This window comes from Sphaerodactylus townsendi, linkage group LG06 (genome assembly GCF_021028975.2).
Source record: "Sphaerodactylus townsendi isolate TG3544 linkage group LG06, MPM_Stown_v2.3, whole genome shotgun sequence".
Taxonomy (NCBI): Eukaryota; Metazoa; Chordata; class Lepidosauria; order Squamata; family Sphaerodactylidae; genus Sphaerodactylus; species Sphaerodactylus townsendi.
In genome coordinates, this window is record NC_059430.1 from 84,955,530 (window position 1) to 85,085,017 (window position 129,488).

The 129,488-nt window shown below is 41.8% G+C and overlaps 1 protein-coding gene across 1 annotated transcript; it reads left to right on the forward strand.

Moving 5' to 3' along the window:
- Nucleotides 1-19,305: 19,305 nt before the first annotated feature.
- Nucleotides 19,306-119,258, forward strand: LRRK2 (leucine rich repeat kinase 2). Its single transcript, XM_048501593.1, has 49 exons — nt 19,306-19,597; nt 19,763-19,848; nt 24,532-24,641; nt 31,883-31,971; nt 35,157-35,291; nt 40,002-40,136; nt 42,869-43,000; nt 44,155-44,274; nt 47,317-47,453; nt 49,488-49,567; nt 50,110-50,216; nt 50,397-50,526; nt 51,172-51,296; nt 53,529-53,653; nt 54,523-54,667; nt 55,044-55,183; nt 58,358-58,616; nt 59,202-59,390; nt 60,351-60,463; nt 61,239-61,308; nt 62,364-62,584; nt 65,038-65,288; nt 69,002-69,150; nt 69,748-69,841; nt 71,517-71,703; nt 72,580-72,761; nt 74,980-75,209; nt 75,517-75,644; nt 78,234-78,452; nt 79,967-80,168; nt 81,958-82,046; nt 84,582-84,769; nt 85,866-86,020; nt 88,252-88,398; nt 88,652-88,843; nt 90,420-90,566; nt 98,546-98,646; nt 99,375-99,565; nt 100,885-101,045; nt 102,486-102,656; nt 103,814-103,914; nt 105,168-105,362; nt 110,499-110,692; nt 110,895-110,964; nt 112,229-112,413; nt 113,487-113,639; nt 114,285-114,493; nt 116,677-116,748; nt 117,933-119,258. Exons 1-49 carry the CDS (start codon nt 19,426-19,428, stop codon nt 118,052-118,054), a joined length of 7,305 nt encoding a protein of 2,434 aa, XP_048357550.1. The 5' UTR covers nt 19,306-19,425; the 3' UTR covers nt 118,055-119,258.
- The last annotated feature ends 10,230 nt before the right edge of the window (nt 119,259-129,488 follow it).

Here is a 129,488-nt window from a genome sequence, read left to right on the forward strand (position 1 = left end):
CTAAGGATGGCTTTCTAAATGTCCACCTCAAGCCACAGTGTGGGCTGCTGAGCAAGGTGGGGAAGGGACTGGCCTCTGGTGGAGGCAAGCAAGTTCCAGATGGCAAACCTTACAGGTACTATAAAAAATTCCAGAGAAGGCAATGTTTAGAACTCCAGTGAGCTCTTAGGTAATGGAGCAGGTGGGTTGAATGTTCAAGCCCCAGGCCACAGTTGAGGAACAAACTATATATTACAGCAGTCATGGACTGGATCTGTGGCTGCTCTGAGACACTGGACTAACAGAGGGTCTTGGTTGAAGTGCTTCCAATTCCTTTTGTCATGCCAGTATTAAACTTGGAGAGTATGATTTAGCTGACTTTCTTCTTCCTCTAACATTTGTACCTTGTCACATACTACCCAAAAATTATTTTAAAACTGGCATGCTGAATTCCACCATCTCATTCAGCTGATTATAAAAATCCACTCTCAAACACAGAAACCCCTACATTTCCACAACCTTGATGCAATTATCATAGGTTAGTTGTGCTGCATTTTAGAAGCAAAAGTTTTATCCTGGAACCACAGTAATGCTGAAAATTATTTCCAATGTCTAAAGAAACAGCCTACTTTCTTGGAACAAGGGGCAGGTGTTGCACTTAACAGTGCTCAGATAATCACAGGAAGCATGTCAGAGACGGGTTGTACCCAGGTTACTGAATTAGTATCACTAAATATTTTGGGTGGCTTGTTTTGTTGTATCCCTTTATCTTTTAATTTAGCTCCATATGCAGCATTTGAAGTAATTTTAGGATTTGGTCACATAAAATGCTTCATAATCCAGCATCTTCTTGTTCTGACATGATCAGTACATACATATTTCACACCCTATATATTGTATATGATCCATGAGCTGGAGGACCCAGCCAAATCTCATCATATCCTGGAAGCGAAGAAGAATCATCTCTGGTTAGTACTTGGATGGGAGAACAGCTACTGGTAATGCAGCAGCTACTGGTAAATTTCAAAAATAAAAATAGATACCAATAAAAATGTTTTTGAATATTTATTTCAAAGAAAAACAGTATGGTATCAACAATAACTTTAAAAGTTCTGAAGTGGAATATATAACTCTCACAGACAGTATCTCTTCAGAGTTTCATAGGGAACATGCTCAACAAGATCTCCCTTTTAAAAAGTCCCTACAGGTTCTCCTTCAACACAGATAGCTTATCATTACACAGTGAAGATGCTTGCATGGTGATGGCAGCCGCTGCCCCAAGGCAAGTTTTTTTTTTGCAGGTCTGCAAGCTCAGCTGGACAGAAGTCCCACCTGCTTTCCAAAAACACTGGATGAGGGCCGAGAAAGGTGCTGGCAGTGGCTGCACCCCAGGGCACCCTGTGTGTGTGGGGAGGGGATTCCTGCCACCATGGGCTCCGATGGTATGGATTTCCCAATGAGTATGGCTCCCTAGCATTAATGGAGTTTCCTGGCCTGAACAAAAATTCTGTAACATATAAATTTAATATTTAATATTCACACCTATTCACTGAATATTCACTGTGAATGAAGCTACTGGCCACCTGTAGGGCAGTGAAGCAACAGCCCAAGGCTTACCTGGGAGCTGCCTTTGTGTCCACACAGCAGGGAGCAGGTGCAGAAAAACAGCTCCCAACCTTTTTTCGCTCGCCACCCGTTCCCCCCACCCGCTCGCCACCCGTTCACTCACGTATAAGTCGAGGGGGGCTTTTTTCAGCACAAAAAAAGTGCTGAAAAAGTAGACTTATACGCGAGTAAATAAGGTATATGCAGTAGGATATTCTTTCTTCTATTTTGAGTTTTTAGACCCAATTTGTGGTTAGAAAACATTATTAAAATGTTGATTTAACTTTCCCGTAAGATGAGTCTATATATATAGCAAACCTAGGTTTGCCAACAGGCCTCCAGAGCCCTCTGAGGGTGGGCAGTATACAAAATTTAATAAATAATTAAAATAGAAAAAATGTAATAAAAGTTAAATGTGCGGAAAGGTGCAGTTAAAGACTTTCTTGGTATGGAGGCAATTAACATCACCTGGTAATTAACATTTCATTAAGGTTTTCTTAAGCAACACAACATTTTTTCCCAGGCATTTGGCAACCCTCAGAGTATCCCTTCAGGCTGCTGGTAGGGAATATCATTTCTCTAAAAATTCTACTTCTTCTCCCCTCTGCCATTTTATCTTCATAGCAACAAATCTGTGAAGTAGGTTGGAAGAAAAAAGAGACTGACTTTAAAATTCCCGCAGGAACCTTCCACAGGAATGTGTGGATTTGAACCTGTGACTCTCAGATCTTAGTCCAACTAGGTTATTCTCAAGCTATTCCAGACCGTAAAAACAATTAAGACTAGAAACACATCATAGACCTATGAACACTCAGTCCCAAAGCCCATTAGATTATCTTCGTGGATCAGCATTGCCACATACAGATCTGTGGTTCTCAGCTTCGCAGCAGGCAACTCTTGACACTAACAGATAATAGGTAAAAAAAGAGGAAGTCTGAGCAAATGTTTGGTAAACAGCAGTATGCAGTCTATAGGAATGCCTGAGAATTGCGTATAGTGAGAATTTCCTACATCCAAACAGAAATCTGGCGTCTAATACATGTGGGAGATGAGATGAGTAAATTGTGACACTATTGCTTGGGAGAAATTGAAATTAACTAGTAGGAAGTATTAATCACTCTGCCTCCCCCTCTTTCTCCTTCTCATGAGTGACTCAGAACAATAAGTGTTTTTCTTCCCTCAAAGAAGTCCTAATTTCTAAAAGTATTACACTACGGCTGTTGCCCTTCCCCTTATAAATCAACATGGTTACCACCAGTTTTTCTGCTGTATAGGAAGCTTCTTTACAATAAACTTTTAGATACTATTCACAAAACTGAAGCTGCTCATATTCTAGTTCAGATTTTTAGATGCACTGCCATTAACTGAAACAGCTGATTGATGTGTCCTATGTACCATTGCTTATTCATCATGTAAGCTGTTTTCTTATGGAGAAAGGAAATGGCATGAAAACCTGAAAAATGTGTTTTCAAGAATGAAACCCTGCAGCAGCAATTCTTGACCAGTAGAAAATAAGTAGGCTGACAAAACATTTATATGCACTTCTTTAAAAGACATAGCAGATGTTCCATATTGTTCAGCTGCACAAGCAGTAAAGTGGATTCTGTTCTTGCACAGTAGTCGCTGCCTGCAAAATTTATTCTGACAAGGCTAGTTTGATTCACCATGACAGCCATGCTGGCAGTGTCACTGGGAGATAGTGTTAGAACAAGGTGGCAGAAGAGACACTCCTAGAAGATTTTCAGTAGATCTTGAGGGTAAACAATGGCAAGGATGGTGTTGGGAAGCTGTGTCCTGCTTCTACTGGAATTTAGATTAGTTACTGCTATTACTGTTGTATGTTATATTTGTTGTTTGATTATGCCAATAAAGGCTAATGATGATGAAATTAGTTACTGCCCCACCATTATTTAAAAACAGGGAAAATATGTCATTTGCTCTACATCACTTATAAATCCCATTTGAGATTCAGAGGCTGATTTTAGAGCTCTCTGGCTTCTAAAGGGAAGCCACATTTTTTAAAAAGGTCAGATAGCTAGTGTTAGACCCACCAAGGGGTAAAGGACAGGGGGATGCCATGTGGCAACTTGCAAAAATAAAAAAGAATGAGTACTTCTGATGTCTGTGCCTGCCTCAGGATTCCATAAATCCATGTGCATACTATAGACTCATAGACTTTGGTCTCACCCCAGTCACCACTTTGCCAGGAAAGATTAACTGTCTTAAAAATATACAAGACCAAGGTATGTTTTGCTCAGTGGTGTTACCCAGCTTTAACGGGTTGTGAACATATTTTTAGGGAATCTCCACCAGTTGCTAAGAGTGTAACAGCACACAAATATCTTTAAAGTAGCGATGGGGAAAGTAACTCTGCTTGGCAATGTGAGAGGCAGGCTGGGAAGGGATCTTTTTAGACTATGTATACCAGAAACGGCTTGAAACATATCTGCAGAGAATTCACAAAAGACCAAATTGTAGTTTAAATATTTTTATATATTTTGTTGCAAGCAATCACACAGTAAGATGTCAAGGCACATACACACAGTTCCTAAGTATATAGATAGGGAGGAAAAGATAGGTGGGATGATAGAGTGGGATTTGGGGAAGCAGAGGACTTATACGTTACCTAAATCAGATGCTGAGGATCTAGAAGAAGGCAAGGGTTTCTATGCCGGCAATGCAAAGGGCAATATCGTGTCTCACACCAACATGACCAAGAGAGGTTCAAGCTAGTAATGAGCACTAAGGCTCTGGTGAGCAGTATTTTTATAGGGTGGATCGCTAGTTTGGCGGGAACTTCAAGCTTATATTTCATTTTTCTGAAACTGTTTGGGATTTCCCTGCTGGACTTGCAGAGCTTGAGCTAATTAACAATGATTTAGGAAAGGATTTTGTTGTTAGGGAGATCATATCTGAAAGGTGGGGAAAATGCAAGAAAGAAGCAATTGTTTAGGAAATGTTTTCTCAAGAGCATAGTGGCCTCCAAAAGCATCTTATCGAGGTGTGGTGTCCAGGAGATGTGCAGATTCCATTATGTCAATGGAGTATTCTCTTAGGGTGAGATAATCAAAGATACATGTCCTTGATATGAGACGTCCAGATAGTATTGCCCGGAGTAACTCATAGATTAAATTTCTGCAAACAGGATGTTTTGCCTTAGGCTTGCTCTTGGCTGGGACACTCTGCTATCCACCCATACAAACATGGAAACTGGCATTTTGCAGCACATAGTATGAGAAATAGTATGAACTTCAATATTTTAAAAGGCAGGGGATGAAGGCCAGGGTTACAGTGGAGACTAGCATGAGATGGAGCACTTGGACGGGAGAGGTCTGATCATTCACCTTGAGCATCTTGAATCAGCCCTAAGGTGATTTCTTGGAACATAAATTAGCAAAATTCACTGGTATACTTAAAAATACAGTGATGGTAAAATATTAAAATTGACAAGGTGTTATATGACCCATAGCTGCTTAACGATATTGCACTCATCATACACTAGATGTCACCCCACCATAAGAAAAAAGCCTAGGCATGAAAAAGCTCTCACAGTGGTTTTATAAAATCCTTTCAGTTATTTTTTAATCAATTCTTAAAATTATTTTTCCATTTTTTTCTAGACAAAACATAATTATAATCATTGCTGTCTGGTTGGAAGAAAAACAATAGTACCTTGTTTAAATCCAAAGAGATTCAAAAAGAAGCAAAAGATTTTGCTGTGTTTCAAACCTACCTGAATGAGGATAAACCCTGTGTAGCCCACCAGCTTAGAGCTGAGGAGAGGTGCACTGGCCTCCACAGTTGTACTTGGCATTAAGGCCCTTGGAGTGCATTGGAATATTGTACATCAGTCAACCCTAGAAGTGCCTAGAAGTGCGGTGCCAAAATGGGCAGCCCATTCCTTGCACTAGCTCAGTGCAACCAAGGAGAAAGAACTATGTCTGGACTTGCTGTTAACCCAAACCCTTACTTAGTATTTTTATTTAATTTATTCAGTCATAAATTGTTCCCAAAATTGTAACAAAAACCCAAAACCTTAAACAGACCATAGCCCCATTCTCGGACTGTAACTGAGAACTCCATAAGAACATAAGAACAAGCCAGCTGGATCAGACCAAAGTCCATCTAGTCCAGCTCTCTGCTACTCGCAGTGGCCCACCAGGTGCCTTTGGGAGCTCACATGCAGGATGTGAAAGCAATGGCCTTCTGCGGCTGTTGCTCCCAAGCACCTGGACTGTTAAGGCATTTGCAATCTCAGATCAAAGAGGATCAAGATTGGTAACCATAAATCGACTTCTCCTCCATAAATCTGTCCAAGCCCCTTTTAAAGCTATCCAGGTTAGTGGCCATCACCACCTCCTGTGGCAGCATATTCCAAACACCAATCACACGTTGCGTGAAGAAGTGTTTCCTTTTATTAGTCCTAATCCTTCCCCCCAGCATTTTCAATGGATGCCCCCTGGTTCTAGTATTGTGAAAAAGAGAGAAAAATTTCTCTCTGTTGACATTTTATTTTTATTTTATTTATTTTATTAATTAAATTTATAGGCCGCCTCATCCCCGAAGGGGATTTTATAGACCTCAATCATATCCCCCCTTAGACGTCTCCTCTCCAAACTAAAGAGTCCCAAACGCTGCAGCCTCTCCTCATAGGGAAGGTGCTCCAGTCCCTCAATCATCCTCGTTGCCCTTCTCTGCACTTTTTCTATCTCTTCAATATCCTTTTTGAGATGTGGCGACCAGAACTGAACACAGTACTCCAAGTGTGGTCGCACCACAGCTTTATATAAGGGCATGACAATCTTTGCAGTTTTATTATCAACTCCTTTCCTAATTATCCCCAGCATAGAGTTTGCCTTTTTCACAGCTGCCATGCATTGAGTTGACATTCCCATGGAGCTATTAAGATACCCAAATCCCTTTCCTGGTCTGTGACTGATAGAACTGACCCCTGTAGCGTGTATGTGAAGTTTGGATTTTTTGCCCCTATGTGCATCACTTTACATTTTGCTACATTGAACTGCATTTGCCATTTCTTAGCCCACTCACCTAATTTATCAAGGTCTGCTTGGAGCTCTTCGCAATCCTTTGTGGTTCTCACCATACTACATAATTTGGTATCATCTGCAAACTTGGCCACCACGCTACCCACCCCTACTTCCAGGTCATTTATGATTAGGTTAAAGAGCACTGGTCCCAAAACGGATCCTTGGGGGACACCACTCCCGACATCTCTCCATTGTGAGAATTTCCCATTTACACCCACTCTTGGCTTCCTGTTTCTCAACCAGTTTTGAATCCATAGGAGGACTTCCCCTCTTATTCCTTGATTGCTGAGTTTTCTCAATAGTCTCTGGTGAGGAACTTTGTCAAAAGCCCTTTGGAAATCCAAGTAGACAATGTCCACTGGTTCCCCCTTATCCACATGCCTGTTTACACCCTCAAAGAACTCTAGTAAGTTTGTAAGACAGGATTTGCCTCTGCAAAAGCCATGCTGACTCTTTCTCAGCAGGTCTTGCTTTTCTACATGTTTTATAATTTTATCTTTAATGACAGATTCTACTAATTTACCAGGAACAGATGTCAAACTGACTGGCCTGTAATTTCCCAGGTCCCCCCTAGATCCTTTCTCCATGTAACACTAAGGAAATCCTGCACCTCTGACGTTGCCTTAACTCTAATCCTAACCTATTATTTTTCTTCAGTTTATTTTTTGTTACAATTTTGGGAAGAATTAATGACTATAAAAATTAAATAAAAATAAGAAGTTAGGGTTAGGGTTAAGGCAAGAGAAGGGGCTCGGGCTTGCCTTAATGTTACGTTCAGTTCTAGGGCGCAGTCCGAGAATAGGGCTAATGTCAGTTTTAGGTTTTGGGATTTTGGCTTAACTCGTGCCCTGGCCTGAACCCTAACCCTAACCTTTTATTAGTATTTTATTTATGGAGTCAAAAATTGTTCCCGAAAGTGTAACAAAACCACAAAACTTGAAACTGACGATAGCCCTATTCTTGGACTGTGCCCTAGAACTCAACGTAACACTAAGGCAAGCCCGAGCCCCTGCCCTTGCCTTAACCCTAACCCTAATTTATTATTTTTCTTTAATTTATTCAGTCATAAATTGTTCCAAAAATTGTAAGAAAAACCTGAAATCTAAAACTGACCATTGCCCTATTCTCGGACTGGAAGTAGGGGTGGGTAGCGTGGTGGCCAAGTTTGCAGATGATACCAAATTATGTAGGGTGGTGAGAACCACAAAGGATTGCGAAGAGCTCCAAGCGGACCTTGATAAATTAGGTGAGTGGGCTCAGAAATGGCAAATGCAGTTCAATGTAGCAAAATGTAAAGTGATGCACATAGGGGCAAAAAATCCAAACTTCACATACACGCTACAGGGGTCAGTGCTATCAGTCACAGACCAGGAAAGGGATTTAGGCGTCTTAGTTGATAGTTCCATGGGAATGTCAACTCAATGCATGGCAGCTGTGAAAAAGGCAAACTCTATGCTGGGGATCATTAGGAAAGGAATTGATAATAAAACTGCAAAGATTGTCATGCCCTTATATAAAGCAGTGGTGCGACCGCACTTGGAGTACTGTGTCCAGTTCTGGTCGCCGCTTCTCAAAAAGGATATTGAGGAGATAGAAAAAGTGCAGAGAAGGGCAACAAGGATGATTGAGGGACTGGAGCACCTTCCCTATGAGGAGAGGCTGCAGCGTTTGGGACTCTTTAGTTTGGAGAGGAGGCGGCTGAGGGGGGATATGATTGAAGTCTACAAAATTATGCATGGGGTAGAAAATGTCAACAGAGAGAAATTTTTCTCTCTTTTTCACAATACTAGAACCAGGGGGCATTCATTGAAAATGCTGGGGGGAAGAATTAGGACTAATAAAAGGAAACACTTCTTCACGCAATGTGTAATTGGGGTTTGGAATATGCTGCCACAGGAGGTGGTGATGGCCACTAACCTGGATAGCTTTAAAAGGGGCTTGGACAGATTTATGGAGGAGAAGTCGATTTATGGCTACCAATCTTGATCCTCTTTGATCTGAGATTGCAAATGCCTTAACAGACCAGGTGATCGGGAGCAACAGCCGCAGAAGGCCATTGCGTTCACATCCTACATGTGAGCTCCCAAAGGCACCTGGTGGGCCACTGCGAGTAGCAGAGAGCTGGACTAGATGGACTTTGGTCTGATCCAGCTGGCTTGTTCTTATGTTCTTATGTTCTTATGGACTGCGCCCTAGAACTCAATGTAACAGTAAGGCAGTCCTGAGCCCCTTCCCTTGCCTTAATTCTAATCCTAACCTATTATTTTTATTCAATTTACTTTTTGTTACAATTTTGGGAAGAATGTATGACTGTAAAAATTAAATAAAAATAAGAAGTTAGGGTTAGGGTTAAGGCAAGAGAAGGGGCTCGTGCTTGCCTCAGTGTTACGTTCAGTTCTAGGGAGCAAACCTAATCTGAAAAGTTATTATTCTAAAAATGAAATCTTCCTCTGGTTGTAAATATTAAGATGATACCAGCAAGAATGAGTGTTTATATAAACAATGATGATTTAAATCTCATCTTACTGGCTAGTGATTAAAATCAATTTGATTTATAATAAATCCACCCTGGCACAAGCAAATAATCTTCTTGTCCTGCAATCCAACAAATGCACAATAGCTGGAATAGTTCAGGCAAGCTATATTCCATACAAGCTACAAAGCCAGTAATGTAACTGAGGGAAAATCAGAGCCCTTGGGTGGAATATGAAATCTGACAAACAAACAAATAAATACTGTTCTGCGAAATATTGATAGCGGTAACACTGTGAGGTAAAAACATGGACTAAGAATGCTGGTTCGATATCAGGGTTGCTAGCTCTGAGTTAGAAAATACCTGGAGATTTTAAAGCTGGAGCCTGAGAGTGGAGTTTGAGGAGGGGAGGGACTTTAGTGGGGTAGTGTCATAGAATCCACCTTCCAAAGAGACCATTTCCTCCAGATGAACTATTCTCTTGTCATACAGAGATAAGATGTAATAGTAGGAAATCTCACCACCTGGAGATTGGCAACCTTATTTGATGGTGTCCCTGTCAGGTACATGTCTGCTAAATTAGTCTCTCCCCTACTCTTCACTGAACTCCAGAGATTGAATCTTAAAGATGAAGAGGGAACTAAAAACAGAGAGAAACTACAGACACTGTTGTTGTGTCAGAAAACCCCCTCTAAAGGTGAAATTTCATTCAAATTGCCTTCTTAGGTTAATAACCATGGCCTGCTCAGCCTAGATTTTGTTTAGTTACTTTATGACTGTACATCCCTAGTATATATACAAATTAAGAAACTGCAAAAATCTATCGCCTTGGTCAGTGATTACTGAGCTACATAACTTCCATATTTTGCTATATTGTTGCTTGATTTATATTACTTTTGAACACCTGTTAGTGGGAGGAAAGGCATTGGTTTAGTTGTCTGTAGTAATGCACTGCTGACCCAGCAGCACCATGGTAGAACGTTGGCACACCAGCGGACCTACGGCCTTCTGGTCGCATCAAGACCCCTTCTCCCTCATCCCCCTATGAGTCACTTGGGTCATGAACCATCTGGCTCACAGTCACTTCAGGGTGTCTCAGACAAAGGGACAATTTCTGCCCTACTGAGTGAGGATTAGACCCAGACAGCTTCGATGCTCCCTTCCTCGCATCGAGAGCAGCCAGGTATCATGCATCACATGTAGTGATCTCCAGGTCTCTCCGTCTCCGCTTCATCTCCCTACCCACCTCCTTTACAGCTTCCACAAGGAAACCCTAATAGGAGTCTGAGCGACCAGCATATAGAGTTGCCCAGATCAACAACCCGCTGGCTCCTGTTGCTGGCGCTCTCCATCAGATGAAACCTCCTCAGCGTCTCGCCTATCTCCTTGAGCGTAATGACCCCGCTTGGGGATGACTACAAGTTGGTGCCGAAAACCGGGGAATCCGCGAACCTCCACCCTGCCCACCGTCAGCCTGGGGAAAGGGTCACGCGATACCGGCGAAGTCCGGCTGGATCCGAGCGCATCAGGAACGCCACCGCTTCGGTATCGCCTGTCCTCTGGATCGGCGCGATTCAGAGAACCGCAGCGCCAACTTAGGACACTCTCGTCCAGACGGAACTTACCCGGTGAGTTATGGGAGCTTGCAAAAGCAGGGCTTATGACAAGCAGTTGGCGAACTGGACTTAACTGAAAGCTGCGAAGTAAAATGCATCCCCATTAAAGAGAGAGGGAGCCTGCGCAAATTGGTTGAGGAGATTGAAGCTCAATGTCCATGGTACCCAGAGGGGGGACATTGAATCTTGGGACAGGGGAAAACATCAGTTTACCCGCGACTTTTAGCGCATAATTTACGCCACGGCCGATGTCACTGCTACTGACGATGGGGAGACAATAAAGCGGCGTAAGCGCCATCAGCCTGCAGACCTATGGCTCCCTTGCTGTAGGCCGCTCTCCTTTCATCTTTCACCTTCGTTTCAACCCCGGGAATTTATCCGCCAAATTGGATCGCAGCTTGTCCCTCCTTCTCTGCCCCCCTTTGCTCCTCCGCTTCCTTTCAAATTCTCCCGCTGCTCAGCCTCCCCTTCTTGTTCGCCTTCATTTTCCTCGGTTTCAATATTCATTAGCTGCCGACGGCGAGGTTTGCGCCATTAGCCACGACCCGGTAAAAGAGAGAAACCCTGACGGAAGACGAGCGCCGAGATATTCTCGTGATTGTGCCCCGCCCATTTCTGCATACAGAGAGAGATGCTGCCCGAGGGTACGGCATTGTTCGGGTTGTCGAAAGTAATCGCCTTAAGCTATAACATCCTCACTGAGTCTCGCAGAAAGCCAGCGACGTAGGGAATCACTAGCCCCTCACGGAGAGGCATGCTGGAGGCAATCGCGAGGAATCACTTAATGGTTCCGACGACTGAAAACCACCTTCCGTGATGCCCTCCTGAGCCCTGCACACCAGATCTGGGAAAGCGAGTAACGCCAGCAGTGCATAAGCAGAGCAGCCCGCGGCGCCACACCACATCAGCAGAGTCTTATGGTATTTTCGCTGCTTCGGCTAGCCCCAATGCACAAGTCGCCTACAAAATGCCCACGGTCGCTCTGAATGCTACCAAGGCGCTTTTGAAAGTCCCCACGCAGCCAACCAAAGTTTTCTAGCACCCGGCAGAAGCCTCAAGAGCCCATGCTGAGTTTGTGAACAGGCTCCAGGGAGGCCTCAAGAGGCAGGTTGGACAACGAGGGAGGCCCAGGGCTTAACTCTACGCTTTGCCAAGGAGAACGCCTCGCTGGAGTGCCGCAGGCCGAACACAGGCCTAGGGCGAACTCCTGAGCTGGCCGACATGCTCAAAGCTTACAGATATCGGGTCTTTCGCCCATCGGCCAGCCTTTCTAGCTCTCCGGGCTATGAGATACCAGACGAAAAGGTGTCTCACTCAGGCAAGCCAGGACATTCCTAGAGGAATTGTAGGCTGCTCCGGGCGTGGGGGGGCCTGCTAACCGACGGAGGAGGGTTTCTCCTCCCCAGAGGGCTAAGACCCTCTCCAGGAAAGCTCTAAGACCGGGCGCCACTCGCTGGGAGGCCCACTGGCATCTCCCCAGCCCGGAACCAAGATCCGCACCTCAAACCCTTCCCCAGAGCTCGAGATCTTCATGCCCCAGCTCAGCAGATCCCATCCCCACGGAGACCATTGGCTGGTCTTGCCAGCTTGCTCCCCTACTGCCTATATATCACTTCCTGCTCTAACCCCTTCTACTCTGTAAAGTCACCCATGCCTCCGGCCAGTGCTCCCCAGAATGGCACAATATTTCAAAAATCTCTGCAGAGTCCACAGTCACTGAATTGCAACAGAGAAACACTTAAAGGAGCACTGAACTCCTCAATGCCCCATAGCCAATCTACAGGACAATGAGGCATGGAAAGGGGAAGATGCTCGCGACAATGGCCTTGGGCCAAAGTCCTGAAGAAGACAGAAGCCCCTTGCCCTCTCCAGCTGTAAGTTCAAACCAGATCTCATAGCCTCTGAGCCTGTGCAAGTCTTAAGCTCAAAGCTCCCAGTGGCAGCAAAATCGCCAGTACCTCAGAGAGAGGCAACCAGAGCTGCAATCCCTCCTCCTCAAGCATTTTATATGTGCCTCTGTATGCCCATGTATGTTCTGTATGTCTTGCCCCCTTTCAAGAGACCCCTAAAGTTTCCTCATAGGGGGGATTTTTCCATTGCTTCTAAGCTATGCTCTGTGCCTCAATTAAAGTTTTTCTCCTTCTGATTATGTGTGTGCTAATGCTTGAAAGGTTTCACTGCTTCAAGCTTCCATCTTAGTTTAAACCTTTCTTGTTCTTTCAAACTCTCTCCTTGAGAACCTTTTCCTTCGGCCCATCTGATTTCACATCTCACATTGGCGTGCCCAGAATTATTTTCTATGCTCCCACATTTCCTGCTGAGCCTCTGTCACAGTGCCGGGGTCTCCCAGCCACACTCTATCTTACACAGCCTCCGTATGCAGGGAAGCAAGCTCAAACCGCCAAAGTCCCCTTTACAGGAGGGAAGGCAGCTGACTTCCTAAACCTCCGCCTTCTTTTTTCGCACACACACACACCCTCCTTCTGCTAATGGGCTGACGCATTCCCACCTCTATAGATCTAAGATCTGATAAAGGGTTTTTGCAAACCCCTCTCAATTTGCTCTGTGATCAAACCTCAAGCCCTAGGAACTGTTTTCTTTGCATATTTTCTAAATCTTTCCTATGGATTGCTATATTACGATATGACTATAATTGTGAATTGTTGCCGCTTGCAAAAAACCCACACTTTAATGACCTCCTTCCTGCTTCCTTCGGGCAATTCCCTCTGCCTTGTGTCTCAACGCTTTGAATGTTGCAAGACGCTGTCGGAATGGGCCAACTGCTACCAAGGAAAGCTTGGCCAAAACAAACAAACGAAAGAAAGGGGAGTAGTCCTCCCCATCGCCCAAATCAAGGTCTCATCCAGCAGACCATATCCAAAGTTGCCTGCTCTCATCAACTTCATTCAAAATTGCTCGCCCCCCCCCACTCAGGGCTCAGGTCCTCTATTGTCATCTACTAACCCAGCCAGCGAAGAACCCTGGGGAAGTATGCTTGTTTTTCTCTTTCCATACAGGAGTCCAGCTGGCCATGCCAGGCCAGCCCCATCCCGGAGATGGAGCTGGGCCTCCCCTGGAGGATCCAACCCAGCCGCCTCTGTTGAGAGGGGCCGGTGACTCTGCGCCCAATGAGATGGGAGGGATCCTCCGAGCCAGCACACCATTCTTCCACGGAGATCGCGAGCCCTCACTGGGGCCACCCCTGGGAACGGCAGCCTGGGCCAGCTATGGCTCAGAGCTTGATACTGTGCTGCCCCTCATCCACAGCGTCAGCTTATATTCTCTCCTCTCTGCCTCTGGCTGAAACTTGGAATTGCAGCCAGGGAACATTCCCGATAAATTAACCTCTGAACTCTCGTTTTCAGCCGCTTTGAATATTGTTGGAATTAATGCCTTCTCTCACAACCTTGCTCGAGAATCACTCGAACCTGCAATGCTAAGAGACTATCAGTAGCTCTCCTACGCCTGAGAAATCCATGGACTCTAACGTAACGCTTCTGTAGCGCTTTGGTAGTCAAACAGCAAGAGCCATGCATTGGGACAATTATGCAACCACGGGTTGCCTTCCTTCCATAGATCATCCAGCCTATATGTATCAAGCGAAGGCGTTTTATTGCTTACTGTGAACCAACTATTGCTGAAGTAGTTGCAGGCGCCTTAATTTGTGAAGTTATGTTATTTGTTGTTGCTGCATTTCCGCCTGTGCTCGTCGAACTCTCTGCTACCGCTTCTCACCATCGTTTCTGCCTCAGGCTTCACCCCTCGAAGCTCAAGCACAGCCAGCCCCATTCTTCTAACCCCTGCATGCTGCTCTTAAATCCAAGGCGGAGTGTGTTTCCCTCGCAACTTCCCTTGTGGGAGCCCCCCCCGGACTTGTTTCCTGTAACACCAAGACTATTGGTCGGCTGGCCTGTGCCCTCATGGTCCATCAACTCCACCTCCATTGCTCTGGATGGCCCGGAAAGCAGCAGGAACTTTGTCGCTGCATTCTGTATAATCGTGGCCGCCATTGATTGTTTGTTGTTGCATCACCAGGGTTGTGAGAATGTACATAATATGTGTTGCTTTAATCTCTGATAATTCCCAGTTGATTCATATGAAAGTGCTGGAGTTGCAAGAAGTTGTACTCCAATCTGAAATAATGGCGTATTGTCTCATTGGTGGTCAGCCCTCTGGAGCTGGCTGGAGGATGGTTGAGTGCTATCGCACAGCTCTGCATTGGTTTAATTGTGGCGCTCCCATTATCGGATCTTGTTTCGCTCAATGGTCTATTCTGTAACCTATGTAAGAAGCTCCTCGACCTTCCCTTACCGCAACCACAAGTTCTAATGTTGCACAAGCAGCCTGGCCAGCTTGACCAAACGCATGGAGGGACAAGCTGGCCCTTAATCAGCATTTCATTAGCCTTCCTTCTAAAACGTAAAGGAGGGAGATGTAGTAATGCACTGCTGACCCAGCAGCACTGCGGTAGAACGTTGGCACACCAGCTGGACCTACTGCCTTCTTGGTCGTGACTGGGACTCCTAATTCTCATCCCCTATGAGTCACGGGTCATGAACTATCTGCCTAAGGTCACTAGGTGTTCCTGCATAAAGTGGGACAATGGGCCCCTGCCCCCAGGTGAGGATTAGACCCAGACGCTGATGCTCCCTCCTCCGCACGTAGCAGCCAGGTGAGATCTCATGCATCACATGATGACTTCCCAGGTCTCCCACCCCATCTCCCTACCCACCTCCTTTACACGCCCACAAGGAAACCCTAATAAAAGGTGCGAGAGACCAGCACAGGAGAGAGTTGTCAGGATCACGAAATCCCGCGCTTCCTGTTGCTGACGCTCTCCGCCAGATGAAACCTCCTCCGCGTCTCGCCTATTCCTTAGCGACGACCCTGCGGGGATGACTACAGTTGTCTGTTCTGTTCTCTCAAACAAATAATTGATGGTATCAAGGCTGAAAACACCAAACATATGAAATGCATGTGCAATGCAGGAATGTTTGTGCACCTGAGTTGGGGGTGGGGACAGAAATTGTGGTTTTTTTCCTTCTCAGTATCCAATACAACATCTTTGAGTGTGAATGGAAACCAATCCAAAAAGTTACGATGAATTTCAGATTTCCATTGCTGGGTTAGAATCCTACAATTTTGATCAAGTATTTTCTGACTTGCAGAAAATAAGGCTATTTATGAGAGTATTTGACAGAAATTGGTTTGGCTGCATTCAGTTCAGTATACAGCTATTTGATTTTTATTCTCCTGGGTGATCAGTCTGACTTGCGGAATGGACTGTGATAGCAAATGCTATTTACCAACCCTGATATATTCTTAAGGTGACATTCTATTGTGTACTACCCCCCAAAAATCATTCCTTTTAAATGTCAAAAGGAAATACCACTTGCAGTAAAAATGCTATATCAAAGCCCAGCGGAGCCTAGATTAATTTTTGCAATGCAAACATGTTTGGTTTGTAGTCTCATGCTGCAGACTTCTAATCAGAGCACACCATACAGAAGTCCTCCCAGAAAAAAGAAGATTTTGTGTGGCTGATATCCCAGCATTCTAGTAGTATCATTTCTACTGACTCAGGGCAACTTCTGCCGGACACTGAGTGTAGACGTGTGTGTTTTCCAGCCAGGATGTGGACAAAAAGAAACGTAGAATGTCTCATCATAAATTATAGTCACAGTTTGTGCCTCTAATTGTAAAGCTAAGACAATAGTTCCTTTGTGTATGAACCCTTATAAATATGTGAGGACAGAAAAAGTGCCCCACTTCTCTCTTGCTTATGCAACACTGCTTGCAGACGTCAGCTATTTAATAAATCATTGGTCAAGTTTCTGGCTGGAAAGGAATCCCAAACTTCTCCCAATGAGATATTACATGGGAAATTCATGACTTGAAAATAGGACTGGATTTTCCAGAAATCAGCCAGTACTTTACAAAAACATTCTTTGGACTCTTTGCAAGACAACAAGATAGGAAACACCAAGTACTGAAAATATACCAAACAACAGAGGGACCCATGAGGACTTATTTAGGAGGGGAAATAACACCTTCATTTTGGCCCTCTAGTCCATTTGCCCAACTGTCTATTTCCTACCCCCCCTCCCTTTGTCAATAGTCTTTTATTCACACACATTTGTTTATAGGTGCTGCTGTTGGGGTTTTTTGTACCTCTCTACTCCACATGGTGGACTGTCCTCTGATTCTTCCTGTCCTAGCATCATAACCGTCCTAGGCTCTTCCTCGCTATAGCTTTAAGCCCATCACTAACAGCTAGCCCACCCTCCCTGCCCCTATTACCTTTTTCTTCACAACTCCATCTACACTGAAACCTCAAGGGATTGCCCTCTCCACCTATTTGGTGGCTACAGAGAACCACCCTGGCCACACCTGTTTCATGAGTTTGTCCACTGCATCGGTGACACTGTTTGTCCTGTTCGGCCACCTCTACAGATTTCATAGGCCTTGCCCTTGAGTTTCATTAGGTCCCACCATCCTTAGTTGAACTTGGGAGAAAAAAACTGGCCGTTCCTTCCCTGCTATATGGCTTGGGCTTTCTTGATGGCCATCCCTGTGCTGTGGAATGGGCTTCCTGAGGATGTGAAGAAGGCCTGATCTTGCAACGATTTTGAAGGTTCTGTAAAGCAGAGCTTTTCCAAAGTGCTTCCTTTATCTGTTTTTCTGTTAATGTAAATTTGTTTTTAGGTGTTTTAAAAAATTTATATGAACCACTTTGAGTCCTATTGATCAGGAGAAAAACAATATATGAAATACTATAAATTTTAGCACAAGCTTTTTCAACTGAGTTTTGTTTTTTATCTATTTTACAGTCTGTTTCTGATATATTTTTAAATGTACAGTAGGTAACTTTATGCTGTTTTAATGTTTTATTTTAATGGCCTTTTTATAGTGATGATTTTTTATCATTTTTTATCATTTTGATCATTTTTATATTGTATTGTCAAAGGCTTTCATGGCTGGAATCACTGGGGTGCTGTCTGAAGATCCTCTGACGATGCCAGCCACAGATGCAGGCGAAACGTCAGGAGAGAATGCTGCTAGAACACAGCCATACAGCCCGAAAACCAGACAGCACCCCATTTTTATATTGGTCTTTTAATATATATATTTTTAATTCTATGGTTTTGTTTTTATTTGTAAGTTGCCCTGAGCAGGACTCTGGAGAGGCAGCATATACATTGCGTAAATAAATAAACAATAGAAACTCTTAAAAGACCCATGGTAAATATATTTAAATACATCCACACTCCAATCCTTCCCCATTTCAGAACTCTAAAGTATGGAGTCTCAGTAACTTCAGTCAATCTACTATATAGTGTTTTCAGTGTTTGTTTTACTGAATCTGCTCATTGTCCAGATAAACTGAGTTCTGGTAATTGCATATAATTAAGTGAAATAAAAAGTCTGACTGGCAGGAGACAAGACTGGAGTGTTAGTATGGGGGGAAAACCTGCTTTCTTTATGTGAGTTCCTTGCTTTGGAGAATCAAGCTTATTAGCTACTACTGGTGCTTCTCATACTACAGTTTGGTTTAGATAACAGCAAGCATGCAAATTACGGGTTTCCTGCATCACTTTGTGGGAGGGTGTGGGTTCATAGAAAGTATATTGTGTTTATCAGTTCATCCCACCTACATTAGTTCTCCTTTGAACTAAGGGGGTGTGTGTTAATTATAAAGGGTGCGTGCGTGTACGTGGGTGTTTTGGACGTTGCAGCCAGCAGAATAAAATCCTGGCCAGCTGTAAATCATGGTCACTATTAGTTTGATGAAACAGTGAGTGTGGGGTGCTGTGTGGTTTCCGGGCTGTATGGCCGTATTCTAGCAGCATTCTCTCCTGACAGGAGATCCTCTGAAGATGCCAGCCACAGATGCAGGCGAAACGTCAGGAGGGAATGCTGCTAGAACACGGCCATACAGCCCGGAAACCACACAGCACCCCAGTGGTTCCGGCCGTGAAAGCCTTCGACAATACATTAAACAGTGAGTGTGTTTAGCAAACAAAAACTCATGCTCAAACTTCAGCACATTATCCTGGGCAACGGCACGGGCTCCTTAAGTAAATAATTTTTAAAACAGTATTTGAGATGTACAGATGGCGGAACTCTCCTGGGGAGATTCCTGGTTGTCGCCCTTCCTAACACGTGATCCTGAAGCCAAAGGCGTCCTGTGCTCGCATGACCCTCGCGCATGATTCCCTTCCTCTGGTGAATCCTCTGTTGTAAGGAAAAGACTAAATCCCCCTACTCTCGCCCTCAGCGCTGTTAATCTATAGCCCCGCTTTTTAACCTGCGTCTCCTGTAACAGTTTTCATTTTCTGGGTAGAGGCAATGCCAGAGGCGGAGACAGCTGCTGCTCCAACCTCTCACAACATCGGGAAGCAAAGTTGTCAAGCCCTGGAACTGATTTTCCGCCCCGTTTCGCTTTCTCGAGTGAAAGTGCCACCGCCCCCTATGGGCACCGAGTGAGCATGACGCTCTTTCCTACCCGGGGGAGCCCTTCTCGGCATCCTGAAGCGGGGGGTGCGGGAGAAGAGAGAGATTGATTGGCACCCGAGACGGCCGGAGAGCTCGCTGTCTGGGCGGCTGCGCTGTCTGGGCGACTCCCCGCTGGTTCCAGGGTGGTCGAGGGCGCGGGCAAAATGCGAGCTGATCTTGGCAGGCTGGGGTGAGCAGAGGCGCAGCTATGACCAGCCCGAAGGGGCTTGACAGCTGCTGCGGTGGAGAGGAAGAGGAGAGGCAAGAGACAGCGCTCAAGAAATTGATCGTCCGGCTGGAAAATGTCCAGGAAGGGAACCCGATTAAGACTTTGATCCAGATCCTAGAGGATCTCCTCGCCTTCGCTTCTTCACCAAGCGGTAAAAGTTGGGGCTTGCCATTGCCCAGTGGATGGGGGATTCTGCTGGAGAGCAAATGTTCCACTCATTAAGGTCCCGGGCGTAAACTGTGGGGAACGTGGCCGGAGGCAGTTACTGTTGTTTTAAATAATTCTCCCCCCACCTTTTTTTCCCCTTGATCCTCAGGTCCCAAATTACTCCGTGGAAAAAATATCCACGTGCCTTTGCTTCTGGTTCTGGACTCTTATATGCGAGTGGCAGACCTGCAACAGGTAAAACAGGCATTAGATTTAATTTTTTTTTCCTTTGGGAAGGATTGAACAAACTCACACTTAATTACAGTGATCTCCACATTTCAGATTCTTAGGGGTTAATATATTTATGCAGTGATGCTCTAATGAACTGGATTCACTTTAGGCCTGCATTTCTAACCGCATTTCTACAGTGCTATGCAAAGAATTCCTGTTCAAGGCAACTTAAATTAGTTGACTTACATTTGACTAAATTTATAAAGAGTAGCACTCCAAAGGGAGTTAACTCTCTCTGTCAATTTGACTCCACGTAAATAAGATTTCTTCAAAATGGGAAGACTCTCAAAGTTGATTGGCATACTTGCTGCAAAGTTTGCTCCATCCTCTCTTGTAAACACAACTGGCCCTAACCAAAAAGTAGGACTCCCCCCCCCCAGCCTTTAAAAGCAATGTGACGAGCAGCAATTTTCAGATGTGAATCTTTTTCAGCAGAATTGTTACCTATTAAATCTGTACTTCTGCATTGTACTTCTGTGTGACAGATTGTCAGTGAGGAAATTATCTCAGATTTAAATAACTACTCTGCAACTCCAGAAAACTTTAAAAACAATGAATGGGGGCCTTGGTATTTCAGCTAGCTTTAAAAAAGTTCTTAATGTTTTCAACCACTGCTTTATGTAACTTTTAATGGAAATTTAAAACTACAAGACCTTTCAAACACAATTGCTGTATGTGCAACAGTATATTTTTGTAGCACTCTATTGCAGATAAACTCATGAAAACAGTGCCTGTTTTAAGATTACATTTGCATAGCATAAGGAATGATGAATATAACATTTTTAAATTCCAACTGTGTATTTAAAATGAAAATGAGGTTGCTGTGTAACCAGTGCAATGAAATATATTGTCACCAACAGAAGTGAACATGTAGACATCCACTATCCACTTAGTCCTCTCCAGAGCTCTGTGGGAGTTCTACTTTGTTTTATTTCTGTGAACTCTTTCCATTATTTGACTAACTATGCACTCATGTGATTTCAGCTAGTTCTGAACTTTGAGGTTAGTTATAAAGTTTCTGTATGCTCACGGAATCTCAGGATTTGATTGAGGGGCCAATATAACTTTTTTTCTTTTTGCTGTTTTGGTTGCAAAGGAGTAGCCATGTTAGTCTGTTATAGCAAAATAAAAGCCTAGTGACATCTTCAAGACTATAACAAAAATATTTCAACATTTCTTGGGTCCCAGGTCACTTCTTCAAATATGATGACATTGTTCACATTTCTGAACAAGCAAGCTGTGACTCACAAAGGCTCATAGTGAAATAAATATTCCTAGTGTTCACTTTGAGATGCCATTGCCAATGGACTTTTGTTTTTTTTATGTGCGTAAGAATATCATATCCTAATCTTATACCTGGTTTTACTGTAACAGTGCAAGGAGGGCCTTGTGCCTAGGACTTGACAGGAGCATATTTCTAGTGGGTGGGCTTCTGCTGATAGGCCCACCTTCCTGCCTTCACCCTGCAGCTGAACAGTTGGATGTGACTTAAGCACCTCTGAGATTTCAGCTGGGCATATCACATGTTGTTCAAAGTCATTTCCAACTCTACATCTATCTCTAATTTTATTTGACTACTGATACAGGAAGATAATTGGACAGTATCCCAATCTTTTATGTCTTACTTAAAAGTTGTTTGGTTGTCTAAATTAGAAAAAAACCTCAGGAACTGAAATGTCAAGGTTACATCTTAGAACAGTATTTTTGGACATGAAGGGGAGATATGACCACAAAGGCTGCTTGAAATGAACAATAATACTGTGGGACACAATTCATAGTAATGCAAGTACAATCACTTATGTACATAAATTGTCCTACTCAGCCAGAAATACAGAAGCAGGAGCAGTATCTTCTCAGACCACCATTTCCATATTACTATGGGAAGACCCACGCACCTAAGTGCACATGAGTAATTCATAATTGAATATGTTTTACCATTTAAACTGGGCTAAAATATTTATATAAAAGGAATTATGACTTGTTGAATTACTAGCCAAACCTTCTGTTATGAAAGATAAAGAAATTTTCGGGAATCTCTGTACATGTGATTAAATCCATATTTCATTATGTCGGTGGCTGAGGGCATGACACTTCTTTGGCTGTTTCATCATGAGGGACTATTGTGTTTTCCTGTTGCTGGTATGATTACTTCTGTTGTGAAGCTACATCTTCCCCTTTTATCTCCACAAGGGAAGAGGGCAGAGACTTTTTTTTAAAAAAAGTGAAAACTGCAAATTCAGAGAACCTGTTATATACATTGTTGCAACAGTATAATTATATTCTAATAGCTTTTTTAAAAAACTAGAAAGTTTTGGTGGTGTGGGTCTGGGAAAAGGCTACTGTGGGTCTGGGAAAATGGCTCAGTTTTCTGACTGAAATGCAACCGACATCCTAACTTTACTGTAATTTTCTCTAAACCTTTGGAGCAAAACAGGTTTGGAATAGATCAGAGAAAAGCCAAAGAAACTCTAGGAGATGCACAGAGTTTCCCAGCAGTGCTGAACCCAGGGCAAATAATGCACACATAAATGAATTTTGACTGTTAGGCGTATTCTGCATGGGCCAAAAGCAGTGGTGTGAAAATGGTGTAAACCCTTTTACATCATTTTGAACCCTTTTACACTGTTTTCAAACTGCTGTTTTTGGCCCATGTGGAATCCACCTTAGTCTGTCAAGGGCAGAATGGAACATATTCCAGGTTATGGAACGTGTGTTGTTGCCTGTTAAATTCTAATTCTTTCTACAAGGCTGCCAATATTAAAAGTTCTCATCAGCAATGTATTCTACACACCCAAATTGATTTGACTTGGCATTGTTTGCTTTTGAAAATAATCTTCTTGTACTCCAACCCAATCTTAATTACTGTATGCTACTTACAATGCTGTGCAGGAAGAGAGATCCTAAAATATGTTCCAGATACGTACGACTTAGTTCTCAAAAATTATTGTGGTTGGCTGAAATCCTACATAAACAATGTCTCATTGGATTGTTTGTAGTACCCTGTTCTTAATTGTGTAACCTGGTTTCACTGTTTTGCTTGTTGTAGATATTGTACTATTTTGCTTGTTGTAGATATTGTACTTATTGCATTACTTTAAAATATGTAATTTTCAATAAGTCTCAGCCAACATGAAGTTAACTAAACAAAGAATATACATTAAAAATTCTGATCTACAGTTAGGGCATTTAGAAGAAAGTTTTTTCTATTTTGCCATGTAAAAAAAGAAGAAGAATAGGCTCCAATGAAGGGGTGGGTGTGGGAAGAGTCAGCCTGAAACTGCATATTTAGGTGGTGCTGGCCCAGAGCGTTTCTACACATCACTATTACAGATACACCAAGCTAAAAGCATAATGTAAATACTTTTGAGTACTGGATGGAAAATAAAGACTGTCCATGTTATAGGCTGATATGAAAGGGCAGTGCTGCAGAAGCCCTTGGTATAAGGATATAAGAGTAATAAAATAAGTATTAGAATAAGGGCAGCGATGAGTAGGAAGCTTTGTAACAAAGAATATGCTCAGCTAACTCTACACAACAAGCCAAAGGAAGCCAGTCAGCTAGAAACATGATGCTGACTGAATTTCGTGAGTAAAGATTCTAATGCAGCAGAAACTCTTTACAGGTACCTATTAAATTGGGCTGTTAGTGAATTTACAGCAGGCAGTCTAGGTTTAAGTGGATTATGAATAGCTTCCTAGTAATTAAAGTACTACTTACAGTGATGTACTTCACAAAATGCAGAATGATCCCTGAATTTCCTCTGAAGGTTCTGATCCGCAAAGTACCTGATTTAAACCCTACAGCTTAACACAAGTGTGTCAGTATTTTACAGATTACACAGCAGAGCTTTGCTTAAGAAAATGAAATAAGATAACAATGAGCGAGAGAAAGTAGAACAGAGAAGAAATTGTGTGTGTGCATATGTGCGCTGTAAGTGATTTAGTTCACTAGAATGTGTTGTAGGAACCATATTACCCCTGTCTTGTTTTATTTGTACTGGCTTTTTTTTGAGGTATAGCATCCTTTAGTATGTTATTCTTTTAATTTGTTTCCGGATCCCAATCAAGAGGCTGGTGTGGATCTTGAAAGCCCTGTATGGCTTAGAACCAGCATACATTAAGGACTGCCTGCTCCCCTATGAACTTGCCAAAATGCTACAGTCATCTTTGGGCCATTGCTTCAGATGTCTTTGTTATCTGAGCCTACGCAGATGGGAATCCAAGTACAGCCCTCTCAGTCACGGCACCAAAACTATAGAATTGCTTCCCCAGGGATACTCAATTCTCCCTCTATCTTTATCATTCATGGTACTTTATCATATGGTAATCCCTTTTTAACCCTCATTCTTCTTTGTTATATATATATATATCAAGTTGTGGGCCCTAGTTGGATTGAAAAGTGAGAAAGAAATATTTTAAATAAATATACAAACATACAAGCAGTGGCCTAGAGAATTCAAAAAAGTATTCCAGTACAAAACCCTCAAGCTAGCCATGTCAATCTCTATTGTGGAAATGAAACTGGACTAACTCAACCATTGATGTGGTTCATCCTAAATAGTTTGTAGCTGGCAAGTTTTGGGAAAGAGGGGTATAAGGGGCTTGATGCATATTATGAAAATTAAACTCTGTTCTTTTGCTTGACAGGTTGGCTGGTCACTTCTTTGCAAACTGATTGAAGTCTGTCCAGACATGCTTCAAAAGCTAGCAGCTCCCCAAGGGGTTGGAAAGGAATGGGAAGTGCTCGGTGTTCACCAGTAAGTTTATAATGTGTTTCATTAGCATGGATTTACATTGTAAAAACTGTATAATTCCAAAGTAGAATTGAAATGTCTTATTTCCTGGAGAAATGCATTTTCATTCATTCTTTTAAAAATTAGGTAAAACAGCATGATAGCCACTAAGCAAAATAAGTGAAGCTTGCTTCTGTTATAACACTTGGGCTCTCAACCTGGTCTTTGCGACAGGGCGGGTTGGAGGTGATGCATTAGTTGAGGAACTTAAGATCTGCCCCTTGCCATGAATGGATCATTATCTGTTACAGTTTGGCTTCAGGGGTGGGGCTGGGGGATAAATTAAAATGGTCCATCTCTGGAGGAGATGGAATCCCAAGGAATCCTGAGATCTCTGGGGGATTTTCTGGGTGACATAACCAACACTCTTGTCAAGGACCTGCTCTTGCTTTGGAATGGTGAGATCAAGAGGGCCATTGACATGATTGCACCCTTGCCCTGCTGGCAAAGCCCTTTAGGTCTCATGGTATACTGAGGTCTGAGGGCAATGAAGCAGGAGGGGTGATGGCTTGAGCACAAGTGGTGGAAATTGCCTTGTGGATCTGACTGGACACTTGCAAGACCCTGTTATCAGGCCTACCAAATGGTGGTGAAGGCGAAGAAAGTGTATTTCCCTGCCCTAATTGCATCTGCAAGGAGCCATTCAGCAGAGTTATTTACGGTGGACTGCGGTCCAGGTGCCTCCTGGTATCTCCTGTGATGATTTTGCTGTGCACCTTTGGGATAAAGTTACTCAGATCCTCATGGGATTGGATTCCACCTTTGAACAGTGTCCTGTGGAGGTGTCCAGAGAACCATCTGGTCTGATTTTATCGAATCAATTCCAGTTTTTGAGGTCTGAGGATGTGGAGAAGTTGCTTGGAGGGAGGCAGCCTACTACTAGTCCCCTGGACCCTTGTCCATCCTGGCTGATAAAATCTGCAGGGGGTGGGGGCTGGCCCAATGGGTTCAGAAGGTGGTAGACACCTCTTTGATGGAGGGGGTAGTGTCAGTGCTTTTGAAAGAGGTGGTAGTGTGTTTTATTTTGAAGGGGTCCTCTTTGTAAACAGTACTAGGCAATTATTACACAGTGGCCAAGATTCTATTTTTGGACAAGCTCCTGGAGATGGTTGTGTCTGCATAACTGCAGGCTTACTTGGAATAAACTGATTTTCTGGACCCATGATAATCTGTTTTCAGGTGTGGTTGTGGCACAGAAATGACCTTGGTTGCCCTTACAGATGACCTTTATCAGGAGAGATTCTCCTTGATCTCACAACAGCTTTTGATACTATAGACCATGGTATTTTGCTGGAGCAGCTCTGGGGGATGGGGTTAGAGGGCACTATGTTACAGTGGTTCTCCTCCTACCTTCAGGGTCAGTTCCAGAAGATACTGTAAGGGTGTTCACAGTCTTGGGAGCTACCTTGAGGGTTCCCCAGGGCTCAGTCCTGTGCCCATTCTATTCAACATCTAGATGAAGCTGCTGGATGAGGTTGTCAGGGGATTTTGAGTCAAATGTCATCAATATGTGGAAGATACCCAGCTCTATCTCTCCATTTTATCAGAGTCAGGAGAGGCACTCTGTGTGCTGGACCATTGCCAGGAAGCAGTTATGGGCAAGATGAGGATCAACACAGTTATTTTATTTATTTATTTATTAGTTTTATATACCGCCCTCCCCCTGAGGGCTCAGGGCGGTTCACAACAAGTTAAAACAAACATTAAAACATAATTTAAATATCAATTATATAAAAGCAGAACCCATTTTAAAATGTGGATGGCGTCTGGCTACTCCCCTCCCCCCTTGTGCCCACGGGAGGCCAGATGACATGGTAGATGTTTTGGGGTTGTATTGCCCCAGAAAGACTGAGAATGAGATCTGGGGGTACACCTGGATTCATCACTATCCTCTGAGGTTCAGGTGACAGTGGTGGCCATGAGATCCTTCCAGCAGCTCTGATTCCCCACCTTCTCCTGTTTTTGGACAAAGGAAACCTGGTCACAGTGTTACATACTGTGGTAATCTCTTGTTTGGACTACTGTAATGCACTGTATGTGGGGCTGCCCTTGAAAATGGTCTGGAAGATTGAGCTAGTGCAGCATGCAGCAGCTCAGCTGTTAGCCAGTACTTCTGGCCAGACGCACATCACTCAGTCCTGAAGGAACTGCATTGGCTCCTGGTTAGCTCCTGGACTCAATTCACGCTGCTGACATTGACCTACAAAGCCCTAAATAGCTTGTGCCCTGCCTACTTGAAGGCATGCCTATGCCCATATGTACCTGCCCAGGCATGAAGGTTACAGGGGGAGGCATTTCTGGTGATACCTCCTCCTGCCAATGGGCAGGGGCACATGGGAGTGCTTTCTCCGCTATTGCCCCCGTGCTCTGGAATAATCTCCCCTTCATCATGCGCCTACCCTTTGTGGGGTTAGGTGAATGGCAAAGACCTTCCTTTTGGCCCAGCATTTGGGTAGCCTCCCTGGAAACTCCCTCTACAGCTGCTAGTCTGGGGGTGGGGTTATTTTAATGCTGTTTTTATTGTTGTTTTAATTGTTATATTTCATTATGATGTTTGGGTTTTTTTGTGTTTTTAGCCTATAAGTCACCTAGACACTGGTATAAGGCGGAATATAAATATTTATAAATAAATAAATAAAAATAAACCAGGATTGGAAGGTGTAGTAGCAGTTCTGAGTAGTGATTTTAAATCTTGGTTTTATGTTCATATTGTATTTTATTCTGTGTTTTATTTATGTTTGTAAGCTGCCTTGAGCTTTATATGGAAGATGGCCAATATATGTTTTAAATAAATAAAATGTTTTAGCATCAAAATGCACCAGTTCCTTCCATCTTCTACGTACAGAAGGAAACTACTGTGAAATGCTACATTCACAGCCCCTTCTATCTGTCCACCTGTATCCTAGTATACTTGCTAGGATTTGAAGTCAAACACACACACACAGGAGAGCACTGGTGTGCTGCTGTGTGATGATATAAACATCAAGAAATGTATGTGCCTTTTTGTGGAACAAAAATATCTCTTGTAGAAATTCAGTTAATTTGCACAGACAAATATACCATTTTTAGCAGCAGTACTATGGCAGCTCAGAGCCGATGACTGATAATGTAGTAACCACTTTCAGGAAGAGAAAAACGGAAACTCTCTTTGTGTTTCCTGGTTCTTTCTGAATGTCAAGAAATATTGCTTCACATATTTTGTCATGAAACTCAGGCTGAAAGAGAAGTTAAAGGGTTTCAGTTCTTTGTCTAAACAGCTTTGGGGAAGGTAAAGTAGAGAATTTCTAATTCTGTTCTTCAGTGTAAATTACCAAGACCTTTCCATTTTCTTCATGCTGCATTTGGGGGTTTTGTGCAGGGTTTCAAGACAGGAGACCTTCAGAGGTTGTTTGCTTACCTCCATGTGGTCTGAGAGAGTTCTGTGAGAATTGTGACTGGTCCAAGGTCACCCAGCAGGCTTCCTGTGGAGGAGTGGGGAATCAAACTTGGTTTTCCAGATTGGAGTCCACCGCTCTTAACCACTGAACATGATGTTATGATCACTTCTACTATATTGGCACCTCTTTGCATTTCAATAAGAATAGTGAATTGTGGTGAAACTTGGCAAGTTGATTGGGGCAGCACTTGGGGTAGTGGTGTGTATGTGTACACGTGTAAGGAAAGAGGTGGCACCCATGCCATAGGTTTGTCACCACTGTGGGCATGTGCCCTCTCTGTGGGCACGCACAAATAGACTCCCACATCCCACATCTAGGCTGGCCTGGGCCACTGGGCTTGATTATTAGCATTAAACCTAAGACCTAGTTTTGGGGAAGCAGTGTAGGTAACCCTGTTAAACCCCATTGATTTTCATGGGAAGAACTAAAGCGCGATCCTTTACCTGGGAGTAAGCTCGGTTGATGGCAATGGGGCTTGCTTCTGAGTAAACCCTCCTAGGGAAATGACTCACCTGTTGGAAGAGTTGCACAGTTGCTTCAAAGCAAAGCTACCAACTACCACCAAGCTTACCACCGACTACCACCAATGCATGCCTTGGATTCAACCATTTTTTCTAAACCAAAACCTCTGTATTTGGGTTAAATTGCCATGTTGGCACTTTGCGATAAATAAGTGAGTTTTGGGTTGCGATTTGGGCACTCAGTCTCGAAAAGGTTCGCTATCACTGTCCTAGGGGCAAAGAAGGGAGCAAGGGCCCAGGGTAGAATAATGAAGCCAAACCCATCACTGTAGAAAAAGAGACTACAACTTTTATTGGGAAACAATCACGGGAGCTTTGGCAGAACATGGGGTACAGATCCAGCATCTGGCAACTTCCTATTAGCCAATGTCACCAACAATCCACCCAGCCCACTTGCTGAGGAAGGCAGTGTGGGATGGCAAGACCTGAGGGCCCACTTGGGTGCAAGGCTATGCATGGTTTCTTTGCCATCTGAAGGTGAGGACCATAAGACAGCCTCCAACTGGACATATCAGGAAAAGGCTGTGTGCTCCAAAGACTTCTTATGGGTGTCTCCAGAACCAGGGAGGCAGGCACACAGGTTCAGCCTCCTCCCCAAAACTGGATTCAGCCCAATGCCCAAACCACCACAACAGCTGGACAACTGCCCAGGTCCTGCCAAAGTGGTGACAAGTATCTCTCAGCAGATTTAAACATTTTATTTATTTTTTAAAAAAAGAGACAAAGAATAACAAAGGGGGAAAAAACTCAAATTCAGCAACTAAATAAAGTAAGGCCCGTTAAGCATGGAGAACTTTCTGCGGCACTCCTAGACCTATGATTCTATGATCCTTTCACAGTCTCCTCACATTTCCCTATTTAAAAGTGAGGAGGAGACCCACTGTCTGCCACATAGTCTTTAAAGATAATATTGATATTGCATATATCAGCCTTGTCTCTTCCCTCCACTTCTCTCAGGGATCCATGGTTGACTTTTCCCTAAAAATGCAAAAGGCAACAAAAAACAGCCTCAAAAATATGGATATAAGCAATATCAGTATTACGTTTAAAGCTCTTTAAAGAAACAAAACAGGCACCCTTCATCTTGCCTTTTGACTGCAGCGCTCCATAAGGAGGAAAACCTCTCAGCGAGACAGAAACCTCACTGTTTCCCCACTCTCACAAATTGTGGGGACACAAATCTAATGGTGTCAGTATAAGAATCTCTGCCCCACAGGATCCATACACTCGCTGCAGGGGTTAGAATGCCAGTATATAATCAGCCTGAGAAAGAAAGAACAAAAGTATACATAAAGTAGCAAAAATATATTACAACAGTGGTGGCAGGTTTACACACAAGTTTCTATGAAAGGCTTCCAAATATGTAAAAATAAATCCACACACAATTGTGGTTGTTATTCATTACCTTTATTAGGCATAGGATTGTTGTTGTCTATATGCCATTCATTCAAATATTAATAGAGTGCTAATGTCCTCAGTCAAAGGTTGTTGCCTTCCAGGCAGCAAGGGATGGTGGACCCCAACTGGACAGACTGCTATCAAAATTGTACTAGAAGTTTCTTCAAGGGGACTCAATTCCAATTCATAATTTTTTAAAAACAACAACAAAATAATTATTCTCTACCATGTGCAGCCCTGGCCTGAATAGCCCCAAGCTAGCCTGATCTTCTCAGATCTTAGAAGCCAAGCAGCGTTGGCCTTGTTTAGTCCTTAGATGGGCAAACTCCAAGGAATGCCAGGGACATGATAGAGGTAAGACTTGCAAATCCCTGTGGGGTTGCCATAAGTCATCTGTGACTTGACAGCATACAAAAAAACCCCTTATGAGGTTACTAGTCTCTGAGTGTTACTAGTCTCTAAGTGATGGCTGGAGATCTCCTGGGATTACAGCTGATCTCCAGGCAGCAGAGATCAGTTCACCTGGAAAAAAATTGCCGCTTTGGAAAGTGGATTCTATGGCATTAAGTTGCATTGAAGTCCCTCCCCTCCCTAAGCCATACCTTTCTCAGACTCCACCCCAAATTTCCAGGCCCAGGCTAGCTTGATCTCCTTAGATATCAGAAAATAAGCATGGTCAGCCCTAGTTAGTAATTGCCGTTCGAGGGCGGGACCACCCTTGGTCAGAGTCCTTTGACCCAATAACCACACTACACTCTTGGCTGGGGTATATTAATTGGCCATAGCCATAATTTATTATACAATCAGATCAATACCCATGCGCCAAACCAAGAATGGCTATGACAGAGAAACTTGTATTAACAAAATCCAACGTTCCATGGGGAGAGGTGGGTGGGCAAGTCGCTGGCCGGCCCAAGCACATGGCTGGCACAAAGGCTGGCCCTGTCCTTTATAGGTTCAGGCCAGCCTCTTTCTTGGTGACGTTGTGGGGTAAGTGCCACGATTCCTGTCTGCCCTGCCATGGCATAGCTACAAGCCCACTTCTGCCCTTACCATGGATGAAGCTGGGGACTCCTTCCTGCCCATCCCAAGCAGCAACTTCGGCCGCGCTGATTCACAGCCGCTCTTTGGTTGGGAGATCATTAAGGAAGTCTAGGGTTGGTATGCAGATGCAGGCAATGACTAACCACCTTTGCTCACCTCTTGCCTTGAAAACCATATGGGACCGCAATGTATTGGCTGCTACTTTGACAGCACTTGCCACCATCACTATTTATATATAAGCTGTGATGCACATGTCCAGGAAATTCAGGTTTGTTACAACTAAAGTAAAAATAAGGATATGTTGATGCTACTGCAAAATTGTGACACAATTTAGTTAAATGAAACGTCTCTTAAGGCTCCCTGGTGGAAAGGAGTAAAAAGTGGATATACAATGAAAAATAAATGCATGAATATTACAGTTTCTAGGCCTCAATTTGATTACTATAGCCTAATTCAGGAAGTGACATCAGTGTGCAGAAGGAGCTACTGTAGGTGCACATCTGGGTGGGTGCACGTGATATCCACATTATGCTCATCTGGGCCCTACTGAGCTGACATATTGCATCTTTGGGAGCTTATGGAAATAGATGTGCATTAGGGCTGCTACATAAATCACAGGGAAGAGTTTGATAAAGGTCTTTGAATACATGTTATTCTAACATGAAAGGTTAGTATTTGTCCAATTCTATGTTTCATTAAATCTTGGGCAGGGGAGGGCTAAATATAACTGTATAGGAGGTTTGAAAATATTTTGCATATACTGAACAGGCATGAAACTTATGTTTTTTCCTTCTTTCATCTTTAGGCAGATTCTTAAGATGCTTAAGATCCACCACACGAATGTACACCTTTCAATAGTTGGACTAAAAGCACTGAATCTGCTTCTTACTTCAGGTATCAGCTTTTTCTGAGTAGTGCAATTCCTTAAATATGTGATGTAGTCGTTGGTGTCCCACTAGGATTTGGGAGAACCAGGTTCAAGTCCCATTCTGCCATGAAAGCTTGCTAGGTGACCCTCACAAGCTAACCTACATCACATATTTGTTGTGTGGATAAAATGGAGGAGAGGACAATGATTTAAGCTGCTTTGAGTCCCTTCTGGGGAGAAAGAAGGGGTATAAATGAAGATAAATAAAATTTAGAAATCTGGATATAAAATTGCAAGCTTTCGTGAAGTGTTACATTTTTCTCAATATGTCAGCATTTAAGGTTGTAGGAAAAGACTTGGTGGTTGTGGTGGTTTTCTCTTGATTTATTTTTATTAGCTAATTGTTTTGTTTTTGAAAAAATTCCGCTGTGGATTATTGCAGCTCAACATGTAGAGAGGGACAATGTTTATATCTCTTTCTATGGTTGATTCCCACTGCAGAGTCGACTAGATTCGACCCGGTTCCCTGAAAAGGAACTGACCTAGATCAACTCCATTGTTACTCCCCACAGCAGCCGAGTTCGTCCCACGAGAGCTGAGCTCAGAGGTGATCACCTTAGCGCCTCTTCTGCTCTTTGTTCCTGATTGCCTGTCATGTTACCATGGGAATGTGAACGTGCGTCCGGTTTTTTTTACACAACGGCAACATAGCCACAAATCAGTGCTCTATGTAGCTAAAAGCAGCTTGTAAACGTGTGCTGTTTATATGTATGGCCATCGCTTCATATACAAGAAGGATTTTTTTTAAATGGCGCGCTTTTCCCCGCTGCGAGTCTTTCATTCTGAGCATGCCCAAAACACTGAACTGTGATTGGCTGACCGGAGGGAACAGTTCCTCGATGATTCCCCACTTTACCGGCTTCGACCTGAGTTCGACCTAGGTTCACTGAAAAAGTTGTACCAGGTCGATTCCGCACTTGCGTTATCGACCTAAGTTCGAGCTGCGTTCGACCTAAGTGCTCCGCACAACCACTGGGGTCAACGTGGTTTTGTACCAGCTTCGCCCCGTGTAACGGTCAAATTTCCAACTTCAATTGGGAACTACTACTTTTTCAGGGAACCACGCTCGAACTCAGCTCGATTCCAGTAAAGTGCGGAATCTCTGGTGCCAGGAGTCGCCCATTCAGCCAATCACAGCTGAGTGTTTCGGGCATGCGTACAGCTGGAGAACCGCCGCGGCGAAAATCACGCCTAATCCCCCCCCCCTTCTTTCTTGAGTTCGAAGCGATGGCTGGTCGCACAAACAGCGCACAATTTCTGTGTACAAATGTAAGCTGCCAATCAAAAAACGCCAGCTTTGTCTCTCCATTCCTGTGGCAGTTTTTTTTATAACGTGTGTGGGGATAGACGGAACATGGCCGTAGAACAGTACCTAATCGGAACAGAACAGCAAAGAGGCATAGGATGATTCTGCCCTCCGAGCTGGGATCAAGCTGGTTGCAGTGGGGAACAACAATGGCTTCGATCTAGGTTAGTACACTTCTCAGGGAACTGGGTCGAACCTATTTTACTCGTGTGCGGAATCGCCCAAACTCCCTGATGGAGTCGGAATTTGACAGTTTGAGGGGGTGAAGCTGGGATGGAACTGTGTCGAACTCAGCAGCTGTGGGGAATACCTAAGTCAAACCTAGGTCAAACCAGCCAGTGGGGAATCGACCTATGTGTATCTTGATCTTGGGTGACTTAGAACTCCAACTCAGCAGCAGCTTAAAATGTGTTCTCTTGTATGTGATTCAGTCTTCTGCATTTTTTTAAAAAAATAAACATTGGTAGCCTTGGGAAAGGGAAAGTATGACTTGAACTGGTTTTGTTGTGGAGGAGGCTTAACTGTTTCGTTCAGAACTATTTTTCAGAACTGTATATACATGCTTTTCCTCAGGGAATGAATAGCTCCGGATCCTCCCCTCACCCTCCAGCAGTATGTGTGAGCTGTGACTCTTTTCCTCCTTGCATCCACCGTTCTCTCCTTCTCAGATATTTGCACCGGGTACATGAAAAGCAGCAAGGGCACCTCCTCCCTCTCTTCTCCCAGCCCCCACCTTTTGTCTGCCTCATTTCGCTGTCAAAGGATCAGAAAGCTGCACTGCTTCTTCCTGTTCCAGCCCCTGCTGTTGCTTTTTTGCTGGTCCAGCTTCAATTTCGCTGGGCGGAAGCCCCAGTAAGCCAGCTTCTCTTTTGCTGATGTCCAGCTTTGCTTGCCCTCTTTTCTCCTCTTTGTCAGTTGCTGTGACCTTCACCCCCACAGTTTCTTATCAGCTGTTTCCCTGTCTGTGCAGACAATGGTTCTTGTGTTTAGGATTTTTTCACCCCACCCCCATTTTTCCATTTTAAAATTTTTCTTCAAGCCCGAGGCTTCTCCCAAATTTGCTGAAAAATCTAACTTCTGCATAAACAGCCCAGATCCATGGATTCAGATCCTCAGATCAGGTCATAGTTGGCTATTAGAGATATAGAAGTTTAAGATTGCATTGTGAGTGATTTAAACAGCAGCGTCACCTGATATCATCCACAAACCTTTTCACATTTTAAGGACTTATGAGAACCAGTTATGGATCCCCCACTGTCTCCTCTACCTTAACTTGTTCTTTTGAAGAACGGTTCTTTTTCCCCTGCTTGTTTGTATGCCTGTAGGCAGGGTTTTTTAAAATCCTGCTTGGTCCGTTGTCATGTTATACATAGATACATACAAAGAGTGTTCTAAGCAACTACTTATTTCAAAATAGCATTGTTAAATTTATTCTGTGATATAGCCAGAAATGGAGTAATCCCCCCCCCCCCCGGTCAAATGTTCATATCTGTTACTTCCTAAATTATTGGGATTTAGATTCCCAACATAGTATCGGATTCTTACTGAAGCCTTAAGCTTAAGGTAAAATGTGTCTGGATTGCCTAGATATGGCTGTCATTCTAAGGCACACATAACAATAAAACCTATTGAACTCAGGATTAAATCCTCCCATATACCATGTTTCCAAGCCAAATGAAGACCCTGTATAGTTACTATTTTTCTTTTAAAAAATAGTAAACCTGACGGCAGGTGAATATAGTCTTGTGACAGAATGTTGTAACCTTTGACAGTGGACTGTGATTTCAGAAGGCACTAGATATTTATTATACAGAAATACCCTGAAAAATTGTCCTTTATTTGTAGATGAGATAACACTCCTTCTTTTGGAAGAAGGGACTGATGTGTTTCTGTTGGTATTTGATTCCATGGACACCTTTTCTGATAATGAAGAGATCCAGAAATACGGATGCCAAGCTTTGCATACGCTGCTAGAAAAAGGTAGATATTTTTGCTTTTCAAGTTCAGTGATGCCCAGTGCAGCAGGAAATAGGTTTGTATGATTAGGTGTCTAGAGAAAAAAAATGTTCCATAATTAAATCCCAGAGTGAATCATTAGCCTATTATGCATGGAACTCTTTCCTTGAGCCTGTTCTCTGTGCAGTGGGCTGGTAGTGGGCTTTCCTTGCATTTCTCTGTTTACATGCGAGGAGATAGCCCACAGCCTTGTGAGGTAAGTGGGGCTGAGAGAGTTCTGAAAGAACTGTGAATAGCCCAAGGTCACCCAGCAGGAATGCAGGAGTGGGAAAACAAATCTGGTTCCCCAGATAAGACTTTACAGCTCATGTGGAGGAGAGGGAAATCAAACCCGGTTTTTCAGATTAGAGTCTACCTGCTCTTAACTATTACATCACGCTGACTGTTAAGGCATTTAAGCAGTTTTGAGATCTACTGCCACTAAAAGTTTTTTTCTAGAGAACATAATTCTTCAAGTAGTAAGAAAGTCAGTTCCCAATTTATGAACTCTCAATACAACATGCTTTGAAAGAAGATGTTATACTTGAGTGCTTTTGTATTGAAGCAATCTCTGTCCTGTAACTCTCCTTTAAAAGGCTTTCCCACACACAAAATAAATAAGTGCAGTCATGAAAAAAATGACAAATGGCAAATGTGTTTAAGACTTTCCCAATGTTATACAGGTTAATTAATGTATTGCTAAACTATGTATTCCATGAAGTACAAAGACACAAATCCTTTTCTTTGGCCTGATTTTTCTTTGAATTATTCTACTTCTTATCCCATTTTGTGAAGAGTAATGTCAAGCCCACAAAAGCAAACAAAAGTAATTGGTGTATGACTGTGCATGGACAATTCTCACACATGGAGCCAACAAATGAGAACTCACAGCCCAACTATGTTGTGTTGTAATTCCAACCTGCATACTTAAGTTTGACAAACATTCCCACCCCAAACTGGAAATAATTTCATAACTGAGTAAATAGCTGGCAGAGTGTGTGAGGGGTTTTGCCACTTTCATAAACCATCTCACTGAAAAACAAAACCCCACAATTCTAAGAGACGGAGGAATATTGTGAAGATGGCATTTTACAGAGAAATTGTAGGAATCGTATTTTATCCATCTGTCTCTTTTATATGCTGCCTTCCAATCTATACGAAAGGTGAGGGTTCTTGGAAGGAGAGTCATTAGGAGCTGTGTTGCAAATTTGGTGCCTCTACCTTAAAACATACCCTCTGGCCCCAGAAACATTCCTCATAAAGTATAACGAAGCCAATTTTGTGTGAGTCCTAAAAAAAAAAAAGCCTAAAATGTCATACCCACAGGGGGATTCAAAATTTTTCAGGAATCCCACATTTTTTCATGTGTAATTGACTCCAATCTGAACAGTACTGCAGTGTGTGTGTGTGTGCATGCATGCACATCCCTACTGACCAGTGTAATTTCAGCCACTGCCAAGGGTGCATAGCATTACCCACATTAGCTACCGATCTGCAGCAATACTTCAGATAGTGGGGAGAAGTGGAACTATTGTAGTCTGCAGTGAGCAGGGAAGTGAGAGTATGATGGGAGGGTGGTGACTGTAGGAACTGGGAGAGAAATGGAGAGCTAAAGAGTTTCAGTGGGCTTAGACTGAAGTAACTAAGGATTGGGCCTAGAGATCTCCCAAATTAACATCTGATTTCCAGACAACAGATTAAATTCCCTTGGAGAAAGTGGCTGCTTGGAGTATGGAGAGCATGCCATTATACTGCACCGAGCTTCCTCCGCAGGGTCTACCTGCAGAGTCCCAAGGAGTTGCTCCAAGGCTATTCTTCTCCCAGCCTCCACTCTCTGTCCTGCTTCTGTTTCTAAAACTTTTCCATTGGTGGAAAAGTTCAGCCATGGATGGAAGGTTTTCCTTCAGCAAAATCTAAAGGATGCAGAGCTAAGGCAGGTGGGAAGACTCTTCCCAAATAGACTAACAGTGTGTCATTGTGACCCATAAAAAATTATTGCACTGTCTCTGGTGCAGCTGTGATTTATCTTCTGGAAACAAAATTGATAAAAACACTGGAGGTTTCTAGTAGACTTTTAGATTCCATCTTCTCCCAGAAGAGTTAGATAGAGTCGCCCTGACTGTATGCCAGCAATTACACCAGAGTCTCTTGGTAAAGATAATCCCCTGCGTGTGCACTGGTTTATTACTGACCTATGGGGTGATGTGACATTGATAGCGGAGCCAGGAGAGAATCCCGCTCCTGGACTGTGTCTGAACTAAAAACGTTTGAAAGATTTATTCTGTTTTGTATTTATTAGGTAGAAACTAGTTTGTATTAGATAAGAATAGGATTTGTAAGTTTCCCTGTACTTGTGTTTGTATGGAACCTCCTTGGCCCAAGGCAGAGAGCCATCTCTGCCTCACCCGGACCCATCCCATTCACGTGTAAAGTTTCTTGATGCACGCGGACAAAGGGAAACCTCCGTCGAGGCGCCTTGCCCTGCCTAATCCCATCAGCAGGCAGATAAGGGGAACACGTCATCGCTCTCTGCCTCCTGACCCTGGACACCTGGAGAAGACCTTTGTGTTTCCCCCGTCAGTGAACACGTCATCGCCTCGCCCTGCTCTGGCGCGAAACTTGAGAAGGGGATGCCTATCGGACATTGATTGGTTCCTGCATGTTGCAATGTATGATTGGTTGTTTTGAATTTTGTTAATGAATGGTGGTGGGCTGTCTTTGGTTCTCCCGGTCCCCCGACGGGAGAAAGTGTACTTAAGGGGTTGCAAAGCTGCTAGGCGGCAGTTGTTGTGCGGAAGGGAGGTGCTGACACTTAGGTCAGCATCTCAATAAATCACTTTTATTTATCCGAGCCTTGTCGGGTCTTGCTTGGGTTCCTGGGCGCTGCCGAGAGCGGGATACCTCTGGGACGGAAAGTGTTATCCTGAGCAGCGCGGTAACAACATCACAACATTTTCTAGGCAGAGAGTGATTACCCACAAGCACAGAGACGTGTGGTGGGATCGGAAGCATGTTGGGGCAAGAAATCTTGTCCTGACGTACTTCCTGTTTGCGGTATGCTGAGGGAAGAGGCGCATCTGGTCAAGATTTCTTGTCCCAACGGCTTCTTCTTCCCCCGCACATGCTTCTTGCTTACCCTGGGGAAAGCAAGAGCACTTCTGGCATGACTTTTCATGCCAGAATGGGGTGAGGCCAGGTAATGCTGGCCATGGGTAAGTGGCCAGACTGTGTTTATGGGGTGGTTTCCATTGCCTTCTGTAACGAATTTGCCCCACCTTGAAGGGCTGGTGTGAAATAGGCCTGCCTGACAAGGCCTTGGTAACAGCAGAAATAAGGCAGAAGACCCTATTTAACATGGAAGCACTGTGATTGGTCCAGGAATAGACCTGTGGCCAATGAAAGGGGGCGCTACAAGCACTGCCTATATTACCAGTATGACAGAGCACTGCCTGTCAGATGAAGACAGATTACAGCTGATGAAAGCTGTTGAACAGAAGCTGTCAGAGAGAGGAATTTTGCATGTCAGAGTGGTGACAGGGTTCTGTGGAAGCTGAGGAAGGACAGCTTGGCTCTCTGCACAGTAGAAACTCAGATCTAGACAGTGCAGTCTAAGTACAGCTTGAGTTTAGCTAGGGAACAGATTCTGCAGAGAAGGTCTCTCAGTTCTGTCTCTTATTCTTATGCTTATTTGATTCTGGTTCAGCTAGTATTGCTGACTGAATCATAAGAGAGGTGGGAGGACTCTGGCTGTAGGTGCTGGGCAGCGTGCCAGCCAGAGGTTTGTCCGTGGACACTGGCCAGACTTAGGTGTCTGTCCAGCCACTGTCCCAGATCAGTCTGGAAAGCCCCAAACCTCTGGGTGTAAAGGGATTTGGTGTGATTGTGAGTGAAGGAGGCAGTGAATTGCCAGAAACTCACAGGGCCAGGACTGAGGGAGTGTGTGTCAGTGGGATACTGGAAGAATTAGGTCAAGGGTGCGTCTGTGTAAACTAAAGTAAAACCATTTCGAAGCGAAGTCTTTTGAGAGACACCTGCGTGTGTCTGAGTCTGAGAAACAGAAACATCAACTATTTAAAACCTTTTGAAAACCTATTTATGAACCAGTTAAAGAAGTTTCTTTTGTTTTTATAAATAAACTATTACTTCTTCTATTCAAATTCCCTCAGGCCTGTGAGTGTCTCTGTGTGTGTGCCTTTAGAGTGGGTGACTGGCTAGAAGCCCCCAGCCATTAGGAGTTCCCTCCAAAACAGTTAAAGGGACTCTGAAGTAATTTCCCCTCATATCAGAGTGGGAAAGAGGTAGGAATCTTTAAAGCCTTGGTGGCTAGTAACAGTGTGGGGTTCTCTAGTTGTCTGAAGTAAATGGTGGCAGCAAAAAGTTAATTAAAAGGAAGGTTCCTCACTTTACCAATCTCAGAAGGATGGAAGGCTATGTCAACCTTGAGCCAGCTACCTGAAACAACTTCCATTGGGATCGAACTCAAGTCATGAGCAGAGCTTTGACTGAAGTTTTGCAGCTTACCTCTGTGCGCCATGGGGGCTCCTAAAGTCTCTTGACAGCACAGTAAATGTTAATATTAATACTTTTTTCCATTTTGTGAGTCACATTGGGAACATTTACTTTCAAGTGAACAATCCATGTATACAATGAATTAAAAAATTCTGACTTTTAAAATTTTTATTCTTTTCAATGCAGTTCCAGAGGAGCAACTGATTGAATTTGTTGAGGACCGAGATCATATGATCATACTCAATGTATTTAAAAAATTTCCAGAGAAAGAAAATGTAGTACTTCTTGCACTTCATTCTTTACACTCACTGGCTGGACCATGTAAGTTTTGCAGTTTTAGTGTAATCACGGAAAGGTGAATTGCTTTTTATTTGCATTTGAACCTTGTGAATCATTGTCTGTGTCCAAATACAAAAATTCCCAACCAGGATGTTGTTGGCATTCATAATGTCTGCGTAGGATCTCTGAAAATAATTTTTCAGCAAGGCCAGATCTTGAGTTTTTTATTGCAGCATGATAGTCAGACATTAAATGAGCAGTTCTTTTCTTGGGGTGACAATAAGTGGTGGGGAAATCTGTTCTCTTAGAGCTGTAAAAAGATTGCAACTCTTAAGCACCGAGTAGGGCGATGACTGGAGGAGAACATCTATTCCAAACAAGATAGCAGAAAAGTAAGCTCATATTCCAAAGCATAATGTAAGAACTGCTGTTTTGGGGAGGCTAATAACACTATCAAACTATTGCTGTAGCTTTTGTGTTCAATACCTTTTGAAACTATAATATATTATTTCCGGGAGTACATGCATAATTTAGATTTATTGCAACTGGCAAATATGCAAATTTGCATTTGGAGGAGGTAACAGAAGCCTAATCTCCAACTAGCTCTACGGTCTTCTTCAAGTATTTCTTTTTTAATATCGGCCTCCGTTCACTGTTTATATAATTGAATTTAAATGGACTTGCTTCATAGGACAACTCTGGGAATGAGTATAATTAAAAAATTTGAAACACTTTCCAAATGAATGGTGTTATTGAAGTAACTAGTAGTATTATAATATATGAAACAAATTGGTTGTGCAGTCATAGGTATGCCTACTTACTTCTAAGTCCACAATGTTCAGTAGTGCTGACTCCCAGGTAAATGTGTATAGAATTGTACCCTCAGTTGTTTAGAAGGACAACAGCTATGTTTGAACCCACTGACATCAATAGGTTTAATGAGAGTTTTAACCCTCCTGGTGGCAGCAGGATATGCCCTGCCCCAGCTGGAATTTCCTTCCGCTTCTCAGAGCAGCAGTGTAAGGAAAAAATTAAAAAGTTAACCAGGGTAATGTCACTTCTAAAAAAACTTCCAGAAGTGAGGTTAATCCTCTCTAGGAACTGCCAAAAACTGGTTTTACTATGCAGTTTTGGCCAATTCCTGAAAAGTGTGGCATAACTTTCAAGGTTTCTCAGAAATGATACATTACCATCACTCAGCAGCCACCACCTGCCAATCCCCAGTGTCCCACTGATTGCCAGGCCAGGTATAAGTGTTGATGTATTTAAGTGCTACACGGGATGATACCAAAAGGTGTTACTGAAGGAAAACAATAATGGCAAATAACCTTTTGCCTGTCCCTGTAATTTTTTTTCCTCAGAAAAAATGATATACTTTCTTCTAAATTAAGGTTTTTCATAATCTCATTTGGGGGGCAGGGGAGCACAGAAGCAATAACAAAAACTCCAATGAAATATTGTTCTCGTATGATTAGTGATAAGTTTTTAAAAATAAGCTTCTACTTGACTTGAAAGGTATGGCATGAAAAATTTTATACTAAAGCAATGTACACCGTCAAATAATTATAATTCCTGTGGTATGCACAACTTACTTTCATGTATATATTTACTGTTTAAATGTGTATAATTTTATCAGCAAGTAATACACTACAATGAGTATGATTATAATACGTTATTAAATGATTCAGTGTTTTCAGTTTAACCTGAAATTCAGATACATTGCTAGTCCTGTCATAAAGGTTTGTGACAGTTTCAAATAATACACTTTACTTTGCTTACTAGAAGATTTGTTTTCTAATTTCAACTTCTGGGTCTCAGGTGGCAAAAATTAAAGATATACCTACTAAAATAGCATAGGGTGTAGCAGTTTACAAGTTACATCCACCAGGAGCATTGTCTGGTCCTTCCTACAGGTGGTGTACAACAGCCGAACCTGAAACATTTACAAATAAAGCCTTCTCTGAACACTGTTTAACTATTATAGCAATCTGAAACATTTGAGAGCAGTCACAAGATACATGAAGTCTGTACAAAGTGCAAACTTTACTGTTTTATGCATGTATGATATTGTGGAGGGAATGCTAGTAGAAAAGGCTGATGTTTTTGAGAGTGAAGTTGGCATCTGCAGAGGTTTCTTACCTTAATGTGAGCTGTTACACTAACTTTTTTCCCCATCATACAATAACTTTTTTCATCAATTAAGTTTAGGTGAAATTCTTGTGATTTATGTGAACTATTGGCAAGCTCAAAATAGGTTTTGCTGAATGGCAAAACACAAACTGTCCTCTGTTTCTTCATAAACTGAACAATTGTAAGATTTTTTTGTTTAAAAAAATCCTTGTTTTCATTTTGTGGTCGCAGAAAAATGGTGAGAATCCATGCTTTATTTTGCAAAAGTGAACATTTTCCATGATGTTGACTTACTGTTGGATTAGCCACCTTGATCTCGACCTTAGTTGGGAAAAGGTGAGATAGAAGTCTAATAAATAAATTAAATAAATAAATACTTTCATACCAAGGAAATCATGAAAATGTGATGACCGGTGTAAGGCTTCAGCAGCCCATGGAAAGGCAAAAACTGGTTGAGTTCTGAGGTGTGCAGAGGCACTCCACTTAGAGTGTTTCTTTATTAGAAGTTTCCCCTCTTGTAAAACAAACAAGAAAAAAGCCCCTTTTGTGTTTGCTGAAGCATCAACCAGATTAATGATAACCTGTTTTGAGTAAAAATAGCACGAACTTTTCCTTACCCAAGTATATTTATTTTTTTGTCTTAGCCAGCAATGTAGAAGTTCTTATGTCTGGAAATGTGAGGTGTTACAATGTCATAGTGGAGACAATGAAAATGTTCCCCCACAGTGAATCAGTTCATGAAGTGAGCTGCCGCTTGTTGCACAAGCTTACATTGGGTGAGTTGTAGAACAAAAATGTAATGTTCTTTTCTTAACTCTGGTGAGGCTGCCAGTATAAACAGTTGTTGTACCTCTAAGGGAAATAGCAGCAGTGGGGTATGTGCACTGACAAAGCTTTTTAAAGACAACTGCTGGGCATTTCCCTCCAAGACTGAATCCTGGAACAGTTTTGGGAGCAGCTTCCAATGCATCATGAATTGTGGATGGGTGAAGTATAGTAATGAAACCCCAGTGCACAGATCTGAGTGGCTCTTAGGATCCTGAGTACACAAATATTTAATTAGATAATCTTTATGAGCACTTTCCTTAACAGTAAGTAACTTAGAGGAATGGAGAAAATCCCCAAACAGGAGAAGAATTATAGGAAGGTTTGCTTTGTTTATTTATTTTTCATTTATTTATTTGTTACATTTATATACCGCCCTCCCCGAAGGCTCAGGGCGGTTTCCAACAAGAATAAAAGTTTAAAACATTGTATATATAATTTAATTAAAATACATAAAATACTAAACTATAGATGGCTTCAGCTATTCTATTCCCCTTTTTATGAACCCACGGGAGGCTAGATGTTTTCTTTTTATGGCAGTTGACATCATCCCGGCTGGCCAAACGCCTGGCGGAACAGGTCCGTTTTACAGGCCCTGCAGAAACTTTGTAAATCCCGCAGGGCCCTGATCTCACCTGGAAGCCTGTTCCACCAGGTAGGGGCCAGAGCCGTAAAAGCCCTGGCCCTTGTAGAGGCCAGCCGGATCGCCTTGGGGCCAGGGATCACCAGTAGGTCTGCCTCCGATGAACGGGACTTCATGACAGAATCAGTACCTAACACGTGACTACTACATCTTTGTCATCTTTTAAATTTCTCATACAAGTATAACTTTCAGAATTGATCTTTTGAGGAATCTTTTCTTTAATCCAAAAGTAACCAAAATTGTAAATCAATTTTTGAGAAATTGTAAAACTGTTGAAGGCGTTGAAACAAGACAAAGTGTTCGACAGAGATTTTATTCACTTACTGGTAGTTTTAGCTAAAACTCCAAGGTTTCTCTACTGTTGTTCCTCTGAATCACTGAATTGCTTGCCATTACTGCAGAAGTTGGCATCACATTTTTTTATTTTCATGCTACAGCTATTGAATTTTCCCCACCCTTCAGGAAACTTTTACAATATCCTTGTGCTGAATGATGTCCATGAAGTCATTGTGCAGGCTGTTGGAAAGTACCCTGCAAATGCAAAGCTACAGGCTGCAGGACTCAGCTGTTTGGCTCTTCTCAGTAAGTAACTATAAAACATTAATGAAATAAATTTCTTAACTCTTTATAACATTTGCTGCTAGAATGATGTCATATATTATATGGTTATATTGAAAAGTTATAAGAGACCAGATAGATAGGTAGAGTTAATCCAGTTTGAGAGCCTTATTCTTGAGGCATACAATCCACGTTGTTATAAAAAACAAATTCTTGGGTTGCAGAACCTGAGGTGGGCATTCAGCAGTATGCAGGGGGAGCAAAATCTACAGACACACTAATCTTTGGCATTAAAAAAGGGCAATCTATGAAATAAATGTGCTACGTTCAAAACAATATAAGATACACAAACATGCATGGCACATAGGCGCCGGCTCAAGAAATTTATATTACCTATTAGTTACTTGTAAAGTATGCCGAATTGTTGGCTATTAGACTTATCAAACTATTATATCTCCATAACACATATATCTCCACTTTAAATCCAATTCATGCAACAGTTTAGTACAAGACAACCTTCTCTCAAGTCCATAATCATGTAATTGTTAAGCCAACAATGTCCATAATCTTGTATATATTATTGCGTCAATGTCACCCGCTGTGACTGCGATACAAGTTCATAACAATTAATGAAAATCCTGGATTGGTGCCTTGAATTACTTATAAATACCGTCTCAATTCAAGGGCAGTCAAATTTCTCATCATTTTTAGTTGTATATATTTCAATCCGCTCCGTTGTACTTCCCAAATGCTTCGCGCTAATTACCGTGTTTTCGTCTGCCTTCTTCAAGGGAAGTGTTAGTGCACTTGATAAGGAACTCTCAACAGGTGATTCTGTACATAACAATCCTTATATCATCTTATTATCACCATGAATGAAGGTTTCTACAACATAAATAATATACAGATGGAGGAAGTCATATCGCAAAGAATATTTACATTCATTATATTGCATATTAACTTATAATATTATTGTATACGTTTCTATATCCAGTCAATTAACTCTATATGCAATATCTTTTTTCATACATGTATGTATGTATATGTATATGTGTCTGTGTGTGTCTGTGTGTATAAATTTCTTATTTAAAACATGCTTGCATTTCTTTTTCAAAATATCTACATCCTTCTAGGCTTTTTACAGCTTACAGCCTAGTATCAGGACCTCAAACAATAATAAATAGTCAAGCTCACAAGACAATATATAGTAACTATATTATACATGCTATCACCATTGCCAATCAAATCCATAATCTATTAATCTCACATATATATCTCTATTTCTTAGTTGTAACAAACTTGCAATTCATTTTCAAAATAACTCTATTCTTCCTGGCTTTTTGCAGCTTATCACTACAAGACAGGATGTTAGAGTATAAGAAGCCCAAACTCATACAAAAATCATATTATAGCTTTGTTTCACATACTATCACCATATCCTAACTGACTCATAGCTTGTTGGAATCATATATATCTCTGTTTGTTACTTATAATGTGCTTACATATCTTTTTCAAATCTTTTTCAAAGTCACTACATTCTTCCTGGCTTTTATCAGAATCTCAGAGTAGAAGAAGCCAAGGAGCTGTGTTCCACATAGTAACAATTTATAGGAATCACCAACCCCACTCTCACCAAAGCTCCGAAGACTATGTCCAATGTACCAATCCAGCAACCAGACATCCATACCACAGTCAGATGTACCCCATCATCCTGATAGAGGGCTGCCTGCTTGGAGGACATGTCATCATGCTATATCACCTGCTCCCCAGGTGCTTCGGCCACCTGTGCTAAATGATTCAAAAGCTGCACCTACACCACTGAACAACTCATGGGTATCGCCTTATCTACCATATATACTCATGTATAAGTTGAGTTTTCAGCCCTTTTTTTAGGCTGAAAAATGCCCCCCTTGACTTATATGCGGGTCCCACTTACCGGCAATTCTTGTGTGGCATTCCCCCTGTCCCGTCTTCGCTCTCTCCTACCTTCTTCTCTGCCGCCCCCCTTTCAGCCGCCTTCTGTACCTAGTTTTCTGCTTCACTCACTCCTGCCAGCTGGTGGGCCCCCTCACTAACTCACCCTTTCTTTCCTTTCCCTGCAGGCTCTGAGGCTTGACTTCAGGGAAGCTGCCGCTTGTTGCTATGGTTTTTTTAAAAGGGCAATGCTCCAAAGATTGCTTAAGCCTCCTCTTCCTTCAGGTGGCTGGGTGCTCTTCTGACCCTCACTGGCCTGACAGGATGACAACTGCCTCTGCCCCCCATTGGCATGTCAGTATTCAGTAATCGCTTGTGCCTGTCTGCTGCAAGCCCTTCCTGGTGGCCCTCTTGGCTACCCCTCTTTGCTTGAACCTCTGCTCTTCCTTGCTGCCTACTTGGGAGCCCCTTAAAAGCTCAATGGGAAATGCTACCTGGCCCAGCCTGGTCTGGAAAATGCTACCTTGCCTCCACCCCCCATGCTCTGCCCACTGCCTGGCCAAGGAGCCCAAGCCTTCCACTAGGCAGTCTCTCCCTATCCCTTGGCTGGTTGTAAGTAATTCGTTTGCTGAAGTATGATAAATTCCTTGCAAACAAACCTGTGACTGCTAAATACAGTTTTAGACTTCATAATCCTAACTTTGCTTTGGGCTTTAAAGCATTTTTTTTTCATTTGTTACAAGCTGTTGCAAGTAAAGAGAACTGCAAACCAAATAAATAAATGAGCAATACGGTTTCAAATCAATTGGATTGTAGCTCATATGCCATTGTACATATTGAGAAACTTTATTTTGCAAAAAAATTCTGATATCAATGGCTGAGTTTCAGTTTTGTGGCAGTTATTACATCTTGAGTCAAATGATAGTTTAGCTCCTGCCAAATTCTTCTTCCTTATACATGTCCATTTGCTTTTGTTTTTCCTTAAGAAAAGAAAGTACTAAGAAATTTAAGTGATTTTCTTTTTGCAAGTAATGTTTGATTAGTATCATATTTCATGACATTAGTATCATATTTTACTCTGTTCTAGAAATTCACAATAATTGCATATCCTTTTTCTCCCAAAATACAAATAAATAAAAATTCCCACCCAAGCGGAAACAATATTTTTAAACAGAGATTTGGAAGAAACAAAAGAGGAGGAAGAAAAGGAGGAAGAAAAAGAGGAATTATACTGGCTGGAAGCCTGTTATAAAGCCTTAAAATGTCACCGAAAAAATATTGATGTACAGGTAAGAAAAATGTAGATATACCTGAGTGACATGTTTTACTTAAACTGTAATTGGGAAAGACATTAATCAGACTGGCTAAAACAATTCTTGAGTATTTATTTACTCCAGAATACTTGGCTTGAGCTTTAGATTTTGCAAACTGCACTTTTCAGTGTCTTACTTTCTGAGAAGTCTGCTGTCACTGTTAATCTCACTTTATCTTCTGTCTGTTAAACTCCCCATCTGTAGTTTGCCCGTTATGTAGCCACAGTTGGTTTAGGTGATTTTGTAGCCTGGGCCAATATTGTCAGTGCAGTTGAATTGCTTTAAATTCCAATACTTTTGTCATAGGGTCGTCAAATTAAAAGCATGCAACATTTAGTGTGTTATCATAGGATTCCCATATATAAGTTCTTCAATCATGATAGGAATGTGACTTTTCTAAGACAGATATGGGCTTCTGATATGGCGTGGTTTCCCAGGTGTGGAGAAATAATTTATCTGGGTTTAATTGTAGCTGCACCAGCATGATTCTTCCTGTAAGTTTTGTGTCATGTTTTAAAGTGTTAACTGTTTGGGCTTTTCTCCAGCTGGCCTGTCCTGGAACTGAAAAGTAATCGGCTGAAGGTTGTCACCAGCTGTTTGAAGTTGTGAATTGTGGAAGTCTTAAAGAATGTTAACCTATGCATTCATTTAGTATAATGAGTCTATTGAAGATTCCTTTTAATTAAATTCGACTCCTGGTTGGTTGAGGGAGATTGCTGATTAGTGGAGATATAAAAAGAAAATTTTTCCCTTTTTTCAGCAGGAGCTGATAGGTGATTAGAAGAAGAGTGGTTTGTTAGAGCTAGGAGTAATTATTAAGCTTGCTAAGTTTGGAAGTTACAAACTGTGTAGTGCTTGGTATGGATTTTAAAGTTGCTGGCCATTCTGTGAATGTGAGCCTGCTAATATATTCTGAATGGTGAATGCAAACAGAACCTAATAAAACAGTTTTAAGGACTAATTTTCTCTGAGTCTGTAATAAATATAAAATCCTAACCCATAAAGGGGAAGGACCTGCTGAGTCTTCTTCCACACCAGGTGTCTAATCTAATACTGTCTCCGAAGCAGGTCTGGGTATGTTCAGGATCTGGATGGGAAAGGGGGTCATCTGGTAACTTCATGTGATGGCTCTGACCTGAGGGCTGCTAACTCCAGGTTGGGAAATTAATGGAGATTTGAAGATGGAGCCTAGGTAGGGCAGGTTTTGGTAGAGAAAGGAACTGAACTGGGTATAATGCCATAGAGCAGCCAATTGGCCATGCTGGCAGGGGCTGATGGGAATTGTAGTCCATAACATCTGGAGTGCCAAAGGTTCGCTACCACGGCCATAGAGCCCACTGTCCAAAGCAGCCATTTTCTCCAGTGGAACTGATTTCTGTTGTCTGGATATCTCCAGGCCCTACCTGGAGGTTGGCAACCATAACTGACTCACAAAGGAAGTCCTGCTTACAATAATAACAGATCTCACAGAGTTCAGCAGATCCCATTTTCGTGTTGGCTTCTCATGCCCCTTGGCATGTTCAACAAGGAAGGAGTTAACTAAGTCTTTTTATTAAATATGTTTGTGCTATTGAAATCAGTGTGTGTATCTTTGAATTTTTATTGTATGCAGATATGCTGATGATAGTCTGTCTTTCAATCTTAACTGATCTGTGATTGTAATGAATAAAGAATGATTGATTGGCAGCCCATAGCTCATGTTATCATTATATTATATATCATATATGTAAAAACACATGGCATGGTTCAAGAAATTCCCAGATGATGGAGTCCTTGTGAAATGAAATATGCCCTAGAAAACAATTTCATGGATTCAGAAATAGAGATTATGTGAAGTTTTGTAAATCATTTAAATATTTTCATCAATTGCAATCCTAATGTGTTTTGTATTGATTTTTATGTTTTCATCATTGCCACAAATTGTACTTTTATTCTTGGAATACTTTGTAACATTTTCAATTGAGTATAGTTTCCAAATAATATTTTTGTTTGTTTGTTTGTTTCATTTAGGAAGCTGCATGTTGGGCTTTGAATAATCTCCTTATGTATCAACCTTGTCTTCATGAGAAGATTGGAGATGAAGAAAAAAGGTCAGCAGTCTGAACTGAATGCCTAGAAATGTGACACTCACACCCATTATCCAGACATGTTCAGATGGCACTAGTGGTTGTTCACAAGTTGCTTGTTTTGGCAATATTTATACTTCAAAAAGTATGGAACAGAATACATGAAAGCTGTGTGGCTGCCTTTTTTTTTTAGCTTTGTGTCTGTGTCAGGAAACCAATGTGTGTGTGAATTTTTCAGTATATTACTGGAGCAAAGGGGACATTGTTGGTCCTTCTGACATTAACAGTGTAGATGTAGTAGTTCTTCTCGTCTCTTCCCTACCCAACTCCACTTAGAAATCCAGTATGTTTGTCACTCCATGCCCAAGTTTCTTCCCATAGTGTGTTGCTGCAGCTCGCTTTCTCAGGAAGGGGTGACCAAGACAGTGGAAGGAAATATAGCCTGTGCTCCTGGAATGTTATCCCAGGATGCACTGTGATCCTTTGATACTAGAAGAACAGAATGAGAATTCACAGGCCTCTGTTTCGATTTATAACATAGTACGTTTTTGTTAACCTTGTTTTAGGTTCCCAGCACACAGAGAAATGATGCTAGCCATGTTGGTGCATTCCAGCTCAAAAGAAGTATTCCAAGCTGCTGCAAATGCCTTGGCAACTCTATCGGAACAGGATGGTAAAGAGAATTCAGGAGGGGAGAGTGTAGGGAGAGATCCTAGTGGCCCTAGTGGTCCATTGGCCCATGCTGACAGTACTCACCTGTGCTCCATTTTGTTGGTTTAGATAAAAAAACTTATTTAAAAGTCAGGGGTTTGTGTTCTCTGTGCAAGATTTATTCATGTTTTTCTGATTGTAGTAAGCATTAGGAAAATCCTGTTGGCAAAAGGAATACATATGAATGTGCTAGAGATACTGAAGAAATACTCCAGTTACCCTGAAGTTGCAGAAAGCGCTTGCAAATTACTGAACCATGCATTTGAAGGAAGGTAATGAAAATTTGTGCCATTTGTAGTGTCTTTTAACATATTGTATCTCACCTCAGCCACTGTTTTCCATGCTGCCACATTTTAAAAAAGAACAGACTTGGGAGTGTTGGGGTCAAAGTCTCCATTCCTGCTGTGGGCCATGGCACAGGAGTAATTCTGCCACAAGATAACAAAGCCCTGTACAGAGCAACTTGTCAAATGGCTTCTGCTTGCCATGTGTAACAGCCCCCTGCCCCCATCATCATTTGCTATTGGATATTCAAAGAACTTCGAAGCTCTGCTGTTTGTCACATGGTCCTCATCAGAGCTGTTCAAGAAACATCTTGTGGCAGAGCCCTCCGGGGATGGGGCAGTATAGAAGCTGTAACAATAAATAAATAAATAAATAAATAAATCAAGTCCAGAGCTTTTGCGCAAAGAACTAATTGTGTGGATCTTTGCATGCCAGCACAGAATAATAAAATAGCTATTGTTTAGACTCAGAGGCATGAATGTTGCATGTTATGTTAAGATCTTAGTGAGCAGGTGCTGTTTTTTTAAAAAAAAATCTGGTTTCAATTAAAGTCAGTGGGTAATATTTTTCTTTTTTATAATGCGTAGTTGAGAAATGTGGTGTTCAGCTGTTTACCTGATTGATTTTTCCAGTTGCCCTCCCCTGGATATAATGACAGTGGCTGCATCCAGAGTTGTGAAGATTATGAGGAAGCATAAAAAGTTGTTATCTGTACAGCTAGAAGCACTTCAAGTTATTTTACATTTTATGAATCTCCGTAAGTAAATTCACAATGAATATTAGAATAGCTGTAGGCCAAGTGAGAGAAAATAAGGAGTCCATATTCAAGTAGTCTCTGTAATTTCCTAATGGGATTAAAAAGAAACATAGTGACCACACTTTTGTGAATTTGAAGTTATTTGCTTCATCACAGTTATTTGTTTCATCAAAAATGTGCTAAGTAGCAGCTGCTAATGAGAGATGTTACCTTATTTGTAAGCCACATATAAATAACAAAGATTATTTTACCAGAAACAAAATTATACTCAGAAAATATGTGGAGCGCAAACTGGCTCTTATTTTATTGGAAAAGACTATTCATGTATTCTTTTAAACAGTTGCTTTCTATAGATACTATTAAAGCAGCACAATTGCAATAAAATTAACATTTAAAATGTGCTTTTTTACATCCCCATTATTTTGATGCTATTGCTGAAATTGCCTTATCTCTCACTACCTGCTGAATTTCTGACAGCTGGTGAACAGTTTGCCCAGTTTCTCCAAATAATATGCAGGTTGATTCATGCTGGAAAAAAGTGAAGTATCTTATTTCTAACCAGAGGTGTAGCAGGGGGGGAAAGCGCCCGGTGCATCGGTACATCCTCCGCCCCTGCCCTGTCCTGGAATGCTCTCGTTCCACCCCGGAATGCCCCCGCCACACCCCCACAGGGGCGTGCACCCGGTGCATCATGCCCCCCCCCCCCCCGGAGCTACACTTCTGTTTCTAACCGTTTAAGACTTTCAAGTCCAAAATCAGCACCATTTACTAGAGACAAATTGGAAGCTTTGTCAAGATTGGGGTAATGTGATTAAAGCAGTTTGCCTCTATCAGTAATTGGGCAGCTGTATTCTGTACCAGATGAAGCTTTCAAGGATTCTTCAAGAGTCAGCCTATTTAGACTTTATTATGGCAGTTCAGTCTGGAAATCCCCAGAGCAGCTATAACTTCAGGGGAGGGCGGTTTATAAACCCAATAAATAATAATAATAATAATAATAATAATAATAATAATAATAATAATAATAATAATAATAATAATAATAATAACTGTGTCTAGGTTAGACTTCTCTAGGAAGGATTGCATTTGATAAAAAGCATTCTGGCTATGTTCTGAAGTAAAGTCTGATCCAGGAGAACTGAAAACCTGGATCTTCAGAGAGTGTAAGTCCTTTCAAAAGATTGTGTATGCCAATTCGAGGATCAGCAAAATAACCAGACAGCATTGCCTCTATCTTTTGTCCAACTGCTAACTACTCTGTTCAGCAAATCCACATCTTCCTCAGAAGTCAAAAAGAAAAGACAGAGCTGATGTCATCCCTATGCTGATGACACCACATTGCAAACCTCCGGGCAACCTGCCCTGTGGTTTCAGAAACATAGCATAGGAAATAGATGAAACAGTGTGGGATGTTGCAAACCAATAGCCAGAGGGGACATCAGCAATCTTCTTGCCTCAATTTTCAAAACCTGCCTTCAGAGAACAATTGGAACCATTACTGTATGGTTCCTCCCAACCCTGATCCGGCTTGGCACTCTGGAAAACTACCACAGTCAGTATATTGAAAACTGTTCAGAGAATTAGGGGAGATGTGTTCCCTGTTCCTCTCTCCTAATACAATCATTCACTAAAGCCAGAGAAGAACATGCTTAGTTACAAATCCTGGTGAAATTTAAATATGCTTAGTGCTTCCTTGAGCAGGGCTGTGTCCCTGCTTGTTATAAATTAACCAATAATGTCCTCAAACTGAGAGCATATAAGGGAGATACAAGTAGCTGATTTTAGTCTGGATTGTGAATTAGGCCTTTGGTCATTCTAAAGGAACTAATGATGTGATTTGGGCTTTCATATATAATTTTTTAAAAACTCTTTGGTTGGACCCTGCTATCTGTGGGTACAAGACCTGGTGCTTTCTCCTGCTTTTCCCTCCCCCAGGAGTCCCCTCTGTTTCTGGGAAGGTTGAGGCAAGAGGGTGATTTTTGGCACCCTCACCCTTCTCAGTGCAGCTTGATGAACACCCCTCTCCCACAAACCCACATGGCTATTAGTTCTCTCAGGTCCCCCAGTCACTGTTGTGTTCCCTCCTACCAGCCGTCCTTTCTCACAACAGCACCTTCTGCTAGTGTATAACTGGCTCTAATCTCGTGGCAGATTTTCATTGTGGCATTTTTCTTTACTTGAGAAATACAATTTCTGTCTTTATATATATACATACACACATATATATTCCAGGAGGAATGAAAGAACAACTGAATAGCTCCTCAGGAGATGCTGACCTAGCTCTGACATTAAAAGTTATTAAAAACCAATGTTTGTTGGAAGGGGCTCATACACTAGTCCTGGATGCTCTGAACAGGGTAAGGCAAGATATTTTTTGTTTCATAACAGATTCCCCCCCCCCCCCATCATTGAATTATCAGATAACTGTTGCAAAACTGTGAACTGTGACAAAACTTTAGATGATTTTCATACACAGGTATTTTATGAACAATCCTTTTGTTCTTTTACATATTGCAGGGTGTTTTTTTTACACAAGTCTAATTGAAGCAGTTGCTTTTCCCCTAGTAATGGGAAGTACTTGTAACCGACTTAAGTCAACTCTGTAGGGTTTGCAAGGCAAGAGACATTCAGAGGTAGATTCCCATTGCCTGCTTCTGTGTGAAATGAGAGTGTTCTGAGACAGAACTGTGACTGGCCCAAGGTCACCCAGCAGGCTTCATGTGGAAGAGTAGAGAATGGAACCTGGTTCTCTGAATTAGATTCTGCCACTCTTAACCACTACACCACACGAGCTCTGCTTGTCTCCCTAGACCTAGCATGCTATCCACAGCAATATTGGAAACATAGCTTTATGAAAAATTGGCCTGTACATGCATGCAAGGTACAATTCCACAATTGTGGCTGTGTGGTTGAGCATTGCTGTGGCCTCAACATCCTCTGTCAGTTGCATGACCTGATTTATATAAGCATTCTTCATTCCCTTGAAAAGATTCTTGTGGTTCAAAGCTAGGGCAGCGCTGCTTACATAGAGCAGAAGTGATTCTTTGAAACAGTCCTTAGCAGTCAACCTGCCAGATGTATTTTGATAATACACATCTACGTGCAAGCTAAAATATAAACAAAGAGAGATAATGCAGCCGATCATATTTGCAAAAATAAACAAAACTTTTTTTATCTTTGTTACACAGAACAAGGCCTGATTATATTTTTGTGTTTTTATTTCTAGTTTGTTGGAAATCCTGGTGTTCAGAAATGTGGATTTCAAATCCTTTCTTCTGTAGTGGAATGTTCAGGTGCTCTTGAAATGTTGTTACACCAGGGAATGACAGACACTGTGCTCCATTCACTGCAAATGTATCCTGATGATCAAGGTATCAAATAAAACATTCTGTTTACTACTGAAGACTAAAAGAAATGTAACCCCAGAAACTTAATGCATTTAATTGATTATTGGAAATTCATTTCCATGTAACTAGACAAAGAGAAGATTAGAAATCTAGGAAGCTTAAGAAGGCAAATAAATACATATTTGGATTAATTAATGGGTTGGTATGATGGCCTGTTTCTCCAGAAGCTGTGCCCTGACTAAATTTTTCACTGGAGTAATGTTTCTTTTCACGTATAATATGATCAGTAAAAATAAAACAGCACGAAGAGTATGTGTTGAGCAAACTGGAAAGAGCATGTGATGTTTTATTCTAATGCCTGTGTTTAATATTCACTGCTGTTTCTCTATTTAATTTCTAGAAATACAGTGCCTAGGTTTAAGTCTCCTGAGATCCTTGATCTCAAGGAAAAATTTATGTATCGCTACAATACATGTTCTGGCAACAGTTCTGGTTACCACTCTGCGACGATTTAAGGATGTTGTTCAAATACAGACACACGTACGTATCTGATTTAAAGATGCAGGTAGTTGGGGGGCATCTTTGTGTTACTAGACTGAACCACGGTGCATTGGGAGAGCCCTGTCTATACCCATCCTGCTAAACCTTGGGGTGCCTATCAGTGCAGTGTCGAAATGCCATTTTTCTACATTGGCTAGTGTACCCACAAGGACAGGAAAGGTTGTGTGGTCTTGTTGTTGCCCATATCTATCTTGCAAAGTAGGCTGCCTCTCCTTTCCTAAAGGGATTAAGGGATTTTAAATATCTTCTGTTATGGAAGCCCATTTCCACGTGAGGTGGAGGAGTTTATACCCCACTTTCTCTCCTGTAAGGAGATTCAAAGGGCTTTCAATCTCCTTTCCCTTCTCTCCCCCCCACCCCCACAACAAACACCCTGTGAGGTAGGTGGGGCTGAGAGAGCTCTGAAAAGCTTAGTTGATTTTTAGTAAAAATTGTCTTATTAGTTTGAAACATGTTTAATTATAATGATAATGCAACTGAGGCTTTGATCTCAAACATACTTACTTGAGAGCAAGTCTCGGTAAAATCTTTACGCCCCACAGATTTTACTGAAGCTTGTTTAAGTAAGTATGCTTATGATGTCAGTGTCAGTTGCATTATCAGTGGTGATAACCTTTAAAGGTCAAGAATTGAGAACCTCTTGAAGGTAGAATCAAATGATACTGCATTCCTAAGTAGAGAACCAGTAAAGCAATTGTATTGCCTCACATGACATTGGCTTTGCTATGGAATCAGTTCTGATGTCAAGTGGCCAGTAATCCTGTGTTGATTATTCAAGTGGTACTTATGCAAGCTTGGGACCAGGTTTGATGACTGGTGTTGAATGTGGAATGGATTGCATAAACCTATATGCCAATAAAGGCTTGTGTGTGGATTGCATAAACGAACACTGCATTTGAGATGATATGTCCTGTTTGTGATAACTTATTGTCACATGGAAATCATCAAGTTGTGTAGTGGTCAGATGATGAGCATGCATATGAACAACCCTAAATGTTGAATAAGTAATAAATCTCTCTTCTTGCAGTTAAATAGGATGACGGAACTGACCTTCTGTTGTACTCGTGTCTGGTTTCAGTATTACAACAATTTAAACAGAAGTTGTACAGCAGCCGCATAGTAAAATTCTGTAGTGAATAATAATAAATAATAGTGATAATGAAACAGGATTCCATATCTATGTATTAACAGAGGCTTTCAGGGCAGGAATCAACTGGCTATTTTTGGGCTGTGTGACCATGGTCTGGTAGTTTTTGGTCCTAGTGTTTCACCCACATCTATGGCAGGAATCTTCAGAGGTATGTCACAGCAAGATGTGTTTCTCTGTGGCATAGGAGTTCATTGGCACTTTAAGAACTAACAGATTTATTCCAGCATAAGCTTTTATAATTCAGAGGATAATAGTCTATCTGATTTGATTCCAGAAGAGGTTCAACAAATATGATTTTTCTTCTGGATGTCTGCCAAAGCTTCTGCACCTTCTGTTATCTGTGATTTGGACCTGAACCAGGAGAACAGAATGACAGTACAGTGGTACCTCGGTTATCGTTGACTTCAGTTTTTGTTGGTTTCGGTTTTTGTCGACTTTTTCTGGGCAAAATTTGTCTCGGTTTTCGTCGATTGCCTCGGTTTTCATCCTCAAACGCAGAAAATATTTGCCCAGAAAAAGTCCACAAAAACCAAAACCGACGAAAAGTCCAGGAAAACCGAAACCGGCTGGGGTTTGAGGAAGCCCAGCCGGGAGGCAGAGGGAGCTCCTTATTTGGGCAGTGACACCCCCCCCCCCACCCCTTCCCTGCCCCCCCCCCCACCCACCCCACCCCCCTCCACCCCCCCCCCCCCCGCCCCCCCCCCCCTACCCCACCCCTCCCCTCCCCCCACCCCGACCCCCCCCGCCCACCCCCCTTTCCACCCCCCACCCCACGCACCCCCCCCCCCCCCACCCCCCCCCCGCCCACCCCCCACACCCCCCCCCCCCCCCACCCCCCCCCCCCCCCCCCCCCCCCCCCCCCCACCCCCCCCCCCCCCCACCCCCCCCCCCCCCCACCCCCCCCCCCCCCCACCCCCCCCCCCCCCCACCCCCCCCCCCCCCCACCCCCCCCCCCCCCCACCCCCCCCCCCCCCCACCCCCCCCCCCCCCCACCCCCCCCCCCCCCCACCCCCCCCCCCCCCCACCCCCCCCCCCCCCCACCCAAATAATGCAATAATGATGATGATGATAATGATAATAATGATAATAATAATAATTCAATTTAATAGACCGCCCAACCCCAAAGGGCTCAGGGCGGTTCACAAAACAATCAAACATTTAAATACATCAGATAGTTTCAATTAGAACAATAAATAAATTAAACATTAAAACACTAGCAGCAGTGATCTTCCACAATTAAAATAAGTAGATGGTGTCCGGCATTAACACCCCGGGAGGGGACTGGCCGATATTCAGTCAGCAGATGACATATGGAGCTGTAAAGAGCAACAAAGAAGGGCGGACTCAGCGGCCAGCCTCACCAAAGGCCCGTGGAACAGCTCGGTTTTACAGGCCCTGCAGAATTCCCCGAGGTCCCGCAGGGCCCTAACAGATGGAGGAAGAGCGTTCCACCAGGCAGGGGCCAGGGCCATAAAAGCTATGGCCCGGGTAGAGGCCAGCCGCCAGTTGCTAAAGCTTGAGAGCCACTGGCATATAGGAGAAGTAAAACTGATAGGTCGGAAGTTATGACTGCATGTTGAACACTGTTGAACTCTGCTCATTGGGACTAATGCATTGTTTCCAAATTCTTTGGGCACTGCAAAGAGGAGATTAAAGTCTCATAATGTTTCATAGATTGGGAAGATTTTGATCTGTGGTTTGTATACATTTTGGAGTACAGCAATGCAGGAGGGTTGTTGGGCAGAGAAATAAGAAATAAGACATGATTGCTTTGCCTCCACTCAACTGAATTAGTGACCAATCCTGATTATTCATTTCACTGGGAATTATTCTGTACCAGCTTACTCAAGAGGCTTGACACGCTAGAAACAGAAGCAGGTCTAGTCTTGTGCATATTACATTTTTGTTTTCCTGGAGATGTTCCCAGTAAATTGCTGACTGTCAAAAGTTGAAATCTCATTTGCACTTCTCCACTGATTCATTCGATGTTTGTCCTGTAATAGGTTTGTGAGAAAGGAAGCAATCCTGAGTTGGTAGAACTGCTGCTGAACAGCGGTGCTCGTGAGCAGGATGTTCGAAGTGCTCTAACAGTCAGCATCAAGAAAGGAGACAGCCAAATCATTAGCTTGCTCTTAAAAAAGCTTAGTTTGGACATAGCAAACAGCAGCATCTGTCTTGGAGGATTCGGTGTCGGTAGAATTGAACCTTCTTGGATGAGCCCACTGTTTCCAGATAAACGAGCATCCTTCAGAAAACCAACACGTAAGTGGCTATAGACTGGATTTGGGTATTAAAACATCGAGTGATCTCTTGACTAGTTTAAAGCAGCCTCCAAGTAAATAATATATGACTAGTGTTCTCTAACAGGCCATTAAAACTAACACAAATGCCCATTGCACACAAACGCTAGAAGCTCAGGAGCATTTGATCTTAGCTGTCTCCTATCAATTAAACATTTCCAGAGGGGGACATCTTGTGTTTCAGTGACCAGTGGTGAGTATCAAAAACAGTGCCATTTAGGAAATTGGTGTGTGTGTGTTTCCACTAACTTTGTGCTGGTATTTATTAATATAAATGGCGGGCATATTAGCTGAAGAAAGTGGTCTTGTGGTTGTTGTAATAGTTGGCCATTCATACTACAATGTCCTGTTTCACAATCTGAAAAGTATCATAAATTTGAAGGCTTTAATGGCTTTTCCTGAATGCCCTTTCAGAGTTCTTGGATTATTGCAGTGTAAAGGTGGTTTTTCATGTCCACTTTCTACTGTGAACATTTTTTGCAAATATCACTGTGTCTGTCTTCCAGTGTTTCAGAAATTGGTGGGTTATTGGTTTCTTAAACATTAGATTCAGGTTCTGCTTTGGCAAGAATGGTGCTTAGATATCAGAGGAAAAGCAGTTATGAAGACCAGGCAAAATACAGTTCTGATACAAATACTGAAGAATCTGCATTGGAGAAAGGTGATGATTGGGCTTTCCTGCCTGACCCATTAGTCGACAGTGTTTTCCATCTGAATTATGATGTCGATAGTGAAGGTATGTATGCTACCTAAAAGAAGGAATTTGTCATCCTGTTGCAAAGTTAACTGAAACCCGCTCATTGATGTGTAGTCTTTTTTGCAGTAGAGTGGAGGGGCCAGATTGTAGGACCTCATAGGACAACGGACACAAGATGCAGATCACTGGAAAGGGCCCTTGCCAGGGGTCTCCTGTCTCAGTGCTAGAATTCTCCAATTTACCATGTCCCTTTTCCCTTGTTTTGATAGATCCCATGTCCCTTGTTTCGATAGGTCTCTGTAAAGTGGCACCTTTCCTCTGTACAGGCATATTCTAACTGTTCTTAAAATTGCCACATATCTCTGTCCCACCCTTTGGCACCCACTGGGCCTCTACCAGATCAAAAATACCCTATGGCTTCCAACTTTACAGTAGCTTGAAGGGAGCACACATGGAGGTCTGAGGCAAAATCAACAGATTCATGAAGAATACCCACTGATTGAATTTATCATGAGCCAGCTTCTAAAACATGGTGGAGTCAAATTGAACCACTCCACCAACCCTTTTGTTTGGGAATGCACAACTGTCATAAATATATGACAGATCCCCAGGGTTTGATAGAGCTCTGCTCCCAGTGTGGTGAGGCCCATTCTTTGCTTTCCCTGTCATAATCCACTCAGGGGCGGGCCAGATGATCAGCATTGCCTCACTCCTTTCAGCAGCAAGGTAAGTCTTCTCCTTACACTTCCCTGATACTAGCAGCCCCGATGCTGTCTCAGCCACAGTGGGGGGAGGCCCTCCAGAGTTCAGGTCTGGCACTAGCCTGGACACACATAAATGTACTGTAAATATCAGTTTCTAATTTTTGTGCTAGAAACAGATCTGGTATGTAAGCCGTCTATTGTCAATTGTGTCTATGTAAGCTGTTATCTGGAATCTAAAAAATTTCCCTCAATTTTAGGTAGACATTCATGGAATATCAATTCTTCTCTTTGACAGGGAGTGAAAGTTCATTTATAACAAAGAAGAAATCCAGCTCTGTGACAGTTGGTGATTTCCACAAAGAAATGGCCTCAGAGGCATGTTCTTCTACTCCCCAAAGGCATTCCATGGTATGACCAATTATTAATCGTTATAAATCAGATGGGGTTAGATCCAAAGCTGCTGTTCCACTGGAATAATGGCACTTGCATCAACAGAATAGCACCGCCCTTTGTGAGGGGTGAACACCCATTCCCTTTATACCCCACTTCATTTGTGGTCCCATGCATTGAAGGAGCCAGTAGGCTGCAGTGGGAGGAAAAGTAGAAAAAGTCGACATTCTGCCACTGTCTGCTTATTATATTTGGATTCCACACAAGAGAGAAAATTAAATCTGTTGTTCTAAAGTATACGACTTGTGTTGTTTCCCCCCAACCTCAGTAACAGATGATACTTTTGTTGCATAAATAAGGGATATAACTGTGGACTGATGTTGAATTACAGAGACTTTCTGTGAACAGTAATGTGTGTGTGTTTTTTTAAGTGGGTCCTGTTCCACAGCTCCCCACTTGAAGCATCAGAGAGTGTGAGTGGTCTTACACACAAAGATCTGTTTGAACGGCAGTAAAACACATTGCACTGAAATCTGAAATGCTCAGTGTACTTGGGGACCTTCTCTTTGCCCTTGCAGCTTGCTCTGTTTGGATAAGCAAATCTTGTCTGACTGAACCAGCTAGAGAGCATGTCTAGACAAGGTGCCATGTATTTGCTATTTCAGTGATTGGGTAGCATTTTCACTGCCTACCAATCTATGAAACAATTGTGCCAGCATGTTTTTGTCTTGTACTGGTTTTAAATGTATCCAGATGCTCTTAAGTGTAATTTTGTTTTTCTGTTACTATACAGGGATCTGGGTCACATTATGAACCTTTAAGGGATCAGAGAAGAAAAATAATGTATTCTGATGAATGCCCCAGTAAGTGAAAAATCATAATAGATTTTTATAAGTCTTATAGGCATTTTTACATTATTCATTCAGTTAACAGCTCTAATAAAGACATGCAGCTAAAAATCAAGAGAATATGGTTTTCACACAGTATAATCTATGCTGCCGTCCAGTGGCTGTTTCATTCAGTTCCCTGTGCTGTGTGGCTGGGCAATCTTTCTACTCATTCTTGACTAAAGCATGCCACATGTAGAGAACAAGTTCACTGCAGATACCACTAGATGGTTATCCTGAGGAAATCAGCCCACACACATGCAGAAAACAAAACAGGATCCTTGGGCCGAGTAGCTGAGGGCAAAATTCTATCCTGACCTGTTAAGTCTGAGCTTGAATGAAATTGCCTTAATAAAAATGTTGCAGCTTACTATCCATAAATTTCCCGATTCTTACAGAATAACATTTTCAGATTATTATGTGGGTGTTTTAAAACCACAGAATGGTTCACAGATGTCTCCCTGTAGGAAAAATTCATGGGGTGGTAGATTATTATCATATTGGGGGTGCTGCGTGGTTTCTGGGCTGTATGGCCGTGTTCTTGCAGCATTCTCAACATGGCCATACAGCCCAGAAACCACACAGCACCCCAGTGATTCTGGCCATAAAAGCCTTCGACAATATATTATCATATTCATTGATGTTTTTGTGGCACTGTTCCAGTATCCATCTGTGAAAGGCATTTTTGCAAGTACAGGTATACTTTTAGAATTGTTTTGTTAGCATGTGTTGTTTGTTACTGGTCTTTGACTGTAATAAATTAATCTGTTCTGCAAGTACAATGTTCTGTAGCTATTTTCTTCAGCTCCCTGCACCCACCACCAAAATGCAGAAATGCAGGGTATTTTCTTTCTGTCAGCATTTTAAAGGCAATTTCTCAACCTGAAGGCTCTCTACTCAGTTAAAAATTATTTTAGTATTCAGTAGTGCAAGTAAGCAATAAATGAAAGCATGGTATAAATAGCACACTTTCCCCCAATAAAACTGGATGCTTCTACATTTATCTCTCTCTCTCTTTTAAAAAAAAATAGAGGGCATTTCTAAATTCCAGTCAAGTTTAAAGAGGTCAGACAGTTTTTCTTCATTGGTCTCTGACAAGGAATATATTAAGTCATTGGATCTTTCATCAAATGAACTGGAGAATATAGATAGCATCTGTCAATGCTCTTCCCTGATAACTCACCTGGAACATCTTGAGAAACTAGAGCTGCATCAGAATGCACTGTCTCATATTCCAGAACAACTTTGTGAGGTGAGTTGTCATGACTATTCTGGTTAAAATATATTGCCTCAATGAATCGGGTCTGCCCAGAATGGAAAAGTTGTATACCATGGTTTGACATTAACCTACATAGCTTGAATGTGCTATTTTGTGTAATGTGTTCGTGCCTAGAAGGACATCCATATTTAATAACTGATAATGGGCAAATTGAGGGTAATGTAATGGATAGTAGGTCAGATTGGGAAGATACATATTCAAATCCTTGCAGAACCATGATGTTTAATTGGGCAACCTCACATGGTGGTTGTAAGGATAAATTTGAGGGTTAGTAGGGTCATGTCTACCTCTGGAATTCCTTGGAGAAAGGGTGAGATAATGTAGTAAATGGACAGCTTTTTGCTAGATTGCATCCTTCCAATATGTATAGAAAATGTGCTACATCAGTTATTGCAAAATAGAAACAATTTCTGATACTCAAGAAAGAGTTTATAAACTATTTTCTGATATAAACAAACTTATGGCTGCATTTCTTGTTGCATGCTTGCCAAATGCTGATGCTGCCCTTATGAAACAACTGCAGGGTGTTCTTATCTTGGGTTGATGTGTCTGCCCCACCTGTTTTTCAATACATTAAAAACCCTCAGTTCCTGCAAGTCCTACTGTGGTTGCTCTGAAACTGCTTTTTCTGCATAGCCCTAATCAATCCTAATAACTTACCATGAGAAACTTACTCTGGTTGTGTCTCAGGCTTTTAAGTACAGCAGAAACAGTAAGCTTCAACAGTTTTATCCTGAAAATGGTTGGAAACTTAAGGTCATATTTATATATTGTTAGCGGAGTTGTTTAATTTAAGACATTTCTGTGCCACTCTTCAACCTCAAGGACCCCAAGATATGTTAACAATGCAGCCTACATTAAAATGGCCCAGGTCATTAAAATATTAAAAGTTAAATGTTACAGCAGAGGAATCTTTTTTGTCTCCCACTTTGAATAAGCTGCCTTTCCTGCAGTGTTTGACTTAAATGTTTTAATTGAGGCTCGAAGGCATGTACCCATCACAGGTTTTCAGTAGGGTTGCCAACTCTAGGTTAGGAGATTCCTGGTGATATAGGGGTAGAGCCTGGGGAAGCTGGGATTTGGAGAGAGAAGAGATCTCAGTAGGATACACTGCTGTGGAATGCACTCTCCAAAGCAGCCATTTTCTCCAACAAAACTGATCTCTGTAGGCTTGAGATCAGTGGTAATTCTCCGAGATCTCCAGATCCCAACTGGAGGTTGGCATCCCCAATTTTAAGGGATGCCAGTAGCCTTCAAACTGGTTGCTGACTTCCACTATTCTGCTGTAATATGAGAAAAAGCTCTAGGAAATAAACTAAATGTATATAATGGAAAGCTTTTCCTGATACACTGGTTCATATGCAAAGATTAACATGTTGGATCGAAGGGTTTATTCAGAATCTGGAAAAAAGGATCACCAAAAAGCAGAAGCTGATCCAGTTGCGCTTAGTCACTACTAAGGGTGCTAGTTAGCCTCGTAGACTGAAGTTCTAAGTCCAGAGAGGGCAACCCTGCCTCCAAGGTAGAGCATGTGCTTATCTCATTGCTTATTGTTTTGTACCTGCCTTCAGGCTCCCATGACCTAGGCACTAAGATGATGATCTCCATTCAGAGGCAGAGCGAGGGGAAACTGCGCCCAGGGCACGCGCACACCCTGCACTCCTGCCACAGCGCTGCCCATCCCAAAACACCCCCTCCACACCCCCTCCACAGCCCAGCCATGCCTCTGCCACAGCTCTGCCCGGGGCGTCACACCCCCACACAGTTGGCGCTACGCCACTATCCCCAGCTAGTGCCTTAGCCCTGTTCTCCCATGGCCTTCCAAGCAGTCCACTCTGGGAGTGGGTACAAGGCATTCCCCCCTCCCAGAAAGCTGGAGCTCCATTCAGCTTTTCCCGTCCATTCAGCTTTTTCCCCTCCCAAAAAGCTGGAGCTCCATTCAGCTTCATAGCCAATTATGACTGTTCCCACTGTCCTCTAGTGCCTTCTTTACCTAGCTACTTACTAGATGATTGTACGCTGTGAAACTGCTGCTTCGTGTTCAGGTCAGTTCATTTCCAGTTAGTTCAAGTTCTGAAGCACTTGCCTGCTGAGTGGTACACAGTGGGAATAAATATCCTTCATAGATTAAAATTGAATATGATTATGGTCAAGAAGTGTAAGTATCACTAGTTGTTAGCAGTGGCAGCACAGGCAGTGATCCATAGATGCTTAATCCCGAGGTAATCAAAGATGTTTCCTGAGAACAATTGATGAGCCTTACTGAGTTAAAGAGATCACTTCACAGCAACAAAAACACACACCATTCTCAAGAATATATGACACCCCCATAGCAGAAGCTCAAGCAAGATGTACCGGTATATATTATATATTTTATATCATTTGGTTTCATACACTAAAATACTGTGTCATCTTTTTTCTTTCAGACTTTGAAACTTTTGAATTACCTGGACCTGCATAGTAATCATTTTACATCTTTTCCCCTATACCTGTTGAAAATGCCTTGTATAGCACACCTTGACATCTCACGCAACGACATTGGCCCTTGCTTTGTTCTAGATTCTAAGATTGTCTGTACCACTCTAAAGCTGCTGAATTTGTCTTACAACCAGTTGTCATGCGTTCCTGAATTTCTGGCTGATGTCGCCAAAAAACTGGAGCACCTTATATTAGAAGGGTGAGAACAGTGTGTGATGGGTGTGATGGGTTTTTTCAAGAGTTGCTAGCATCGCTTAACTGCATGTCAAGGGAGACTTTGTGGATATAGGGTTTTCCTGATGCATATGCATAGAGTTTATTTTTCCTTCTTTTGGCTCTTACACAGTTGTTTCTAGAATATCCTGCAGGTTCCTCTCTGTAGCTTTCCTAGTGATTTTGTTCATCTTGACAGGAAGGTTTTCAGTTCTTTAAGCATATCTAGCAAGGGAAATCAGTACCACTACTCTCCTGTAATATGCTAAGGAAACATTTTTAAGAAGTCCAACACAAGACATAGGACAGGTATACATTGCTATATACATGGAGCGAGTTCAGATAATTATACTTTAGCAAGAAACCTAATTTGTCTGGGATGACGGCTTAAAACATTTCTAAACACTTTAGATGGCCCAAGCCAATTTGATCATGACTGGCACAAATGTGTAATTGATGGGATTGCACACACTCTCCTTATTTGGCACACTGAAATTGTAAGCAGAAGTCTTTAGGTTTAATCAGTTGTGACGTCTGAATGCAGGCATTTTAATGAATGTGGATTGCTTTCTTTTCTAGTAACTAACATTTTAAAATGGGATTAAATTAAAGAATACTAGTTACTGGGGAAGTAAACTCACATTATTGAGACATCCCTGCATCACAGATGTTATGTAGATATCACATTAGAGTTAGATGTAAATTTTGGCTCTTAATGTGCTGGCATGTGAGCCCAACAGTTAACCAGATTCCTGTCTGTTTGTCAAGGTGGAGGCTTCTGAATATAGCCAGAGTATAATAATCAATGGAATTTTGGCTGTAGGCAAATGTGAATTGTAGATGTGTCTGAATAATTGCTAGTCCTAATTTCTTAAATGACAATTGATTTAAGAATAAAGCTTGTAGAATGCAGTTGCTTGAAATAGTTGAGCTGAATTGAGAACTGGTGTGTATGTCATTTAGTCAACTCTTTCCTAAAATGTTGAGAGGCAAAGGAAGCATTAATGAAAGTGAGCTCAGTTTCTTCCTGAGGTATAAGCCTGAATATCTTATTAACGCTGTAACATTTACATAGAAAGGAGTTGTTGTGTTTGCCATTTTATTCCTTTAATAGATAATCAGGAAAACACATTTCTCAGTGGGCACACCATTCAGTTTTTTCAACTAGCTCCTCTGCCTCCTTTCCCTCCTTTCCCTCTGCCTCCATCTCCTTCTCATCCATCTATAGTTTCTAATAGCTGCTAATGCCCCATTGTCAGCCACTGGAGTCTTGTGCACAGCAGTCTTGTGGACAGTGTCAATGTGTGCAGATGGGGATCAGGAGCACTAGCCCTTCCCTTCATTAACAACCCCCAACGCACAATAGCATGCATATATGCCCATGTTCTTACAACCTGTATGTTCATAGGCTCATGATCAGGAACAGAGGTCATGCATGCATAGTTTATATTTATTTACTGGTGTGTATGTCATTTAGTCAACTCTTTCCTAAAATCTAGTGATGGCACTAGAAGTGCAGTGGGAGCAGGCCGGGGCATGGCCAGGGGAGGAGCTGACATTAGTCGGCTTTCTCTCAACTATTCACCAGATTACGCCAGTGGCAGGAAATTTGGACAAGTCTATTCAGCCACATGGAGGCTTCTTGGCAGTGAGGAGGTTGTTTTGATTTGCAAGTTTCCCCGTGCTGCTGGAGCCTTTCCGGGAGAGGCAGTGCCTCAATGCGCCCCAGTAGCCAATCGCGCCTCTCTACCATTTGGATGGGGCTGCTTAATAGCCACATTCCTGTGGCTAAAAACAGATTATAAAATAAAGTTATAAAGATCAGCTCCTTAATTAAAATCTGGGTAAATGTTTTGGCCTGGTGCAAGAAAGAAAGTACAGTAGGTGCCTGACAGGCCTGAAGGGATATGACATTGCATAGACAATGTGGCACCACTGGAAAAAACCCTTTCTCTGGTTGTTGCCTGAGTGAAGGTGAAGGCACACATAGCAGGACTGGACAGTATGGGAGGCGGAGGTCCTTCCAGTACCAAGCCCCCAACCATTTTAAAGGTAAGAAGACCCATCATTTTGAATTGTGCTTGGAAACAAGTGGGCATCCTGAGTGGCTCTTTCAGCACTGGGATGATATGATTGCTGTGTACCGCCGCTGAAGCAGTCCAGATGCCACATTTTGGATAAACTGAAGTGTCTGATATGAGGAAAAGAAAAGATGGATGAATTATGGCTTGAGACATGCCAGGTTATAGAGTGAGAGCCGAATAAAAGAAAAATAAAAAGTAGGGGTTGCCGCTTCCGTCAAGAGGGTATCGATATCTTAATGGGAATTTTCCAATCAGTTCACTGTTCACTGACTACTGGTGACTACTTGTCAAAAACATCTTTTCGGGCTTGTTAGCTCACACAGTTGAGCTGTGAATCTGAAATGGGGGGAAGAACTCACTCTCACCCTGCAAAGATCCATTGATACTGTCCAATGATTGGTTGAAGAGTGAAGAAGTTATGGTCAGCAGTTTTCTATAAGTGTAGTTAGTGAGAAGAATCCCTTATCCTTTCCTTCCTATCCCTCCTTACTGTCAAGATAATATTTGTATTATGCTCTGGAAACTCTATGCCTTAAGAATCAACCATGTTGGGTTAGGATTCCAGTAAATAAGATAGCTTTTTTGTACTGTATTTGCAATCCAACTAAACTTCTTTATGCTCTGCTGAATTATGCTTCCTTAAACAGCCCTCTTCAATAAAGCCATAGAGTGGTGGAAAAGTTGGTTAAGAGTAGCGGAATTCTAATGTTCAGATCCAGGGTTGTTTTTTCTTGCTGCTCCATTATGCAAAGCCTGTTAAGTAACCTTAGTTGTGCCTGCCAGCTCCTCAGAACTCTTTCAGCCCCACCTACCTCACAAGGTGTCTATTGTGGGGAGTGGAGAGGAAGGCAATGTTATGCCACTTTTAGACTCCTTAAAAACCAGCTCTTCTTTATGATGCGGGTGTTATTCAGGGAATTACTAGAACCATGGCAGGTAAATTTGGTTATGTTACTGCACCAAGGGAGGATCAGCCTTGTAGATGCCAACTCAGAGAACTGGAGGTGGTGTATAAGGTGGGTGAAGTTTGGGGAAGAAGAAGAGTTTAGATTTATACCCCCCTTCCCTCCTGCAAGGAGACTCAAAGGACTTGCAAACTCCTTTCCCTTCCTTTCCCCACAACAGACACCTTGTGAGGTAGTTGGGACTGACAGAGTTCTGAGAGAACTGTGACTAGCCCAAAGTCACCCAGCAGGAATGTAGGAGTGAGGAAACAAATCCAGTTCTCCAGATAAGACTTCACCGCTCATGTGGAGGTGTGGGGAAATCAAACCCAGTTCTCCTGATTAGGATCCACCTGCTCTTAACCACTACACCATGCTGGGAGGGGGGATCTCAGTGGGGTATACTGCCATAGAGTCCATTCTCAGAATCAGCTGTTTTCTCCAGGAGAACTGATCTCCAGAGGAACTGATCTCCAGGCCCTCCTTGGAGACTGGCAGCCCTAGCAGGGGTAAGTTGTAGTGTAGAGAGATTCTCCCATTAGTGGATAAGGTAGTTGAATGCTGTGTTGGACAACTGCAACCAGACCCTTGTCTGTGACCCATTACTATATTTTTATTTACTTGTCATATGGTTATGTGTTCTAATTCGTGTTTTTTCCCTTTCTATCTAGTAACAAGATTCCAAGTATATCCTCATCTATACATTTGAAAGAACTGAAGGTTTTAAACATTAGTAAAAATGATATACATTTCCTTGTTGAGAATTTTCTGAAGGAGTGCTTGAAACTAGAGATATTAAATGCTGGGATGAATTTACTTAGTGAGTAACACTTCCAGAAATTGGGAAGGGGGAGCAGTTGTGGAAAACTGAGTTGATACATGTAGAGAGAAAACTCTTTATGTTTATGGTTTGCAATTATGTTTGTCACAACTATAATACATTTATAAGGTTATAAGCAATGTTGTGCTGTTTTTAGACTGCATCTTTTTAATATTATATGTCACATAGTGAGTTTTGGGGGGCACAGAGGTGACTGATTTATTATGACTGAATAGTCTCAGTAGTTGCTATTATAATGCCTAGAGGATAAATCCCCCACTTCTGTATATTTTTAAAAAGGAAAACTGCTAATCTTAAAAATGTGCTTGCAAAATGCTTTGTTACATGTGTAGTAGTGCTGTTGTATCTGCACCTGTGTATAAAGGCCTTGTTAAATGTGACCCTAATGTTGCCAGGTTAAAAATCATGAACTGAGGTGCAGTGTCCCACACAAAGCTATCCTATAGGCTCATGTCGAAGGTGAGATTTAATCTTAATGTGTCTGGACATGGTTAGAACTGAAAGAAAAACTAAAAATTCTCTATTTGATCTCTGAATTCTCATATTGTCTGACACCATTTATTTTTCTATTTTTAGATACTATACCAGACCTGCCATCCAACATAACTACATTGAAATTATGTCAGAATAGTTTTTCTAGTATTCCAGAAGCAATTCTTCTTCTCCCTCAGTAAGTTATTACTGCATTTCCCTTTCATTGAGCATTTCATAGGTAAGCAAAGTATGAATACGGGGGAGGGGCCTCGGGGGGGAAACACGGAGTGTGCCCTGGGCGCACTCCTACCCAGCTATGCTTCTGATCCTCATCTTTCAACGTATCCCAACCCACATCTCTGCAGCCTCTCCCACCATTGAGCCGCAGACCCAAAAACACGTAAGTGTCACTCTGGGAGCAGGAGGGAGGTGGGGGTCGGTGCAGTCCCGCTAAAGCCCATTGCAGGGAAGGTGCTTCCTCTTTGACCCTTTGCTAGGGTTCATTTATTTATTTTTATATGTACACCCCACCCTACCCCAAAAGATGATCTGGTACTTGACGGGCATCCAGTGTAGATATTCTAGGACCAGTATTATATGGTCTCTGCTGCCTGCTCCTGTAAACTGCATTTTGGATAAGTTTTAATTTCCAGATCAGTAAGAAAGGTAGGCCAGCGTAGAGCAAGTTGCAGTAATCTTGCTTACCTATGACCATCGCATGGATGACTGCAACGAGGTCAGATTGGGAGAGGTAGGGGCCAACTGCCTAGCCTGGTGAAGGTGGGAAAATGCAGTCTGGGCTGTTCTTGTGACCTGGTCCTCCAACAAAAGGGTAGAGTCCAAGGTCATGCCAACACTCTTCACTGATGAGGCCAGAGGCATATTGGGGGGAAATGGCGCCCAGGGACAGCACCTGCAGGAGTGTATCGCATACCCTGCAGCTGCCAGAAAAAAAAGGAATCTACATAGGAACCTATAGGCAACGAAAGGCATTCAGACTTTGTATTAAGAAGCACAAAAGATTAACTGTCGTGGCTTAATCCATCCTGAAAAATCTGCAGTTTGCAGGAACATGTAACATTAAACAAAACTGGACATAACATTTTATTTGAGAACACTGAAATTCTGGACAATTCAGAAGGTTACTATGTCAGACTGCACAGGGAGGTCATTGAAATTCACAAACACCAAGACAACTTCAACAAGAAAGAAGAGACTCTGAAAAGTAACAAATCGTGGCTACCAGTACTTAAAAAATGGACTGATAACCCCACCCGTACTACAATGCACTCAACCATACCTTTGCATAGCAAGTTCCACCCAAACACTTAATGATTGGTTCCCCATCCTGGGACATGAACAATGTACCCCACTAAACTTTCCCTTCTCACTAGACACAGCGTGAAACAGACTTTTCTCTGTGATACACCTCTGAAGATGCCAGCCACAGATGCAGGTGAAACGTTAGGAACAAGATCTACCAGACCATGGCCACACAACCCGGAAAATCCATCACAACCAGTTGAATCCGGCCATAAAAGCCTTCAACAATAGAAAATTAATCTTGTACTTCTATTCAAGTATTTTCCAGTAAGCTGTAGCAGCAAATACAGCTGATAATAATGATGATAAAAATTATAATAAGGTGTCTTTATGCAGTTCCAGCTATTGTTGCTATGACAGTCTGGGCAAGGTGACACACCGTAGCCTCATTTTCCAAGCATGGGTGGATCTACAGATTTCTGAGCTATCTGTGCTCCTCCTCATGAGGAATGCTGTGTGGCTTCTGGCCTCCTCTGTGATTTACATATAGTATTTAAATTCTAATTAGTTAATGGTACTTGTATTCATGGTCAATATTTTTTTTTAAGTTTGCGTTCAGTAGATTTGAGCAACAATAAAATCATAAGCCTGCCTGGGCCTGTGCACTGGAAATCCTCTAATTTAAGGGAGCTATTATTCAACTGTAATAAAATAGACATTCTTGACTTGAATGAAAAACCTTTTTCGTGGTTTCGACTTGAGAAGCTGCACCTATCCCACAATCAGTTAAAAGAGGTAAATATGACCTTGACCATCAACTTGAGTTTGTCAACCTATTGGGTGGGCAGGGCCAAAGTCTAATATGTCAGTGATTGAATGTATGAAGTCTGAGTAGTGGTAGGAGAACCAAGTCCAGAGTTGGAGAAGTGGGTGACCTGAATTCCACGAAGGGACAAGTGGCTAACATAGTTATGAGACAAGTGATATAGAAGGCTTCTTGATCTTAGCAAGTCACAGATCCAAGTTGGTTTTCAGACAGTCTCGAGACTTCAGCAAGGTCTGAGCCATGAGCTGCTCATCCTATTTAACTGTTCTCCTTTCCGGTAGCCCAGTTCAGAGTGGAATGTTGTTATTCATACATACTTTTAAAGAGGATAGAAAGAAAGCATTATGCCAGAATTAGGATTTTCAGTGTGGGCCTTGTGGGGAAGCGGAGCATCAAATGTCTCAAAGCACCTTAATGCCAAACAGAGTAAAATAAAATACCATATTATAGTGTGTATTGGAACTGTGTGAGGAAAAAAGAAAGTCTTATAAATTATGTTTCTATTCCAGATTACAACTGTTTGCTCAAGGAATAGCATAGTCATAGTGCAGTGGTGGTGAACCTTTGGCACTCCAGATGTTATGGACTACAATTCCCACCAGGGACTGATGGGAATTATAGTCCATAACATCTGGAGTGCCAAAGGTTCACCACCACGGTCATAGTGTATTCTTTGTAGGAACTGTATGCTATTTCATCAAAATATAGATCTAAACACAAAAAACAGGCAATAAACACTGAAATTAAAGAAAGGATGCATATTATTCAGTTTGATATGTTTCATTCAGTTTGATATGTTTAATTAATTATACTTTTTTGATAGTGATATATGTCATTCTCTCTAGATCCCCCCTCAGATTGGATTTCTATGTAACTTGACATCTCTTGATGTCAGTTATAATCCAGATTTAAGATCCTTCCCTGATGAAATGGGAAAGTTGTCCAAAATCTGGGACCTCCCTTTAGAAGGGTTACATCTTAATTTGGATTTCAAGCATGTAGGATGGAAAGCCAGGGATATTATAAGGTTAGTTACCCATACATTACTGTGGTTTATGAGTATGTGCATGCATGAAGAATATTTTAAAAATCTATACTACAATAGTGTGTTTTTTCTAGTTTAGCTTATGTGCTGCTAAATAATGCCTTGGGGAAGTTCATATAACTAGTTTGAGATAGAGGCAGTGGCATATGGCCCCAGGGACATGGGGTAACTCATGGGGTAACATGGGCCTTTTGGTCACGTGGGGGCGCCGAATGCCTCCCCCCACGTGATCAATCGGTTTGCACCTTTGGCCGGAGGCGAGGTGCTGAGCCAAGCGCACGACCTGCAGCCAGCTCCCAGTCACTAGGAGCTGACTGTAGACTGTGGTGCCCGGCGCCCTGCTCAGCTTCTCGCTTCCAGCTGGAGGCGCAAAGCTGAGCCAGCCGCCAAAGCTCCCAGTCCTGCCTACCCCAGCTGCGGGGGAAAGACTGGGAGCCCCTGCAGCCCCAGTGGCCAGCTCAGCTTCTTGGCTCCAGTTGGAGGCCCAAAGCTGAGCCGGCTGCCAGGGCTCCCAGTCCTACCTTCCCCAGCTGGGGAGGACAAGACTGGGAGCCCTTGCCTCCCTGACAGGTGTGCCGGTGGAGGAGAGGCCTCGTGCACCGCAGCAGGCATCTCCCCTGCTGGTGCAACTGGTGGGGGGCTCTGATGGGCAGAGGTGGAAGGAGTCTTGCCTCCCCAGTCCTGCCTTCTCTGCCTGGGGAGGGAAGGACTAGAAGCCCCTGCAGCCCTGGTGGCTGGCTCAGCTTCTCACCTCCGGTCAGAGGTGAGAAGCTGAGCCGGCCACTGGAATAGCCAGCCCTGTCTTCCCCAGCTGGGGAGGGAAGGACTATGAGCCCCTGCCTCCCTGACAGGCACACCGACAAGGAAGAGGCCTCGTGCACCGTGGCGTGACCGGGGGGGCTCTGACGGGCAGAGGTGCCTCTCCTGCCTTTCCCGGCTGGGGGAGGGGGGCAATTGCTCTGACGGGCAAAGGTGGGGGGGTGCACTGGAGCAAGTATTGTCTCCAGGCTCTGTTCCTCCCCCATGATCCTCTGGATAGGGGTGAAGAGAGAGAAAAATATGGAAGTATCGATTTGAATACTTTGTTATAACATTTTAAACTGTTTCTGAATAGAATTAGATAATTAGCAACGAAAAGAAAATTTCCTGCAGCTCCCAGGGATCCATCTGGGCCAGCTCATTCAAGGCCACAGGCTGTAAGCCATGGACTGAAAGATAAGAGCCAAGAACACTTCAGCTGTTGCTTTTCAGCTTGTACTGCTGGCAATGCCCAGGCTCTAATACCTGAGTGCATGGCTGCTCAATGCCACTTTAAATATCACACTTCTCTCCAACAGAGGTCTATTTTTCTTTGCCACATTCCTTCATGTATTTCAGGAGGGACATTTAGAGAATTCCCTGCTCTGTTATAAGACAGTTCTGGGTGAATGTTCTGGGTGAATAGTAAAACAACTATTGGGAAGGTGGTCCTCTATGGTGTCTTCCATTGAGAGCTTCACACCTGCCTCCTTAACTCAGTGAGTTTGCTAATCTTCCAACGTGGGACTGCTCAGGAGTCACAAAGATGAAAAACAGGGTTGCGCTTAATTGTAACTGTTGTTCATCGAGTGGTCTTCTGTAGCAGGCACACATCCCTCCCTCCTGCCCTGTTGTGAACTCTCTGGAACTTTTGTTTTTTGGGGTCTCCAGCAGCGGCATGGAGAGAACTGAGGGAGTAGCACCCCTCCGCTTGGTCCTGTGATTATTTTGGCAGGAAAGCACCAGAAGGTGCTCCTAGTCTGCCATAAAGCTTTTAAAATATTTTCTGCGACTGGCCTGTACATTCATAGTCCCCCAATGTGTGCCAGCACAGAAGACCACTCTATGAACAGTTACAGGTAAATGCTGTAACAGTTACAGGTAAGTGCTGTTTTTTTTCGGGGGCGGGGGCGGCAGCATAGGTTTTGGATAGTCCCCTATAACTGCCTTTTTTACATTTGCCTCCTTGCGTGCAGCCAACTTTGACTAAGATAAAAAACACTGGTCAAACTTTTGATGATTTTCCTCTTAAGTTAATCTTATGAGCATTTCTGTATTAACAATCACAAAAAAAATCTGTATTTATAGTCCCTTCACAAATCAGAAATGTGTTTCTGTTTGACTGTTAAAGACATCCTAAAGTATCATTGCGAAGCTTTTTTAAAAACCAAAATTATTCCAGGTTTCTTCAACAGCGTTTAAAGAAAGCAGTCCCTTATAACCGGATGAAACTCATGATTGTTGGGAATACTGGCAGTGGCAAAACTATGGTCTTGAATCAACTAATGAAAACCAAACGACCAGAACTGGGAATTCAGAAGGCTACTGTGGGCATTGATGTGAATGACTGGAAAGTTCAAGTAAAGGCCAAAGTAAAAAAAGAAGTAGTATTAAATGTCTGGGATTTTGCAGGTATTTCACATTTATATTCATCAGATGCCTAGTTTGGAAAAATAGTAGGCATGTAGAATCCACACACAGCAGGAAAGTGGGATAGCACCCAGTCACCTTTTGTGTGTGCCTTTCACTGTTCCAGAAGTGAGCTAACTTACTTCCTGTTTGTTTATTTGTAAGATTTCTGTCCTGCCTCTTCAGAGATGCTGCTGGCGGCAGATTATACAGTAAAACCTAGTAAAAACATAAAACACTGTAACAGCCTTTAACAATTAATACGCGATTACCATATTCATACTGTATGTATGTATTATGTGTTGTATAGGCCAAGAGGAATTCTACAGTGCTCACCCTCACTTTATGACCCAGAGAGCTCTGTACCTTGCTGTTTATGACCTCAGTAAAGGTGAAGCTGAAGTGGATGCTATGAAGCCATGGCTATTTAACATCAAGGTAACGCACAAACATGCACACACAGGCATATTAACAAAGATAATTGATACTGTAAAGAGTCTGTAAGTCTGTCTTTGGCATTAACATTTGTTCTTACAATATGTATAATGTATTGTCGAAGGTTTTTGCCACCAGAATCACTAGGTTGTGTTGGTTTTCTGGGTTGTCTGGCCGTGTTCCAGTAGCATTTTCTCCTGACGTTTCGCCTGCATCTGTGGCTGGCATCTTCAAAGGATCTGATGGTAGTAAAGCAAGTGGAGTATATATACCTGTGGAATGTTCAGGGTGGGAGAAAGAACCATTTGCATAGTTTAAAAGTGTTAAGGGTGCAATTTGCAAGTGTAATTTGCATGTGTTAAGTGGAATCCACCTATTTTAGCATATGTATGTAACACTGAAGTTGCATAATCAATTAGTGAGGGCATCTGCATAGCATATGTATAATAGTGTGACGGTTTAGACCCTGTGTATTGTCATGGAGATCCCACCTTTGTACTACCTGTGTTTCTATAGTCTTTAGAACATTGATAGAAACTACAATGAAAAGCATAGGAAGGAACTATTAGCATCTGCTCCTGAGCTTTGGAATCTCCCCTCTGTATTGTCTTCTGCTGGAGAGGGGCAGCTATGAGGAAATACATTTTGACATTGCACTGACATATAGCTGCCAGGAAGAGAAGAGAGCCACTGCTGAGCAGTCGTGGTACAGCTTGCTGGCTGAAAGTACCGTGAGCTGTGAGCAGTACTTGCATGAGCACAGAGTTACCGTGAGCTGTGAGCAGTACTTGCATGAGCACAGAGATATCATTGCCAAGCATCAGGATGGCCACATCAGCCTCACTTATTTGATTTGTTTTTAGGAGGGAGGTAGAGTATAAACTGAGTTTAGGAACCTGTAGGAAGGAAGCAAGAATGCAAGGGGAAGGACCTATAGATAGGAACAAGCAACAGAAAGGGAGTGAAAAATGAGAAGAGACTGAACAGGATCTGGCAGTTAATCCTAGGCACTGGGTTACACTGAACACAGACACCATCCCTAGGTCCCTGTAACAGATCAGAGGAGGCTCCTTCCATAAGAAAATATGAAAGGAAGGCTACTCACTTCCTGTGAATAGAAAAATGTCCAAGCAATGCAGAGAAACTCTAGTAAGCATGTTTTTCTCCAGCTTTTAAAAAATGTGATTTTTTATTTATAGCCCCCTTTTTCCCATGGTGGACTTAGCACAGCTTATAACACATACATAGATTAAAACACATCAGCTCCTGGTTGCCACTCTAGTGTCACTATAACCAGACTACTTGAGGGAAATGAGAAAGATGGAGGGAAGAAGAAGGGAAAGGAAAGTGAAAGGGACAAGGAAGGGATAGGGAGAAAGGACAGTGCAGGGGCCTCAGCTAGTGCAGGATCCAGGGCTAACGCTCCCTCCAGCTCCTCCTTTCTGTCAGTCGTGTTTTAGGAAGGGTCTCAAAATTCAGGGATGAGAAAGGTTGGACCCTCTGGCCAGCAAGCCCCTTCTGACTGACATGGGATTGGTATGACCCTTTCTCCCTGACCTTCCCTGGCTGGTGTAATAAAGCCTTGTTTCTGAGGGAAGATTGACCCTGGACTCCTTCAAGCCCATGGTGATTGAAAGGAATCTGGACCACTAGCCTCCCTGGATGAGCCTTCTCTTCTGCCCCACCCTCCAGTGAGGTTTCAAGAGGCTGCTCTGTCTGTTTGCACAACCCTCAGCTGCTACTGGCCTTTTTCTCTGACCTGTTCCCAGGTTTGGCTTGCTGCCTGATCCCCATCTCCCAAATGAGACCTGTGCTGGGCCTGCCAGTCTCTGAGGTTGTTCCCTGGAGATATACTTCTAGGCATGGCTTCACCACTGCTCCTTTCCCCACAGCCTCTTGTTGGGCTGCCTGTCCCCCTTCTGCCTAGATGAAGTTGTTCCCTCTGGGGCAGGTTAGTGCAGGGATGGAATTGTCATCCCAACAATTTAAAAATATAAAGAGGAAAATAGACTGACTTCTCCTGGGCTCTGTGTTTGGGAAATTCCTGGAAATTTTGGGGTGGGGCTTGGGAAGGGGAGGGGCAGGACTATAGCAGGCTGTAGTACCATAGACTCCATCTAGGGCTGCCAGTTATGGGTTGGGAAATACCTGGAGATTTTGGGGTGAAGCCTGAAGAGGGAGGGGTTAGGGAAGGAGAGGGACCAGTGGAATATAATGCCATAGAGTCCACTTTCCAAAGCAGCCATTTTCTCCAGGTAAACTGATCTCTGATGCCTGGAAATCAGTTGTAATATCGGGAAATCTCCAACCACCATCTGGAGGCTGGCAACACTAAATCTGCCCCCCAAAGCTGCCATTTTCTCCAGGAAAACAGCTCTTTTGCCTGGAAATCATTTTGTAATTCCAAGAGGTCTCCAGGTCCCAACTTGAAGCTGGTAACCCTATGCCAGGGACAGCTCTTTCTAGAGGAAGGAATTTATATGAAATAGTTCTAAAATGAGTGGAGTGACTCAAGCAGGGGAAACACCCCCCAACAAACCTAAAAGTGAATGAAAGTCCTAATCTCATACTGTGATTAATCGTCTTTTTTAGGCCCGAGCATCATCATCCCCTGTGATTCTCATTGGCACCCATTTAGATGTATCTAATGAAAAGCAGCGTAAAGCTTGTGTCAGCAAAATTACCAAGGAACTGCTGAATCAGAGGGGATTTCCAGTAATTCAGGATTACCATTTTGTGAATGCTACAGAAGAGTCTGATGCCATGGTCAAACTTCGAAAAACTATCATAAAGGAGTGTCTAAATTTCAAAGTAAGCTATGTTACTTTAAGTATGTGTGCAAGTATATGTCATACAGACACACAATTTTAATTATTTTAGCCATATTTGCTAGCAATTATACCATTGTATTGAAACTTTATGGTTCCATCAATCACCACTTTAGCTAAGAGCACAATCATTCTCTGACAGAGGAAAGCTCAGAGAAAAATAATCCCTAGAGAGCAGGAAATGAAACCTTTGCCTGTACAATAATGGGTGAGAGTGGCTTGGAAATCATAATTTTGGATTCTGTACTGTATAGGGTTACCAGATCCCCGCTGGGGGCAGGGGATTCCCTGCTTTGGGTCCCCTTCCCCTGGCACTGTCTAGCTGGCCCACAGGGGTCATTTCAGGCGTAAAATGAGGCCTAGGTCTCGACATCAATGATATCACTTCTAGAAGTGACCTCATCATGTCAATGACATTGAGGAAGATGCTCTGGTATTTAGAGTGCAGTACAAACAGCTTCTACCATACAGTTTTCTCCCAGATACCAGATATTTTGGTGTTGCTGACATGATGATGTCACTTCCAGAAATGATATCATTACCTCAATGCCAGCCTCCCACTACAGTTGGTTAGTCGCCATCCCTACCCCTCATCCGCTGCTGGTTGCCTGGGGATATCTGACAGCCATAGCATTATGATACATCAGTAAAAAGAAATATATTATAAAAGGACGGCTCACAGAGGCTCAGAGAGGAGAAGAAATCGTATCCCTTGCTGGCTCCTGCGTTGTCCTCTTCTTGCTTCCTATATCCCTCTGCTTTTGAGCAGACTAGGGTACTATTTGACATTTGAATCAAAGATGATACTCTAGATTGGACACAGGATTTCTGTGTATCAATCTTCTTGCAGGGGGGTTGGATATCTATGCAGATGTAACTTTTTAAAACCAAGTTCAAAAGGTTAAATAAGGAAAATGCAACATTCAAAGTAATAAATAATTATCACATTATTTGCTTACTAATATAATCAGAATTATTCTTATGAACTATGATAATAACTTTTCACACATAGAAACATTTTGTGCTTAATGTTTTTGATGTTGCAACCTTGTTCCAGTATTTATGAAATGGCTGCCACTGTTGGATATATATTTCTTGAAGGTAAAGCTTACTCTCCCTCAAATGTTTTTACTATGAGTGTAAAAATGTCATACTCCCAAGTTTTCCAAAGCCAAACATCAATTTTAGGTAAACTCTTCTCCTGCTCCAGTTGCTCCAAGAGAGTGGAGCCATAACCCTTAATCACTGTTATGGACTCATAGTGGGGTGTGTACCCCAGAGAAAAGAGGCTGGGGTAAGAAAGGGCGCAATCTGCTCCTCCTCCTTCCTTGCCTATGGTTTGTCATTACATCTCACCAAAGATAACCATGGTTAAGTGCAGCCAGGGTAGGTGCGGATATTGATCACAAATGACGCGGACAACTGTGAGGTAGTTCTACCAGCTATTAAGAACAGTGTCTGAACAATGCATTTCTATGCCTGACCAAAATTATGCAGCTGAGAGACCAGCCAGTTATTGGGCAGCTAATCCCAGACAGCTATTTGGAACTGGAGAAGAAGATTCTCGAGGCACGTTCTAATGTTCCAACAGAATTTCCTGTGATTGACCAGAAACAATTATTAGAACTGGTACAAGAAAATAAACTACAATTGGATGAAAATGAGCTCCCTCATGCTATCCATTTTCTGAATGAATCAGGTAATTATGAATCAGGTAATATATCTTAGAAAGATAATAAACACTCAGAAGATAAAGATCTTCCTTCTCATTTGTCAGGAGAGCAAAGATCCATAACTCTTTCAGGTCAATTGCTAAATGCACAAAAACAGATTTTATGTAGTTGTGGTAACTTCAGAATCAGATTATTGCTTGCGTAGGCACTGTCCATGATACCTGATTTCATTCCATTATTTAGCTCACACAAGTTTTCTGAGAAGGCAGCTGTTACTCAGCATCATATTCACATACCATTAGTTCAGGATGTGACCACATCCTCCTGAGGGTGGCTGACAAAAGTCATCTATCCATGGGAGGCCTTTCAAAGAGACAGTTCTCACTGCAGTGATAACAAATGCAAATATACTAGAACCAACTGAGAGAGCTTAGAAGTTTAAGGCAGGCAGATCCAGGGCCAGTCAGAGTATCCATTGGCCCTTCAAGTGACTCATATGGGGCTATAAGCTTTGGGAGCATATGCTGAATGGACAACAGCACAAGTAAGAAGATGTAAAGTGCAATCTGAAGCATATTTCTGTTCTAAATCTGTTGAAGTAAACAGACTTAGAATGGTGTAATTCTGCCTAGTATTGTACTGTGTGTGGAAGAATTTACTGTTTCTTCCCAAACATTCCTTGTGAACAGCACAGTGAGCTCCAAGATCTTTTATACATCTTTCCCTCTTTAAAAACTCTTCCAAAATTTGGGCAGAGTGAACAGGTTAATTTAAATATTTTTGCTTGCCCAAGAAGATGATGGATTTCAGATCTTATAATATGAGCCTCTATGACATTAAAGGGTGTTTTTAATTCAAAGGTCCACTACTGTCCTGCTACACTGAGCTGACAATATAAATCCTGGAGTCATTGGGATAAGGGAGCAGTGGGGCCTTCCTTTTTATATAACATTTGTGGGTTTTGTTTACACATATTTGTAGCTAAGTTTAGAGCAAGATTCAAGTATGCTAAGATGCCAGCCAATACTCCTAACCACTTTCATCTCACCTGCATGTTATAAACTGCCCATGGAGAGTAGTGTTGAAAAAATTCAGTTGTGCTTTACTAAACCCCTTCTTGGGACCTCGTTAAAGTGCTAGTGGCCCTCATTAGAAAGCCATTAATTAAGAACCTACATTGATCACTTTGTTGTTGTTGTTATTGTTTAAAAGTTTTAAGTTTAAAAGTCATTTTTTAAAAAGTAATTTAAATTAATTTAAATTAAAAATCTGGATAAATCTATCATTTGCATCTTTCCCTTAAATGATAGGCTGCTACTGAGTAGGCATGTTTCAGAACATATTTCAGAATTGGAGAAATGGCATAGCATGAAAAAAATAGGACAAATATATACCCAGCTTGTACAATTAAATCTAAAATACAGTTCAGTACATACATTAGTTTATAGCATTTCCAGTCAACTCGTAACATCTTTTCATCAAGTCTTGTTCTTTATTGGACAAGAAGCTGCAAAACTGAGCTACCTGCTACATGATGACTAAGCAATACTGTTTTCTAATTGGATCATATATGTTGGGGAGTTTTTAATTGTCAAGTCACAGCTGACCTATGGCTACCTAGTAGGCGAGAGACATTCTAAGGCACCTCTCAAGGCGAGAGACATTCTAAGAGGTGCCTTGCCATAGCTTGTCTTCCTAGCGACCCTGGACTTTTTAGGTGGTTTCCCATCCAAGTACTAACCAGAGCTAACACCGTTTTGCTTCTGAGATCAGGTGAAGTTGGGCTAGTAGACTAATTGCATTTTTTTCATCCAGGAGTTCTTCTACACTTTCAAGACCCTGCACTTCAACTGAGAGATTTGTACTTTGTTGACCCAAAATGGCTATGTAAAATCATATCACAGGTCAGTTTCATTTTGTTGCTGCTGCAGTTTATTTTTAAAATCATTTTCTTATATATGTGGGCCCATTCAGATGTTAGATTTATGAAAACTGGGGAATAGACAAGTACACATATCAGGAGCACACAGTTACCATATCATGTGAATTTGACAGTGCAGGGATTCCTAGTGCACATTCGCATAACAGGGTGATCTTGCATATTAGGAACATTGCAGGGACCACAATCTACTGATACGCACAAATCACGATGTGCCAATTGCATGTATCAGGTACATTTCAGGATCCACACACTACCAATAAGCATGGTTTGCAGACTGACAGTTCTGACATCTGCACGGATCTTCAAGTGTGACTTTCCCACACCGTTTTTCATTTGGAGACCCTACAAAAAAAGCACGACAAGTCTTTGTGTGTATTCATACTGCCATAGCTGGCTGCATAACACTCAGGAATTTGTTGCCTGTTTATGTCTTTTCTACACAGTTCTGTTCTTGTGCACAGATTTGCATGAAGAGTTGGTGGTCTATGAGTATATAAAATGAATCTGTATAAGAACATAAGAATAACCCTACCAGAAGAGACCCGTTGCCCATCTAGTCCAGCATTCTGTCTTACACAGGTGGATTCTGCATGGTAGAAATATAACAGGTTGATGAAGGGAAATATCCCAGTTTGGGCAAGTACTTCGCACAGGTCCCTTCCCCAAAGTGGGATTGGCCCATTATATTTCGCTCAACCTGGGTTTTTCAAAAAACGCCGTGTTTTTTTAAAATAATCCAAGGTTGAACCCACCATGGAGGGAACAACACGGATGCCCAACCGCTTTATTTTTCCCATACAGCTTCCCGTTCTTCCACCTTACATCATGTCAGTTTCATTTCTGCTGAGCTGCTGACCAGTGTGATAGCATGCCATTTCAGAAATGTCCCCCAAGCAAATTTTCTCCCCTTGGCAGCAACTGTGAGCACCATTTCCCCCAAATGTGTACAGCCATGGATTCACAACAAACAAGCAATTGCCATAGTTTCCTTTTTTTCCCCATTTTTGGGTGCTCAGAGCATGTAGCTAGGCAGATGCACACCTTCTGAATGTGGATGCGATGTATTGCTTTGCTCCACTTTGGGACAGATTTTATTATTTTGTATATCACAATGTTAAGGGGGGGGGGGGTTTGCATTCTTCATGTTCACATGTGTCATGGTTTCAAAGCCCGAAACTTTTTTCTACACTGGAGAAATGGGAGGGGGAGGTCCTGCTTGGGCTCCCAGGGTTGCTGTAGATTCTCCACCAATCGGAAGTATTTCTTTAGCAAAGGGCAGGAGAGGGTGGAAGGGGGACTGTGGTGATGGAACAGCCAATCAGAATGCAGGAAAAAACAGGAAGTTTGCACCTGCACATTTGCATTGTTAAAAAAATAGTGGGTTCATGCAAAGGGGCAGAAGGAAAATGGATTGTTTCCTTCATGGAAATGGGTACCCATGCAAAGGACAAAAATGGACTAAAGTAGACCAGGATTAAAAAATAATGGCTGTAACCCGTTGTTATTATTATGCTGTGCGGAATCCACCACAGTACTCAAACAGTTCCTCTGGAGGTCCCACAATAGAGCATAGAGGCTGAACCTTGCTCTGCTTTTGCCTCCTGGCACTGTTCTGCAGAACCACATACACAGTATTCAAAGTGAGGCCGCACCACAGATCTATATGGAGGCATTGCAATATTGGCCATTTTGTTTATAGTCCCTTTCTTAATTTCTAACATAGATATTGCCCTTTTCACTGCTTTTTCACAGTAGATTGACACTTTCATTGAGCTATCTATATGTTGCCAGTTGACATGGTATTGCTGAACATATTTGAAGCTGAATATAATCATTTTAATCACATGAATGTAATCAGTGATGAAGATATGCAGTGAAATTCATGGTTTTCTAACTCCATCACTCCTGCCCTATCCATACTGTTGGTTTGGAATGGGGTAGGGTGGGATAAAAATATGAAAGAATAAATTAAATTAATATCAGACATATCAGTGGATCAAATACTTATTCATCAGACTTTTCTACATTCTCAGTTTCCTCACTTGTAAATTCTTGTTTCGGGGGGTGGGGGGGTCAGTTTTACATGTCTTTTGCTCCTTCAAGTGGTTGTTTCAATATAAAACAAGTTTATAGCCAGTGTAAAAACCTTCTGTTTAAGTCTGCCGGTAGATGTGGTAGATATAAACTCGTTTGATATCAAATTGACCACTAGAGGGAGCAAAATGTGCAGAACTGAAAACCACCCAAAGAAACAGGAACTTACAAGCAAGGAAACTGAGAATGCAGAAAAGCCCATCTGTCAGTTTTTGGCCATCCCATGTTTCTGTCATGTTATCTTTTTTATTATTTTCAAAAGGGCATCATCTATATTCAATGTGTTTTTAATCCTTCTCTTCATTTTTAAAAATACTTTAAAATGTTATATGTGTTTTCATGCTGAGAGAACTATAAGGCAAAAATGCTAAGAAAGTGATGGGGTTCATTTTCTTTCCCATAGATCTTGACAATTAAAGTTGAAGGCTTTCCTAAATACCCAAAGGGAATCATCAAGCGTTCCGATGTAGAAAATTTCCTGTTGAAGAAGAGTAAATTCCCCAAGATTTACATGTCACAATACTTTAGGCTTCTGGAGAAGTTTCAGATTGCACTCCCACTTGGAGAAGATCAGCTCCTGGTTCCAAGCAGGTAAAGTTGACTGGTCTCTTAATTATCCACAGTAAAATTGTTACCAAAAATTCATTTAAAAAAATTGTCACATGTTCCAGTGAGCCAAATGTGTCACTGTGTAGATGTCAACTTATGTTTTTTAAGTTTTATTCAAGGCTGATTGCCCTTTGTGCTTCCCAAGAGTTGGCTATAATGCCAGCAACTTTTTAAAGCTTTCCAATGGGATTCTGGTCCAGGCTAGTCAACAGACTGCTTGAAGTGTCTCCATATATGCTTTCAGGAAGAGGTAATCTCATTTTTTCAGTGTGCAGTGAGAACTTTCATAGTGAAACTTCAAAGAAGGTGACCCTATGACTCACCTTGTTTCATCCTTCTGATTCCTTATATTCAGTGGTAGGATCCAAAAATTTTAATAACAGGTTCCGATGGTGGTGGGATTCAAACAGTGGCACCGCTACACACACGCACCTCCAGTCCCTATTAGGCAGGGAGGTTGCTTTAGTAACCCCTTCTCGGCACTCAGAAAAAATTAGTAACCACTTCTAGAGAAGTGGTGAGAACTGGTTGGATCCCACCTCTGCTTATATTTATCTGTTAGTTCCTATTTAAATTATTTTTATGCCATGTGAACAGCAAAATGGCAATTAGCCAGCAACTTTTTAAAGCTTCTCTTGCTGGGTTTTTTTTTAGCTTCAGACATCTCTAAACAGTAAGAACTGTCCTGTTTTCATTTAAATATTGGAAAGTGTATGCTATCCTTGGTGTTTCAGGATAAAAATAATGGAGGATCACAGAATTACTCACATTTATCAGAACTGTATCTAACATAGTTAGAATGCATAATACTTGCATTTTAAAAAATTGATTTCATTGTTTCACATTAGGAATCACTGTGGGGTTGTAATTTTCATTAGCCTCAAGCCTGGTTCAATGTACTGCTTTTTAAATACACTGATGTTTTGTGAGTCTATTGGCAGACTTGTTTTTGACTGTTCAAATGCATATCCTACCAGCCACAAATGCTAAAAAAAATCTTTATACAATAGTTGTGTGATTTTGAATAACTTTGAAAAAAGTAAACTCAGATTGAAAACAAATTTCCTTTGTCTTCCAGCTTGTCAGATAACAGGCCTGTCATAGAACTACCTCACTGTGAAAATTCAGAAATTATCATTAGGCTGTATGAAATGCCATATTTTCCAATGGGATTCTGGTCCAGGCTAGTCAACAGACTGCTTGAAGTGTCTCCATATATGCTTTCAGGAAGAGGTAATTTCATTTTTTCAGTGTGCAGTGAGAACTTTCATCGTGAAACTTCAAAGAAGGTGACCCTATGACTCACCTTGTTTCATCCTTCTGATTCCTTATATTTTTGTGTTAGTTCCTATTTAAATTATTTTTATGCCATGTGAACAGCAAAATGGCAATTAGCCAATTTTATTTTGTGCCCTTAAGCTACTAATATAGGACTAAAATATCTCCCTTGCTACTTCTGGCTACTGGCACAGCTGTGTGCAAATAAATTACAGAATGTGCAGTGTCATCTGTGGCTTACTTAGGCGAAATGAGAAGGGTAATAAAGTCAGAGTAAGACGTGGTAGCAGTTTTGCTTTCAAGGGGGGTTTAATTGTTACTTTTCTCTTAGCAACCATAGTGGATGTTCATTTAGTTTGTCTTTTTTATCATTCTTTTACTTTTGTAGTTACGATACCAGGAAAAAATGAGTAATTGAAAAGTCATAATTGAATCCCTGTCCAACACAAACTAGTTAAGGGTTAATTAAGAATTCTGCAGTCATCTGGGGTGAATGCAGTGGTGGGATTCAGCAGGTTCGCACCACTTCGGCAGAATTGGTTGTTAAAATATTGCTTGGAAACAACCAGTTGTTAAATGATTTGAATCCCACCACCAGAACCGGTTGTTACGTTATTTGAATCCCACCACTGGGTGAATGGAGCTTAATTAAACTAAAGAGCAAAAGCAGCTGTGGACATGGAGGAAAAAGAGCCAGAGGAGAAGCAGAACCACTGTTACTTCCTGGTATTTATTGGGTGGGATCTTGGCTATGGGGACAGGAATTGCTAGTTTTTTTTAGTATTGCTGTGTGGTTCCTTGTACACATTATTATATTTTGCTTGCAGCTGACTGCAGAAAAGGAATAATTGAACAGCAGAAATAACTCTTGCCCAGGCTACCTTTATCTTATCATATCTGGGAAGCTGGGTCAGCCCTGATGAGTGCTTGGATAGGAGACAACCATAGAACTCCACAGTGGAGTTCTATGGTGGCAGACAATGGCAGACAATGGCAAAACCATCTCTGTCTATCTCTTGCCTTGAAAACACTATGGGGTCACCATACGTTAGCTGTAACTTGACACCACTTTCTACCACAGAAGTGTCTTGTAGCATGGAGGCAACCATTGCTCATCTATTGCTGGGGTGGGATAAAGGTTTAAATTATTAATTTTAAGAACTTTAAGGTAGTAATGCATTAGCTGATTTCATTTTATGTTTACTCACTGACTTCATATTTCTGGCTTCTACTGTTCCTCTCCTTTTCAGCACAAATAACAATTTGGAAGTTGCTTGTAATTTATGTGATAACATATTGATATTTCACCATCTGAATTGTGTTACTCATCTCAATGATTCAAGTTGTCAAACCTTTTATTTTTTATTTACTGGCTCACTTGAATTATTTTTCTCTTTCTTCCACTGCAATATGGAACACAGATGCTCAAAGATACACAAAATCTAATACTGAATACACTGATTCTGGATTCTTTGAGGTCTTTGTTTTAGTTTCTTTTATTAATTGAAACTTGACTGTGTATTTTCTCTTTTCTTCTCTCATCTTCTTAGAATTAAGTGTATTTCTTACAATCACAGTGTATTTCTCAAAACTCTCATTAAGTAAAGGTGGAGGGAAAAGAGAGAAGAAAGTTTGGATTTATACCCCCTTTCTTTGCTATAAGAGACTCAAAGGGCTTATAAACTCCTTTCCCTTCCTCTCCCCACAACAGACACCTTGTGAGGTAGGTGGGACTGAGAGAGTTCCAAAAAACTGTGACCAGCCCAAGCTCACCCAGCAGGAATGTAGGAGTGCAGAAGCAAATCTGGTTCAGCAGATAAGACTCTGGCAATCATATGGAGGAGTGGGGAATCAAACCCGGTTCCCTAGATTAGACACCACCTGCTCTTAACCACTAAACCACGCTAATTAAATATTTGAAGCAATTAACTTGTGATTGGTATTATGTGTAGTGCTCACTTTTGGTGTCCCACTATTGTTTGTTTTCAGTAAATGATGCATTAGAAATTATGCTGAAATTATTGTAGGCAGGAACCTGTGATGTCTACTCTGTATGTTCTGTACATTTTAAAATGACTATAAAATAGCAGCTATGCTTATCTGAGCAAGAAGAACATTTTATTTTTCTTTTAACACAACAAAATAACATTGGAAACCAATGGATTTTTCTTTCTCTGCCTCTCTAGAACGAGCTCTTCGTCCTAACAGGATGTATTGGAGACAAGGGATATATCTGAACTGGTCACCTGAAGCATACTCCCTAGTGGAATCAGCAGTTTTTGAAAATAATCCAAATAGTTTCCTAAAAATTACTGTGCCTTCTTGCAGGAAAGGTTAGATTCTGTTTTGGGGTCTGTTCTGGATTTACATTTATACACATTTCTAGATCTTAGTTTTTATTTGTGCTTAGATTATCTGTTTGTAATTTATTGTTCTATTGCCAAATCTAACTGTTGTCAATATAATCGAAGTGTAAGCCACCTTATTAGGTTTTATAAAAGGTGGGAGATAATAGTGTTTTAATAAACATATACATAAAATAGACAAAACTTCTATGTTCTGATAGCTTTTTCTTGTCCTTTTAAGGTTGCATTCTCCTGGGGCAAGTTGTAGATCACATTGATTCTCTTATGGAAGAGTGGTTTTCAGGGATGTTAGATGTGGATGTATGTGGTGAAGGAGAAACACTCTTGAAGAAGTGGGCATTGTATAGTTTTGAGGATGGTGAAGAGCATCAGAAAATACTGCTTGATGACCTACTTAAAAAAGCAGAAGAAGGTATCTGAAGCTGTAATATATTTTTACAAATATGTGTTTATCTGTGACTGTCAATATCAAAATTTACATAGATATGTGAAATCTTTATAAACCACATACTAAGTATTGTCGAAGGCTTTCACGGTTGGATTCAACTGGTTCTGGTGGGTTTTCCAGGCTGTGTGGCCGTAGTTTGGTGAATCTTGTTCCTAAACATTAGGAACATTGCAGGCGAAACGTTAGGAACAAGATCCACCAGACCACAGCCACACAGCCCGGAAAACCCACCAGAACCACATATTAAGTGTTGATGGTTTTATTATGCTATCCATGCAGAGGATTAATGTAAAATCTTCACAGTCTTTCAGTTTCAAGTGGGGAAGCCATGTTTGTTGCTTTACACAGGAGGACACCTTGAGACACATGAGACTTTTAAATATCCACCTCCTGCCCACATAGAGCCTTATAGTTCAAAACCTGTACCTTGCAAACAGGCAGTGAATGAACTTACAACACTGAAGTGATATGCAACCTGTGCCAATTCTAAGCAAACTGAGCATACAAGGTGATCATAAAAACTATTCACATTAATTGTAGCTGATGATAACTAAATTATTTTAAATGACAGTACCTAATCCTCAGCTGTGCTTTCCCCATTCTCAAAAAAAATCCCTTTTATATAAAATATAAAGTCTGTCCGGTCTAGTTCAGAGTGTCTCAAGTACCGGTAGACATGCTGCCTGTCATCTTACACATGTCTGCATGCTGAGCCCTTTTGTGGCACTGCCATTAGGTCAGAACCTAGGACTAGTTGGTGGTGACATGGCCCAGGAGGCAATGACTAGTGTAGGTTATGCCAGTTGCAAGCCAAGTCCCGGAAGTGCTGGATTTGTGCCTAACCTACACCATATATTACACATGTGGCTAACAGCACAAGTCCAAGCTGGTAATTTTTCTGCCACAGTTTTGCAAGCCAGGAGCAAGCCTCAGCAGATTATCATCCTTATTGTTCTCACTCAGTTTAGTGTGTTGGGCACAGATCACACCAACCTCACTCAGGGCATGAACAGCTCAGCAGAGAAGCTTTAAACAGTTTTTGTTACTGCTGGTACAAATAGTGCACCTACTACAGTTCTAGATATCTTTATGACAATGTTGTGTAGCAGCTTCTTCCATCCCTTGGCAGAGAAGCTTCCACCTCCCATAAGATCATTGTAAAACCATTTATAAAACCATTGTGGTTTTATAAGCCAAGATTCTGGGCCTAGCAAAAAGTAAGGATTTCTTAATTTGAGAAGCAAGTTTTTGGCTCCTGCAAACTATGCAAACATTCTGTTCACATGATCTTTGACTTTTATTTCTCTGCTTGGAAACTATATTGCCTATAGTCTTTCCCACAGAAACAAGCTAAACTATTTTAGGGAAACACAGAATTAATCTTAGATACACGTATGCTAAGGTTATTTTATGCACATCTTCATTAGATAATTTACTGAAATGTTCATTTTTCTGTGATGTATGGAATGAGTGGTGTATGTTGTTTTACATCTCTATTTAATTTGTTACACCTTTAATCTATTCGTGTCTTTCAATGTAGGTGATCTCTTGGTAAATCCATATCAGCCAAAGTCTACCATTCCAATAGCCCAGATTGCTCCTGATCTAGTCCTGGCTGATTTGCCTAGGAATATCATGTTGAACACTGAGGAATTACGATTTAACCAAACACCAGAATTTCTTCTGGGTAGGTAATATTTCTGTAACTAGTAGATTCACCTACCACAGACTGACATTCATTTGAATTTGGCATGGGAATCCAATGCATTGTGAAAAACCTATTACCAATTTTCATGGAAACATCTTAAATAATTAATATTAAAGATGTAATGTTTTAGATACAATACATTAATATTTAAAATATTACATTTGTTTCAGGCAATTAGTTCCAACTTTTGCTTTCCAGTTCAAATCTTTCTTTTCAGATTCTTCAACCTCTTAAAATTTTATTTGCAATGTCTAATGAAAATATTTAATGGTTTTATTCAGCTGAATTATAATTATTTGATTTAGGGAGCAATTTAGTACCATTGCATAAGTTCTAATAATTTCAGTAATTTGCTTCATAAGACTGTTTGATTTTTAAAACATAAGTTCAAACATGGTCTAGCATTATGTAAATGCGACCATTTTTTCTACAGTCTTTTTTTGTTCTTCATTTGTGTGATGTAACTCCATTAATAACTTCAACTTAACACAAACCATAGTCGGCCACTATATCTAAATCAGAACACAGTGTGGGGTGGGGAGGGGAACAGGCAGGTGAGAGTGAGCCAGAGCCAGCTTCAGCTTCCCCTCTTCATCTGCTCTCTCCTTCAAAATTATGGTTCTCATTTTGGACTTTGGCTTACACTCTTCCAGATAAAACAAGAGGTAGATTTGAAAGAACTCATAGGGTGACACTGATTCCCCTGGGACCCCCTTTGTGGGGATCCCTTTTTTATCATTGTACCTATGCATTTCCTAGCATGGACTTAGCAATGAAAAATGAAGCCTGTATCAAAATGAAAGCAAATCATGCTGAGGGTATGAAGAAATGAGGGCATGACTGATGGTCATGCAAAAGCCCATCTCCAGTGGCAGTTAAAGGGTGGGCCATTTTCCGCAAGGACCTTGGAATCTCCTTTCTAAAAATTTGATCCAATTCAATGACCCCAATATCCAAATCAATAAGCCAAATGTGCCACAACGTATTGCTATTCTTTGGAAAGCTTAAGATCCTTTGTATTAACCCAGTGGTTCTCAAGCTTCCTAATGCTGCGACCCTTTAATACAGTTCCTCATGTTGTGGTGACCCCCAACCCTAACATTTATCAATTTTACAGATGGAGAACACTGATGCAGAGAGTCTTAGGTGACCCCTGTGAAAGGGTCGTTCGACCCCCAAAGGGGTCGCGACCCACAGGTTGAGAACCGCTGTATTAACCAATATTTGCCTCCCCAGCAACTCAGAGCTTAGATATCTTTGGAAGGATGTGGAGTCCTTTATTTTTCAGCTGACCCCCAAATACCCAGCTGCTTTGTTCATGGTAGGAGGTGATCTCAATGCTAGGATGGGTCCTAACATTGCTACATTGGCTGATACATTGGGCTGTGATTGTTGAGGGTGAACAACCTTTTCCAGACCACTTCTTTTGAGATCCAGTAGCAAACTTTGCTGTCTTGTGTCTAGCTCAGGTAGTCAATATATTAGATTTAGTCATACTAAATTATGCTGCTCCAGGGGTTCATCCCAAACAGTTTTCCCTTTGGACTGGAACTAAATCTTTAACCATAGACTATCTTAAAGTATCATGCAATCTGGCCTTGAGGATTAAGAAATTTACCATTGAACCAAGGCTAGAGAGTGACCATCTCCTCCTTATACTTTTCTGTAACTTTAGAGCCAAATCTTTGAGACATCTTACACAAATTCACCTAGGTTCAATAATAGAACCTGGGAGGCTCAAAATTAAATATAGTTGCCAACATAATAATGCAATTAATAATGTAATTATTGAATGGGCAAATTCCATGCAATTACTAATGCAATTACTAATGCAATTACTGAATGGGCAAATTCCATGCAATTACTAATGCAATTACTGAATGGGCAAATTCCATGCAGTTCAGAGAGATCAACATTAGATTTGTGAGGGATGGTGACAGCAATACCTTTATGCTTAGCACCTACAGAATTTAAAGTCAATGTTATCAGTCCACTTTAATCCAAAAATTCCTTCCCACCATAGAACTTGCTGAAAAGCCCTGCAGATTCTGGGGAATTTCTGAGTGTGTTAGCACTGGCAGCACATTTTTGAAGATAGAGGCACCAGACTTTCAAGGTGGTTCCAAGAGGCCTCCTGGTAATAGCATCCAAGCTTGGTGAGCTTTGCTTCTGGAGGTGTGGGGGAGGGGCGTGAGTTGAGAGAGTTCTGGGAGAACTCAGGCAGCAAGCTTCACATGCAGGAGCAGGAAAACAAAATAAGCCTTTTGGGGGCCCATAAAATGGAACCCCCAGAAGCAAAGTTGACCAAGCCTGGATGCTATTACCAGGAGGGCCTCCGGGAGCCATCTTGAAAGTCTGGTGCCTCTATCTTCAAAAATGTGCAGTCTGCTTACACACTCAGAAATTCCTCATTGGCTACAATGGAGCTAAGGCACTGCAGAACAAAGAATCTTGGGCAAATTTCTTGGGGTGCCTGTCAGGGGTGCATTTTTAAAGCTAGTGACACCAATATTTCAGGGTATCACATGGAGACTGTTCTGATGATACCACCCATGTTTGGTGAAGTTTGGTTCAGGGGAGCCAAAGTTATGGATCCTCAAAGGGGTAGCCCCATCTCCTGTTAGCTCCCATTGGAAAGAATAGGGGATGGGGCACCAAACTTCACCAAAATTGGGTAGTATCGTCAGAACAGTCTCCAGGTGATACCCTGAAATTTTGGTGTCACTAGCTTTAAAAATGTGCCCCCCTACAGGCACAAATGTGAAAAACACCCCAAAAATAATAAAAAATCAAACCGACCTGAATTTTTCAGATTTACCCGAAAATTTGGGCATATCCAAATATGTTATGTGACTTATTTGGGCATACACAAAATTTTATGCCCAAATAAATCCAAATCTGAATTTTACCGAATTTCTAGATCATTTACCAACCCTAAATAGGATATCCGGACATATGACCAACACAATCAGTGCTGAGTCCTTGAAACAGCACTTTTCTATAATGATCATATCAATATCTCACCTTCCTTATCACTTGAACTCACACCACAATTCCCCCCAGTATCTATAAGTGAAGTCAAACATTTAATACAGCAATTGAAGAGTAGGAAAGCCCCTGGTAGTGATTTCATTCTCCTGAACTTAATAAAATCAAATGCAGACTGATGGGCTCCAAAGCATCTTTGTTTACCCATATCAATCAAACAGTTCAAGTTCCACAGGACTGGGGGTCTTGCCATTATAGTGCCCATCTTCAAGAAAGATTGTAGAATGCATTTGGATAACTTCAGACCCATAAGTCTTCTAAATATAATCAGTAAGTTATATTCAAAGCATCTCTGTGATTATGTGACTAGTTAGATTATGTGACTAGTTAGATTATATGACTAGTTAGATTATGTGACTAATTAGATCAGGAAGGCTGAATAAAGAATGAACAAACCAGCTGCAGAAAGGAAACATCAGCCATGAACTACTGCCTTGTTTTGCACCACCTAGTTGAGAAATATGAGCATTCCGCAAAAGGCGTTTGTTCATGGCGTTTGTTGATTTAAAAGCTGCCTTAGATACTATAACTAGGAGGGAAATCTGTGGACAAAATTGGTTAATACTTCAGTCAACAAACACCGATTGCTTTTGATTATCAAACTGCATGAAAATACTAGACTTTGAGTAAGATTTAGTTATGAGGGTCATTTGTCAAATTTAGCTCCTACCCAGAAAGGTATGAGATGGATTCCTTAATAAAATGCCTTCAGAAATCAGATGCCCCCCCCCCCCAAAAAAAACCTGGTGTTTTTACCACAGACTACAGATGGACTGAAGCAAGCCCTGGTTATACCGGGATTACATTGTCAGGAGGAGCATTTAAGTATCAATTATGATAAAACCAAAATAATGCTTTAACAATAGATTTAAGAACTCCTCATGGCAAATTGATGAACAGAAATTGACCACATGAAAAGTATTTGGGTGTAATTTTCCAACATAATGTCAGATAGTTGGCTCATTTTCAATCTGCTGTCGATTTGGCTCAAAGGAACTCTGCAACCGTACTTAAATTCTGTTGGACTAAAGGGCAAAACTTCGTTCCAGCTGCAATCAGATTGTTTACAACCAAATCACTGACACAGTGCACTTATGGTGCCCGACTCAGCCATTATGAAAACTTTGCCATGCTGGAGCAAGTACAGTCAAACCTTATTTAACATCCCTAAATGCATGGCTAATGCAGTTCTTCATCAAAAAGCAGGCTGTAAAGGTAGAGACTAGGCTTGATAGTTATTATTAACTATTGGCTGAGACTCCCGTCTGCAACTGATATGATTAATACCTAGTCTTCTTTCAATTACTTCCCAGTCGACCTGGAGTGTGAGGATTATATTTTTTAAAATTACATATGGTTGGTTTAGATCCAGAACATTTACCGGAGCTCGAATTAGGGAAGGCAAAGGCAATGGCACGTCAACATCTCCTTGATATTGAAATACAGAATGAGACAGCTTTACTTCCAAATCCATTTAGGGCTCTAAAATCATGGTCAGGAATCTCTGCGGCCCATAATTTTCAAATATCACCCTTGCAAAATCTTGATGAGCCTTCTCCAGGGCATGCCTTAATGCATTTCTATCAGTCTCACTCAATGGAAGGTTTCAGCATTGGCCTATGGAGGCTCATTTATGTCCCAGCAACGCAAATGAGATTGAGTCAATGTCCCGTGTTTTACTGCATTGTCAAATGTACAAAGAGGTCGGAAAATGTCTAATATTGCCTCTCCTTAGTCAACACTTTGGTCACCCCCACTATTCCAACTGCCCTACTGATTTGTTAGTTATTTTTTGCTTGAAAACAAAGTTTGTAATATCTCACACATAGTGCCAAAGTTCTCCATATTGATACCAGAATACAGGGGCCCTGGTAGTAATAGTTGGCAGAGGCATATCTAGGAAAAATGGAGTCTGGGGCAAAATCTGAGTTTTCCGCTCCGCCCCTGTATGAGCCTGTGATGTCGTTCTGACCCCTCAGTAGCTTTGCATACCAGATGACAAACGGCTTGCTGACTTCTCCAGCAAGCTTTCTCCCAGGCTTCCAAAAAAAATAATCTCCTCTGTAGGAGTTTCCTCCTCCAGACAAAATAAAGCAAGACAAGAAAGCTCCCGGCTACAAAATGATGAGAGAGTCCAATAGCCTTTTTATTCAGGAACCAAGGAAGTCTCCTCAGGTAATCAAGAGGGACTGGATAATAGTTTCAAGAAGCCAAACCTCCGAGTATGTTTTCAGCAAAAGATTTTCAAGCCTCGTTGTCCTTCTCACTTATCTGATCTCCTTAGCCCACAGCTGGCGCTTGTTATTAGCCATTGCCATTAATCACCCTCAGGTGTTTTCATTCTAGGAAATAACCTCCTCTCCTCCAGGCCCCAACTGGTAGTGCTCGAGGCTACTATATAACTCCTACATACAGCCTCCCTGGGCTCCATTTTCCCTAGATTTTGCCCTGAATGGGAACCAGATGCGGATGTGCCACTGCCCACTTGGCAGTCGTGCCAGAAGGCAGGGAGGGGGTTTCACCCCTCCTACCACATCCCACTGCCTGAGGGGTTCCAATTCAGGCTGGAGGGGCAAGAGGGGTGAGGAGGCGCTGTGCCCCAGCCTGTCCCAGTGAAGGTCAGCAGCAGCAGCAGCAGAGGCACGCCCAAGATGAGGCTCATGGTGGTCCCCTGCACAAGTCAAACTATGCTCTGGGCAAACCGGTAGGTTTTATGGGCCCGGCGGAGTGGCAGCAGCATCTTCTCCTCCTGCAAACAAGTGGCCACCGCCGGACAGCCCCAGTGAGGAAGAGGATAGGGAAGGTAAGTAACGCTCCCCCAGGCATCATTGGACAGAGCCACTTGCCCAATGGCTCCCGAGCAAGCAGTGGCAGAGGAAGCTCTGCACGTGGTCACTGCCAAGAGGGGAGAGACTTGGCTTGGCCCGGCAGGCTGGTGCCCAGGTTCTCCGCCCCCAGTAAGGCTGCTCAGATGGCTGAGTCCCAGATGGGGAGTGGGGTCGTCCTCGTGGGCCTCCAGCCTGACTGGGGTACCCCGTAGGAAGAGGCCGCAGGCCTCCTCCCCTCCCTAGTCTCTCTGTCAGGCCCGACAATGGCCCCCACGCCTGACAGGGAGGGCAGGAATCCTGCAGCTGCAGCAAACAACTCACTCCTACCCTCCCCAGCCTCCCTGTCAGGCGTGGGGCCCGTCCTTGGGCCTGACTGGGAGGCTGCAACCACAGCAGTCAGCCACAGGCCTCCTGCCCTCCCTGGCCTGTGTTTTATATGCTGGAATGACCAAATAAAGAGAGACTGACCCCCTCAACCCCAATTCTTGGTTGGAAATCAATTCAGTTACCCCAGATTCATGGTTAACCTGTCTGCTTTTTTGGACCTGTTTTGCTATCCTTTCCCCAACATGGTCAATTTTGCTCTCCTGGAGCTTCCTCAGGGCCAAGGAATGCTGTTTCCCTACCCCTTCTCCTTGAGGAACAAGCTCATACATTTTTGTTCTCTCCCTTTGAGTCTTCTCCTATAGGCAGGTAGCTTGTTAGTGAAAGGCTTCAACTGTTTTGCTAATGTCTTTTTCCATTGTGTAAACCTGCCATTATACTCTACAAATTGCTTAAACTTTTTAAACTTATGTTCTCTTCTGTTAAATAAAAGATCTTTTTGTTTTGAAAAGCTTACTCTCCCATGTTCTTTTGAGTGTTGGTCTGAATCTTGACCTCAGTATACATTGGGTTAAAGATCTCAATTTTTTAATACCCACTAGTTCACATGTCTATGCTATGCCAGCATTTGGCCAAAAGTATGCTGGTACTCCAGAAATCTTAATCTGAATTGCAGCTTCTGGTAATAATGGAGAGTGCTAATGAGGAGAAGCACATAGAGTGCTAATGGGGGGAAGTAGTGATTTGTGTTCAGAATGGCTTTTAAGTTGGGAATATATAATGTATGCAAGACTGCTGGTTTGCAAAAAATTGTATTACAGATCACTGTGAATCTGTCATCCACATTTATGATAGTTTCAGGTAGTTAGCCATGTTATTCTGCAGTAGATGATAAAGATTCAAGTCCAGTATCAGCTTAAATACAAGCAAGATTTCTAGTTTATAAGCTTTTGAGTATTTCAAATGGTTACAGGCTGGAAATCTTTGTCTTTAAGGTGCTATTCAAATCTTGCTCTTTCATTGTTAGAAGAATGCTGTGAGCATGAATACTCTTTATACATTTTTATATTCTGCTTTGGTCCTGGGTACTTCAGAGAGTGCATCTGCCCATATATTCCTGCCTGGGCACTGAGATCAGAGAGGGAGGCCCACCTAGCTGCTCCTTTTGGAGGAGAAGGGGTGGGGGCAGCCTGGCAGGCCTACTCAACAGTGGCTCCTGCATTGAGGAATGCCCTACCACCAGAGGTCCACTAAGTGCCTACTCTCTTGGAATTTTGGCACCTGCAAAGACCAGCCTCTCCACCTGGGCATTTGGCTGATCCCCCCCCCCCCCACTGGGATGGAGGGTGCTTGAGGTGTCCAGTACACTCCTCCCACTTTGGGGGGTGGTTGGGGTGAAAGTTTTAGAGTTTAGAATGTTTTATGATTTTATGATTTGTTTTTTGTATTGTATAGAATTTTATTATGGCTTTTATTGTAACTTACCCTGAGACGGTTGTAAAGGGTGGGGAATCATTCTAAATAATATTAATGTTAATAATCTTATTCTGATCTGAATATGAATTGTATTCATTTAATGATCTATACTTCAGCTCTCACTGGTTCATGGGTGCTTTGTCAGCTACTTGGGAAAGCACCGAGAATCGCCCTCAGCTTTGAAGTAATATTCCACATGTTTGAAAAGCAAGCCCTCTGAACCTGGTAAAGGATTGTGCTCTGTGTATTTCTGATGCTTCTTTCTGTTTTGTTGGGTGAAAGGTGATGGTGGATTTGGATCTGTATACCGTGCTTCTTATGGTGGTGAAGAAGTAGCTGTGAAGATTTTTAATAAGCACACATCGCTTAGACTGCTAAGACAAGTAAGAGATACTCCTGCTTTTTAGAGAGATGCCTAAAGAGATAAACCTCTGGCAACATGAATGGAAAATCCAATTACAATTGCAATTGTGATGAAACTGATCAAAAGTATAAAATAATATGGACTTTAATAAAGCGTTTAATACACCTTTTTAGTAAAGGATTAAGTAACGTGTGCAATTGCTGGTGTTGTAACTTACAAGGCGTGTCTCTTAAAAGTATTCTTCGGCCTGTCCAATTACTCAGACTTTTGGGGAAAGTAATTACTCGTATCAATTTTCTGTTAGTGTATGCATCAATCTTTAAGGATGCTTCTGTATTCTTTGCCTGACTTCTGGAGGCTAACTGATGGTCTGTGAAAATGAATCCTCCATGCCCTAACTGTTGCTAAAAGACTTATTTCAGAACACTGGAGAGTTTCTTTTCCCTGCTTCAGAATGGCTGGTAGGCCATAATAAAAACCAAACTGAACTGAACTGAACTGAACGCTGGGTGGAAAATGCCCACCTCCTGTTTTTAGGACCTTACAACATTTGTCAACATTTGAACATTTGGCATGTAGATGACAATTCCACATGGATGTATTTTTAGATACTTGGAAACCTTCTACGTATAATGCTTATCTATAGACTTGCCACAATTATAGTTATATATTTTTTCTTTATGATTTGGGTTGCAATTTTAAAAAATGATTTTAAAATAAAATCTGCCTGCATTTAACTCTATTCAGGAACTTGCAGTGCTTTGCCACCTTCACCATCCTAGCTTGGTGTTCTTACTGGCTGCAGCAGTGCGTCCCAGAATGCTTGTCATGGAACTCGCCCCCAAGGGATCTCTAGATCGGTTACTGCAGCAAGACAATGCAACTTTAACCAGGACGCTCCAGCACAGGATAGCTTTACATGTATCTGATGGCTTAAGGTAAAATGCTTATTTCAGCCCACAAGCGACAAGTTTCTTTCATCTCAAGGCTTTTTAATTTTATTATTTTGCATGTAAATGTGTGCACAAATATACTTTTGTCTATGCCCAGACTTTTTAATTGCTTCAATTTCAAGAATTCTACTAAGAATGGAGCACGTCTTGTACTCCAAAATTGTTAGAAAATGACTATTGCAGGACGGGAAACATAAATTTAAGAATATCCTCAAGGCTCCAGATTCTATGATAGAATAAATACAGTTTGTGGGTGCAGTTCTGGGAAATTTAGAATGTCCTTAAATTCAGCCTGTGTCAATTGGACTTGGTGCTTAACTTTTCACTATTTTTTCATTAAGTTCATAATTTATTTGAGTTTAACAGCCCATAGGTCATTCATTCATTTTTAAAAACTTTTTCAACAAACTGAAAAACAAAATTTTGCCACATCTACACAGTTTTGATGCAGACCATTTAAAATGTTTTCATTAATAGATCTCCATTCAGTGCCCGTCTTTTAGCCTGGAATATGGGAAGTATTCTAAATAAAATGTGGAATATCTTTTTCCTTGATCACTCTGAAGCCAAACTGATCTCACACTTCCCAACCCAGCCCTTATTTACAGCATAGATAGGATGGTGATCAGCATTGGCTGAAGCCTCCCAGCATCTGAGAGGTTGGAGGAACACACGGTGTACTTCCTGCTAGATTTGTAGGCATATGTGAAGCCTTGGTATCTGACCATGCTATAGAACAGTGGTGGCAAACCTATGGCATGGGTGCCAGAGGTGGCACTCAGAGCCCTCTCTGTGGGCATGCGCAAACAGAGTGTCCCCCCCCCCCCCACATATAGGCTGGCCTGGGCCACTGGGCTCGATTATTAGCATTAAACCTAAGACCTGGTTTCGGGGAAGCACTGTAGGTAACCCTGTTAAGTGCTGTTAAACCCCACTGATTTTCATGCAAAGAACTAAAGCGCGATCCTTTACCTTGGAGTAAGCTCAGCTGCTGGCAATGGGGCTCGCTTCTGAGTAAACCCTCCTAGGGTCGTGATTCACCCATTGGAAGAGTTGCACGGTTGCTTCAAAGCAAAGCCACCGACTACCACCAAGCTGACTCCTGAGTAACGCACGTCTCGGAGGCAATCGTTTTTTGTAAACTAAATCCTCAATATTCAGGTTAAATTGCCGTGTTGGCACTTTGCGATAAATAAGTGGGTTTTGGGTTGCAATTTGGGCACTTGGTCTCGAAAAGGTTCACTATCACTGCTATAGAACCTTTGATATAGCTTTGATTATTCAATATCTTCTTTTTCTAATAGGTATCTGCATTCGGCAATGATTATTTACCGTGATTTAAAGCCTCATAATGTGCTGCTTTTCACACTGTATCCTAATTCAGCAGTCATTGCAAAGATTGCTGACTATGGCATTGCTCAGTATTGTTGCAGAATGGGGATAAAAACTTCAGAAGGCACCCCAGGTATGAAAGTGATAAAATTTAACTCAGATTAAAGTACCACTGGGATCTCTGTGGGGCCAAAGTTAAGGTGGTAGCACATGGACAATGTGAGTTGTCAGGACTGTAGCCAGTTCCATAGCTGACTCCATCTTTCCTTTTGTGGGGCTGGGAGGACTGTCAGCTCAGTGACAGCTCTTCATCCTTAGGGATGCCTGGAAATGAAACCTGCTTTCTGGTATCCCACAAATCTCACTAATCTTTACCTATAAATATATGTAAGATCTTTGACGTACTACTACTGATCATGACATGCTGGTGAAAAATTGATAAAATCTGGCAGGTGCCTGTTATTCCAAAGGGGTAGCCTATGTTACTCTATTGTTGCCAAATAAAACAGAAGTCTAGTAGCACCATAAAGTCTGACAATATTTCCTCCAGCATGAACTTTCGTGTCTATAATGCTACCCTAACTTGTCAGGAAAATTCCATATGGTAAGTGTGGAAATAGATCAAAGTGTATAAGAATTCCAGAAGCGGATATTTTAGGGTCTGTTGTAGGCCTCTCATTCATTTCCCCAATGCCCTCCCTTTCTTTTCATTCTAGCACAATTCTATGTGTGTGCATTTTTTAAATTTTCTGGATTTTGGTTTAGCGTTGTAAATTATCCTAAGCCTTTAGAATCAGGTACAAGGCAGCCCAATGCAGAGGCTGCTTCAGCCAGAGATGGTTGCACTGCCATGGTGCCTCCAGAAAGCTTTCAGGTGGCATGAGGGTGCAAACAAAAAGAAAACAACAACCTAAAAGCCCTCCAGGTCACAGCATTCCCAGTTCTAAAGGCCAGGTGGAAGCTGACTATAGTTAGCTGCAGCACAGGGGCTCTGATGCATTCGGAGGGCCACAGCATCTGCCCACTTGTTTTTGCTCCTCCACTGGGGTAAATGCCTTCAGGAAGGTAAATCCACCACACCACATTGGGAGGCAATTTGCCCCTCTCCCCAATAGGGCCATTAGAAATCTAAACAGATAATGTCTTCCAGTGCCATTCATTCATTCATTCATTCATTCATTCATTCATTCATTCATTCATTCATTCATTCATTCAATCAATCAATCAATCAATCAATCAATCAATCACCATTCATTATGTTTGGGCTGGGTTTTTTACGTGTGCTATAGCTGCCTTGTATATTAAAGCTTGAAATTAACAAACAAGATCATTCAGGGACTCTATGATCACCCTCATTTTCCCGTATCTCTTCCTATTTGTGAATGTTTTTGTGCAGGATAATTAATTTTGAAGAAACTCATATTCTTTCTAGACCATAAATAGTATTTGGATAATTTTTGGCTGAGATTCCCTAGTACATTTAACATTATTCATTGTTTTTTACATTAAAAACAAGTTAATCATCTTCCCAGTGAGAAACATAACAATTAATGCCTTGTGGGGTTTTTTTTAGGATTTAGAGCACCAGAAGTTGCAAGAGGAAATGTTATTTACAATCAACAAGCTGATGTGTATTCATTTGGCTTGCTCCTATATGACATTTTAACAGCTGGTGGGAGAATATTAGAAGGCATGAAATTTCCAAATGAATTTGATGAACTAGCTATCCATGGAAAGTTGCCAGGTAGTTTTAATTTATTTTATACTTAATCCAGGGACTTCAACATTGTGACTGTCTTTGAAGTATTCAATCCTAAAAAGAAAGAATGCAGTTTTCAGAAAGCTAGCAATCTGCTACCTTGAGGCACTGCAAATATTTCAGTAAATGTAATCTGGTGAAAATTAAGTGTGTTAAGTGTGCTTGATGTTCTCTGATTTTGTTTTTGTGAAGTCATTTTAAATATCTTATGGTTATGGTGTAGAAAACAGAACAGCACAAACTGACTGTTGTGATGCCTGCTTGAATTCAGTGACCTTTAATTTAAAGATGTTTAATGGAGACGACCTGGGTTTCGTGACCTGTGTTTTTTCTTTATTTGTAATTCTGTATTTCTATATCTGAAATTGATTTATTGATGAATATTGATGAAATTGATTTATTGATGAATAGTCACTGGCCTCTTGTATTTCTTCTTAAAATACAACTTCTTGATTAATATAAGTGATATGCCAAATGATCAAGTAGGAATCTCCAACTTCCTTGAGAGAAAGCAGTAAAAATCTGTGGTAAGATGACACTCCACTCCACTATCTGTGCAAAAATCAACAGCTTTACAAAGTGAATGCTGGATTTGTACTCTGGAAAGAGATTAAACTCAATCTACCTTTTACTGGTAGTCACCAGGGGTTTTTTTCCTTCTAAATTTCAGTCTAGAAAGATAGCAGGATGTTAGTTCATAGTTAATGGTTTTAGCTAGAATAACAAAAGACTTTCACCTAAAACATTCAGAAGCTACATATAGGAAATGAAAACTGCTACAATCTGCTAGATAGCTCCCAGGAACACTCCTCATCAGTATCTTTTTTGGGGGAGAACACATGGTCAGAGAAAGAAGAGAAAGAAAATTTGAGGTCTCTTTTGGAAGGATTAGGTGAGGCAGACCTCAAAGAGGAATGAAGTCAAACTGTGGACAAGAGATCAACATGAACAGAACTAGCCCAAATATTGTCCTTATGATGAAGTAATAGATGAGTGTCTGTATCTTAATGTTATCTCTTCTAAACCACATTGAAAGAGACGGAAGAAAAGTGAAAGCTGTTTAAAAGATGTGGTCCTACAAGATGTATGCTTATCTGTGTAAGGTCTGCCTTTCCAACTGACTTCAGACACTTATATTCTAGATCCTGTAAAAGAATATAGCTGCTCTCCCTGGCCAGAAGTTGAAAATTTAATTACGAAGTGTTTGAAAGAAAATCCCCAGGAAAGACCTACATCTGACCAGGTATTCAATTCTGAGAATATCACTGTCATTTATGTTGTAAAAGCATTTATCATCAGTTGTAAAGATCATGTGCTTCTCTTAATAAGAGATGGTATGTCAAATTTAATCTTAATTATTCTTCCTAAGAAGGAAGTACCAGTCAGTGGGAATGCCTTCTGAGTAAACATATGATCAGGATGCTGTTATGGGATGATATGTTGCTGTATACAAGTTCAGATCAATACCATGACATCACCCACAATATTGGTTTGATAATACTAGCTGTCATTATTTAAACTATGCTGTCGCTTGCATGAATGTGTCATATCACTTGCATGAATGTGTAGCAATCAGTCCAATGGTAAACAGCCAGCATGGTGTGTCAGTGTAGGATCTGGAAGAATCAGGTTTGAACTGCTGGTCTTCCATGGTTGTTAGAAGCCCGAAAGGTTATCTTGGGCCAGTCACCCACTCTCAGCCTAACTTATATCACAGGGTTGTTGTAAGAATAAAAAGGAAAAGGAGAATGTTGTAAGTCACTTTGGGTCCTCCATCTCATTCCCATGACAGGTCCCACACCAAATCTACAACAATTTGGTAAAGTCTCCACTCGCAGGGTGGCTTGATTACAGGGCTTGATTACAACCCTCAATGTCCCCTCAATGTGGTGCCTGCACAGTCTGGCTATAAGTGCATGGACAAATGCTTAGCAGAAAAGCAGACATGTTGCTGCACTGTCCACCATAGCTTCAAGCCTCTGTGCAGCCAGGGGCCACTATGAGCCAGTCAATGTAGGGGAATGCAGGGCAGGGCTCCTGAAATCCAGAGGCGGAGCTACCAGGAGCATAAGGGGGGGCAATGGGGGATTTTCCTTGGGGGTGGAAAATCCCCCCTTGCCCCCCCACACTAACCTTCATTCAGCCTGAAAGTGCAGGCTGGAAAAGCAGCTTGTTCACTTGAGGCTGAAAACAGCCTGGTGGGAACTTCACTTCCCAGGAAACCTTGCGAGCGTCAAGACAAAAAGCTTAAAACGGTGAATGAGGTCTCTTCTTTACTTGAAGAAATAGAGGGAGATTTAAGAGGAGCAATTATCCCAACCTCAATTAAGAAAAGTAAAGAATAGAGCACCAAAGAGAAAGTTGTTGCCTCCTACAACAACCTTGTCTTAAAGTGGATCACTCCTGTTCAGCATAGTGGATCTCTTCATATTGTAATGTAGAAAGCATTGAGCATAAAGAGGTGTTATTTACTCTTGCTCTGTGAAATTTCTGCAGGTTTTTGATATTCTGAATTCTGCAGAACTCATCTGCTTGATGAGAGACATCTCACTACCTTGTTCCTCTGCATCTGAGTGCATGGTCGCTACAAATAAAAGCTGTAAGAAGACAGGAGTCTGGCTGGGTAGTGGGAACTCAGAAACATGGCAGCTCTCATTCATTGACTTAAGTACAGATGGGCATACTTGTCAGGTAAGTGTTGACAAAGGCATTTACACTTCAGGAGATTGTGATTTAGCTGAGTGCTTTACTAGAGTCCAAAAGGACATATTCATCATGAACTGTTATGTTTAAATAAAAAATAATTATAATTTATAATGTCAAGGCTGTTGAGAATAAGACTAATTTTGTCAGAACAGTGGGATCATAATATAATGCACAAGTTGAAAATATTATCCTGAGGAAGTGTTAGCGATTGAATTGTTCTATCACAGATTTTAGAGCTGCCTGAGAGAGAAGTTAATTTGTCTGCAGGAAGTTTCATTTACTTTGTCACTGGTTTATTAAATTTTAATATTTTACTTGTCAACATATAGCATATTTATTTGTATTGTATTACCAAATTTGTGATGGCCAGTGGCTATATATTTTTACTAGCAGTAGAAGATATGTTTTAAGCTCGCACATTTGTTGGCAACTCATTTTCCATACTTTTCTGGTTTCCTGTTCAGCTGTGTTGTGCATCAGATCCTATAATTTCAGATTTATTAGCTGTGTCTGCATATGGCCATGGTGGCGAACCTTTGGCACTCCAGATGTTATGGACTACAATTCCCATCAGCCCCTGCCAGCATGGCCAATTGTAGGGGCTGATGGGAATTGTAGTCCATAACATCTGGAGTGCCAAAGGTTCGCCACCACTGGCATATGGCATGATTTTAGCACAAATCTACACACCAATGCATGGAATGAAGTCTAACACTTTGAGCAGCAGAGAAAAAGGGGCATTCTGAACTATTTCCCTACATGCAGTTTTTCCTTACAGAATTGCTTACCCACACACACAGTTTTAGATAACTGTTTATGTAAATATTCGTCTGGAACTGGGGTGGGGGGACAAAGTGACTTGGAAATAGTTTTAAGTGGGGAAAAATTATCAAGGAAAAGGTTAAACATCTATCTGCTTAACCCTTTCCTTTGAGGTTTTCTCTCCACTTATAATAATCTCCCAGATACACCACCATCACCTTGCATACGTAAATATAAAAATATACTAAAAAATCAAACACCCCCTCCACACAGAAACTCTGGTGAGAAAGAAACATAAGAACATAAGAACTAGCCTGCTGGATCAGACCAGAGTCCATCTAGTCCAGCAGTCTACTACTCGCAGTGGCCCACCAGATGCCTTGGGAGCTCACATGCAGGATGTGAAAGCAATGGCCTGCTGCTGCTGCTGCTCCTGAGCACCTGGTCTGCTAAGGCATTTGCAATCTGAGATCAAGGAGGATCAAGATTGGTAGCCTTAGATCAACTTCTCCTCCATAAATCTGTCCAAGACCTTTTTAAAGCTATCCAGGTTAGTGGCTATCACCACCTCCTGTGGCAGCATATTCCAAACACCAATCACATGTTGTGTGAAGAAGTGTTTCCTTTTATTAGTCCTAATTCTTCCCCCCAGCATTTTCAATGAATGTCCCCTGGTTCTAGTATTGTGAGAAAGAGAGAAAAATTTCTCTCTGTCAACATTTTCTACCCCATGCATAATTTTATAGACTTCAATCATATCCCCCCTCAGACGTCTCCTCTCCAAACTAAAGAGTCCCAAACGCTGCAGCCTCTCCTCATAAGGAAGGTGCTCCAATCCCTCAATAATCCTTGATAATCCTCTAGTAAGTTTGTAAGACAGGACTTGTCTTCAAAAGCCATGCTGACTCTTCCTCAGCAGGTCTTGCTTTTCTACATGTTTAATAATTTTATCTTTAATGATAGATTCTACTAATTTACCAGAAACAGATGTCAAACTGACTGGCCTGTAATTTCCCGGGTCCCTCCTAGACCCTTTCTTAAAGATTGGTGTGACATTTGCCATCTTCCAGTCTTCAGGGATTGAGCCTGATTTCAGGGATAAGTTGCATATTAAAGTGAGAACATTACAATTTCATGCTTAAGCTCTTTAAGAACTCTTGGGTGAATGCAATCTGGGCCAGGGGATTTGGTAGCATTTGGCTGCCAGAACTTCTTCCTTGTCTACCACTATCTTCACTAGTTCCTCGAATTGACCTCCAAAGAAGCTTGGTTCAGGTGCAGGAATTTTCCTCACTTCCTCTTGGGTGAAGATAGATGCAAAGAATACATTCAGCTCCTCTGCAATCTCCCTGTCATCTTTTAGCACACCTTTTGTTCCTCTGTCATCTAATGGGCCTACTGCTTCTCTAGCTGGCTTCCTACTTTTGATGTACTTGAAGAACTGTTTGTTGCTGGTCTTGATGTTCGCAGCCATGCGTTCCTCATAATCCTTTTTTGCCTCCCTTACAGCTAACTTGCTTCTCTTTTGCCACCATTTGTGTTCTCTCTGGTATTCTTCATCAGTTAAGTTGGACTTCCATTTTCTAAAAGACATCTTTTTTTCCTAATAATTTCCTCAACCTCCCTTGTTAACTATGGTGGCTTTCTTTTGGATTGGGCGTTGCCTTTCCTAACCTGCAGAACAAATTCCAGCTGAGCTTTTATAACTGTGTTTTTAAATAACCTCCAAGCATTTTGGACAGTTTTGGCTCTCTTGATTTTCCCTTTCAGCTTCCTGCACACTATCCCCCTCATCTTTGAGAAATTTCCCTTTTTGAAGGCATATGTAACTACATTAGTAGTTGTCACTTGTTTGCATGCAGAGACACTGAATCTGATAGAATTGTGGTCGCTGTTCCCTATCGGCTCAACAACACTGACTTCCTGCACCAGGTCCTGGGTCCCACATAGAATTAGATCTAGGATCACCTCTCCCCTGGTTGGTTCCACAACCATCTGCTCTATGCCACAGTCATTTAGCATATCCAGGAATGTTCTCCCCTTACTATGATCTGAACATGAATTTTTCCAGTGTATATGGGGATAGTTAAAATCGTCCATTACCACTACATTTTTGCTTTTGTTGGCCTCTCTAATTTCTTTTTCCATCTCAGAATCCTCTTGTGCGCTTTGGTCAGGGGGACGATAATATATTCCTAATGTTAAACCAGGGGTGAAGCATAGATATCCACAGTGCTTCTGTAGAGGAATCAGCTCCCCCTGCATTGTCTATTTTATGTGACACTATGCTCTCTTTGATGTAGAGTGCAACCCCACCCCCAATACGCCCTGTCCTATCCTTCCTGTAGAGCCTGTAACCTGGGATAACAGCATCCCACTGGTTCTCCTCATTCCACCATGTCTCTGTGATGCCCACTATATCAATGTCCTCCTGCAAAACTCTGTACTCCAGCTCCCCCATTTTAGGTTGAAGGCTTTTACTATTAGCATAGAGACACTTGTATACTCTGTCTCTGTCCCTAACCTGGGAATTATGTGTTTTGCCTTCTAGCCTTTTGTAGACACTATCACTTATCACATTGCTATGTTCCTCACTTGCATGTGGTTGATTTAGAAAAACGTCCCTCTCTGCCTGCATCCCCATAGACACTGTATTCTGAACCGAAGTCACCTCAGCTCCTGTCGGCTTTCCCCCAAGGATCAGTTTAAAAGCTGTTCTGCCATCTTTTTAATGTTGAGCGCCAGCAGTCTGGTTCCTCTTTAGTTAAGATGAAGCCCATCCCTTTTGTACAGGCCTGCCTTGTCCCAAAAGGTTCCCCAGTTCCTGACAAATCTGAAACCCTCTGCCTTACACCACCTTCTCATCCACGCATTGAGACCCTGTATCTCCAGCTTACTTTAGCTTGCCCTCTTGCGCGATGGAACAGGTAGCATTTCGGAGAATGCCACCTTGGGGAGTTCTGGATTTTAACCTGTTTCCTAGCGAGCCCTAGAATTTAGCTTCCAGAACCTCCGGCTACATTTCCCAGAAGTATCTTCGATTTGGTGCCAATGTGGACCACAACTGCTGACTCCACCCCAGCACTGTCTAACAGCCTATCTAGACGAAGCGTGACATCTGCAACCTTCGCACCAGGCAGGCAAGTCACCATGCGGTCATCACTCCTCTCACAAACCCAACTCTCTATGTTCCTAATGATTGAATCACCCACTACAAGAAGCTCCCACCTCCCTGAGGAGTATCCTCAGTGCGAGAGGATATCTGATCACCAGCTAAGGAAGGGGTCCCATCTAAGGGAGCATCTGCCACCACCTCAGACAGGCACCCTCCGTCCCCCAGACTCTCATTCTCCATGACATCTGAAGAGATGTCTCCTTGAGAGTGGGACCTGGCTGTTAGGTTCCTGAAAGCCTCCTCTGTCGCCCTCTCTGCCTCTCTCAGCTTCTCCAGGTCTGCCACCTTGGCTTCAAGAGAATACACACATTCCTGAGTGCCAGGAGCTCATTGCAGCGAGGGCACACCCACGACTTCTGTCCTAGTGGCAGATGTGACAGTGCAAAACACTGGAAAGCCCCCACCCCCTGCTGGCTTCCTGCCTTCATATCTGATTTTGTTTAGATATTTAAATATTAAACTTTTAGTCAGTGCCCCTCTGGAGCTATCTGTACCTTCTACTATCCTTTAAGATATGTTCTTATTTAGTAAAACACCTGTGCGCGTCGTTAAAAATACACTGTTTAAAAGATGTGGCTTGAGAAAAGCTCTCTGAAAAGAAAACCAGAGTTCACTCAGCCCTTTCTGGCCCACCCCTCTTCTCCACTGCTACTCTTCTCTGCTGGTTCCAGAGACTAACTGAAAAGATTTAAAAATTTGAAAAGGCCCACATCTCAGCAGCCCCACCAATCAGCAGCCTCAGCAATCCCCACCAATCATCAGCCCCAGGACAAGGAGAAAAAAGAGAAAACCCCTGTTAAAAATGCACTGTTTAAAAGATGTGGCTTTGAGAAAAGCCCTCTAAAAAGAAAACCAGAGCTCGCTTAGCCCTTTCTGGCCCACCCCTCTTCTCCACTGCTACTCTTCTCTGCTGGTTCCAGAGACTCAAACATCTGCATGTGTTGCATATCTATCTACATGTACTGATTTTGGAAAGAAAAATGTGTCAATCAGATGAATCCTCTCCTAAAAGCTCCAGTTAAATGGTGGGGGGAGGGAGGAAGAGAAGATGTAAAGCTCATAAAGTCTAGAAGGATTATTGTGTTTTGTGTTTATTACATACAATGCCCATTAAAGGATTAAATCATCATAGAAGAATAAATAGAATTTTGTCAAAGTGTTTTCCTCTTCTTTTTTTAATCTAGGGCGTTACAGATTCCAGAATATTGTGCTTGGTCCTGGTGACACTTCCTGCAGAAAAGGAAAACTGGATTGTAGCTGGAACACAAGCTGGTTCTCTGTGGGCCTTTCACACACAAGATGAGAAACACAAGCACCAGTTGCAGAAGATGTCAGATTCGGTCACGTGTCTTTACTACAACTCTTTTGCAAATCAAAGGTACCACTGGATATATGTGTGGATTAATATTTGTAAATCATCTTTGCTAAGGGGAGTTTTTCAGAATTGTACAAAAAATACATCACCCTGCATAGAATGTTATATATTTGTGCACTCTTTTAGTGCACAAGACTCTGGCTGAAGAGGATTCTGTTGTGTTTATTGTATGATGCATTTCTATACTTCCCTTTTTTTGTTTCAGCAAGCAGAATTTCTTTTTAGTGGGTACTGCTGATGGACAACTAGCAATTTTTGAAGACAGAGCAGTAAAGGTACATATGTAATTGCTTCTTTCAAAAATTATATAGCAATGTAATACATACTGTATATGACTATAATGCATTGCACTTTCTCATATGCGTGAAAAGGTGCCTGACCCTTCATTTTTATTTTATTATTCTATTCAGTGATACAATGACAGTATTCTAAAATGAAAAAGTTTTTCATCTGAATGAAAGTTTTTCATATATTTGTATTCAAAAATTCCCTTTTATAATGCCTTCAGGTTGGTATCCTTTTGACTGCTAAACCCTCACTGTTCCCACTATCACTGGCTAGCTATATGTATTTTACTTACTTTATTTAAGCTATTTGTAGTTCATCTTTCTCACTGGGACTCAAGTTTGATAACACAGAGTGTGTCAACACAGTGAACAGGATGGGACAGCCAATAAATGATGAAATAGTATTTGGGGTGTAGAACCAACCAGAAAACTGAAAACAGAAGCAAAGCATAAGTGTTAATATGACACATTAAAGGATGCAAAATTCCATAATAAAATCCAACTTACAGCAAACTGTATACAGCTGAACAGATCAGTCACTATTAATTTGTTCAGGTAACTTTGTGAATCATTTTGGACAGTGCTACCACACTGCCTGCATTGAAAAGCCTTCTTGAATCATTCAGATTTGCATGGTTTGTGGAAAGCCAGAAGATTGGGAACCTTCCTGACCTCCTCAGGCAGGCAATTCCAGAAAGCAGGTGGTCATAAAGGAGAAGGCACTTGTGCGTGCAGTTGTTGATTTTGTCCATTTGTAGCTTGGCACCTGAAGTGTAACAATATGGATTGGACTGAAATGCCTGTGGAATTAGGAACCATGCACTCTGTTAAAAACGAAGAACATGTTGGCTGTTTTCCTATGGAAAATGCTTCTTATTTGAAGTACATTTAGAGCTATGGCACCTTAAACAGCATTAGGTGTTAGACTTTTTCTGTACTTTAGCAATTGGTCAGGATGAGATGGGTGGAAAATGGCAACTGGTATTATGCTTGAATCCAGGTTTGTATGTCAACGTCCTCTGTAAGAAACTGCAGCTTATGTTAGACAATAATTTCAGAATTCAAATATAGCATAGGTCTCCCTGCAGCCTGTAATCTGGCAGAGCACAAAAAACAGCATCATGGAGTAGGAACTGGGTTTCAGGAACTTGTCATACTACCTGAATGCCAGCTGCAGCCTCTTGAAAAGTTTGTGGGTGTTCGACTGGTGTTTTGAGAATTTCCCCTCTAATCTGCTGTTCTGTTGTTTCAGTGCAAGGGTGCTGTACCTTTGAAGATATTGTTAGTTGGGAACGTCAGCACTCCACTTGTATGTTTAAGTGAATCTAATTATCCATCTGAAAAATACGCCATCTGGGGAGGCTGCGGAACAAAGATTATCTCATTTTCCAGTGACTTATCTGTTTACAAACTCATTGAGACAAAGACAAGCCAACTGCAAGTTTCTTCTTTATTTAATAGACTAATATGTTTTTTTTCTATCTTTCTTGTGATTTGCTTTTGGGAGGGTGCAGGAGAGAGAGGATTGATAATGATTTTAACTGTATATTGTTGGTAGCAGAGGGAAGGGTGGAAGACAATTGGTTTTCTGTCACCTTTAAAAACACTTTCTCCAGTTACAGAATATAATATAGCTAGATAAACAGACCTGTTAACAGTTTTCAAACAAATGCTAAGTGGTTCATGCTCATTTGAGCAAGATCTAGGTACCTACATGTTTGCAGACGTATTTTGCAGAGTTCGCATATACTTGTACATATTTCCCATAGCTTAGATTCACTGATAATTTCTGCAGATGGAAAATATGTCTGTCTGCAAAAACTGACTTTTCTGCCCCCCACACCTGCTAACTTTCCACCCATGCTGCTATTAGAAGTGGCATGAGTTGGAGGTCTGCCCCGGGAGAGCGAAGGAGCTGGAGGATTTTGCCCCATTTGTGACAATTGTTACGGCAGGGGAAATTAACACCAGGCATTTTCAGGACCAGTTAAATCCAACTCAGTAATGTCCACTTCAAACAGTCTTTGGAGAAATGGAATAAATAAATTACATAAGCTTTCTTCAAATGGGTGTAGAAGGAAAATCTTCCACTGACTTTACGTACCCACTCCCAATTATGTAAAGGTGGCTTTTTATGGGGTTTTTTGCTATTACAGATCCACTTGGATCCAAATTAAATTATACTTCTAGAATTGCCATGATCACTGGCTGTATTCCAAACAGGTTTACTGCTGTCCACATTGGGAGGGTCTCAACCTCTCATCCTATTTGTGCTATGTGGCATGTGACTGTTGAAAGTGCCCTGATCCTTTGATTGGCTCTTCAGGGCTGCAGTGGGAAGGAATGCCCTCAGTGTATGTATGGGATGCCCCAGCCATCATTTTAGAGTTCAGCCATTGGCTGCAACCCATTGAGCTTTATCAAAGGTGTTCACATGCTCAAAGGTTTTTGTCATTTACATGATAGGACTATATTAAATGTCTGTACCTCCTGATGTTTTTTCTTCTCAGATTGTGCCACAAAGCTTACAGTGATGCCAATATTATTTCAATAGCAGTAGACAAATCAATCTACTTGGCAAAGAAGAATAGTTATTTTGTGGAAATCTGGGATAAGAAGACAGAGAAGCTTTGTGAACTAATAAACTGTGTACATTTTCTAAAGTAAGTTTTTGATAATATATAGACAGCTACCACTGGAGGGTGGGTAATGGCCAAGCTAGTCTTAAAATGAAATGCTGATGCCGAGGGAGCAAAGCAACCCTGTCAGCCTGGCTAGAGATTATTATTTTTTGGTTATCCCAGCAAAACAATAAAACAAGATCAGCAACAACTAAAGAGGCTATGAGCCCAGCATTCACCAGTAGAATTTTTTTTCTCTTTGCTGCCTTTTCTCCTCTTCTTCGGCTCCTTTTTTCTTCTGATTCTTTGACCAATTCCTAAGCGGACTCAGCCTTTATTAAGAAATAAGTATGTCTTTATGGTCTATCTGTTTAAAAAATAACAGTACAGCTTAAACGGTTTACACCAGTCGTTCAAAACATTCCAATTCAGAATCAAAGTGTTTTGGTTCTTTCGGATTCATTGGATGCATTGTGTCGGCAGCCCCGTGTTCGTCTGCTGCATGTATCTTCTTAAACATCTAAAGTCAATGTGAGACTGTCTGGTTTAAAGTATCGCTTTCCTCTAACGAAATGGTGGCTGTGCTAACCAGTCTGCTGAATATCCTCTCTCTGACAATGTTAAATACTTCAGATGCCAAAAAGGCACTTTTTGAAAAATCTGAGATGTCTTCCTGTTTTGGTTTAGAGAGGAAGTCCCAAAGCTGAGTAAAGAAGCCAAACAAAACCTTGCCTATCCGGGAAGAGTGAAGACTATCTGTTTGCAGAGGAATACAGCCCTGTGGATTGGCACTGGGGGAGGTCATATCCTGCTGCTTGACCTCTCCACACGCCTCCCCATAAGGATCATAAGCGATTTCTGTGATTCTGTGAGACTAATGACAACTGCCCAGCTAGGTAAGTGCAGTAGTTGCTGACAATATCCTCATGGTGCCTGAGAATGGAACAGTTGTACAGTTCAGTCCTAAACAGAGTAATCCCCTTATTTGATTTCAAGGTCTTTACTTAGGACTGTTTGTTTGTAATTTCAGAACAATGGTTTTAAACCCTCAGCAATCCAAAGGAAGGTTTTTCAAACATGTGCTTTTCATGTTCTCTTTAGATAAGCGGGCACTTAAAAAACTTTTCAATGTGTATATGTACACAGGATTATTGCTAACTTAAAAAAATTATTTTAATAATTTAAAAAACAACCGTAAGTTTGAGTATAGGTATGTCAGCCTTTGATGTATACTGTAATTATAAAATTCTGCTTGTAGGATACTGAAAGGAAGTGATTGAAATATCAGATTACTGTTACTTCTGGGTTTATGTGCCTATAAACTGAACATAGTCACAGCCTGTTTGCTATAATTTTTTGAATGGTGTATCAGGTCAGGAGTGTAACATTAATCATAACACTTACTTATGCTGATTTCCACATTCCTATTCATAAGCACTAAGAAAGTACCTGTGTTCCAGAGTGGTACTTTGCATTACCAGTACACTATCCTGCCTGTCAGTCTTGCCACATCCCCAAGAGTCTTCACTAAATGCATGGCTGGCATAGTAATTCACCTATGCCTGAAGAATTGCAATTTACACCCCTATTTGGACAACTGGCTTTTGACAACACCCATGGCTGTAATGTTGTCAGTCCACATTATTTTAACTGTGATTGCTTCACAATCTTACTGTCTCATAGTAAATGAAGAGACGTCCAATACCACACCCTGTACAATCCGTTCTCTTTATAGATGTGCTTTTTTCAAGTTAAAACAAATATAACTAAAACATGCAAGTACCAGTGAGGCAAACAGCACCTTCAGGCAGGCAATTTACATCAGGTATACAGGGCAGAGGGGAATACTCAGATCAAATTCAGTACCCATGCAGCAGCTGTTAAGTAAAGTGAAAAAATTGGTTTAGGTTGATCATGACATCCTTGCTTTTTTAAATTTTATAGAATTACTATGTCCTTTCTCAGGGACAGATGACAATGGGGTAATGTGTGCTGCAGCAGAAGTTGCAGCAGCACATTGTAGTGCAGATTGTCTTTTAAGATTAAAGGATCTTACATGCTGGCTGTGGCAAAACCATTATTGTATGCACCATTAAACATAGCACTTTGATAAAAGAGGATTTATATTGCTCCAGGTGGCTATTAGCAACGCTTTCATTTTCTACAGTAGCTTCTGCCATTTCATAGGCTCCGTGCTCAGTGGTGGGATCCAACAAATTTAGTAACAGGTTCCCATGGTGGTGGGATTCAAAATGTAGCGTAGCGTCAATGGGGATGGGCGGGGCACGACGGGGGTGTGGCCGGGCATTCCAGGGGCAGGGCATTCCTGGGCGGGGCTGGTGAAGCAAGGCGCCGCCAGCCTTTCATGCCGATCGCAGAGTGGAAAAAACAAATGCGCAAGAGCAGGCTGCCACGCACGCCGGTGCACCTCCTGCTAGACTGCTTCAAGTTCTGCGCTCTACTGCTGAGAGGAGGGGCGTAACTAAGGCAAAAATCACATGGCAAAATCACCAATTAGTAACCCCCTCTCAGCACACACAAATAATTAGTAACTTACTCTCGGGAACCTGTGAGAACCTGCTGGATCCCACCTCTGTCCGTGCTACTGGGAGAAACAAAATGGCAGGCACAACAACAGAAAATGAAAGTGTTGCTAATAGCCATCTGGAGCAATATAAATGCTAAAAGAGAATCGGGGCCGGGGTGGGGAGGACAGGAAGATGTGGTGATTTGATCTCCTGTCATTTTTCCCTGAAAAAGGGTATAGGAGACATCCAGCATGATGGGAGATTGTGTTTACTGGCACAGAGGGACAATATCTTGGGTTCATCAAAAGCTGGGACCCATCAACTTTCAGGATGGGTTGAGAGGGACTTTAGGTGCAAGGAGGGTGATTCAGCAGCATCAGATTTTCATATGAATGTGCTTTGTGGGGGTCAAATGCCGGTCAAATCAGTGCAAAATTAATACTGATATAATGAATTTGTCTGGAATGTATATCAGGTTAATCATAAAAATCAAATGAAAGCATAAGAATACTGCATTAGTTTTTACTTTATTCTTTCTCCTCTGACAAAAGGAAGTCTCAAGAATGTTGTTCTGGTTTTGGGCTGCTGTTATAAAAGTGGTAAAGACAACAAACTCAATAAAGGTAAGCATTAAACACCTTATCATATATAGCGAATTACCCCCTCCCCTTCTCTTTTTTGGGCATCACCATATAGGAATAATTTTGCTTAAAATGATGGGGGAGAACATTAGAAGTGTGTTCATTCAGTTCATTGAATACAAGTGCTCAGCTGTATTTTTTTAAGGTTTCCATGTATCCAAACTCAAATACAAATACAATACCTTTAATGGCATATAAAAAGTGGTAAAATGCAAATTATGTTAAAACCAATTGACTAAAATTTACACAAAGGTTTCACCCTTGATCCAAGTGCCTTTGTTAAAAACCTGGCAACTGATTCAGTAGTGTGGGGATGATGGTCACTAAGCAAGTATGAAACTATCCAAACTCCTAGCATTCTAAAGTTACCAAGTAGCATCTCAAATGCAGCAGTGGTTACAGTCCAGACAAAACAATGGTTGCTACCCTAATGTTCTGCGCAAAATTGCTTTTTTGCCAGAAGGGGGTTAACTCGGTTCATTCTCCTATATACATATGTTGCGCCTTGGTGAATAGCTCTAACACGGCAAGCTTATTATGGTCTTCTCATCAAAAAGTCTAGGCTATGGATTATGCTAGGGCTAAGGCATTTGTCAAATTAAGGGTCATGGAGGTTAAAAGGCAGCATGACCTTAACAGGATATTAGATTTCTCCTTTGATAAATCGTTGCTCAAAAGGCTTACTTTGATGCCCTTCCTTTTTAATCTCACCAGTTTTGAGTTTTTACTCTTCTATACTACAATGCGCTGCCCTCTGAGTATATTGAAGGGAAATAACCAGATTCCCAATGAAAGATCGGACTGGTATCTACCAAAATAGGAGCATAGAATCAGCAGAACATGTTCTATTTGAGTGCAAGATTTATAATCATGTACAGAAGGGTCCATTGTGATCAATTTTTATAGACTTCCTTCTCAGACAAAGAAAACACAGACTGAAAACATTACTATCAGACTTGAACTGGGAGCTAATTTATAAAGTTGTCAAGTACATTTGGCTAGCAACTAGGAGTAGGAATAACAGCACAGAAGCAGCAGTGATATCGGCGTTTATTGTTTATTCTTGCACTCCTGTTTCCAAAATTAATTCCCACAATGAAAAATGTGACCAATATTATTTTCTGTTTAATATTTCTAAACAGTTATCTTTCTGACCTCTTCCACAGGATTGCACACATGTGTGTCTGTATGGGACATTAACCTGCCACATGAAGTACAAAACCTGAGAAAACACATTCAGATAAGACAAGAGTTAGCAGAAAAAATGAGGGGTTTATCTTTGGATTAAGTGACAATGAAGATGCGTCCTATTAGCTGTATATTTATTTTATGGAGGATTGTTGCAGGTGGGGGGAGGTGTCTCAGTCTAGCCCGACTGGAATGTACAGTAGAAATTCTCTGTGGAATGCACCAATTTTGTTTAAAATGCATAAACTATATTAGTGGCAGGACAGAGTAATAATTTCCCTGTGCTGCTATCTTGGGGGTGGGGGGCAAAACTGCTTATAATATAAGTACTGAATTCCTTTGATCAGCTTAAATGTTGTCAGTTATGGCACCCATGTTTGGAGTAGTCCATTGTTCCTTTTTATATCTACACATATGCATTTACTTTAACTTTTTTTGAAAACTGTAGTTTTTGAAATACAGCCTTGTGGTTATTTAAATAGATGTCAGTCAGGTCCATTTTCTTGCTAAAGCTAAAGATGTTAGCAAGTTAAATTCCTTCATTGAATGTTTTGGTGCTTGAATGAGGAAAGATAAGCCACTGATGATTTTGCACTATAGTTGGGCACATAAACCACAGAACAGTGGAAATTGCTCACGCAAATGTACAATTTTGTTAACGCATTATGCAGAGCTGAGTACTGGGACTAGATCCTGCTGTAAACAGAATTTGTTAATGTAGGTAAGATTGTCAGCTGCTCCTGGTATGACTCAGGTTTTAAGATCCTGCAGTATAATCCCACAACAGAATTTAGCCATTCGTAGATATTTTATCATCAGAAGCCTGGTTACAAACATCTAGCATATCACCCCCAGGATGTCCTTTCTGCCTTTCACATTGCCACTTTGTTAACAAACCTGCATTAATACTCAAACTTTCAGAACAAAAACATGTTTAAATGTTGCACATGAACACCAGTGCCATGTGCACTGTGACAATCTAGAGTCACAAGGAGAAGGGTTTTTTTAAAAAAAGAAAGAATCTAACTGCAGCCTTCTCAGTGAGGTATTGCCAGAGTCCTTGGATAGCTTACAGTTTTGGATAACTCTTATCTCTCAATACAGGATTAATACTGGAGCTCCTGAAGAAGAGCTCACTCGTTTTATCTATCTGGTGTCAAAACTGCACATAGAGTGATAGTTGTGAAGCTGCCATTTAATTTGTTCTTATTGTGAGTCTGCTGCAAATATATTTATTCTGCCATTTATAACTTAAAAACTGTACATTGTTGTTAAAAATAAACTTTTATATCTTTTGCATAAAACAATTGTTTTGTAAATCATTTGAGATGTGGACCGGTGTTATGCATTACAGTGTTTGGCATTCAGTGAAGCTTCAGTGTCACAGTGCAGATTTCTGAATAATGCAAATTTCTGAGTAAATTGATGGTGGAATTCTTGGGGAATTCTTGGGGACCAATGAGGGATTTATAATTGAAATCATTCACTCAGAGGTAGTACAAAGTTTAAGACAACTTTATTATGCCATGGCCAAAGAATCCTTCCTACTATGAAGTTACAATGTATTCTTCTGAATAGTTTAGTCCAGACTACAGCCACCCAACCCAGAAAACCCACCACAGCCAATTGATTTCAGCTGTGAAAGTCTTCAACAGTTCATAGTCTTCTGAGATCCACTGCTCTGAGCACATGTACTTCACTTTATATCACTGTTGCATTGTTTCTTCCACCACTGATACAGGATGGCAACCCAGTACATCCAGTCTTCTATTAAAGTCCATTTTCATAGGTAATTGTCTACTACACATGTGTAAAACTTCAGACTATGCCCTTGGTTACTAATAAGCAGCAATGCTCAGCCAGCTGGTTGCTATTCTAACAACTCCTTGGATACAAAAGTTCATTCCTAGCTGTGAGCAAGATAAAAATGGCATAGTCATACTAAGAGGCAAATCTTCCCTTCAGGGTGTGTATGAATCACTTCAGACATTCAGAAAGATCTCAGTTATAGTAATTGCTTGATACTCCAGCTTTTCTCACAGAAGCAATCAATCATAAACTGGTGGGACATTTCATATTCCTTCTTGTTCATATCTTCTTCTTCTCAGAGGCGTAGCTACAATGGGAACATCTGGGGATACATGTCCTGGGCGCCCACCATTGGGGGCGCAGAAAAATTTGTGCTCATTTCTAATTTTGGGTTTTTTTTAGTGTTTTTACTTTGTTGGCTAGCAGGGGGCGCGGTTTTTAAGCTAGCAGCACCAAAATTTCAGGCTATTGGCAGGTGACAATCCTGATGATACCCGCTAAGTTTGGTGAAGTTTGGTTTATGGGGTCCAAAGTTATGGACCCCCAAAAGAGGTGCCCCATCCCCCATTGTTTCCAATGGGAGCTAATACTAGATGGGGCTACCCTTTTGAAGGTCCATAACTTTGGACCCCCTGAACCAAACTTCACTAAACCTGGGTGGCTTCATCAGGAGAGTCTCCTGAAGATAGCCTAAAAGTTTGGTACTATTAGCTTAAACATTGCTCCCCTAAAATGCACCCTCAATTTTTTCCCAGGTTCTCTCTTTAAATCCACACCCTTTGGAGTGGACTTAAAGGGAGAATCTGGGCTCTCTGGATTAAAAAAAACATTGAAAGTATTGTTGAAGGCTTTCCCAACCAGATTCAACTGGTTATTGTGGGTTTTCTGTGCTGTGTGGTCGTTCTCTGGTAGATCTTGTTCCTAAAGTTTCACCTGCATCTGTGGTTGGTATTTTCAGAGGTGTATCACAGAGAGAAGTCTGTTATAAGAGAAGTCTGGACACAGTGTATAACAGACTTCTCTCTGTGATACACCTCTGAAGATTTTGGGTTTTTATAACAATTTTGGGCCAAAATTATGACTGAAAAAATTGAATTAAAAAATAAGTTAGGATTAGGGTTCAGGTAACAGCAGGGGCTCAGGCTTGCCTTTGTGTTACTTTGAGTTCTTGAGCAGTCTGTGAACAGGGCAATGGTCACTTTCTGCTTTCACATCCTGCATGTGAGCTCCCAAAGCTGGTGGGCCACTGCGAGTAGCAAAGAGCTGGACTAGATGGACTCCGGTCTGATCCAGCTGGCTTGTTCTTATGTTCTTATGTTGAGTTCTAGGGCGCAGTCCGTGAACAGGGCAACGGTCACTTTCTGGTTTCGGAGTTTTGCATTAACCCTTGCCTTGCTTCAACCACAACCCGAAACACAACCACAACGCAATTCTCCGGCTGGCCAGTTAGGCTCTCCAGCAGAAGCAAGTGGAGGTCAAAAAAGGGCCCTTTCGCCCCTTTCCCCCACATTATAAGGGCGACACAACACCGTTATAACGCCGCTATAACCCCGATATTACTCCGCTATAACGCCGCTATAACGCCGCTATAATGCCGATATTACGCCATTACAACGCCATTATAACACTGCTATAATGCAGTTACAACGTCGTTACACCCTTTCCCCCTTTTCCCCCACATTATAAGGCCGACACGACGCCATTATAACGCAGGTATAACGCTGTAATAGTGCCCTTATAATACAGTTACAACGTCGATACAACTCCGTTATAACACCGTTACAGGGCCGTTATAATGCCGTCATAATGCCGGTATAACGCTGTTACAATGCCGTTGGGGTTAGGGTTAGGGTTAAAATTAGGGTTATTTTTAGGGTTAGGGTTAAGGCAAGACCAGGGGCTCGGTATTCCATTAATGTTATTTTGAGTTCTAGCGTTAGGGTTTGGGTTAAGGCAAGAGCAGGGGCTCAGGCTTCCCTTATGGTTATGATGAGTTCTAGGGTGCAGTACGAGAATAGGGCTATGTTTAGTTTTAGGTTTCGGTTTTTTGTTACAATTTTGGGAATAATTTATGAAATAATAAATTAAAAAATAATGCGTTAGGGTTAGGGTTAGAGTTAAGGCAAAGGTTTGGGTTCCAAAAATTCCAACAACGCAACTCTCCGGCCAGACAGCCAGGCTCTCCAGCAGAAGCAAGTGGAGGTCAAATAAAAGCCCTTTCCCCCTTTTTCCCCACATTATAAGGCCAACACAACGCCGTTATAACGCCGTTATAACACCGCTATAATGCAGTTATAAGGCCGCTATAATGCCCTTATAATACAGTTACAACGTCGATACAACTCCGTTATAACACCGTTACAGGGCCGTTATAATGCCGTCATAATGCCGGTATAACGCTGTTACAATGCCGTTGGGGTTAGGGTTAGGGTTAAAATTAGGGTTATTTTTAGGGTTAGGGTTAAGGCAAGACCAGGGGCTCGGTATTCCATTAATGTTATTTTGAGTTCTAGCGTTAGGGTTTGGGTTAAGGCAAGAGCAGGGGCTCAGGCTTCCCTTATGGTTATGATGAGTTCTAGGGTGCAGTACGAGAATAGGGCTATGTTTAGTTTTAGGTTTCGGTTTTTTGTTACAATTTTGGGAACAATTTATAAAATAATAATAAAAAATAATGCGTTAGGGTTAGGATTAGGGTTAAGGCAAGTGTTTGGGTTCCGAAAATTCCGACAACGCAACTCTCCGGCCGGCCAGCCAGGCTCTCCAGCAGAAGCAAGTGGAGGTCAAATAAGGGCCCTTTCCCCCCTTTTCCCCACATTATAAGGGCAACACAACGACATTATAACGCCGCTATAACGCCGTTATAACGCCGCTATAACCCCAATATTACTCCGCTATAATGCCGTTATAATGCCGCAATAACACCGTTATAACGCCGCTACAATGCCGTTACAAGCGAAGCACCGCACAAGCGCCCGCTATAATGCAGTTACAACGTCGTTACAACGCTATAACGCTGCAATAACGCCACTATAACGCTGTCATGACGCAATTATAATGCCGCTATAATGCAGTTACAACTTCGTTACACCGTCGTTGTAATGACATTACAACACGGTTAGGGTTAGGAATAAAGTTAGGGTTATTTTTAGGATTAGGGTTAAGGCAAGACCAGGGACTCGGCATTCCATTAATGCTAGTTTGAGTTCTAGCGTTAGGGTTAGGATTCAGGCAAGAGCAGGGGCTCAGGCTTCCCTTAGTGTTATGTTGAGTTCTAGGGTGCAGTACAAGAATAGGGCTATGTTTAGTTTTAGGTTTCGGTTTTTTGTTACAATTTTGGGAACAATTTATGAAATAATAAATTTAAAAAATAATGGGTTAGGGTTAGGGTTAAGGCAAAGGTTTGGGTTCCGAAAATTCCGACAACGCAACTCTCCGGCCGGCCAGCCAGGCTCTCCAGCCGAAGCAAGTGGTGGTCAAATAAGGGCCCTTTCCCCCCTTTCCCCCACATTATAAGGGCGACACAACACCGTTATAACGCCACTATAACGCCGTTATAACGCTGCAATAACGCCGCTATAACGCCGCTATTACGCCGCTATAACGCCGCTGTAAAGCAATTATAACTCCGCTATAATGCAGTTACAACGTCATTACACTGTCGTTGTAATGACGTTACAACACGGTTAGGGTTAGGATTAAAGTTAGGGTTATTTTTAAGATTAGGGTTAAGGCAAGACCAGGGGCTCGGTATTCCATTAATGTTAGTTTGAGTTCTAGCATTAGGGTTAGGGTTCAGGCAAGAGCAGGGTCTCAGGCTTCCCTTAGTGTTATGTTGAGTTCTAGGGTGCAGTACGAGAATAGGTGTACATTTAGTTTTAGGTTTCGGCTTTTTGTTACAATTTTGAGAACAATTTATGAAATAATAAATTAAAAAATAATGCGTTAGGGTTAGGGTTAAGGCAAAGGTTTGGGTTCCAAAAATTCTGACAACGCAAATCTCCGGCCGGCCGGCCAGGTTCTCCAGCACAAGCAAGTTGAGGTCAAATAAGGGCCCTTCCCCCCCTTTTACCCACATTATAATAGCGATACAACGCCGTCATAACGCCGCTATAATGCCGTTGTAACACCGCTATAACGCCGCTATAACGCCTTTATAATGCCGCTATAACGCCGCTATAACACCGCTGTAACGCCGCTATAGTGCCATTATAATACAGTTGTGAAAACCAAGGTTCGCGTCACACACTAAGGCGGAAACTAAATTAATACAAAACCAATAATTCTCTGAAGTTACTACTATAATTCATAAAGTGTTGTATAACATACAAACAGACCAAAGTCATGATTCAAATTCATCAAAATAATTGTCTTCAGTCTCTGTAAGTATCTAGAGTCTCTCATTCAAACTCCCACAACAATTCATACAGTGTGACATTATATGCAAAAGGCCAAAATAATGGCTCAAAGAATGTCAAAAAAATTTTGTTATAATTTTGGGAACAATTTATGAAATAATAAATTTTTAAAAAATAATGTGTTAGGGTTAGGGTTAAGGCAAAGGTTAGGGTTAAGAAAATTCCGACTAGCACTTAGCGGCGTCGGTGAGAACCAGCCAGGCGCACCAGCAGAAGCAAGTGGAGGGCAAATAACGCCCCCTTTCCCCCCTTTCCCCCACATTATAATAGCGACAACGCCGTTATAACGCCGTTATAATGCAGTTACAACGTCGTTACACCGCTGTTGTCATGCCGTTACAACGCCGATAGGGTTAGGGTTAAAGTTAGGGTTATTTTTAGGGTTAGGATTAAAGCAAGACCAGGGGCTTGGTATTCCATTGTTAGTTTGAGTTCTAGCGATAGGGTTAGGGTTAGGTTTTAGGCAAGAGCAGGGGCTCAGGCTTCCTTTAGTGTTATGTTGAGTTCTAGGGTGCAGTACGAGAATAGGGCTATGTTTAGTTTTAGGTTTCGGTTTTTTGTTACTATTTTGGGAATAATTTATGAAATAAATTTTAAAAATAATGCGTTGGGTTAGGGTTAAGGCAAAGGTTTGGGTTCCGAAAATTCCGACAACGCAACTCTCCGGCCAGCCAGCCAGGCTCGCCAGCAGAAGCAAGTGGAGGTCAAATAAGTGCCCTTTTCCCCCTTTCCCCCACATTATAATGGCGACGCAATGCCGTTATAACGCCGCTATAGCGCCATTATAACGCCTTTATAAGACTTTATAACGCCTTTATAATGCCGCTATAACGCCGCTATAACGCCGCTATAACGCCGTTATAGGGCCATTATAATACAGTTACAACCTTGTTACAACGCCGTTATAACGCCGTTACAAGGCCGTTATAATGCCGTTACAATGCCATTGGGGTTAGGGTTAGGGTTAAAGTTAGGGTTATTTTTAGGATTAGGGTTAAGGCAAGACCAGGGGCTCGGTATTCCATTAATGTCAGTTTGAGTTCTAGGGTTAGGGTTAGTGTTAGTGTTATGGCAAGAGCAGGGGCTCAGGCTTCCCTTAGTGTTATGTTGAGTGCTAGGGTGAAGTACGAGAATAGGGCTATGGTTAGTTTTAGGTTTTGTTTTTTTGTTACAATTTTGGGAACAATTTATGAAATAATAAATTTTAAAAATAATGTGTTAGGGTTAGGGTTAAGGCAAAGGTTTGGGTTCCGAAAATTCCGACAACGCAACTCTCCAGCCAGCCAGACTGGTGCTCCAGGAGAAGCAAGGGGAGGTCAAATAAGGGCTCTTTCCCCCCTTTCCCTCACATTATAATGGCGACACAAAGCCGCTATAACGCCTCTATAAAGCCACTATAACGTCGCTATAACTCCGTTATAACGTCGCTATAACTCTGTTATAACGCTGCTATCACACACTGTTATAAGCAGCTGTTATAAGATGCAAAATTACTATAATACAGTTACAATGTCGTTACAACGTTGTGTTAGTGTTATGTTGAGTTCTAGGGTGCAGTACGAGAATAGGGCTATGTTTAGTTTTAGGTTTCGGTTTTTTGTTACAATTTTGGGAATAATTTATGAAATAAATTTAAAAAATAATGCGTTGGGATTAGGGTTAAGGTAAAGGTTAGGATTAACACAACTCCAACAATGCAACTCTCCGGCCAGCCAGCCAGGAGCTCCAGCAGCAGCAGGTGGAGTCCAAATAAAGGCCCTTTTCCCCTTTCCCCACACATTATAATGGCGTCACAACGCCGTTATGATGCCGTTATGACGCCATTACAACGCCGTTAGGGTTAGGGTTATATAATGCCGTTATTACGCCGTTATAACGCCATTGTAACGCCGTTACAACGCCGTTTTGACGTCGTTATAACATTGTTACAACGCCGTTAGTGATAGGGTTAGGCTTAAGGCAAGACCAAGGGCTCAGGATTCCTTTAGTGTTCGTTTGAGGTCTAGGGGTAGGGTTAGAGTTAGGGTTATGGTTAGTGTTAAGGCAAGAGCAGGGGCTCGGGCTTCCCTTTGTGTTACATTGAGTTCTAGGGCTCAGTCTGTGGACAGGGCAATGGTCAGTTTCAGGTTTTTGGTTTTTATAACAATTTTGGGACAAAATTATCACTGAAAAAATTGAATAAAAATAGTAAGTTAGTCTTAGGGTTCAGGCAACAGCAGGGGTTCAGTGTTATGTTGAGTGTTACATTGAATTCTAGGGCACAGTTCATGAATAAGGCAATGGTCAGTTTCAGGTTTTGGGTTTTTATAACAATTTTGGGGGGAAATTATGATTGAAAAAAATGAATAAAAATAGTAAGTTAGTCTTAGGGTTCAGGCAACAGCAGAGGCTCAGGTTTGCCTTAGTGTTACGTTGAGTTCTAGGGCTCAGTCCGTGAAGAGGGCAATGGTCACTTTCTGGTTTCGGAATTTTGCCTTAACCCTTGCCTTTGCTTGAACTGCAACCTGAACTTTTTATTTTTATTTAATTTATTCAGCCATAAATTGTTCCCAAATTTATAACAAAAACCCGAAACCCTAAAACTGACCATCGCAATAGTATTGGACTGCACCCTAGATCTCAGCGTAAGACTAAGGCAAGCCACAGCGCTTGACCTTGCCTTAACCCTAACCTATTATTTTTATTTAATTTATTCAGTCAAAAATTATTCCCAAAATTGTAACAAAAACCCAAAAGCTAAACCTGACCATAGCCCTTTTCTTGGACAGCGCCCTAGAACCCAACGTAACACTAAGGCAAGCCTGAGCTCCTGCCCTTGCCTTAACCCTAACCCTAATTTATTATTTCTTTTTAATTTATTCAGTCAAAAATTGTTCCCAAAGTTGTAACAAAAACCCAATGCTTTTTGGGGGGTTGGTGGGAAATCTACCCTGAAACAGCATCACTTTCAATGTTGTTTAAACTATGGAGCCCAGAATCTTCCTTTAAGGTGGATGTAAAAGGAGAATCTGGGCTCTCTAGTGTAAAGAACTTTAACAGTGATGCTTTTTTCAGGGTGGATTTCTCCCCCTTCAAAAATAGCATCACTTTCAATGTTGTTTAAACTAGGGTGCCCTGTGTGTGTTCAGATTTGAGTGTTGGGGAATATTCTATAATGTGATGGTGACTTTGAGATGACCTGGTGCAAAAAATGTTGTTTGGCTGTGGTGGGGGAGGGTGGCTGCCCATATGGGGTGGGGGGCGCAAAACTCAGATTTTTGTCCCAGGCTCCATTTTCCCTAGCTACGCCTCTGCTTCGTCATCTTAAGAGATGTGTAATTAAACCAATGATGGGTTCAACTGAATCACGCATTTTATGTTGCTTATGGCATAGTTGGAGTAACCAGAGGTCATCACTTCTTGAAACTTTAAGGAAAAAAGTGACTTTGTTACTCAGTCTGTTCCACCATAATGTTGCTGTTGGCTCAGATTGACTGGAGCAATATGGTACTACCAGCTCCACCCCCTGGATCATTTCAGGTGTGGGTAAAACTGAAGCCCCTTCTCCACTAATAGCACTGTCATCATTTTAATCTGGCATCATGCATGAAGAATAAGAAGAGTTTGTTTTATACCCAACCTTGAGAGTTTGTATTATACCCAACTCTCAAGGTGGCTTACAAATTCCCTTCCCTTCCTCTCCCCACAACAGACACTTTGTGCGCTGGGTGGGGCTGAGAGAGTGGGGCTGAGAGAGTTCCGAAGAACTGTGACTAGCCCAAGGTCACCCAGCATGCTTCAGGTGTAGGAAGGGGGAAACAAATCCCGGTCACCAGATGTGGATGAGCGGGGGATCAAACCTGGTTCTCCAGATTAGAGTCTGTTTGCTCTTAACCACTGCACCACTGATTCTGCTTGCACTACTCATATCTGACTGTCATACAGAACAAGGGATAAAAAACCCAGAACCAACCAACATATAAATAGAACAGTCAGTTTTCAGTTTCATTTTTTCTCAGCAGAATTCTTTAAGGAAATAGTCATGTATAGTAACCCCATTTCTCCTCATGAGCCATCTCTGAACCTTTTTGTAGATTTATGACTTGCCCGACCCAAATTAAATTTTCTTTAAATCTTCACCTTTCCCCAAAGTTGGTGAAGCAGTCTGTAGAAAAGAGCAATGTTACACTGGCAGTTACAAAATGTATTCCAGTCTTTATGTCCTTTAAGTAGCAGGTTTAAACAATTCTACTGTTCTCTAGGCATCAAGGAAAGGAAAGAAACAGTGAGTTCTCAATGTTGAAGAAACTGGAAGGGGGACAACATGAAAAGGTTATGTGATCAAAGCCCTGTGCAGTAAGAACTCTGTAGGTAAAACCATTAGACCAGAATGTCTTTGATCTTGCGTGCATGCAAAATAAACAGACTTCTGAGGGAGGACTGTATTATTACTACACTGGTTTATTTATTTATTGACTTGACTTCTAACGCACTTTTTTCTCTAAAACGTTAAAACTTAGCCATCATTAAGTCTTCCCAAAATTATAATAATCATTATTGTATTTTCAACACAACAATGCATTATTCCCTTCTAATTTTATTATGTTGAATGGCTTTGAAACATACAGTTTTTCTTTGAGTGTAAGACCTATTGCTGCTGTGGACTGTCTTCCAGGTTGGGACAAGGTTTAAAGACTCAGATAATCCGTGTCTCACATATACCTGTGAAGAACAAAAGTTGAAGAATGCCCTGGCCAATCTTTGTGAAAAAAAGATGTGTTGTACAAATAGGCTCTCTCTGTATGTGGTGGGTGGGATGGGGGGACCATGAGAACCTAAAACATCTTACAACGTCCACCATTTTATTCTCAGAGCAACTGTGTGGGGTAAGTTTGGCAGAAAAGGAGTGAGTAATCCATGGTTGCCCGGTGAGTTTCTGTGGCTGAGTGGAGATTTGAATCTGGGTCTTGCAGATAGGGTTGGCAGGCTTGTGCTTAGCAATTCTAGAAACATTTAGGGGCAGGGCATGAGGTGGAGTGTTGTATGATGCTCTAGGAATGCTCTATGGCAAAGATGATATAGTGGGAATTCCTAGAGAATTCTATATGCAGCAATCAGAAGTAATATTGCTGCACTCGTGAGGTCATTTCCCCACCCCTTTTCTCCTATGGGAGGCATGGGAAGAAGGAAGAGGTGGGTCTGTCAGATCCTAGTTCAGCACTCTAACCATTATACAATAATTGTTACTTCAAGGCAAATTGATCCAGAGTTTTTCCTTACCCTTTGAAACACCTGTGGGATAGCAGGTAAGGAGGAAGTTGTGTTTAGTGT

Excerpts from the sequence above, each read along its gene's own strand:
- LRRK2 (XM_048501593.1), top strand. The coding sequence starts at position 19,426 with ATGACCAGCCCGAAGGGGCTTGACAGCTGCTGCGGTGGAGAGGAAGAG. Across the intron at positions 49,568-50,109 it reads ATTGGAGATGAAGAAAAAAG|GTTCCCAGCACACAGAGAAA; the intron begins GTCAGCAGTCTG and ends ACCTTGTTTTAG. Across the intron at positions 101,046-102,485 it reads AACTTCAGAAGGCACCCCAG|GATTTAGAGCACCAGAAGTT; the intron begins GTATGAAAGTGA and ends GGTTTTTTTTAG.